Source organism: Psittacula echo (assembly GCF_963264785.1).
Source record: "Psittacula echo genome assembly, chromosome: 4".
Lineage (NCBI taxonomy): Eukaryota > Metazoa > Chordata > Aves > Psittaciformes > Psittacidae > Psittacula > Psittacula echo.
The window spans coordinates 92,450,420-92,559,535 of record NC_137738.1 but is presented as its reverse complement, the minus strand read 5'-3'; the positions used below and the strand labels follow the sequence as shown (position 1 = coordinate 92,559,535).

The 109,116-nt window shown below is 38.7% G+C and overlaps 1 protein-coding gene across 1 annotated transcript; it reads left to right on the top strand.

Annotated features, from left to right (window-relative positions):
- Positions 1-12,552: 12,552 nt before the first annotated feature.
- MBOAT2 (membrane bound glycerophospholipid O-acyltransferase 2) lies at positions 12,553-100,700 on the top strand (the record flags this gene model as incomplete). The annotated part of the gene is made up of 13 exons (XM_080615440.1): positions 12,553-12,624; positions 32,008-32,153; positions 36,325-36,402; positions 70,709-70,804; positions 75,054-75,109; positions 83,868-83,922; positions 84,718-84,901; positions 90,772-90,964; positions 93,316-93,419; positions 93,746-93,810; positions 97,815-97,947; positions 99,762-99,913; positions 100,478-100,700. The coding sequence occupies 13 exons, from the start codon at positions 12,553-12,555 to the stop codon at positions 100,698-100,700; spliced, it is 1,557 nt and encodes a 518-aa protein (XP_080471566.1).
- Positions 100,701-109,116: the final 8,416 nt, after the last annotated feature.

Below are 109,116 nucleotides of genomic sequence, written 5' to 3'. Positions count from 1 at the left end.
TAGCAGAAAGTTTTGGCTGTTCAAGAAGCCAAGTGCCCACTTGTTTCAGAGCACGTTGAAGTGGAGTCTCCATTCATGTGGGTGTTTATGAATGTTTCCCAACAGATTCCTAATCCTGCAGGACAAAGGAATACTACTTTTTGAGGTTAACTTGGATCTTTCAAATTGTGCAATCAAATGGACATTGTATTCTGTAACATCCTAAAAGCTAGCTAATATTTCGGATGTGTTCCTAATAACATGGTTTATTTATTGAGCCTTTAGTAATCTATTGAGTCAGTAGCTGACTTGCCAACACCAGCCCAGGGTAGACAGTCTCTACCATTTCTTGTCTAAGACACTAGAAATTTAAGTCAAGTTCCTCAGGTGGAGGTTGCAGGAACACTGGTATTGTTCCATCTGCTGGGAAAAGTATGAACAGTGTAGGTAACAAGAGTTATCCTGCTCTGAAAAGCCCTCTATGTAGCCATAGATTAGATCTTCTACATGTGTACTGCTTCCTTATCTCCTCCTTAGTGCTGTAATGACTCTGTACAATACATCTGTGCATTGTTCCCCAAAAAGAAAACATGACTTGCAGATGTAAAGATCCATGTTTTTCTTTTTGTTATTCTCCATGGCAGAAAGCATGGAAGTCTGAGTCTAGATCAGTAAAGTGCAGACTTTGGAGGATTAAAATAGTCTCTAGCTTTGGGATAATAGAGAAACACAAATCACTTTCCCAAAGGAAAAGGCTGTTTTATTGGGTCCTGTAGGAAACTGGCAGTGCTCCTTGAGGATAACACAGCCAGATGGCCAAGCAGAGCAGCATGCACATGGGTATTATGACCTCACATAAGTTTCAGAAAGCAGCATGGGTATAAAAAAGCTTCTCAACTTGCAGGACAAACCCAAGTATACATGAACAAGATGAAGAATGATGCAATTAAGCAGTTTAGACCTTGTGATCCCTTCAACACAAGCACATCTGTCAAAAGGCTTTTTCATGTCAGGTATAAAATCCATAGCTATATGCTTTTATTTTATAGTGCTGCAGAATTTGATACATGACATTTTGGCTTCTTTTTAGGATTTATGGGTGGAATTGTATACATGAGATAGACAATTATATACTGCAAAGATTGAGTTGATAAATACTTTCTATCTTATGTGATGGAGCTTTATCCTTGTAAAACTTACATAACTGTGTCAAGCCGTGATGATTTAACTGATTTCATGGCATTTTTCTCTTTTTACTGTAAAACTTCAGAATCATGTAACCATGCCTTTTTGTTAGTTTATGTAGAACCATCATGCTAGAGACCCTGCTAGTCCTCTTCCATAACACAGTTTAGAGAGAGGTTGTCAAGGAAGCAGATGGCAGAGAAATACAGGTCCAGTCTTTATCTTCGTTCCCAAACACGCAAGCACCCATCTGTTACTGAAGAGAAAAGGGGAAGCCTTTGCAGTTGTTCTGGACAGGCCAATTGTGAATGTGAGTCCAAAAGAGACTATTGGATCCTATCATGAAAGAAAAGGGAAGTTGTTGAATCTCTGCTAAGGCCTGCAGAACTGTAGATCCAGGAGAAATGTCTGAATTGTTGAAGAACGGCTGTAGAATCTCTCATTCAAAGGAGAAACTGAAGCTTGAGTGTGGTGTGTCTCCCAGTACGTGCTGTGCCATGCCCAAGGAGATAGGAGGGAAAATAAAGAACACAAAACCAAGAAAAAAGGGAAGAGAACTTAATACAGAATAGGTATAACTACAGCAAGGAATAAGCTGCAGGAAAATGAGTGATTTACCTGAGTACCACACCTAGCACTATCCAAAATATGGCATCAGCCCAGGCGAATCCAAAAGCCAGAGAGTCAGAAAGTGCACATGAGCTATCAAACAACGACTCAGTAAAGAATGGAGAGAAACATCTTTATGCTATTTCCCCTTTGTTCAGTGACACTGTTGCACATATACATAAAAGCTACAATTTTTTTGCAATTTCTTAGACTTGGCAATTTGAGTTCTCCAAACAGTCATTAAAAATACCAATCTGTGCATGGTTGAATCATAGGGTTTCCCAGCAGGTTCCTTGAATTAACAGATTTGAGCAGAACTTGAAAAGGATTTTAAATTACTTTTTCATTCAAAGATCTCTCTACAATTGGGAATTCCAATCTGGAGGACATCTATTAACAACTTAGCATAGAGTGCCAAAAGGAACTGTTAAAGTCTGCTTTGCAGGCATTTATCCATTTACATGTATTTCACTCCAATATGCACAAATCCTATTTTCTTGAATAGAAACTCCTGGCTAACAATGTACCTCGAGGCTTGAGCTGGCTCCTTATGCTCTTATCCTCCATTTGTAAATGATAGCATTTATCTTAATGGTTTCTAATTTGATAGAATCACAGAAAAGTAATAGTAGAGGCATGAAGGGACCTCCCCAGATTTAGTTCAGGCCCCAGCCTGCTCAAAGATAGGTCAACTACAGCAGGCTGCTCAGCTCCTTATCCACTTGAGTTTCAAGGATCAACAAGGCTGAAGACTCCACAACCCTTCTGGGAAATCTGTTTCAGTGTTTGGCCACTCTCACTGTAAAGAAATTACTTCTTTTATTTAAGTGGAATTTCCTGTCTTTCAATTTGTGCCCTTTGCCACTTGTCCTTTCTGAGCAGCAGTGAAAAGGTGCTGGTTCTGTTGTCTTTTGCTACCTCCCTTTCAGTATTTACACACATTGATACGATCTCCCAAGCCTTCTTTCCTCCAGGCTATACAATCGCAGCTTTCTCAGCCTCTACTTGTATGACACATGCTCCATTCTCTTAATCTTCATGACCCTTCACTGAACCTCCTCTACTATGTGTACGTATCTCTTGTGCTGGAGAGCCCAGAACTGGACACAGCGCTCAAGCTGTGCTCTCACCAGTGCCTCACTAGAGAGGAAGAAACTTCCTCTGACTTGCCGACAGTGCTCAGGATGCTGGCTCGTGGTCAACTCTTTGCCACAAGGCACCCTGGGCTCTTTTCTGCAAAGCTGCTTTCCAGGCTTCAACATGTACTAGTGCACAGGGTCAATCCTCACCCGCTGCATTGGCATTTGGACTTGCCATTTCCCTCTCTTGAACTTTATGAGGGTCACGAACAAGAGCTGGCCCATTTCTCATTTTCATTTTCCCACTTATATCACACTGACAACTCCTGATCATCTTGTTCATGATGTATTTGAAAGGAGCTTCCGTGAGGATTTGTTCTATTATCCTCCCAGAGGATAGTGAGGCTGAGGGGGTTGCAGTTCCCTGCGTTCTCCTTCTTGCACTTCTGGAAGACAGGTAGGATGTTTGCTTTCTTACAGACTCCAGGAACCTCCTCCAATTGCCATGACCTTCCAGATATAACTGAGAGCAGCCTACATGCATGGATGAATCCCACCAAATCCTACGGGCTTATGTATGCTCTACTTGTTTAAGTGTTTCCTAACTTGATCCTTCTCTACTGAGGTTAGGTCTTCAGAACCCCAGACTTTTCCACTGCTCTCTATGGCCTGGGATCCATGAAATCTTACCAGTAAAACTCAAGGCAGATAATTCAGATCTGCAGTATAAATCATTCAGTTTTATTTAGCTGTACTATTTATTGTATCTTTATTAGAAGTAGCAAATGAATACAGTGACTGAGGGTTGCCTCTCAAGCAACCTGCACCTGAACAAAATCTAAACCTACCGTTTTTCTTTGCAGGGAACCACATGTGGGTATTAAAAGATGAAAAACACTTAGAAGCAGCTGAGGGCATGTTCATGCAGAATCATATTGTGATATTTGCAACCTAAATCTAGCCTAAGGAAAGGAAGAAGAATGACAAATTTCTCACAAAACTGGAACAACATTTTAGCAATCAGAAAAGGTAGAATTTTAGATTTTTAGAAAAAAAAGCAGTTTTTTTTTCAAACAAAATCCATAGCTTTTATAGCTAAATACTGGAGATACTGCAAGAATGAAAGCAATCATCTTCATGCCTTCAAGAACTGAATTTTGAAGTTTCTGATCAAATTCCTGTTATTGTATTGTTAAGGAAGTGGCCTCGTTTGCTGAACTGAAGCAGTACTGGAAGAGCTTCCTGTTTAAAACAGCAGGAATGCAGCCCCGAGAACATCAATCACACTATTCATGGTATTAACTCAACTGGAGCATTGCAGGAACATGGCTCTGTTCAGCTTCAAGGGTCCCCCGCAATGCTATATACTGCAGGATCCTGAAGTTAGTATTTCTTCACTGTGACACAGTAACTCTCTAATAGGAATGAGCATAGTTAAGAAGAGGTGGAATAACTTTACAGCACTAGGGAATGAGATGAGTGGTCTGGCATCCTTTTTTTCTCTAGCATCTTTCAAAAAGGCACAGAACATCTGAGAAGTCACTTACATAATATTCTACACCTAAGTTTCTTCCACAGAACAGATAACAATTTCTTAGCTAATTAAGTCCAAGGCTTAAATGTTTATGTCCCTTGTGATTTTAAACTACGTCTACCATTGTTGGTATTTCTAAAAACACCTTTCAAATGAATTTTATTTTCTGGTAGCGATTTCCACAGAATAACTATGTACTTTAAAATTTGTTGCCTGTTCTATGTTCTTTCATGGAGTTTCACTTTAATGTGATACTTCCAGAAGAAAACCAGGAACAGTTAAGCTTCTTCGTTGTACTTTTGATTTTGTAATAATTGTACTTCACATTTAAACAAGACAAGGTGATAGAGGCACTGCTCCTACAAAATCTTTAACACTCACAATTCTTTATTAAAAGCAAATGTGATTATAATTTGTCAATAAAAATGTCAAAACTAGGGGCAGGATGAAACAAACCAAGCAGCAACATCAAACATTTGCTCTACAACAGAGACGTATGAACAAAATGTTATGAAATGAACTATTCTGACCTCCATAACAGAGTACAGCAAGGCGATGTTATGAACAGGCTTTGTTATATGCAGACATATATCCTGATCTTCATAGAAGTGCTGAAGGTGCTACTGACATAAACCAAGAGATGAAATACTGCCTATTCATTCAGGCTGTTAAATGTTTCAAATATCCCCCCCACTAAAGTATGCTTTAGAAACATGTTAAATTTACTATCATCATAAATATAAATTTAAAAAATTCTGCTCTTATATAGTTTAGGGGGTCAAAAGAATGAAGCATGGCATAAAATACAGTGGGATAAATGTATCTAATGTGATAACTGTTTAACTGAACTGACAAGGAAAAAATGAGTTTATCAATTACTATACTTAATTTATTAAAATGCTTCTTCAGTTTCCTTGATACGTTTTCTGAAAAAGAAGTTCATATCCTAGAGTGTATCAGGTTCACAGAGTGTAAATTTAGAGAGACTGCTGCTTGAACAGCTCCTGGCTTTACTTATGCAAATAACACTGCTTACATAAATGGAACACATATCTGAGCTTGTATATGACTTGAAACAACAGTCAGAAACATGAATGCTAATACGCGACTTTGGCTACTGTTCCCGGAACATTACTCATTGAAGCTTCGGGTGTGTTGTGACTATGTTATTATGAAATTATCTCACAGACCTGTGTTTGGACAATGCCCACATGCTCACAGAGGGACACTTGGCGAACAGAACATCAAGCTAAGATGCAACTAACAAATTTAAATCTCAGTGAGGTATTTTTACAGTCAGTAGCTGAGTGTTGTGAGGTTCTAGGTCCATTTCCTCTCAGGTCTCTGGATCTTCAAGCTGAGCAAAGCTTCCCCTATGCTGGTGCTCTGAAATGCAAAGGCATACCCATCAGAACAGACGGCAACAGTCTCTTGCTTGTTGTGCAAAGCAAGAGAAAGACATTGGGGAAGCAGGTGAGTCCTGGAAAAACTGCACAAACACCCAGGCTCTGCCCCAGTGACAAGTTCAATTGCACTGGGCTGTTCCAGGCTGTGGCTGACAGGTCTAACATTCCAAGTACCTGCTTCCCATTCATTACCTGACACTCACCCCGCTTCCAACACACACCACCAGTTTTGGCTGCTGAACAGTCCAACATGACTTACCGACTGGCAAAGAGGAGGTACCTCAAGCTGTGCTGACTGACACTGCCAGAGTCAGAAGTAGCAAGGAAGGAATTTCAAGAGCAAGAGCCTCAAAACTGTGTGTGGAGAAGGGGATAGTGGGAATGATGACAGGGGTGGGAATGAAGTGTTGCATAACCAACCCTATCCTTTCTAGTGTTGATATGTGCAATTTTCATAAACAATTTAAAATGAATGGCAAACAATAAATCTAGTAAGATGCATGGGCACTGAAGATATCTTAGAACAAAAACTTACAAAATGTTCCAAAAATAGCAGGACAATTTAAGCCCCAATGAATGCACAAGGGCTAAGCTCAGAAACCCCTCAAGGGAAAAATCCTACTTCTTCCTGAATGGAAACATGAACAGGACTGAACATGATAATTCATAAGAACAGGGAAAACCACATCACACTAAGTAGCAATGACCAGAAGGACTGAGAAAGCTATTTAGGGTGAGCCAGTCCTGGGGGACAGAAAAAGAAAGTTCCATTGTCCTCCCTTTCTCTCCCTGAAGTTAACTGTGAACCTGAAGCAACTGAAAACTTATTTGGTAAGCCTAATTTTAAATTGCATTTTTCTTATTTACTTTGCACCCCTCCTACACTTCAACCTTTGCTCTTAGAACAAACTCACTTCATGCTGGAAGCTTATCTTGGCATTAAAAGCGATTCTGGGATGAATAAGGCATACTATTATTTCAGAAAGAATCCAAATGAAGAAAGGTATTAGTCCTATCTTGTTGCACCCACCTAGGGCAAGTGGGAGGAACCTTGGAAGCTGAGCTTCCTAATCAGCTCAGCTGCTTATGGAGCTCAAGCTTGATCCTTGATCAAGCAAGGATCTGTTTGAGAACCTGTAACATCAGATAGAAGGGAAAGTCAAGTCCCCCCTTTCAGCCAAGGAGACACAATACAAAGACAGCCCAGAAACTTGAGAAACTTGTTAAAAGCAGTTATTTCCATGCCCTGATGTTACAGTATGATAGGAAATGAAACTGAATGATGTATTCACTGTACATTTATTCATGTGTTTAATGTGAATGTGGGTTTTTTAGTAATTAAATCAATATTTCCCAGAAATTGTATATTAATAATGACAGTTCTTTACTACTGTTTTACGGTAGTAGGTTCCTTGCAAGGTTATCACCATTGTTTCCCCTTCACTGTATTTCCCATAGTCTGGTAAATACCTAATTAAGCTCAAAACAACTGAGCAACTCATAACTGAGTTGTTACGAGTTCTTAAACTTAGCTTTGAATTTCAGTGCTTTTATTTCACTTCTGCAGAAAGGGCTTCTATTCTGCAAATTTTTCACTCATCAGAGTGACAACAATCCCCCAATTGCATGTGGCAGCAGTTATTACACTCTGAAACACTGTACGCTGTCAGTTTGTCCCTATAAAGAATTTGAGAGTAGAATTTGCTTTGAAAAGACAGCTCATTTATCAAAGTAATTTCTTGTTGAAGTCAGTTGGTTTGTCCTTGTCATGGAAGCAGGAAGTTCCTTTAGCAAGGAAATTATCATTTCTAAGATCTGTACCTGAGTGTTGATATTTACAGCTGAACAGCAAAGATGAGCTTTCACTCATCTTCCTTTAGAAACTCTGCCTGATTCTGTTACCAAGCTTCATGTTATAATTGAAAACCAAAATGCTCTGAGGTGAACGTAAGTCTATGTTTTTGGGAGACACCGATGTATTTCCCCATCACAGAATTTATACAACTTGAGCACTTAGAGGAAAGAAAATTGATCCAAATCAGTTTTAAGACAGAAACTGACTACTGCATTAAAACCAGAGAAGCTTGCTCACTTTCAGAGCAGCTCTAAGACCAAATTAAAAGAACAAGTCAAAAATCTGAAAGAGCCACAGGGAGATTTTAGGTGTCTTGTAGCTAAACTGTAGGAAGGTATTTATGTTTTTCCTAATAAGTAAGAGCCTAACAAATGTTACTTGAGCCTGCAGTCAATGGTATCATCATGGAGAATTCCTACTGGGCACTACATTACTAATATAGCGGAACTGGTTAATTAAAAGCCATATTAGTTCAGAAAACAGCTGATGCAGATGAGGTTTATTAGGCTGTACAAAATATTTGAAGGGATGGCAAAAGGCTGCTCTGGAGGAAGGGTGAAACAAAGATACAAATGCCAAAATTTCAAGAATAGATCTTTTTTATGAACAGCAATTCAGTTTGACTGGCATCAGCTTTTGCAGAAATGTTCTTTTTGTAATGAAGTCTCAAATATTTTAGGCTAAACTAAGCCAGATAGGTAAGGCTAAAATAAGACTTTACTATGGAAGGGAGATCATCTCTCTATAGCTAATAATGAAACTCATTTTCCTTTTCATCTGCTTTGTTAAAAGGAGTTTCAATAGTTGTTCCTATTTTCCAACTGTGAATGTGTTCCCAGAGCAACCTTATCAAACAGAGGAACTAGAACTGTACACAGTGGTGCATCTAGTAGCATTGTTCTGTCATCCCTTTCTGTCTGCTGCCACAGCTCTTCTCTCTTTGTTCTTTACTGTAGAATGTCATATGGGAAAAATAGTACTGTAAACACCTGAATATCTTAATTTGTTAAATAAACACAGTTTACAGGAAACCTCTAGTGAGATGACATCATTCTGGTTTAGTAACCAGAATTAAGTAATTCTTAATTGGTAATGAGATTAAGTAATCTCTGTAGGGCTGAGAGATGTCTTTGTGATTATTTTTATACCTAAGAACTATGAGCACTTATGGGACCATAAAAACTTAATAGCAGAACATCAGAAGAAGATCATCATATGCCAAGATGCTCTCCAAGGATTATTTGAATCAACATGCGCTGCTTTTGACTGACAGCCTTTGGTGGAAAGAACTTCCCTGTGGAAGTACCACTTCTTGTTCACTTACAAGCAAATATTTAAAACAGTAGGAAAGTAAGTAATGTTTATTGAAGACCGTTCCACTTAGGTGAAAGTTTCACTCTCTTCTTCACATTAGCTTCTTGTATCCCTCACCAGCCCTTCTTCTCACAGCATCATTTAACTTTCAGGACTAGTTGCATTGTTACTGTGTCAATGTGAAGCACAATGCTACCTTATTGCCAACCAGTGCTTCATCTTCCCACACACAACATAGTATTCTCACACAGGCAGGAAGTGTTCTGAAAACATAGGTAAGGAACACTTCTTGCAATGGAAAAAGAAAAGCAGAAGACCTAGTTTTACTGCAGTGCCCACAAAAGCCCTTACCATACATTTTACAGCAGACATCAAAGACAAGCTACTTTTTCTCTGCCAGAAATTGCTTATTTTCCTGTTACTTTCTTCTCAACCAGCATTTGTGTGCTTTACTTTTAATTGCAAACATAGATTTTAAGCTCTGTAGGGCAGGACTCCTGTTGTTCTTTCATGTAACCAATCTCCCCCATCAGCACTTCCTGTAGTGACTATTTTCAAGACATATTTCTTTGACATTGCCTTTGACAGTGCACACCTTCCTAAATAAGAGCACAAGAACATCTTCCCAACACAACGCATTTTTCCCCTGGAAACTTGTGAAAGATGTAATTATGTAACTTAGTGCCATAGGTGCAAACTGTTTACAGTGAAGTTGTGGCTGCCCCATCCCTGGCAATGTTCATGGCCAGCCTGGACAGGGCTTTGAGCAACCTGGTCTAGTGGAAGGTGTCCCTGCCCATGGCAGCAGGGTTGGAACTTTAAGGTCCCTTCCAACCCAAACCCTTCTGTGGGTCTATGATACTGTGATTTACAATATAGGTAAATGTATCTTTTAAGTATGAACTCCCATGATCCTAGGAGTCATGCAGGGAAGCATATTTTTGTATTTTCTGAGCATTCCAAGAACCATACATTGAAAGAAATAACAAAAGTGACCAGAAAATGAAGGGTTGTGTGATAAAACCAACTGACATTGATACTGTGATATCATGAGCTTGTTCTCAGGCATTTTGTTAATTGACAGTAAGGAGTTCATTCAGTAGGTCGATTATTTGCTGTGATTATTTTGTGAAAGTCTCAGTAACACCACCTCCATGGATTTATATAGATGCACCAGAATCATTTCTTGTGACTAGACTATGATTCAGAATTAGCTATCAGCCTTTTCTAAAGCAGCTCTTTGTGGCTTCATTCGAGAATGTTTAGGTTAAGATTTGCAAAGATTTGTGCGTAGGTATACATCCCCTTACTAAAAGAAAATCACATAAAATGAGGTTAGTCTTTTTATACATATATACATATGTATAATGTAAAGCAGACTGTACTGAACATAGTGGCACTGCACTCCTATGAAGTTACTCGTGTGTATATATAATTTGCAGGTTTAGAGTTAAGTGACTGATTGAGAATTAATTGAGAAAAGGTTGGGTTTGGGGTTTTGTTCCCCCTTCCTGAAAGCAGCTCTCTTTGCTTTACCAAAAAACATCATGCTATTGCTTCTGAAACTGCAGATGCTACCACAATTGTAATTGCCTGTTACGCTGTGAAGAAATCTAATTAAACTCACTTATTTGTGCCTATTAACCGGTCTCTTTAAATGCAGACAAAAGACCTTACCACAAGGTAAAACATAAGTACAGAGTGTGGTCTGCAGTTCAGTAACAGAAACAACGGATATTTCAGGTAATTACACTTACCTCCATTTTCCTGCTACTGCCAATTAGCATTAACGGTGAACATAAATGACTGTGTAAATCACTATACCTAGCCACTACTCCAGACACAATTCAGACTGTTTGCCTGATATTGGGCATGGCATTTCATCTTTCACATACTTAAAAACAGTGAAATCTTTGTATTGAGGGTACATTACAGATTACAGCATGGTTTGGAGGTATAATATACAAGAATGATAAAATAACGTTTGCTAAAGTGCAAGGCATAACTTGCAGGTTTCTCTTGAGACCCAGGATTCTTGAGCAGTTTTATGAATAAGAGCAGCATATTCCTACACCACATGATTTAGAACACTTAAGGCTACAGTTGTTTCCTAAGAAAAAGTTCTGTAGAAAGCTCTAAAGTAAAAGAGGCAGACAGGATGCTAATCCAGGATGATTTGGTGAGTGGTCTACTGTACAAGTTCGTCTGGTGGAATTTGCTGCACTAACTAAACTAAAGCCTTCACTCCACGCTTTGCTCTGTTTCACATTGGATAGTGTTGACTGAACTGACAGAAGAGTTATGCTGCCTTACTACTGGCATCACCACATCACTTTTTGCTTTCTTTGGGGGACCTGCACTGCTAGGCTGAACCTGCTGACAAAGTACTCATGCTTAGAATCATAGAATGGTTCGGGCTGGAAAGGGCCTTATGATCATCTATGTCCCATGGGCACCTCACACTAGACCATGTCGCCCAAGGCTCTGTCCAACCTGGCCTTGAACACTGCCAAGGATGGAGCATTTACCACTTCTTTGGGTATGGCTTATACTATTTCAGGCTTTTGTATTTAAGAATCAGGTTGTTGATAAGCTAAAAACTTGTGGCTTATAGCCATGATAGACACTTATGTAAGTCAGTGGGTGGCTGTAGGAAAAAGGGGTTTCACCCATTTTTTGTGACTTCTTCAGGATGCCATGCCACCCTCACAGCTTGTGTGTATCCATCACTCATCCACGACTGCGCATGCAGCTACTGAGTGCTGAGCTGCCTCTGTGCCCTTCCTGGTGAAGGGAAGATGGTTAGGAGCACAGTGGGGCCTGATCTCTTATTACCTCACCATAAACCTGTGCCCACATGGTTTTGTACTGCCCTCAGCGACAGGTATCTCCACAGCTGCCACCCCGGCTGCCCGACCTCCGCCTGGCACCGACCCCACTGGTGCGGCCAGCACCCCGCTTGCTTGGGGAGCTCCGCTGTCAGGCTACCCTGGAAGGTGCCATTTCACCCCAGGTGCCCCATTCCCCCGCCGCGCCCTCGAAGCTATCGCTCACAGCTCGGCGCAGCTCAGCACTCCGCACGCCGAGGAGAGGCGCGGCCCAGCCCCTGCCCCGCGCAGCCCCGCCTACCGCAGGGCGAGGCCGCTCTGGGCCCTGCGCGGTACCTGCGCGCATCGCGCAGCTCCTGCCCGCTTTCAACTCGGAGCGGCGGCCGCGGAGCCGTCCCTCTCCCCGTGATTTACCCCACCGACCCCCGCCCTCCCGGGCACCATCTTCCTGCTCCCGCCCCGCACGATGGGCCGTGTCCGCGGCCGCCTGAGGGGAGCCGCCTGGTCCCGCCCCCCCGCCGAGAGGCGGGCATTGGGCGAACCCGCCTGTCACTTCGCAGAGGCGCAGCGCGCGGGTTGGCCGCTGGCGCTGCCAGTCAGCGGCGGAACCGCGCCGGCCCCTTGTTGTCACGGCGCCGTGCGGGGCTGGGGCTCTTCGCGCTGCTGCTGCCGCCGTTGTTGCTGCCGTCGCGGGTGCCCCGGCGGGGAGCGATTCCCCGGCCTCACCGCCCGTTTTCCCGGCGCGAGAGGAGGCGCCCTCGCCATGGCCACCAGCACCACTGGCTCCACGCTGCTGCAGCCCCTCAGCAACGCCGTGCGGCTGCCCGTGGACCAGGTGAGGATGGGGAGGCGCCTGCTCCGCTGCTCCTTCCCGGGGGCTCTCCGGGGAGGGGCGGCGCTGCTCTCCTTGCCGTGCGAGCGCCCCCCTCTTTGCGCTGTCCCGTCCCGCCCCATCCCCCCCTGGCCCCTCCACCGCCTTCCCCCGCCTCCGCCGGGCGCGGGGCTGTGCGGAGGGTGGCGGTTCCTCTCACGCACCCGCGGGTGAGGGGATCGGGGAGGCCGCGGCCCGCGGGGGGGCGCCGGGGCGGGGAGCCGCCCTCCGCGTGCAGGTGCGCTCTCGCCGCACGCCCGCCTCGCGCCCGCCGTTTCGGCAGCGCGGCCGCCTCCCGCTGTCGGAGCGCGCCCCCGGGGTCAGGCCGCGGGGCTGCGCGGCGCCGCGCCGAGCCGGCTGGTTGGGATCCCACTGCGGCCAGATGTGTTTCCGCAGCTGGGCGTGGGGCCGGTGTCGGCTCGGCAGGTAGAAGGGTGGGCAGTAACGGCCAGCGCAGTGTGCTGTGCCTAGATGCGCCTGCCGGTGATGTTTACGTGCTACCTTAAACGGTACCGTGTGTTGCACACAATGCTGTGGGGAATTTTGTATGTACTTCGTAGGCAGAGTGCTTCTGTGGTGGCTTTTGTCCGAGTGACACAGAAATTCCTGAAGGTTGTTAATCCTGTCGTTTGCAGTGAACATCAGAAGATTACAAAGATGGGGAAACTCAGGTTTGCAGCGTTTAGTGACTAAAGTTGTTTAGTGACCAAAGAATGTTTGTGTATGGGGAAAGTGGTCTAAATCTCCTGAATCTACAGAATATTTACGTGTTTGTGAGTGCATAAGTAAAGTAACCTTAAAATATTCTTATAAATGTTTTAGCATCATGAAATTACATGTGAGGAATTCTTACTAAAATTCACATTTCCATTAATGTGTGAATAAATTAAACAGATCAAGGGAAACAGCCTGTGCTTATGTAGACAGAATTTGGTGGTTTGGGTTTACAAAATACGCTTAGTAAGTGAGAAAAGTAACTGGAAGCTAAATACAGAGGAAGGAGTGTTCTAGTGAATGAGTTTTGGAAGTGGCTGAATTATTCTTTCTCCCTTTCCATCTTCCTCAGCCATTTGTTTGAATGGAACCTTAAGTTATACATGTCCATGGAAAAAGATCTGGAAAACTGACAAAAGTGGGGCAAGTTGAAACTGAGCTCACTGTGATGGAACAGATAGTGTGCACAATGTGCAGAGATACCTGCATCTGGGATCAGTGGCACCATGTGGCTTGGTGCCTCAGACGTGCAGGCTGTGAGTTGGTCTTGGCACTTCTTTCTAATAGAGAGTGTGTAGTTTTTGCAGGGTCTTGTAGAAGGTAAACCAAGAGATGACCATCTTTTTATGGTGTGATGCTGGTGTCTTATAATTATGTGTGTTCATTGTAGTAGTCATAAATTTAATTGCTTCATGACGTAGTGCAGCTTCTACCAAATCTATTTTAAATGCTGTGGATGTGACGTTTTGATGATTATAAAGTTATTTTTTATCAAAGCCTGGAAAACTTCCCTGTATTGGATGTTTCACAGCAGATGCTCCTGTAAAACCAAGATGTTTTTCTGAAATACTAGTTGAGCTCTGTTAAAGCTTTTGGGGATAATCACAATGGAGGGTGGCTGAACACATGCTCTAAAAGTTTTTTTTATAAGCAGTTAAAAATCATATGTACTTTTTGTTTTTAGACATTGGTGGACTGTACTTAATGTGGGTCCAGTTGTGTATGAAGAGCACTGATTATGACTGGAGCATAAACTGGAATTACAAAATTAGTCTGCATTGAGGAGAATGCATCTATAACTGATGAAAAGAAAGAAGGCAAAGTTAGCTTTTTGTAACCTCTTAGCTCAAGAGTCTGTCTTGATAGTAAGTTTGTAATACAGAAAGAATGTGAAATGTGCTCAGTGGAATCAAATCAAAGGCAGTGAAGGAGAGAATGAGGGCAGAGAAGGAAAATGCTGATACTCTGGTGTGTGTGCTCAAAGATTATGCATGGCATTTGGTGGTACTACATGCATACTCTGTATGAAAATGTAGCGGTGCTTTGAAAACAAAACAAAAAAGTTTTCTGATTAATAGTTTGTTTTCACTTGATCCTAATCTGTACAGTGACTACAGCCAAACCAGTACAGCAGGTACCTGCAATAGGCACTCCAGAATAACACCAGCACTCAAATAGATGGAGGTGAATGGGGTTTGTTTCTCCACTTCCATGATTCGGTTTTGACCACAAGTAGATACTAATCTTTATATGCAGAATGTTGAGATTGTGATTTATGTTTAAGCCATTATGGTCTAATTATCCTCCTACACAGTTTTAGTGAAGGCAAAGACACGTAGCTCTAGGAGGACAAATCCAGATAGCATGTGTCAGTGTTACTCAGCTGTTCAAACAGGTGGATGTCAGAACCTTGCCTATTTGGCAGTGAATGGAAGTAGAAATTTCAGTTACAGGTGAAGCTGCTGTATTTACCATTGAGCTAATTAGATCCATATGTGTGGATTGAGTGTGAGAAATTTATTACTTTTTGACTTGGTAGAACTGGAGGCACAGTTTTGTTTGAGAGTGTCAGTGGTGAGCTAGTTGGAGGTTAGTGTGAAAGATGAAGGATGGCAGCTCCACCAGAGCCATTTGACAGACCTCTAAGAACAGCCTCCTCTATATGCCTGACTGCATTACAAGAGAAAAGCCTCGTTAGTTTAACAGATTGCTGTTGCTAGACTTTTCTCTTTGGTACTAGACTACTAGTTCACTAGAGGAATGGAGAAGATCTTGCTTTCTGCTGCTGCTGTCTGTGGCCCGCAACAAGTTTGTATGTGATAATTTGTCACTATGTTAACCCTTCTTTTGGCTCTTATTTTGTCTTCCCCCAAGTTAACTGAAATGGCTACTTGGAAAAGCTCCTTGGATAGGCTTCTTGTTCCAATTTTTCTGTTGTTATGTTCAGTTGTTTGGTGCAAGGCAAGTTTGGTGTGAACAAGAACCTACAACAAACTTGCACATCTTTCTTTTGTGGTGGGGGGGGGGGGGGCTGTGGAGGGAAATGAGTCCATGGGGGTGAAGAGCCTCATAAGAACTGTCTCTTCCCACTTCTTGGAGAACCTAAGTTTGCTACTGTGCTGGTTTGAGCTGGGATTGAGTTAATTTTCTGTGTAGTAGCTAGTATGGAGCTGTTTTGGATTTGTGCTGGTAACAGTGTTGATAACACTGGGATGTTTTCATTACTGCTGAGTGGTGCTTACATAGAGTCAAGGCCTTTTCTGCTCCTCACCCCACCAGTGGGAAGCCTGTGGGTGCACGGAGAGTTGGGAGGGGACACAGCCAGGATGGCTGACCCCAGCTGACCCAAGGGATATTCCATACCACATGATGTCATGCTCAGCATATACAGCTGGGGGAAGGAGAAGGAAGAGTGGTGTTCAGAGTGGTGTTTTGTCTTCCCAAGTCACTGTTACATGTGATGGAGCTCTGCTTTCCTGGAGATGGCTGAAAAACTGTCTCCAGTGTGAAGTAGTGGATGAATTTCTTATTTTGCTTTGCTTTACCTATTAAACTGCCTTTATCTCAACCGCTGGGTTTTCTCACTTTTCCGATTCTGTTCCCCATCCCACCAGGACAGAGTGAGTGAGTGGTTGCATGGGGCTGAATTGCTACTGTTGCTACAACAGCTTCTAGGCAAAGGAAGCATGCTTTCGAAAATTGTGTCACCTTAGGTCCTTAAAGTTAATGGATGAGTGAATGAATGCTAATGTTCCATAGTATTCCTTCTGTCTTTTTAGGAGATGGAGGGAATAAAAGTAGCTATGTCCTTCCCATCCCTGATAGCTAAAGGAAAGTACGGGAAGGGTTATCATAAAAATGTGTCTGCTAGAGAATAGTGATGCATTCATTGAGGTTGTAATTTGAATTATTTTATTATAGTTATATCTCTTGCCTAGCCTTCTGTTTCTTCTTATCTGTACTCACATCATATTTGTGTGTCTGCTGCTTTCCTCTTTCTCTGAGATGAAGCCTGACAAGTGACCTTGGTCTATTTCTAGTTCTGGCACTATCTTGCTGATTGTCTGTTGACAAATGATTTCTCTTGATGACATGTCATCTTACCTGTCATTAAGTTGAATCTACGTAAATTTGCTGTGAGATGAGACTGTTTGTTTCTAGGAGAACAAAGCTTTCTTTTCGGCTTTATTCTCTGAACTCACCCCACAGAGACCTAATCTTTGCGTTCACTGCTTCCACCAGAGGGAGCAAAACTTACAAAGCTGAGGATGGGCAAAAATTGTAGGAGTTGTTACTGGCCTTCATTTGCCATAGAAACAGGTAACTGTAGTAGAGGAACAGCTGAGCTGGGGGGATAGGAGACTGATTACAACAACTTGTGAGCATCAACTTTTTGCATGGATTGTCAAAGAGATTGATCTTGAGATCCTGAAATATGATCTGAGCAACTGGATCAACTAAGCTAACTTCAGTGATTATCTTCCAGATAAGAAAAGAAAGAGTATGGCTCCAACTCCTAGCATTATAGCTGTGTGAAGATGTGCAGACTGAGCAGAACATCATGCTTATGGTTATGTACTTCGATTAAAATACAGGATGTAAAGATAAGCAGTGTTTTTTCAACAAAAATAAATAAAAAATCTGTGCTGTTTCTGCACTTTTCTCTTTCCCCAGTCTAATTTTAGCTTTTATTTGAATAAGTTTGTTCATTTGTGTAGAATAAATATAATTTTCTACATGAGTGTCATCAACTTTCTTTAATCAGAATAGGCATAAAAATCCAAGCCCTCCTACACATGAACTGTATAAACCATGTGAACTTCCTTTAGTTAGTTATCACAGGTGTGTCTGCTGCAGCTACATCTCTGCATGATTTTCTGTAAATGCTTCCTTGTGCAGATGGTTCCCCGAGTTGCTTTCAACATGCCCTAACACACTCAGTTCTGTGTACAAGCATTTATCATTGATGTATCCTGAGCCTTTGTGGTTCATGTTGTACATATGATAAGCAAGATGTATCTGCAATGTTTTTACTTTATTTTGATGCTTTTGAGATGAGCCACAGCTATAGTTTGGGTAAAAGGCCAGGCTTGGAGGTGCTGTAGGGAATCGTGTTGCTGAGAAGCAGTATGTGCCTGATTTGCCTGCAGGGAGTTAGAGCTCTTATTTCAAAGTTTTGGGCATTAGTGATGCCTCTGCCTCACATGTTTCCTGCCAAGACAACCTAATGTAGCCTCCTGAGGACTGAAATGTTTTAATCTGATAAAAACCTTTTTGTCTAAACATGGAGTGGAAATGAAGAATCTTGTCCAGTATAGCTGTCCAGAATTTAGATGGCCTAATATTTATCTTAAGCATTATGAAACTATAAGAAATAATTAAGTTTTATTCTCTTTCACTATTGATTCTTATACCCTTGTGTGTAGCTGTGAAATATGGAGCCACATATTATTGATTTTTCAGATGTGAGCCGGGAAACTTAGGGGTAATGAAGTGAGTAAAAGTAGCATTCATGAGTGTGTAAAATCCAAACTTTGAAGATAAGGGAGTGGTAGGATAAAAAACTTGTACCCCTTCTTTGCCCTCTGTTTTCCTCATCTGCTGCTAGCAGCTGTCAGAAAAATGAAGGGTGGATAGCAAAGCATGATTTCCCATGACAATAGATGGAGACTCCAGTGGGTAAAAAGAAGCTGGAAAGAGAGTCCTATTTTCCATTCTGTATGTGCTGTTCCTAATGATAGAAGTTTTGAATTGTTTGGATTTACTAGTGAAGTTTTCATTGGTTTCTGAACTTCCCTTTGAACTAGTGGAAGGGTAGAAATATATCATTAGAAGGGTTCTAGTCTTTCTGCAGTGACACCTTTCCCAGATTTCGGTATTAGTGTTTAGATGTTGACTAAACTCTCCAAGTACTGTTTGTTGACATTACTTTGCAATGAAAAATGTGTAGATAAGGGTGAAACTGTTGGAATAAGAAAAAAAATTGACAAGAGAAAGTAACTATCTTGAAGGAAGGAGTGGAAACTAACGGACGGAGTTGGTAAAGAAAATAGATACTGATTGCAGAGTTGGAAAAGATGAGCTGTTTATTAAGTAGTAGAAAGATGTAATACAAGAAAGAAATACCTCTAATTCATGTTCATTAATATTGTTGTGTGGATGTAATGTATAGAACTACTTCTATTCTTTAGTTTTTAGGGAAGCAGCAGTGAATTTTCAGTCTGATATATTATCACACACTTTGATACTAGGTATGTTTTCTCCAGGCTTTTGTGAAGCAGTGGAAAAACTCAAATATAATTACAGCCCAGTGTTTCTACAGTAAACATCTAAAATAAACAGTCTTTACCCAAACAGGTTATAGTCACCTCCTTTGTTTTGTCAAATTGTTTTTCCCATCCTTAGGCAATTTATTTAGGTGGCGAATGTGTGAATGCTTACTGACCTATGTTCTCTATAGTACAAACCATTTCTGAATTCAAAATGTGGTTTAGGAATTGCTACAGAAATACTGCAGTCTTGGGATGTTGGAAAGAAATGCTGGAGTGCCCAAAGAACAGGCTAATAAAAGAAAAAACTGTAAGGCATAAGGAGTGACTTGCGGAGTACATGGTTACCACTGTGTTGCTTTCCGTTTGAAATGCTACTGTTGTAAATCTACTCTACCGCAGCTATGTAGATCTTTTACTTCTGTAGTCTTTTTCTTGGGTATGTGCTGACTTAAACCAAGAGATCTGAAAAACTGATAAAACTGAAATGAATGAATTACGCTTATCATTCATTAGCCCTGGTATTTGCTGACTTTAGCTCCTGGTTACCTGTTCCTGTGTTGACCTAATGAAGCACTTGTGATACATCCTTTGCAGCCTGTTGCCTTCACATTTGCTGTTTTGACTAACGTGTGCTTTTCCTGAGTAACAGTTGCTCAGTCCTTTTTTCCTTGTTTTCCAAGCCTTTGAACAAGGAAGCCTAGACTGTGGGAGTTTACCTTCTCCTGGAAGGTGAGAAACCCAACACATACCCAGGTGAAAGCCTGTTTGCTTAATGTGTGCATCTTTACAGTGTTTATTTTACAATGAATGTTGATGCGATTCTTCAGTATAGGTATTTAATTTTCCTTTATTCCTTTGGAAAGTACTTTAAATTCAACAGTAGTTATCATTATTAGTCTTGTAGCACTTGCTCAAGTGAACAGAGCTGTTTGGCAGTTTCAATTTGTCTGAAAATTTAGATAAATGCTAGTTATGCCTGCACATCTTAAGTGATGCTTTTGGCAGTTAAGCCACCTTTTGCAGAAGAAAACATTCGTAGCTCTACCTTTTATTCTGGAATAACATATCCAAAGATGAAGAGCTATTTTGGTTTGGCTGTAATGGTGTAATTTGCTGCAGTTGGGATTTTGGTGTTTCCTTTTATTTCTAGTTAAGGTAGCCTAAGAAGGTGGTACTCTTATTCTGAAACCTGGCTTATAAGCACACTGGTTGTTTAGCTACAGTGGTATAGTCTATACTGGTAATGCTATCTGTATAGATGATTTAATCTTTCTGATCTGCCTTCTGGCTGGATAATGCTCTTGATTCCATTGCTTCCTGACAATCATATATACACACATATATATGTGTGTGCGCATGTGTATATAAAAAAATAATAATTCAGTGAAGACTAAGCATATTAGTCAAAGTGAACTGATAGTCCAGACTATAATGAATGGAGTTTTATTCTTCATGGTGGAAAAAAAGCTAGAAAGAAGTTGAGGCCACCATGAATCTACAAAAAATTTATTAGAAGCCCAGTAATGGCTGCAGATCTGTAGAAGCTTTAGCCTTAGAACTTGTTAACAGATGATTATCTAAATGTAAGAAGTTAGATAAAATCTTTTAATATGGAAGCATAATTCTAAATGTCAATAAAATGTTATAAAATAGAATTGAATTAATATGAAAAGCTGTAGCAGCTCAAACTGGTGTCCCTTTTGCAGATTGCTGTGTATTGTAAATGTTTACAGGTGCTGCTTTTGTGGTGCTCGAAGACTTTGTAGGTGACTGATTTCATGCTGATGATACCTGAATTGGGAAGAGCAGGAGGATAATAGACACAGAGGACTAGAGTGTCTGAGTAGTTCATTCAAGGCAGAGCATGGTGAAGTCCTTTCTCTTCACTCCACCATTCCCTAGAACACTGAGAAGCTGACCATTTTAAAAGTGGTGAATATTTCTTTTACTTGCTAATTAAAGTGACTACTGCTGTTACTCAATTTCTGCAGGCTCTACAGACCTGAGAGTATGTTACTTTGTCTGTTTTGTGTTTGTTTTTTTTTTTTTTCTTATTTTAAGATGGATTTCAGTGTCTCACATATCAGCCGAATATAATAGAAGTGAGATATAACTTAATGGATACGGTGTCTGTTTCTGGTTGCATTTGAGAAAGATACCTTCTCAGACAATAGTTATTTAGCTTTATTTTTAAATGGCTGGGAAATTGTAATGTTTTTACAAAATTTCAGGTGTTGTAGGGGTTCTCTGAGCATTAAAATAAAAACTTGCCATTCAAATACACGTTTGAACATCCTGTGTACCTCTGATACTCATGTGACAAAGAGCAGAGATTTTGAGGTTAATCACTATGTGCATGTGCGATAGAAGCCATGCTTCTGAGTTGGTCTTTGTTTTGTAACTCTGATTTGCCAACATAATACCAGGCTGTTGTGTTCTGATATTGTAAACTCTTTTTTCCCTGGTAGTTTCAGATCTGCAACCCTTAACTGGCCAAACCAGTTTTTCCTCAACAGAGCAAGTGTTTCAGGTCCTTACTGTTTCTGAGGGAGAAGAAAACAAAACAAAAAAACACAAGCAAGAACCCAAGCCAATATGCTTAATCCAATTTCACCTTTGAACCAATCTTGCTTCCTAGGTTTTGGCTATTCCTGTGGGTAATTAGCTGTTATGTGTTGCAGCTCAGTATCTAGAATGCTGAATCCTTAAGAGCTCGTCAGAGAGAACATTCCTCAGTGATGCCTTCCTATCATACATTTTTTCCTTAGAATAATTCTGAGTAATGATTTAGGCACATGAAAAACAAGGAGGTGCTTGGTGACAGCCAGCATGGCTTCACTAAGGGGAAATCCTGCCTGAACAATTTGGTGGCCTTCTATGATGGGGCTACGAAACTGATGGACAGGGGCAGAGCAGTTGACGTCATCTACCTGGACTTGTGCAAAGCATTCAGCACTGTCCCGCATTACATCCTTGTCTCTAAATTGGAGAGACATCAATTTGATGGGTGGACCACTCAGTGGATAAAGAACTGGCTGGATGGCCACACGCAAAGAGTTGTGGTCAATGGCTCGATGTCCAGCTGGAGACCAGTAACAAGTGGTGTCCCTCAGGGATCGGTGTTGGGCCCTGTCTTGTTCAACATCTCTGTCGGTGACATGGACAGTGGGATTGAGTGCGCCCTCAGCAAGTTTGCCGATGACACCAAGCTGTGTGGTTCGGTTGATACGCTGGAGGGAAGGGATGCCATCCAGAGGGACCTCGACACGCTTGTGAGGTGGGCTGATGCCAACCTTATGAAGTTTAACCATGCCAAGTGCAAGGTCCTACACCTGGGTTGGAGCAATCCCAGGCACAGCTACAGGTTGGGCAGAGAAGAGATTCAGAGCAGCCCTGCAGAGAAGGACTTGGGGGTGTTGGTCGATGAGAAAATGAACATGAGCCGGCTTCAGTGTGTGCTCGCAGCCCAGAAAGCCAACCGTATCCTCGGCTGCATCAAAAGGAGCGTGACCAGCAGGTCGAAGGAGGTGATCCTGCCCCTCTACTCTGCTCTTGTGAGACCTCACTTGGAGTATTGTGTGCAGTTCTGGTGTCCTCAACGTAAAAAGGACATGGAACTGTTGGAACAAGTCCAGAGGAGGGCCACGAGGTTGATCAGGGGACTGGAGCACCTCCCGTATGGAGACAGGCTGAGAAAGTTGGGGCTGTTCAGCCTGGAGAAGAGAAGGCTGCGTGGAGACCTCATAGCAGCCTTCCAGTGTCTGAAGGGAGCCGATAAGGATGCTGGGGAGTGACTCTTCATTAGGAACTGTAGTGACAGGACAAGGGGTAATGGGTTAAAAGTTAAACAGGGGAAGTTTAGATTGGATCTAAGGAAGAAATTCTTTCCTGTGAGGGTGGTGAGCCACTGGAATGGGTTGCCCAGGGAGGTTGTGAATGCTTCATCCTTGGCGGTGTTCAAGGCCAGGTTGGACAGAGCCTTGGGTGACATGGTTTAATGTGGGGTGTCCCTGCCCATGGCAGGTGGGTTGGAACGAGATGATCTTAAGGTCCTTTCCAACCCTAACTATTCTATGATTCTATGATTTAGAAAGCCCTGTTTGAAAAAGCTTATTGGATTTGATGCTCATTTATTGCACAAACCATATTACTAGGGTGTACATCATGTTCTTCTTGATGTCCTTCACTCTCTCCAGAGTACTTAACACTTACAAGCTAGAAACTGGAAGTTAATACTGGAAATAGAAATACTATTATTAATGTCATGACTGTTTTTGATGTTTTAGACTGAAATGAAATTGGATGTGTTTCCAATAAATGTTTTCTTGGAAAGAAAACATTCAGAATCTGATGAAAAAGTCCTTACAGCTGCCAGTAAATTAATGTGAAGATGAAGTATATTTGTGCAACATTAAAGAGCTTTTGCCAGTGTTGTAAAAGTTGACTAATGCAAATGGTTAGAGTATGCACTTGAAGGAAGTGGATGTTGTTAGGGGAGCTGTACTTGGAAATCTCATCTGAAAATGAGTGTCCCTTCACATGGGGGCTGTATAAACATGCAGTAACACAGTCTTTGCTACAAAGAACACACTGCCTTAACACAAATATCTGATTCTACCCCAAAAAAACCCTGCTGCTTATCCTCCATTTCCTAGTATTTCATCCATGAAGTGAGGTTGAGACTTCAGGGCAGGAGTGCAAATTAGTTATATTTTCATCATGTATAACTGGTTATTATTTGACTGAACAATGCCTTTAAAGCATTGCCACAAGATCTACGAAGTTTGAGTAGAAAGAAGAATACCTGTTTCTTCCTGTCAGTTAGAGAGGAAACAGTCTCTGAATTATGCTGAAGTATCCTTCAACTTTATCAGATACTCTCGGGGCTCTTCACCAGGGACTGTAGCGATAGGAAAAGGGGTAATGGGTTTAAAATTCAACAGGGGAAGTTTAGATTGGATATAAGGAAGAAGTTCTTTACTGTGAGGGTGGTGAGGCACTGGAATGGGTTGCCCAGAGAAGTGGTAAATGCTCCATACCTGGCAGTGTTCAAGGCCAGGTTGGACAGAGCCTTGGGCAACATGGTCTAGGGTGAAGTGTCCCTTCCCATGGCAGGGGGCTTGGAACTAGATGATCTTAAGGTCCTTTCCAGCCCAAACCATTCTATGATTCTATACCTGTGCCAGTGTCTCTGGACTTCCCTTTCTGACATTTCCCAATAAATTGCAGAAAATTACTAAACAGTTTGATTCTTGGAATTGTTTTTTTCAGCTTTTCTGTGGAATTTTTTTTAAATATCTGTGCAGCAATTTTCAGGAAAGTTGGCAAGTTGATCATTGGTTTCAAATAATGATTATTCTCACTCTTCAATTCTTAGTGGTTTAGTAGTAGGCAATTATTGGATAATTGTGCAAGCTGTTTCATCCTTTTATACTGGATGAAGGTTGGATATTGGACAGAAGAAGATCCATCTTCTCTGCTCTCTGGTTGCTGTGGAGAAAGATCAGCTGTCCTGTGCTATAAGTAGCTTTTTGTGAACATCTGTAGTTGTTTTGAATTCCTCAACTGACTGTTTTGTTGGAAAAGAGAAATGGCCTAACTGGCAGCAAGAACCAAGAAAATCCTGACATTTGAGAAACAAGGTACAACTGAGGCTTCATTAATTGTGATAAGGTTTGGCAATTGTTACAAGTATGTGCTGACAAATATGATGCTGGGGAGGGTTTGTGTTTAAAATCTTACTGCTAGAATAGCCCTATAAGTCAGAAAAAAGTCAAAGCCTCAGCTTCTCAGCTTGAAGATCGGTGCTTCTTGTTAAAGAAAATGTACATTATTCTGTCTTGATCTCCTAGCTCTTGCAAGAGCTCTTTTCAAAGTGGGGTGGGTTTGTTTTGGGTTTTTTTAGTTCATGTTCTAAAATGGAGTTTTCAAATGTGTTTTCTCTCTAATAACTATAGTTGCTGAAAAGTAGGGCTAAAGGTGTATGAATAGGAATGCTACTCAATGCAACTTGTTTACAAACCTTGTCAGACTGATCAGGAAACTTGTGTAATAACGTTGTTTCTGTAGTAGAGTGAGACACTAAAAAAGGCTACAGAGTGGGAGACAAGTAATGCTGGCATCTTCCAGCTTAGAAAAACTGAATTCTGTGGAGGAAACATACTATGGTGTGGCAAAATGGGTAGAAAATCTCTGGCTGCAGAATCATTGTCTGCACACGTTCTTGAGTGTTACTTGAGAAGCATCTTGCATCTTAAAACTGTTGGTTTAGGCTCTGTGTATAATCAGGTAGGCTTCAGTGATTCTGCTTATGTTTGGGTCATCTTTTTCCAAAGCTTGTTTCAGCAGCAGTAAGAGCTAAACTGCTTTCTTAAAAATAAAATAAAAAAAAAAAAAAATTAAAAAAAAAGGCTTTAAGAAAGTCCCACAAAACAAACAAACCAAAAACCTTACAAACCCCAGCCAACCAACCAGCCGAAAACTCCACGTCACCTTTAATTCATTCAGTGTGTTTTATTGAGGCCACAGGCATTCACTGCAGTTTACAGGTTTGAATATTTTTTTCCTTATTATCAGAGAAGATCCATTAAAAATGAGAAAATAAAGAAATGCAAAGACAGGGTAACTTCTGAAGGGTTCATATGGGCCATTGACATAAAAGAGAGTAAAATGCCGTATTTCTGAATTGCATTTCGTGTTCCACCCGCTAGACCACTGTTCTTTCTTTGAGGTACTTCGTAGACCGTATTGTTGCTCTGAGTGCTTCTCCATGCCTTGCTAGACCTAGTAAGCAAAACTTTATGCAGTTATGTTGCTGCTTCTCAGTGGATTGTAGGCTGTGTAGGCCTGTATGGTTAATTTGTGCCATCCAGTTAGGAATTATTTATATCAATAAAATTCCCTCACTGCTTTGGCTGCTTGTCTGAATGAGGCAAATGCCTTCTGTGCTGTGAAGTAGAAGGATTCTACTGCTTGGTTGCAATGATTGGCTTTTGACATTAAAGTATAGCTGATATGAAGAGGAAGCGTAACCTAAAATCTGAATTAGTGCATAAAGATTCCACATACTAAGAATTAGTTTCATAGGAGAAATAATCTTTTCTATATTTCTTTTTAACATGGACTTTAATAAACCATTAAAGAATTTTTTTAAGATGCTGCCTGTGTTGGAAGATTTCTAGCTGTTCAAATAAAATGTTTTGCCAAAACTGCTTCTTGATGTTGAAAATCCTTGTAGCAGTCAGTGACCTTTTTCGACTTTTCTTTTGCTTCACATAATGAATTGATGCCTCAAACACTTTTTTTCCTAAGAAATAACTTAACTTTGTTTTTACAAATGCATGGCATAAATTACATTTAAATTTTTAAGAGACTAGAATAAGTGTCTTTAAAAGTTTTATTATAAACTTTCTATTGACTTTTGCAGAGGTCATGCAAATGGAAAACTTATGTAGATAGCTTAATGCAGTTAATGATATAACGGATTCGCATTTTATGTAGCTATTCCAAACACTGAAACTGTGAATTTGTGCTCATGTTTTAGTGTTACATTTGGCACAAAGTGTGCCTGTGAGCTGCACTGGCTGTATGACTGGTTTTGCACTAAAATAGTGGACTGAACTTTCAGATTGCTAGAATACATACAGCAGGTTTTGTAGTAGCTTAATGTGTCAAAGTGGTATTTAACCCACACCTACATTAATCATTGTTGAATAACTAGTGATGATCATTTGCATTATCACTGTAAAAATTTTATTCTTATGTGCACATAACTTTGCATTACACACCCTTCTCTATATGTAGCTTTGTGGTGTTACTCTCATAAGCTCTTGTTATGACCTGTACCTGAGGACAGGTAAAAAAACTCTGTTTTCTTATACATGTGCTAAATTATAACTACTCAGGGTGAAACTGGTCATTCCATGCCTTTCAGATTTTGTTTTACACTAGAAAGCTCCAAGTGGATCAGTTTTTTGGGATCTTTGTTGTTGTTGTTTTGTTTTTATTTTTAATTTTGGCTATAAAACTGGAGCTGCTTATTGGAACAGGTTTTATGACTCTGGTGAGGCACGTTACACTCTGTTTTGAGGAATGAATCATGCATCTTTGGGGAATGTGTAGTTTTTGTTCTTTGTGGGTGTTCTGCTCACATCTGACCAAGTTACGAGGTGTTTAAAAGTTGTATTTTGCCCATACTCACAATGTTTTAAGAGCTTGACATAAGTTTTCCAAGAGTATGCAAGTATACCACTCCCAGATGTTAAAGTTGTTGTATATAATGTTTGCCAACAAAATAACCACTTGCTTAAGCACTTGGGTTTTGTGGAAGCTTTCAAGATGGTCATGTCCAGTTCTGGCCTTGTTCCTGCTCACTTGCTCTTTGAATGGCTCTTTGCTTTCTAGGAAGCTGGGTAATTTTTGTCCTCTATTTCAAGGCAAAGTGTGTATCTTCAGTTCTTCATGCGTCTCAATGTGGAGCTGTGTCAGCTCTATACTGATCTGTGGGGATAAAGATGGGAGATGTAATTAGGAAAAGGCTGAATCTTAAATTCTGGGTTTGCTTACTTCAGCAAGTACTGCAGTACAGGAGGAGTGTTTCTGTGGAATGAAGTGGTGGGCACTGAGGATCCAGTGTTGATGCTATACTAATTTGGGGAAATACTGCTTTTGACTAGGTCAGTCCATAGGCTAAATGTCCTCTTACCTTTGAACTGGATCTTCTAGTTCAGTTTAGCCTGAAAGAAATCAGATTTGTGTATCTGGACACCACTGTGCAATGCAAACCAAAGGATCTGAAGTGAGGACAACTGGCAGGTTTGCTTCAGAAGCTCTCTCCTAATCTGAACTAAACCACCATCTAGATGTATGCATTGTCTGGCTGCTGGAGTTGGAAGTGCCTGGGAAGGAATTTGGGAACCCACAGAGTCTGTTCCTCTTTCTGCCACCTGTAGTATTGGCATGGGATTAATCTTGTTTCTGTGTGGAAGTGAGTATATTTTTCAAATAGCTGAAGTGGTAGAGATCTGTGCTTTGGACTGCAAGTCACAGGTAACTGCAAACTGGTAAGTTTTAGAATCATAGAATCATAGAATAGTTAGGGTTGGAAAGGACCTTAAGATCATCTAGTTCCAACCCACCTGCCATGGGCAGGGACACCCCACACTAAACCATGTCACCCAAGGCTCTGTCCAACCTGGCCTTGAACACCGCCAAGGATGGAGCATTCACAACCTCCCTGGGCAACCCATTCCAGTGCCTCACCACCCTCACAGGAAAGAATTTCTTCCTTAGATCCAATCTAAACTTCCCCTGTTTAAGTTTGAACCCGTTACCCCTTGTCCTGTCACTACAGTCCCTGAAGAATAGTCCCTCCCCAGCATCCTTGTAGGCCCCCTTCAGATACTGGAAGGCTGCTATGAGGTCTCCATGCAGCCTTCTCTTCTTCAGGCTGAACAGCCCCAACTTTCTCAGCCTGTTTCCATACGGGAGGTGCTCCAGTCCCCTGATCATCCTTGTGGCCCTCCTCTGGACTTGTTCCAACAGTTCCATGTCCTTTTTATGTTGAGGACACCAGAACTGCACACACTTAGTGTGACTTAGTGTGTGACTTAGTGGTGGAAATGCTGTGGTTTTCATTTCTTTCTAAAATGTAAGAAATCAGATAATGAAAATGTTTACCGAGTGAATATATCGCCTGGGATAGCAGATGCTCAAAAGTTGAAGTGTCAGATAGAGATTATCTCTGTGACTGTAACATGGCCCAGTAGTAGTCACAAACTCTTCCACATGAGCTCCTTCCCTTATTCAGAATACAAATCACTAATAAACCAGACCTGGAGTGACCTGGAGAAACAATATAATGAAAATATGTCCTAGTGATGATAAATTTGCTTTCATTTTGAGATACTTTGGGCTTGATTTATAGCCATGCTGAATATTTAGAATAGCAGTTGAAGTTACATTCTCAAAGCACAGTCCACGTTAAAGTTCTGTTAAAAGTACTGGCTGAAAAACTAGGCACTAAAGTGTCTGAGATTTGGCATCCAAAGTTAGTGGGCGTTTATTTTACCCTTTGGACTTTCATCATTGCATGCCAGCCACCCACCTTTAGAACAGGAATGGGAATACCGATCTTGCAGAGTTTACATTTATTGTATGTAGTCTCCCCACACTATGGACAGATCTGCATAAACATGTCTATGGGGAAATGTAAGGGTTTTGTATTTGGTGTAGGATGCAGATGGTAATTATTTAATGGGTTATAAGGTGAGAGTAAAAACTGGGCAATTGTCCGTTTGCTGAATGAATCAGAAATCCTGCTGGGGAAAATGGAATAAAGCAGCAGAAAGAATATTGTAGGAAGTAGGTATGTATAAAGGCTAAAATAAAGTTGCATGTCTTTCAAATCTGAACTGCTGCATAGCTTGGTTTTACATAGCTGTATTTAAAGCTTTGGGAGGATTTGATGTGATACAAGTCTGCAAAACCATTGGTGCTTTGTAATCCACATTTCAGTGCATGGTGAGGCAAGTATAAGGATTGCAATGGTTAAGAGTAGAGAAGGAACGCAGGGTTGTGTGTGAACATTGTGGTGATGTCTTTTATGTTTCCAATTATACATGCATTTGTGCAGTTTTTGGGAGGAGCAGTTTAAAAATACCCACTGGTGGTTTTGGAGTCACTTACAAGGAAGGCTCTCAGAACAAGATTGTACTGCTTCAGTCATTTAGTTGTGTGTTCAAAACCCTGACATAATGAATTGATGTCTCTGGAAGTTTTGCTGGTGGGGCTGGTCTAAAGGTGTTCTCTTTGCATGTTTTATGAGGGTTTTCCATGTTCCTAAGCCTGCAGGCTCATCCTGAATTTTGGACTTCAAGGTTTGTTGTTTTGCTTGTGTCTGCTCCTGTAGAGATGATGATGCAGATCAGAGATGCCAAGCACTTCTACCCTTTGCCTCGGTAGGACTGAGGTGATGAGTTTTCTTCTTCCCTGGGTCTTGCTAGTTTGCTTTGAGGGCTTATGGGAAAGGGTGTCATGAGACATCAATTGGTAAATAGTCTGTAATGCAGCCAAAGAAGTGATGTCTGGACATTGCTGGTTTTACTGAATGCTAACTTGTCTGCTTATGGACAGGTCTTCATGCCCATTTCTTTCCTCTGTCTCTTAACCTCAGCTTTACTGCATAGCTGTACCAGTTTTTAACCTTGGTTTCCCTCTCCCATCTAGTCTGTCTAGGGTGTGAGTTCCTTGGGTCAGAAACATGCTCTGTGGTATACTTAGCATAATTTCTGTAATAACTATCCAAAACAAATGTCGGTACAGAATGCACAGTTAATTATTTTGGCTTTCACTTTTTCTTTCTTGACCTCTTTTTTTTTTTTTTTTAAAAAAAACATTATTAGTTATTTTCTGATTCAGTGGTTCATTAAACTTGACTGTTTCATATGAGACTTTCCCACTAAATCCACTCAAGTTACAAACCTTGCTCTGTTTCATTTGCATCATTGCTCATAAAGGAGAGAAAACAGGTCAAGTTATGCCCTGAAAGAATATCGCCTCATTTGTTTTGGATTTTTCAAACACAGTTAAAAGCATAAGGGAAATGCGGGAGTAAGAGAATGGATAGCAAAGTGTATGGTTTAGTTTAGGGAGCTGATCCTGTTAAAAAGCACAGCCCTGCCTTCTGAGCCTCCTCTTTCCCTAGTAGCGCTTAATGCTCATGTGACTTGGCCTTATGGAAGGTTTTAGGGTGGTTCAGAACAAGGGAAACTATCCTTTGATTTGCAAAAGGGGAATCTATGCTACAGTTACAAATATGAGACTTCTGTAGGTGGTTGGTGTTATCTAGCTTCTACTTTAATATAACCATGTTTGCATACTCTCACCCTTAACCCTTACCTGTTGTTGCCTGAAGCTTGGCTGAAAAATGATGCAGGAATGGACTAGCTGAATTATAGTACTGGAGGTGTGCACCATGTTGCTGCAAACATTCATGTTGTCTGCTGTCATGAGCCTGTTAGTATTGCTATTGTACCCTGTGGTACTAAGATTAAGTATATATTTCAGCTAAGTGACATCAAACAGGCATAAACGCTGTTGTGCTAAGGGCTAGTCAAGCATGTGCAAGCTTCTTATACTGAAGTGCCTATGACCTGAAGCAGTGGTCCCCAAGCTGTTACTTGTGATGGCATGCGATGCTGCTATTAAACACAGAAATTTGTTAGACGGTTTCTTATAGAAGATAAAAATCCATGGAGGGGGGAGATTTTCTTTTCTAAATAAAGGTATTCATCTGGCTTTTTGTAGCTTAAGCCAGTTTAGATAGTGGTTGCTGTATTTGAGAAAATTATTTCTTTATCGTGCCCTTTCTGTTAAATTTGAGGCCACAGAGTGATTCTTTTTACTCACTGGTTTGGGTTGATTTTTAGTTTTAATTCTACTTTTGCTTTCAGTGCCCTAATGTCTTTACATATTTAGTATACAAGAGATTTTCTGTCTTCTAGAATAAATGGCCTGAAGGGAGGAGGAATTTCTGAAACTATCCTACTTGAATGTGCAAGCAAGCTGTTTATCTGATTATGTACCACTGAAGTGTACTTCGTTGAGCCCTGCTTCTGCACAGGCCACTGAAGTGATGTGCCAGTGATTTGTGTAGCTGATACGTATTTCCAAGTCATGCTCACTTAAAAATACAACCAAACAAAGAATGGCAAACTACTAAATAAAAACCCAACTCAGATCTTCACATAACTGGGAGAGTAGAAATGATTCCATGGTTGGTAGAGTGGTTTGGTATATAGAAAATTTGTAGGAAAATACTTCCTTTGTTTCCTTTGATTCATGCACAGATTGCCTCTACAGGTTTGATGCATCATTTTTTCTTAGCTGCTCAGGGGAACACATGTCTGTGCTTTGGGGGGGAAGGGATCCCAGGAGAAGCTCTTTTAGGCCGACATGCTGTGCTGTGGTAAGAGCCATTGCATAGGCAAAGGTTCTGCAAATTGTTAATAGTGTGCAGATATGCTTATTCAATTTTGTACACAAGTGTGTGAGAAACATTCTTCTTTTCTCTTTTATGCAGGTCAACTTTGTAGTGTGCCAACTGTTTGCCTTGCTTGCGGCTGTCTGGTTTCGAACATACCTTCATTCAAGCAAAACTAGCCCATTTATAAGACATGTTGTTGCAACCCTCTTGGGCCTTTATCTTGCACTTTTTTGTTTTGGATGGTAAGTTGCAATTCAATTCCATTTTGAGAGACTTGTAAATTTTCATTTCTCGTTTGCAGGGAAGCAAAGTTTTGTTATGAAGAACGTTATTTCCTAATTCTGTGGGGTTTAGCTGCTGCAAATGTAGAGAAATTAGCTAGAATTTTCTGATGTGGTGCACAAATATTGAAAGGTGTTCCATTTGCAAACTGGTAACTAACATACTGTCTGCCTGTGGTTTGGGAGGATGGAGTGGGTGCAGTTTGTTTAACTTGTACCAGTTTTTCTGTAAACTTGCTTGAGAAGTATTCTCTTGAGGCACAGGTGTGATGACTAAGATAATCTCTCTTAAATATTCACTGCATGAGACACACTCACTGTGTCTTTTTCTGAATACTGAATATAGTCTGGTTTGTGTAGGATGAGTTGCCAGAACTGCAGTACCTATAGAATCATAGGATCATAGAATAGTTAGGGTTGGAAAGGACCTTAAGATCATCTAGTTCCAACCCCCCTGCCGTGGGCAGGGACACCTCACACTAAACCATGTCACCCAAGGCCTCATCCAACCTGGCCTTGAACACCGCCAAGGATGGAGCATTCACAGCTTTCCTGGGCAACCCATTCCAGTGCCTCACCACCCTCTCAGTAAAGAATTTCTTCCTTAGATCCAATCTAAACTTCCCCTGTTTAAGTTTGAACCCGTTACCCCTTGTCCTGTCACTACAGTCCCTAATGAAGAGTCACTCCCCAGCATCCTTATAGGCCCCCTTCAGATACTGGAAGGCTGCTATGAGGTCTCCACGCAGCCTTCTCTTCTCCAGGCTGAACAGCCCCAACTTTCTCAGCCTGTCTTCATATGGGAGGTGCTCCACTCCCCTATGATGCTCCTAGTAGTATAAAACACCTGGAAAGGAGCTATCTTAGATTTGAGAGTTGTTTCTGTGTGCGTTTTTTCTTTTATGTTTTAGAGGGAGGTTGTAGTGGTTTTGTTGTTTTGGGGGTTTTTTTTAAACACAAGTTTTCTGTTTTCACATCTTGATCTTTTCCTGGTGTAGCAAGCCAGAATATTGGTTGGGCTAGTAAAAGGTCTGTGGTGAAGGGGATGCATTGAGTTTGGCCAATTTATTTTTTCCTTAAAAATTAGCTTACTGAATAGCTCTGATCTCCCCAAGATGGGTTAAGATTAATTGCCAGTTTTGTAAAAAATGTGCTTGCTCAGCTTCAAGTGTACAGAAGACTTATTTATACTATTGTAGAGTATTACTGAGCTAGGGGGAATTAATCAAGCTGTTGTGCTGGTGGATTTACATGTGCAATTTTACTTGTTTATATAATTCCATTAACTCCTATGCATTTCTTAAACTTTTGGCTGTGGTATTCTGCTTTGAGAGAACAATCTGATGGCAAAGACTGCCAGTTTTAGCCCCAGATGAGGAGGATGGTATGGGAGATAGGTGCTGCTGTGTGTGGGTTTTGTGACAGCTGTGTAAACTGTAGAAGCGCTTTCTGTATCCATTGCTTTGGAAACAGAAATCATTAATTGTAACTTGTGATTAGAAAATGTTAACAATATATTCATATATGAAATTTGGGGATGGGAGACTTTGGAAAGAAAAAACCTTCACTCCGAACAGATATAAATAAATAATTGTAGAAGCCTCTCATTGGCAGAATGCCCTGGAAAAGAAATCAGAGAGATATTTTATGTCATAGTAGAAATCCAGATTATTCTAGTTTACTTTGGATCATACTTAAAGCAATTATTTTTGCAATGAATTTCTATTTTACTAAAAGTTTGGGTATTTTTCTTAGAATCATGGTACTAAAAGCTTTTTAAAAATGTAGAGCAACATAATTTGAGATGTTAAAAGTACACATTCTTTAAAAAACCTGATACAAGTGATACTTGCACTTGTGCCAACTGTTTTTCATATTGCTTAGGTGTGTATTCTACAAGCATGTTTTTGAGGGTTTTCTTTTGTTTGGCTCCCTTTACCCCTCCCCAAGTAATCAAGTACACATACAGGTTACAGTCCTGTGGTACACCTTCAGTGACTCTTCAATTGTGTTATAATGTGTGAGTACAAGGGGGGAACTGTTACTGTTTTGTTTTATATAGTAAGAGTTTGTAGTAAAAGTAGATTTGTAGATCATGTCATCCAAATATAGGTAATAGTTTGAAATCTGCACCCTTTTATTAGTCATTATGTTGTGTTACTTTTCAGTCACCTTTGTAGTGCTTGTGATGGTGGAACCAAAAACAACAGGTAGTTCACTGGGATAATAGCAAGTAGTATAAAAGGCCTTGAATACCCTTTTTGTGTAGCTAAAATTTATTATTTCATGTTGTGTGTTTCTATGCATCCCTTTTTTTGAATCAGAGATCAATCATATTGCTACCATTAACAACTCTGAAAGACAAATATTTTCAGAGACTGTAAACTTGGTATGGTATTCCACGTCAGCCCACACCTTTTCAGGCTTTGCTATATTACGTTCCTCCCTCCATTTAAGAAGCAAACCGTAAACTTGAATTTTTGCCATTTCACTAATGCCTGCCTTTGCCACATAATGTTGCTAATACATGGCTGATATGAAAAGATACATATTTTTTTTAATTGGCAATTGCTTATATTAAATGTGCATTTGAATTTTAGTTAGTCATATCTTAGATGAGGCTAGCTAGTAGTGAAGCATGGGAGCATGTGCAGATTGGATCTTCCATTAAAAAGTCAAGGTTCTCAAGGTCAGTTAATGTCCAAGTGAACTGTTCTCCCTTGGTTCATTGTACAGAGACTTTGTAGGAGTTTAGCTGGATAGAGCTGGGTTTCTTGATGAAGGTCTTTGAAGACATTTTCTTCTGAATAGGTGAGGATTGAAATCAGGAAATTGTTGATAAGCTGAAAGAAAACAATATCAGTATAGCAAAATAGTAGTTGCTTTTTAGGCTGGTTATTACAGGAAAAGTACCAAAAGTAGATCAGTGTGTTACTTGAGCATATCTAAGTATGCTACTGAGACACTTAAAGTACTAAAGTGAAAGAGAGTCATACTGAAGATCAGACACTGTTCCTCAATCACTGGTAGTGGTTTGCCACCAGTGCTCTACTAGCTTACTGAATCATAGAATCATAGAATGTTTAAGGTTGGAAAGGACCTTAAGATTAAGTTCCAACCCTCCTGCCATGGGCAGGGGTGCCTCACCGTAGACCATGTCGCCCAAGGCTCTGTCCGACCTGGTCTTGAACACTGCCAGGGATGGAGCATTTACCACTTCTTTGGGCAACCTGTTCCAGTGCCTCACCACCCTCGCAGTAAAGAAATTCTTCCTTATATCTAATCTAAACTTCCTCTATTTAAGCTTGAATCCATTACGTCTTGTCCTATCACTATAGGCCCTGATGAAGAGTCCTTCTCTGATATCCTTGTAGGCCCCCTTCAGATACTGGACGGCTGCTATGTCTCCATGCAGCCTTCTCTTCTCCAGACTAAGCATCCCCAACTTTCTTAGCCTGTTGGTAGCTATGGTGTTAAGCTATGGAAAACAAATGAGGAGATGAGATTAGAGTACCTTCGTGAAATACATCTGTGGATTGTTGGTGTTGTAGGGTTTTTTGTTTGTGTTTTTGGGACCATCATCATCACCACCATCCTTTTATTGATTATTGAGACCTTGGGGCAAAGAGGCTGGGTGGACAGAGTTACCATTTCTATTGACTAGGAAATCTTCCCATATGCTTATATTGTTGATATGAAGATATTGTTTGCTTTATCCAAGATACCTGTTGTTGCAAACTGGGAAAAAGATGAGTATGGGAATTGAACCACAAAATGCATGAACTAATTCCAAGTGGAAGTTTTATCAGACACGTACTTTGAAATTTAAGGATTATCTGCATTTACTATATTCTTGTTTATGAGCTGGATAAATCTAGCTAAGGCTGTAGTTTTTGTTCATTACTGCTGTTTGTGCTCTGCTAAAGATGGAAGCCCTCAACAGAGCGAGGGCTGCAGGAAACCTAAGTAGAACAGAAGGGGTTTTTGGAAGCAGTGATGGAGTTAAAATTTGAACCTTTCTAATTTCACATTAAATAAATAAATGCATGCAATTTATTTTCATTAATGAAAATGCTGTGAGGGTTTACTGTTTGGTTTGTTGTGTTTTTTTTTTTTTTTTTTCCTCTCCTAGGTATGCCTTACATTTTGTTATACAAAGTGGAATTTCCTACTATATCATGATTATAATAGGAGTGGAGAATATGCACAAGTAAGTTTCTATTCTTAAAGTTTTTAATATGATTTTACAAGAAAGCAACTGTTAAGGTTCTTTTTGTCACTGTGCACATATGCTGTATTTCTGGTTGTATCATGGTGTTCTAGTATTTTAATTCTGCTAACCATGCTTTTATTTCCAGGACAGAAAATAACTCATTTGGGTATTTTTGTCAGCTTTTTGGAATATCCAAAGCTTGTTACAGTTGGTAATATCCCAGTGAGATTTCTTTTGTTCTCAGCATTCTGATTTTTTTTTTTTTCATTACTTTGTCACACCTAATTGTATGTCTCACAGATGAGTTGACTGTACAAATATAATCTGATAACAGCCAGTGCCGGTAGAAGGAAAATGTCTGAAGGAAACAGAATTTGAGATTTATTTTATTTAGATACTGTTTGTAAAAGTACATATGTAGGCCATTATTTTAGGTATGCTTGAATGCACGATTAAATTAGCTGTATCTGAGTCCATATAGAATTGCACTTGTTTCTCTTCTTCAGTCATTCTTAAAAGCAGGAAAGACATTTATCTTGTTACTGAATGCATATGCTTTATTATTCCACTAGTCTAGAGCTCAGAAGCAAATTAGGTTCCCACTGTGTTAATTCCTGCATACATGTTTAGTAAAATAGCAAATCCTTGCTTGAATGAGTTCCTGCAGTATGTGAGGCTGTCAGGAAAGATGTTGATAAAAGTACCAAAAAGGAAAATTGCTTTACAAAGGAAGTGCAAAGCCAGGGTGGCCTTAGTTCATGATCCTGCCTATTGGAACATTTTGCTTGTTTATCCTGTGTTACTGAATATAATTTTATTGTCTTTTGAAGTATCCCATGTTGGGCTCTTATTTTTGTGATTTTCTACAGAGCCTCAGGTATTCAAACTACTGCAGATGTGAGAACTTTGTTGGGTTGTATGGCTGATTTATATTCTAATTTCATTAAAAGTTGTTTTAAAGAACTTTTTCTCATCAATTTCTCTTCAGATACGTAGCAATGTAAGTTACAACTTATGTAGCTTAACATTTTAAAAGAAATTACCAATGTGGTTAAATGCTGAAAAGGGAGGTATGAGGCAGGAATACTTTGGTTTTTGTCATAACAAATTACATAAAAGGAAATCTAGCAGTGATTTACTTCCCTAATAGCGAGAGGCAGTAGGCATGTGTCTTTAATATTCCTGCATTGGAGCAGGGGAACTCCGTAGTTCCTGGTCCTCTCATTTCATGCTAGCTGGTTTAACTGCATGGCCTGACTGCACAAATGTTTGCTGTATTATGCACAACTGTGTATGTATGTTCTCTGTTACATTTAGTTACTATGCAGTTGGGAGGGTAAAACCTAGATTTGGCTACTTGGCTTATGTTGCTTTATCACAGTATGAATTAACATACCATGGGATAACACTAGAAAGCTCTTTCAGTGGAGGAAAATAAATTATCTAACAAATGGAGTAATTTGTTACTTCATGTTGTGGACAATACTTGGATGCTGTGTGCGATGCTCAGAAGCCATTTCTAATAGGTGATACAGGCAAGACTGTACAAGGTTTGTTCTTTCCATTGCCACAGTATCCCAAAAGGGGTGATGCCTGTACTTTTTACTGAAGGAATGTCTGGATATGGTCCTGGGCAGCTGGCTGTTAGTGGCCCTGGTTGAGCTGGGTGTTGGACCATATGATCTCCAGAGGTCCTTCCCAAGCTCAACTGTTCCTTGGTTCTGTGTTAGTTTGTTGCAGTTACAATTCTTTGTATTGTGCGTATGGTCATGTAAGTGAGCTGTTTGAACATGGTAATGTAAAGAGATTTGAATCTTAGAGAACAGACCTTGGTTGTAACTGGTCTGCCCCCTGTGGAGGTGCCTCCTGGTCATCCCTTTCCTTGGGATTTGGGAATTTTAGTCCTCACTAAGTTCTCTTCCCCTTCTAGCCCAAAGCCAGGACAGCAATGCCTTGCTCCCCTTGTCCTTTGTTTTCTTGCTGTGGCTTTGCTAAACAGTGGGACATTTGGCAAAGGAGGGGAAACTTGATGGTTTGAACTTTGAATTCTCAGATTAGGAGATAAGTTAGTCTTGTTCATCAGAGTGAACTACTAATTAATTCAGCATGTTAATTAAGGCTCTTAATTTGTCAGTCAAGTGTTTAATAATGCTGAATGTCCTGTCAGGTTTGACTGCTATTTAGCCTACAGCTTAGATTGTTGTGAAAATTAGGTTAGATATTGTTTAAAAGTTATGTTTTCAGTGAAATACAAAATGGTAAAGGCAAACTACTCTCATCCTGAGTTATTGGCAAGGTTTTGTGAGCCTCTTTGTTTCTTCAGAAATGAGAACCTTCATAAGCTGAAATGATTTTTGAAAATGGGAATTAGGCTCTTTTTTGAGCTTTTGGTTTTTCCAAAGGCCCTTGATCAAGGTAAATATAAGTTTGTTGGTTTTTTTGGTCTTTTTTTGTTCTTTTTTTTTTTTTTTTTTTTTATTGCTGTCTGCTTGTGAGTTGATAACAGATGTCTTGGTCTATGGAGAACATATTTGATGTGGATAAAGGTTTTTTTTTCTGTGCATAAGAGAATTTGAAGGAACAATCTAAAATTAGTCATCCTCAAATCACAAGACTGAAATAACAATATCTAACAATCTTCCTAGGGTTTGATTAAGAAATGCTATCAATTTCTAATAATAATTTTTAGCAAATCTAGGATTGGAAGCCTGCCACTAATTACAGTTCTTTGAAGGCGTGAGGGCATCTGGACAGCTGTAAGCTGTCTGGTATAACTTCTCATTTACCAATTTGTAATTTATTTATGTCACTTGAATAAAAATGCCTGGTACATAGGTAGCTGCCACAGGACAGTGGGCACAGCACTGAGAATACCTGGATTCAGAATTTGAGGTATTAGTAGCTGCAAGCTGTTCTGCACATGCAAATAAAATTTTTCTGCGTTTCTGCTATACCAGTTAGTGTAAATAAGAAACTTATTTGACATTAAACCAATTGAGTTGAAAAATATTAAGGATGTTCTTATTCAGCCAAGGATAAACGCAAGATGGAGGAAGATGAGATCTATTGATTCCGTAGCCTTAACACGAAGACTGGAAAAAACAAGTAGCGTCTAGTAGCAATTTTTGTTGTCTTATCAGATCTATGTTAAATGCAAAAAAACCCCAAACCTAACCTTTTGAAATTTCATTAAGTTTGTGTATAGATGAAAATTGGGTAGATTTTAAACATGATTTCTACAATATGTATTGAAATCATATCCTCCCCTTTTAAAAATAAGCACCAAGGCTAATGAGTGGCTGTATTTGGGAACATATTTCAGTAGTTATCAACTAACTGTTCCAGTAGCCAAGATAGTATTTCCAAGTCATTCCTAAATCCAATCTTGTGTGAAGAGCCATAGAAATGATTTGGGGAACTGAAACCAAGTATTGTGTAAAAACCTTACTGGGTTCTTATCAAGGAACTGCAAGACCGAACTATTTATACTGGAGATAAAAATGTGGAGAACTTCTATTTTAGCAGGCAAAGCATTACAAACAGTTAATAGTACTGAAAGCAAGAATGCTGTCTTCCTTTAGATGGAAACTCTTTTCTGCTATCAGGAATACTATTGTGACTCCATGCACAAGGGTGGTTATTAAGTTGTTGGTCTGATTTTCTGTGGGGTATTTTTTTGGGGGAGCATTTGGTTGGTTTTTTTTTAATAGCAAAGCATATGGTCCAGCTGCTGGATGGCCTTCCTAGTCAGTTAAAACCTTTGAGGTTTTGCTTGTGTAATAACAGGCTTTTCTTGTCTGTTTGCAGAGGTGAGCACTTTTTCATCAAGAATGTAGCTTATTTTGTATGCATATGTTAGAAAGGTAAACACAGAGTTAAAACAGAACTATCACACATAAATAAGCAAAGCTCGTGATGTGAAATTGGCTCCATGTTTTCATTAAAATTTTTCATGGCTCTTAATTTTGTCCTTAACTGCCAAGTTTCTTCTTTATATGGTTAAATCAGATGATCTACTTGAAAATGTCTTCACTTGAGTTAACTGAGCAGATGAGAGCTCCGCACAACTCAAATTCTTATAACCTACTGCTGCTACCTTAGTATTGTGTGGGAATTGGACTTGCATGGGGCATATCATATAGTTCTTTGAAATTTAATAGCTGCCGCCCACATGCTCTTTGCATTGCTTCTACATGGAATTGCTCCTCAAAACAACTCACAGTTTAAAACTGACCTTTCAAACTTAAAAACAAACCCACAACAACAAACCCCTCATACCCCTGTTTATTTTTGTGCAGCTTCGAAACTGTGTTTAATAGTGCTAAAGGTTCTGATTTTCTTTGGTTTTGTTTGTTTTTTTTTTTTTTTTAACTTGAGTGCACTCTATAGACTTATTTATCTTCATTATTTGTTACATGTTTGAGTCTTCTAATGCTTACCTAGAGATCACACTTTCGTGTTCTGAAGAGTGTGCATGGCAACACTGGCTGGCACCAGGCAGTGATTCACTGTATGCTGAAGATCTGACAAAAATAGCAATTCAAATAGATGGCTGTCTTCATTGGCTTGAAAAGCGAGCACTTGTTGAAGTAAACACCTGTGAAGGAATTTCCTAGTAATCCTTATGAATTTCTTTTGAAAGTATTTGCTTTAAATAGGTATTTCAAGTTCATCCACTTCCTGTAACTCTTCTGGCTGTGCTTGGATAGAATTCAATGAATTACTTGAAACAATAAAGGTATAAGTTGAAAAATAATTTGATATATTAATCTTCCTTAGAATTGGAATGTTTGAATGGAAAGGGCTTTGTCAGTCATATTTTTTGTAATTACAGAAATGAAGTGAAAAGAGAACTAGGATTTTTTTTTTTTTGCCCTATTTTTAAATAAGGATTAAATGCATTTATTTAGTCTTTCGTGTGCGTCCCCCATGTATATATAGGGAGAAAGAAGGAAGGATGGGAATCATATGGTGTCTGCAGCTTTGTGAAGGTTGATGCTTAAGTAGAAAGGCTGATAAAAGACAATGACAACAATGCAAATTAAGGCATTTCTGAAGTGTTGTAGCCACTTTGGTTACTTTGGTACAAAAGAGGCATATGCTACCTTAATGCAACTAGAAAGAATTCTGATTGTCTATGCTGTATTTCCAGGGAAAAGAGTCTAAATTGGTCTGGGTTTAAATCTCCACCACCCCCCCCCCCCCCCCTTTTTTTTTTTTTTTAAGTTTTTACTTTGTTACTGGAGTTATTCAAAGAATGGAGCTCTCAGAAGAGAGGCATCTTAGCAGTGTTGTTGGCATATAAAACCTCTATCATCACATTTCAGAGAACTCAGATAAAAATTGCTGGACTTATGTTCTAAGAAGTAGCTATGCATTATTGAGTATTGGTTTATCTGAAAGAAGGTTCTCTTATTTCCCTAAACTTTAAGTTGGTAAGTACTGGTTTTTTTCCATACCGTGTACTTGGTTTCTGTAAGTGTATAGAGGATAACCTTTTCTTGGAAGGAAGCAGTAGTGTAAAATGGCTGGGTGTGTTAGAAATCTGTCAGGGCTGAGTTTGGTTTGCTTTTTTGGCTTGCACAGATCTCATTTTTTTCTAATCTTTGTGCTCAAAGTGAAGCTGAGCACAATCAAGCAAAAGAAAATTGATAGAGTAAATGTTTTCTGAGCGGTGTTTGTTTGGTAATCTCTGAAAGCTGTAGCATCTATACAGATACTTCTTCAAGGCACATTACTCTGCCTGTCATGCTGCCAAACAACTTGACTGCTAGCAAATGAGCTCTGAGTCATGGTATCATTGCTGCATGGTTTATTACCTCAACAAACTATTGATGTCAAATAAATCAGGCTCCCTACAAAATGAAGTGGCAGAATAAACTGTACTTAGAATAGTTCGGTGAAAGCTGTGTTCTTCTTCAGCTCCTGGCAAAGACTGCCACTAATAAGAGTTGATTAAGAATTCTGCTTGCATGGTATTGACTGAATTGAACCAGTGATGTTTGTGATAGACCAGATGCAAGGGTTCTGTGTATTGTAGTCAACCTTCTTCCCTAAGAAGTTTCTGCATAGTTTTTTTTTTTTTTCTTTGGTGAAATATCTTGTCTTTGAGACAAATTTCACTTGAGTAATTATGACAAGCTCAGCAAGTAATAATTTCATTGTCCTTAATGGAGCTGTTGGCTGTGAATTATGGAAGTCAGTTTTGCCTGCAGAACTACAAGTGGTGGTGTACTAAGTGACTGGGTTGGAGCTGAAAGATGTTTGAATAAATCAATGATGATGACCCTTGTTATGAATGCAGAACAAAACACACACATGCACAAAATCTGTGTGTTTCCATTAAGGGAAGATGGATGTAAATAAGAAGTATTGATATTTAAAAAATACAAACTTCTTCACTTTGAAATCCAGTGTCTCAGTTCAACATGTTAGTAAGTTTCACATAACATTTAAAGCTGGTAAGTTTTGCAGATCACATGCGTTTACTGGAAGTCAAAGATGAGATCACAGAGTCATAGAATAGCTGAGGAGGGAAGCATTTCCTAGTCCAATCCCCCTGTTCAAAGTAGGACCAACAAAAGCAGGTTGCTCTGTGAAACCCAAGTCTTCCTTATGAACATGATCCTGGACAGTTCCAGTTGTCATAAGCATGCTAGCCATTTCCTTTTGGTGTCTTGCTTCAATGTCTATTATAGATGAAAATTTATTTGAGGTGACCTCATGCAGCTTAGTTTTCTGATATGATCTGGACTTGCTACAAAAGCTTTTTTTGTTCTTTAGTTTCCCCCCCCCCAATAATTTAACGTTCTTGTCAAATTTTAAGGTAATTGCACAGATTCATCTTTGTTAAATCTATTAGGCTCATTTCAGTTTAAAGGGAAATAAACCAACTGCAATTGAGACAGTTATTTTGGTAGAAGGAGACAATGTTAGGCAACAATTAGTACTAGCAGTAGGCTCTTTTCCTTTTGTGCAAGAGAGAGTATCAATAATGAAAAGGGGAATAAGGATGAAATGCACAAACCAAAGACTATGCCAAGGCAAAGTACGCAACTTGTGTCTTTAAGTCAGTACAAACAGGTGGAAGCCAGCCTGAGTAATAAATGTTGAAAGGAGCATTTGATACTTCAAGTTTGGTTTTACTTCCAATTCACTTTTCAGTTGCTTTTGAAAACAGATGTGTTTCCAGTACTCAAACAAAGAACACATTCTTCTGTGCTGTGAGAAGATATGCCAGGGATTTACTTAGAGTCTTTTCAGTATGGGTGAATTGCCTGAATGTTTTAGGACAGCTATGTGTAAGAAGTCCCATTTCCTTACATACCAGTTGGCATAGTTTTTAGCTGGGAAGCTTCTGTTTTATAACAGCAGATTTCAAACTTTACTGTTTAAAAGTTGTGCTTGATTATGTTGAAAGGGAAATGGGTAAATAAGATAATGTAAATGGCCTCATAATTCCTATCTTAAATCTCACTTAAGTGATAGAGGAGCTTCTGGTGTTCTATTTGCTGAGAAATATTAACAATATGGTACTGAAGCAGGTTGCTGTGTGTCTGCATCTGGTAAGAAGGTGTAAGTATTTTGGACAATGTAGCGTGTTAATCTTCAATACTGTGGATGAAATAAAAAATTCTTACTATAGCCAAGTGCTAAGCAGTTTGCACAGTCATGACTAATCACAGGCACAACAAGAACTGTGAAGTCAGTAGGCTTGCAAAAGGAAGCTCTGGGTATTTCAGTGTGTGATTTCTTAAGAGTGAATAATCTGCTTTATTAATAGATCATGTCACATGGGAATGCACAACGCATACAAGTAATGCACAATTTTAAACAACAGTCATATAGCTGGCTTTCTTTTTCTTGGTATTCTGCTCTTTCTAGGAGTGTGATGTTTTAAATCCCAGTCTTAATCCTGGCTTTTCAGTTCATCAGATGCTTCCTTTTCTGCTTCTCTCCACCACGGTATCCATTTGCAATGGCACATCATACATTAAATGTGGTATCATCCTTGTGTCTAGTCACTGACTTCTAGCTTTGATATCAAGTGTTAATTTTTTGTGGTTGGTATTACTACTTCTGTAGAAAGATTTTCATCTTTAAAGCAGCCCACAATCTATTGAAAGCTTTAAGGACACCTTGTGAGGTATGAATGAGGTGGTGTGCATATACTGAGAACTAGTAAGATTCTGACAATAGCTTATGTAAGGTGTACAGATAGCAGCTAGAACTTGGTAACTATATATTAATAAATCAAAAGAAAAACCTGTAGAGACATTTCTTTGTTGTTTTTTCGGGTTTTGTTGGGGTTGTTTTGTGGGTTTTTTTCTTCCTGCAAGATGAAGGTAGGGCCCATTGATCAGCAGTATTCACTTTTTCTCTCCAATTGTAGTAAAACAAAGCCCAGGCTCCTATGACTGTCTTTCTCTGTGTGACCATGATGCTCTGGAAGGCTGACCAGTAAATGCTATAGGCACATTCTTCTGCAGACAGAAGACAGTCATGTAAAATTGTGGTCTTGAGGGCATTGTTTGTTAGTTGTTTTGACTGTAGAAGGTTTGCTTTAGAAATTAACGTAAACAGTGTGATTTTGATTTCTTAAGAATTGTCCTCACGGTAACTTCTTACCACTTTATATGGTAACAAAATTAGCATCTGTCTGTGTGAATGTGATGCAGAATGTTATATTCCTGAGCCTGAGGGAACTTTCCAGGAGAACGAGGGGGCCTTGCTACCAAGCTGCTGTGAGAGCTGCAGTCAGAAGCCAGTAGCTTCTTCATCATTCCTAACTGCTGGAAAGCAGAATAACAGATTTCGCTGTGTCTTATATAAATGTCTGAAGTAACAACATCCGTATCCAGGTAGGGTATCACCAAAGGCTTTCTAAATACTTCAAAAGGGTGTGAAAGCAAAACTTGGTTCATTAGTGGCTTCTGAAAAGTGGGTTGAAATAAGGCTTTATTCTGATGTTGGCTTGGTATAAAGTATGTAGCTTTGGAAGCTGTTGAGTTTCTCTGGCATTTTTCCACACTTCATGTTTGAGCAATTAGTGTATGTGACACAATCTGTATAAACAGTAGAAGGGCCTAAATAAAGAAGCCTAAGGCACCTAAGAGCAGATTGAGTTTGGTTTGTTGTGCCAGCTTTGCTTTGCTATTCATATAACTACTCAGTGCATTTTTCAAAAATTCTGCAAAGGTATTCCCTTTGCAGTGTAGGAGTGCATGTACCTCAAGCCTATGAAATTATTTCTGCTCCTAAACACTATCCTCTTATGATTGAAGTCTGAAATACAAAGTACAACATAAACCATCCAAAACACACAAAAATCAGATGCTGTCCCTGTTCATTTCTTATTGTACTGGAGATTCTTTTGCTGAAAATAGTAAACACGATGTATTTTAGCAGTTAATAATAATGCATTGGGTTATGAGGAACCTGATGCTTCCTAACGCTGGTAAAATGGGAAATGGTAGAAGTAATGTCAGCGTTGGCTTAATACATCCATTCCTCGCAGGCATGTGAGAAGCAGAATCGAGAAGTAAAATAATTCTTTATCTTTTGAATCTTCTCATCTAGGTGTTAACTCATACAGAAACATCTATAATCATAAGATATTTCTTGGAAAAATCTTCAGATCAGCACTGGGACCAGTTGTCTGAATTATCTTTTATGAGAATAGTAATGACCTGCTATTTACTTGTGGTCTTCAAGAAATTAAACTGTTATCTGATAATCCGTAGTATATTTCTTCAGTGCTTCATAATCACATATTGGATTTTCTTTCCTTACTTTCTCATAGTAAGAATGAAAATATATGAACATTCAGCAGATAGTTTCTGTATCTTAATTGTTCTTTTTCTTATTCACCATCTGCAAACACAGGAACATTGTGGCAGACGTCTGGTTTGTTCTGGATAGACTGCCTCAGTTCCCACGTCACAGGACATTAACAGTGATGACATATATTTGAAATGGCATTCAGTCAGGTCACTGACCAACCCCTATAGGTCACTTTCCTTTGCTCTCTTGGCAGTGAGAATTCTTCCCATGTTCCTGTCCCTGTGTACAGCTGTGATTAAGAATTGGAGGTAGTGGTTAACAGGTAACTCCTGCAACTTCTGCTTTATTTGGCAGTTGAGTGAAGATGGGGAAAAAAAGAAACCAAACAACCCAAACAAAATAAAAAGTAGTTGAATTATGGACTTTGTGTATTTATTTTTGTCCTGACCTGTTGGTCTTTTTGTGGAATCAGGCTTTGTCATTGGGTAACTTGAGCAGACAATCCTTGAACTATCAGTGTGGTCAGTTAAGAATTCTCTGTCAAAGGGAATCTTTTGCAAATGGAAATATTGATTAGTTGTGACAGAGAAGCTGAAAGTACCTTATCTCTTAGAGAGAGCCTGAAGGATTCCAGAATGGGACTCTTGCCAGATGGATGCTGAATGCTTTAGATGCCAGGAGTTCTGAGGAGGCAGAGGGAGAAAATGGGTGGTAGCCTTAGCATAAACCAGACAGTTCTCATTAAAGGCTCAACAGTGAGCCTTCCCCTGCAGCAAGTGATTGCTTTGTCTGCTCTGCCAGCATCTTATTTTCTGATGGCAAAGTTTTAGGCTTGGGGATCCAGGATTGACTCATACAGGACCAAGTCCTAGTTTTCTAATGCTTACCTGAAATAATCTGTTTTATTAATTATATTAGGTTGAAAAGTCTTTGCAGAATCAGAGGATGGTAGAGGTTGGAAGGAACCTCTGGGCTTCACCCTCCTGCTCAAGCAGGGGCACCTAAAGCTAGTTGTTCAAAACCATGTCCAGTTGGCTTTTAACTGTATCTAAGGAGAGAGAGACTCCACAATGTCCTTGGGGAATGTGTGCCTGTGCTTGGTCACCCTCACAGTAAAAATGTGTTTCCTGCTGTTGGGACAGCACCTTCTGTGTTTTAGTTTATGCCCACTGCCTCTGGTCCTGTCACTGAGCACCACTCCAGGAGCCTAGCTCTGTTCCCTTAAGAAAACCTATTAAGATATCTAAGTCTACCAGTTTCAAAACAATCCCAACTTGCTTTTGTACAACTTTTTAGCCAATTATTTGCCTGTTTGTTGTATCTGAGCCATAGTGGTTATTTTATTGCATGTTCAGTTTTGCTTTTTCACTTTTTCATTCTTTAACTTAATACCTTAAGACACTTGCAGATTTCCAAAGATCAGGTCCTCATTTTAGTATTAAGGGGATTAATTGTTCCTTCACAGTTCAATCGCTTTCTGGTCCCCTTTCTTAAGAATGAAGTGTGAGACAGGCTTTGTGTGGGTTGTTTTGTTTTTTCGTTTTTCCTTTCCTTCAGTTTCTTGGTGAAAGGAAGCTAATGCTGAGCTTGTGCACTTGAAATTGGCCAACTTAGTCATCCTTTTGTACATGTTTCCCTTCAGTAGCTGGACCATTCTGAGAACCTGTTAGTGGTTGCATTCCTGTTTTCCTTCCACCTACTGCCTGCCTCTGCTGTCTTTCTGTAGAACACTGTGGCACCTTGACCTTTTGTTTGTGCACTGCTGTGCCTTCCATACTCTCCAGTTAGAGTGGCACATTAATTTTTCTTGAATTTGAACTGGTGATATTTATCTGACTGTTACATATTTAGTGCTCTTGTGTTTACCTATATCCATGTTATATGGGTATAATGTTATAAATGCTTTCTGCAGGTCAAACTCTGACCTAAGTTTGGGCAGAGGAAGGCCCTTTTGGCTTCAGGCAGGAAAGAAGTTGTTGCATGACTTTTACAGGCTTTTGTGATAATAAGGATTGGACAGTATTAGAGAACCAAGTACTTCCAAATTTTTGTAATGCTCCTGTTCTTTTTGAAGGGATTAGCTACTCTCCCAAATACATGATGCTGTTACAGAATCTCATTTCCTCTAGGGTTCTTTTAAAAGACCACTTGGAGATACTCCTCCTTGCTTGGGTGCCTTAGTTGTAAAAAAAAACCCAGGCAAGCAAACAAACAAATCCCAAACCCCTGAAGACCAAACTGGAAACTCCCAACCCCACTCCCACCCCCTCACTCCAAAACCTAACCCAAACCTTGCAAAACAAACAATAACAAAACCCCAAATCCCACAAATCCTTGTGTCATTGTTTGCTGTCGTTTTGTAGTCTGATGTTGTTCAGCATAGCGAAAGCTAAGAAGAGGGGAAGTACAGTGGGAAAGGTGAGTATGAAGCAGGTCTTCTGGCTTTACTGTTAATTGGTAGCTGTTATTTTAATTCTACAAATACAATTACTATTATTAAAAAAAATAAAATCTTTCTGTCATGCTTTCCATCTGAACCTTGGGGAGGGGGAGACAATTTCTAAAAGGAGAATAGCAGCTTTACCCTTTAAATGTCATAGGCTATTTTGGACATTGTTTGGCTGCAGTAATGAAAGATACTATCTTCCTTATACTTGAACTAGATACATACAATGAAATGTGATTTCCAGAGGCTGCATAAAGAGAGGTCCCAATCCATAGGACACATTCCTAAATAGTAAGTGAGCGTTTTTGGGCTTCCTCAGCAACCTAGAAGTCATTTCAGACACCTGCCTGTCCTATTCCCAGGTATTCTGCTGTGATACAAAGCTGTCTAAAATACAGGGTGCAGAAAGTCTACTGACCAGCTACTAGTGTGGAGGTCACCATTTAAATGAAGCAAGTATAAACATTCCTTTTAGATGAGCTCAGACTTTTAGAAAGAAATTGATTCTTGATGATTTGTCACTATTAAAATGTAAATTGAAAACTGAAGGCTTGTTCTGAGCTGAAGAGTATTACAAGTACTTTCAATTTAGGGTTTGTTCTCTTCTGGTTTTTCTTAAATATAAAAGCTTTCTTTGCTTTTAAGTGCATTACTTTGGTTTTGATGCTTATGGCCTTTGGCAGACCAGATAGACTATGAAGAGATAGCAGGAGTAGACCAGAAACAGTATTCCATTTCTTCCTATGCTGTCTTCTTCCAGTTGCAGAAAAGGAAAAAAAACCAGTAACACTTGTGTCAACAGATCAACACTCTTGGAAGTGCCTTTTTGAAGAAAGAAGCCTTCATCTTTCTTCATGCTTCTCTGCCTGCTTCTTTCTTATTCTGCTGATCAGGGCATGTCTTTTTGAGAATCAGTGTGTGGGTGCAGTTCTGCTGCAGAGTCTGAGATCACTGCTTGAGGAGGAGGAGCAAAGCTTGTGATGAAATATAACTTTCAGGTTTTTAATCCACAACGTCTTTACATCTGTTCCTGAGGTAAATATGCATATTTGGGGGTTTTATGGAAGTTCTGGGAATAACGTGCCTCACTGAGGACTGTTGTCAATGTTGCTTTGGCCACGAACTTTACATTCTCATTTAGGATACATTTAGAACTCAAATGTCATAGCTCTATTACTAGATTTGCAACTGGCTCAATATTTTCTTTCCTTTTTATGGAAATTAAGGAAGCCAGTATTCTAAGCATAGAATTTGAATTTCTGAATTTCTTCAGAGATTCTGTTCTCTTTCTTACAATCCCTGCTTTCCCAAAGGTATTAATAAGAGATGTTCCATCTGACTTTTCCAGGAGAAAAGCATGTGGAGTAATTGAGATACATGTAGAAGGAAAAAAAGTGTGAGAGCTTCAGCTCAGTTCAATTTTCTACACCGCTAACATTTTATTTTTGCATTTAATGATGTGTTCAGTGGCTTATTGCAAAGAAACTTGCTACACGAAGTACTTGAACAATTTGTGAATAAGAACATAGAAAAAAGTTTGTGGGTTACCTCCCTCTTACAAACAAATGTTTCGGAAATGACTGGTGCTAAAGCCTCATTCTCACTCAAAAATGTTTGCATTGATCAAGGGATAGGAGAGCTATAGACTGCCCACCCTCACAGCAGAGCTGAACTGAATTCAACAATGTTTAGTGTATGGAATATGTGTTCAAAACCAGCTATGTGATTATATAATGAAAAAAAAAAAAGAAAGCAGCAAGCATAACCTTGGTTTGACAAGGTTGGAAGCATTTAAAAGAAAGCTGAGTAGTACAAAAATGTTACGACACACAAGCAACTCCCACGGGTGTGTCTCTTTCATTCCTGTTTTTGTCTTGCCAGATAATCAGCATCTTGACTGGCTCCCACAGCTGTTTTATCTCACTATTCCATCTGAGCTCTTAACAGGCTCTGAATTATGAATACTTTAAATACATAGGTCTCTTCATCTACACACAGGACAGCTTTTAAGGCAGATTCCTTTTCTCCCATTTCTAAAAGTGTTTACTTGGGAAACAAAGCCCGGTAGCAGAATTATGAAAAAGGAGGCTGGAAGGGACTTAAGAGTTCATCTACTCAAAGGCAGCCTGAGATTTTTCAGACACGTTAATTAAATTATCAGAAATAATAATTAAAAAACCACAAAGAGCTTTCAGTCTTGTTAGGCACTCTGTATAGGCGCTTAACTATGCTTGTGACTAGATTGTCCTAGAAATTAGCTTAAGCTTAGCCTAAATCTTCTGTATTTTGGCCCCTTCATCTGTATAGGAAAATGTATTCTCTTGCCGTTTGCAGAAATCTTCTATTTATATTGTCTCCTTTCAGTCCAGTAAAGCCTGAACAAGTCTATTTGAATCTCTCCTCAGTCTGTGTTTTCAAGGTCTCTCTCCAGTTCTGTGTAGTTGCTTTTGGACTTCTTCCAGTTGTTCTATGTCATTTGGAGATGTGCTTTTCAAAACACATTGAGGTGTTTGTAATGCTAAGCAGAGTAAAAAGCTTTTTCTGTCTGCTTTGCACGGCTGTGACTTTCCACAGATTCTTTTCTGCTTTAAGGCTACCTAATAGTTGGTTTCTATTGCACATTTGTGTGGTTGATTATTTACAGTGAAAATTTTGCTTTTGCACACAATTTAATTCAACCCTATCTGATGCTTTTAAGCCTTTCTTAATTTTTTTCCGAAGTAACTTGGTTTTGTGATTCACTAAGTATTTGCAATTTTTATAATGTCCACCTGCAGATATAATTACTGTACTTACTGTTACCAAAATACTTGAATGTTTCTTATTGTTTTGATATGTTTGAGTTAGCAGAACTGTATGTGATACATCCTTATTGATGAAACACAGTCAAACGCTGTATGCTTACCTCTACCTCACACTGGCTGTGCTAATAGGGTAGCTTTGGTCATGGCAGTTACAAGGTTTTGGGTGTGCATGGTATGGCTCATACTGCATTCTGAAGAACCTTAGCCCTTTTTTCCAAGATTTGAGAAAGTGCTACCCAAGCTAAATTTTTCTCAGTGAGTAACTGTTAAATATGACTAAGCTGCAATTAGCTTAATATCTTTTAGATTTAACTTTTATTTTGATTTGTCAAGTCTTGTTTCTTCACACTGTTTGAGTCGTAGAATTTGTTTTCTGAAATTGGCAATGTGGCCTTTATGATTTACAGGCTATTCAATTTGCATGGTTTTGAACATATTGTAACTGTTAGAAGAAAAGATGAATTGAAAGCAGCTTCTTGTGACTTACTCTTAATCATTAAGTGTTTGTTAAAGGCAAAGGACTGCTGTCTATTAAGTATCATCAATAAGGGAAAGCTAGTAGAAATAGACTTCTGGGTAAAAGTTTAGCAATCCTACGACTCAAATAGCTGTATTAATGATATGAAAAAAAACCCCAACATTAAAAAATCACAGGATCAGAATTGTTGATGTTAGAAGGGACCTCTGGAGGTAATCTGGTGTAACCCCCCGTGCTGAAGCAGGACCAACCAGAGCATGTTGCCCAAATCGATGTCCAAATGGCTTTTGTGTATTTCCAAGGATGGAAACTCCACAACCTTTGTGGGCAACCTGTGCCTGTGCTCAGGCACTCTCAAAGTAACAGAGTGCTTCCTGTTACTCAGGCAGGACCTTCTATGCCCTTTGCCTCTGCAAAGAGCCTTGCTCCATCTTCTTTTCACCTTCCCTTCACATATATGTATGCATTGATGAGATCTCCCTGGGCCTTCTCTTCTCCAGGCTGAACATTCATAGAATCATAGCTTAGGGTTGAAAAGGACCTTAAAATCATCTAGTTCCAACCCCCCTCCCACGGGCAGGGACACCATACTCTAAACCTCTCCCAGCCTACTCTCATTTTCCTTGGGCGCCCTTCATGGGACTCACTGAAGTATGTCCGCAGCTCCCTTGTGCTGAGGAGCCCAGACTGGATGCACTACCCCCTTGTGACTTCACCACTAAAGGGGATGGATCACTTCTCTTGACCTGCTGGCAACACTTTGCCTAATTCGCTGAACAGTTGCTGGTAATACTATTTTCTTCAGACAAAGAAAGACTTTGGGGAACTTCAGAACTAATGGAAGACAATAAATGGACAAAAAATGACAGGCTTAGTTCACTGAAAACTTAATTCACTTAGTGCACTGAAAAAGGAAACAATACTTTTTTGAGCTGAGGCTGTTCAACTGTGCATATAACATAGCTTGAAATTAGGAATGGGATCTATATATAATGGAAGGACATCCAAGAGAACTTCATGAAGCAAGCCTGTGTGAAGTGGAGAATAATAAAGAAGGAATAAGTGTCCTTACATTAATAGGGAATGTGGTGTCATAGAGAGCCCACTGTCAAGGACTTCATTTCACATGGAGTACTGCACAATTACTGAGGATCTGGAGAACGTTAGAAAAACCCAAGAGGCTTGGAAAACTCCAAGGAGAAACTGAAGACATTTGAGTTGGTAATCTTGAAGAAGAAGTTAATTAGAAGAGATGTAAGACCAGAACCTGCCTAAAGCTGTTTGTCTGCATAGGAGAGATTGCACTTCTGTTGTAGGTCAGTGGGGAGGAGACTGAGAAGGGTTCTGAGATGGAAAGCTGGATTTGGTGTTTTATTGTTGCCGAGAAAGTACAAGAAGCAGGAATTAGGTATGACCTGTCCAATAGGGGTAGCCATTCCTAAAAATAGTATTTTTGTTCCTGGCAATCTGTTGCCCTGAACAAGTATCTACTTTTAATGATATACCTAGTTTGGGTATGCATAGAGATGTACAGGGACAGGATACAAAAGGCAGCTTGTTACTATCTCTCATGAAGAATGTAAAACCAAGTCGCTTTTAAAATTCTACTTCCAAAAGATGCAAGGGTTTGCTTCTATCTCAGTTCATAGTTGACATCTAGATTTTTGTTTTCTAGGATTTTCCTGGGGCCAAGACCATAGGAAAATGCCAAGAAGGGCTTCAATATCCTTACCAGAGAGAAAGGATTCTGAGAGCTTTATAAATGCTAGGCATCAAAATCTAAAATGGTTTCCAGCTGTAAGGAATTAAGATAAAGCTTTCATAATGTAAACTTTTAAAGGGGGATTTTTAAATTCATCTTACCTACCTTCTGATACAGCACAGGCATAGTATTCCCCACAGTTAAACCAATAACTTGTTTAATTAAATGTATTCCAAAATCAAGAATGGGTGATTTTGTTGAAGATTGAGAGTCATAAAATGTTTTCCATTAAAAGTTGACTCCTGTAATCACTTTTATTGATTCTCATCTGAATGTTTTGAGGTATATTCCTGGTATTATTTCTTGTATGCCTGCCTGTTTTTTTGCCTTCTTAATATTTCTCCTAATGGACCTCCCATACTTTCACTATGAAAGTAATGTTTGTCTTCTAACCAGCTTTTTTTCTAGTCTGAGCTATCATGCTATGTGTTTCTCATATCCACTTCTGATTTATCTGCTCCTGACAAGGATATTGAGTTAAGTGTGCCATTGGGTTGATCTTTTATGTAAAACAAAAATGCCTAAGAAATACCAAAATAAATTGCAGTGTACAAAATGCATCATGTCTTGCTTCTTCCTTTTAAGACAAGGATAGGTGGATCTCTTGTATGAAGGGGGAAATTGCCTTTTCCTGTGAGTGGATTGGGGACTAAGAGACAGAAATTGCTGGTGGCAAAAGGAGAGTTGCAGAGGGAGCTGCTGATGCTCATGGCTTATGTAGAGGCTGTAAGGCTTCGGTGAGGGGCCAGAAGTGGGTGGCTGAGTCTCGGAGGGGAGAGGATGAGCATGCGATGGACTGGGGTAATTGAGCAGAATCTGTCACTGTTCAGAAAAAAGTAGAATTGGCTGGAAGCGTGGGTCTGTCTGCCAAGGACACAATGAACAGAGGAAGGGATGTGCTTTTTGTTCTGCCTGCCCTACTTGCTCTCAGATTTTTCTGTTTAAAATGTAAGCTTCTAGTTCTTGTTCTAGTAATGCATGTGTATGTGTTTTTGTTATGTGGCCACCTGTCCTTCCCTCCCCCCCATAAAAATAAAGCCTTTATAATTCTTTGGAAAGCTTTCTGTAAGGGATGGCGGGAGGGTGCAGAATTCAGACACTTAGTTTTAAAACTGTGGCTAACTCAGTGCTTTGCATAACTCTGTCCTTTGACTAAGTGTTTTGGGGCATGCACATGTGGAGACCTCTTTAATGGTGATTTCCCACAGCAAGTCATAGTGTCTGGTGGGACATATGGTTATTAAGTTAAGCAGTCTTTTTGAGTCTTTTCTTCTCTGATGTTCCCCTGTCATTTCCCAAGTTAATTCTGTCAAAGTATCTTTACAAATATTTGTCATCTTTATTAAAACTGCATTTTTCTACAATCTGTTACCTATACTGAAGGTTGAGATTGAAACATTTGCTTTCATAGTTACAGACTTCTGCAATTTAAAAATGGGTATTTGAGAGTAAATATCTGGACCAGTAAGAGAAATCTGAGGTTTAACTGTCATGCTTACAGTGCAATAGAATCTTCTATTTAAATTCACATTTTAAGACTTTACAAGTTTCTATGGGAGGTACGTGTTTCTAGTATCACATTAAAATATTGGGATTTTAAATCTTGGTGCTTCTGGCACAATTCCATAAAATACAACTATTTTATAATTTATATGGTGACATATATATATATATAGGTGAAACTATGTGCAAAACTATTGTTGTTGCATTTATCCCATGTGGCAACATCTCAGCTGTGCTCCAGTACTGATTGCTGTGATGTAACTTCTTTCAGTAAGGTCTGCTTCACCCTGCACCCTATGGGACTCTTGCACAACTCTCATCTCTCACAAGTGCAAGAAAAGATTTTGATTATTTGAGGAAAATTAACTTGTTTTGCGCAAACAGCTGTTAGGCATTATTATTTTATGATTGGAATACAGCTATGTACTATTTGATATCAAACTTTAGTAGAAAAAAGTTGCTTGTTTCCTGTACCACATTTTATCTTAGAAAATCAACAGTTACATACACTGTTAAATTAACAGTTAAATAAACTGAACAAACTCATAGAATAAGAAGTTTTAGGTGGCAGGGACCTAAAGAAGTTTCTGATCCAGCACCATGCTCAAAGCAGTGTCAGCAATTGGGGTCAAGTGAGGTTACTCAGGACTTTTAACTGTTGGGTCTGGATAACTGTCACCATCCAATGCTGTTGGTTTTTCAAGCAGATAATCAGACAGCAGTAGATGTATAAAAGATTGAAGTGGACCTAGAGAAGAAAAACCTCCCCTATGCCTCATTGTCCACATTGAATTAAAATTGACAGTGGTTAATGTATTTTATTACCACTTCATAAAACATACCTCGAGCTAACAAAGTGCAGAGCTGTGGGCTTCTAATAGCAGTTCTGATAATCAGAGATTTCACTCTCTTCCTTGCCAGTCTGGTCTCATGTTTTTTTGCAGTGGTCCAGTATGGTTTGGGCAGTGATGAATAGCTACTCCTCTGGATTAGTATCTTTGTCCCTTTAATCTTGCTGTCATAGATTTCAGAAGAGACATATGGATATATTTTTTTCAATATTGTTAAATTCACAGGTTTTATTGCTTGCTTCACTGTTGAAATAATGTAAGCAATTTGAGAATTAAACTAAGTCATTGCAGAGGTGTAGCATGTCTGTATGTAGTGGCAATAATGAGTTTAGGCTAGAAGAGTGCTAATATGTTTATGATCTACAAATGCCTTCTCTGGCAAAGGTACAAATACCTTAAGGGAATACTGTTGATTTTTTGGCAATGTCACTGATCTTAATTTATTAGTAGCTGAAGGCTGCTTTCAGCTGTAATAGAAATATCTGATCCGTGTGATAGATCCTTCATGAAGGCATGATAAAGCCTTCATATAGACTGAAAATACTTCAGTAAACCAACCTGAGAAGTTTACTACTATTCTTTTTAGCTATTAAGTAATTAATTTACTGTGAATTGTGACAAGACTGAAGCTCCCTCTGGTAGGTGTCGTTTACAGTTGATGCTGCTCAAAGTAGATTGCTTTTTCTCATGATGACTTCTGTTGATGCTTTTTCCCTGTCCTTTTTCAGTCTACGCTTTTCTTGTTATCTTTGCATCTCTGGAGATGAAGTATGACATGGTTCTGGCATTCAGCTAAACTCACCGAAGCAAAACATGAGTATTGCAATCTGTTTGCTTGTATTTAATTATGTGCTTTTCTCACAAGACTGCCACCAGCCTTTTTCTTCCTCTTGCTTCTTGTTTGAATGTGTGTGCTGACATAAGACTCTGTGAAATGGTGTTACAGCAAACAGTAGTTGTCCCTAACACCTAGCAGAAGTTTAAAAAGCATTCCAGCTTGACATTTTTTTTTCAAACTAATATGGTTTAAATTTTCTAAGGAACAGAGAGGCCTAAACAGAATTTGTTTTCAGACTAATGCTGTCTTTGCAGAATGCTTTCTCAACCATTCCAACATTGCAAGATATGAGACTGATTACTAGTAGAGTGAGAGCATTATAAATGGGCGCAGAGCTAGGAGTGAGTACTGAATAGTAATTCAAATTTAGCCGTGGCTGGCAGAATACCTGGTGGTCTTAAGATCAAGCAATGAGATTTATTCACATTTTGAAAACATAACTGATAATCAAGTAACTAAGGCAAAAAATAGGCATATAAAGACAATATGTTCTGTTCCATATGAACAGAATACAGCTGATTCAAACCCCTCATGAGGGAGTTCTCACTACTCTGTGACTTAGAGATACCTACGGATTTCAGTGGTCAAACCAGTATGAAATTGTCTTTGCTTAAGAAGATACAGTCCACTTCCCCTCACATTCTTGAGTCACTAATAAGTGTCATAAACCCCAAACAGGTTAAACTGTTTTTCTTATGCACATTTAGCTAAAATTTTTCTTCAGATTTGGTTTTAATGGAAACACAAAAGGAAGCTTAACTGCAGTGTCACTGCCAGGCATCACAGTAATGAATAATCGGAGAGCATGCACTGTGTGCTTGTGTTACAGATGAGTTTGTCTTGACTATTATAATGTATGTTATTTTTCAAAGTCTTGACATTCTGGCAAGTGCAGCATAGGACATTCTGGATGCATGGTAAATTTCTGGCTGACTGGCAGTCACACTATTTTTAGGCTTGAAGGGTTGATGTGGACATGCTTAGAGTGGAATTAAAAGTTCTCTTCTATCTGAAAAGTAGTGATTTTATTTAGCTTGAACAGAATTTATACATATATTGGATGCTTTCTAACAAAACTTGGTTTGGAGGGTAGACAAGTTTAGTATTTGGGTATTCCTGTAGTCTTTAACGCACTTATTAAATGCTCTTGTGAATTAGGTAAGGGTTTCTATTCATGTTTCCTAGATGGGGCAGTTGGAGAAATTGAAATAGCTCTTTAAGTGTAGCTTCTAATTGTCAAGGCTCTGTGGATTCATACAATGGGAATTTGAATGCCTAAAGAACCTGTATGATAGGAATACTTGTATGTGTAAATCTTGGTTTAAGTCACCCATTTGTAATTGTATGCTGAGTCTGTGATGGGTCTTCTAGGCTGCTGGTGTTCAGATCTCTTCCTTGATGATTTTGCCTGTTTGTGCTGGCTGCTTAGCAGTGTTACGGTGAACTATCTAATGTGCAGTGGGGCCTTTGTCACTGCAATAGTAGTAATCTGCTTCTATATGTGTATAATGTATTTCTTGCTGTGAACAGATAGGTATAAACTATTTCATGTAAATTACTTTCTTAACTGTTGCTCTAAGTTTAACAGACTTGGAAGTGATATTTGGCTGTTAATAGTCTACATACAGAGTTTTTTACTGCATAATGTCTAGAATTATGATTAAAAAGAAATTTGAGTGAATTTCCCAATTCAGACTAGAACTAGTCATGAAAAATACAAATCTGAGACAAAATCTCAGTCTTTGTTTTGTAGCTCAGGTTTAAAATTCATAAATGTCTCTGCAGAATTCTCTCGTAATTTTCGTATTACCTGTGGATGAAGGAATTTAAATAATGAAAATTTTCAGAAAGGAAGCTTTGAGCTAGCAAAATGATTGTGGATATCTTCCTTGTACGTAACTTGTAGCCTCAAGGCAGTCCTGCTAAACAGCGGCAGATGTTGTTCATCGATAAGTCAGTGTTACAAAAGATTCAGGAGCAAGAAGTTAATTTGCTTGGACACCCTGTTTGTGACGAGTTAAAAAAGCTGGTCTTAGCTCACATAGAGAATGGCTCCTTGTGTTTGGTCACATCCTTTGTAAAAACCAGAATAAACCAGTAGTATGAGGAAATTTCCAGGTTGTCAGTGAGTATGAGAAGTGTTTGAATGATGGGACAAAGAAATTGTTGAAGTAAGACTGATTATTATTTATTTCGCTGAGGGAGTTTTAAATGAGTTTTCTCAGTGACTGGAAAGTTGAGGTCTGTAGTGAGTTCTAGGAAACTAGAGAAAATAACTCAGGAAGGTAATGGAACACCTTGATGGGGACTGATAGGCAAATAGCACTAATATGGGTGTACATATGGGTGAATAATTCATGATTTTGATTTTGTATCTCAAAGGATATTTGAACAACCTGACATTCCTTGTCTGTCTTAGCATTGACAAGAAAACTGCATTTATACAGAAATGTAGCCTCTTCCACTAGTATATGTTGTGATTAAATCTACACCAAAGTTTCTGAAAGTTGATTTTATCCGGTATGTTGTTAGGGACGGGTCTCATGATTCTTTTGTCTGGAACAAACTGAGCGATTCTGATTTTCTTTACATTTATTTTTTTATTTTTAGTTAATTGTGAGATAATTCGATTACTCTAGGCATTAGAGGGAAGATTTTGAAGCCGTTAAAAGATCACAGACACAAGTGGTTTTGTACACCTTAACTGGAGAATGAGGAGATTACAAACCAGAGTGTAAGCATTTCAGCAGCTAGTGTAGGCTGAAAGTGCAGTGAACTTCAAACATAGATGGAGATAGGATCAAGACAGTATCCAAGTAAATCAAAACTAAAAAAAAAAGCATAGTTTGTATAACCATAAACTTGTGTAATACATAAATATTCTGAGAATACAGTTGCTTAGAGATCATAAATGTAGCTGTGAATAATTATTGTTTGCCTGGGGTTAATGCATGACACTCCCATGAGTGATCGTGCAGTGACTTGGACTGTCAATGAGTAATTAAGTTTCTTTTTTTGGCTTCCCATTGTTAACTGGAAGAAGGAAAAATGTTCCAAAGATAAATGCAAAGCTTTTCTCATACTGGGTTCCTTGTGTGCTTGCATGCAACAATCTACAGGTACTGATTTTTCCTAGCCATCAGGCTGAGGTATTTCCTTATGCGTGTACAGTAGGACTACAAATAACCATTATGCACAGAGTTCACTGCTGCTTTGGATTGGTGTCTTGCCATGTCATTTCTATTGCATATCACTCTTCATGGAGTATCTCAAATTCATCCCTGGAATTAGTCAATAGTGTTTCTGTCATGTGGGAGAAGAGAAATCTGCATGAAAATAGAAGTTGCCTTCCTGTAACTGGTGTCAGGCTTCACCACAGAGCAAAGAAAAGGGACCTACCCACAGGTTTTCTCCTGGCTGGAAGCAGGAGACAGCTGACTTTGATCCCTACATGTGATCCTGCAGGAACATATGACAACTCCTGTGACTGTGATGAAGTTGATGCATCATGTGAATGTTACATGCATGGCCATGCATTGATTAAAGGATGTAGAAGATAGAAAACTGTTGTGTGATTGTGGTACTTAACTTAGCTGGGAGGAGGGGGGGAGAAAATTAGAAATGAACCAAGTCACCCAAAAGGATTGCTCTTTCCAGCTTTCCAGGTTAAAGGAATGTTAAGTGTTGGAGCAAAGCAGACATTTCATTTAAGTTATGTTTTAAGACAATCAGATTTTTCAGAGAGCTTTTATTCCAGCTATTGTACTGCTTGAGATATGTGTCTGAGTGCAAGATGATGTAGATAGCTTGGGAAGGAATAGGGCTGCAGCTCTGGTGCAGGTCAGACTTGGTTGTGGAGCTTGCAGTCGACTCAGTGGCCTGTTGAAATCAAAGAAATGTTTGATTCCTTCCTGAAGGCAAAGCAAGAAATAGGGTGGGAAACAGAGTACCATCACCCCCTCTGATATAGTTCCTCTGTAGAAGAGGGTGTTTTGTTTTCAGAATTGTTTTAAAGGAAATGCAGCTGTGTTAGGTTGTTAACAGAAACTCCTGGCTTTCTTTTCGTATTGGAATAATTCACATATTCTGTTCCTGTAACTAAATTTGATTCCTGTGGCCTTTCACTTTACATACTCCACCTTGCAGGGATTTGAGTTGTTTATTAATCCGCCAGCAGCCCCACACACTGATTCTGGCTGCACAACCACCTTCTCAGCAAATCATATCCTGTATGCTTCCCAGCTGCTGCCATCCTTAACACATGCAGAAAATGTCTCCTGACTGGCTGAACACAAATTCCAGCTGGCATCACCTCATGAGCGAGAAAAGCTTCCCCCTCTCTCCAGGCGCTGTTGCAGTTGCACTGTTTCTTTGTCAGGTGTTGTGTCTCTAGGCAAGGATGTGGTGTTGCAGCAGAGCTCTGGGGGGCTGAGGCAGCTGGGAATCAGCTCTGCAGCTGAGAAGTAGCAATAGCTTCAGCACATGGGGGTGTGCATGGGGTACAAGGGGGGTGTGTGGCTAGAGCAGGGTGGTGAGTGGGTGAATGGCGGTTACAGCTCCCTCTTATCTTTATCCAAGATGATACTTGCCAAGTACTGAGCTGACAGCAGTAACGGGTTTAATGATTGACTTCACTGAGGTTTTGCCAGCAGAGAGCTTGTTCTGTTTTACTGACTGTGAGTTCTTCTAAGAAGCTGTATGGTCCACTGAAATGAAATGATTTAGTATTGAAAAAATTTTGTATTAGTTCACGTTTACACTTGCTAAACTATTATGACTAGTAGGGCTGTGCTTTAGAGCTTACAATAGCCCTATTATTGTCAATGTTCTGTAATGACATCTTTATTTCCTTAGAAATATTCTACAAGTTGAGTTGCTTCCTAGCTCCTAGAGACCTAACTCTGCCTATTTCTGCCTATGTGCTTTGAGTTTCTGCTTGTTTACACAAGTAAAGATACTGTGCATGGTTCTGATGTTTAAAAGAAGATTACTTCAGTGTCACATGGAAGAAAGAGGAAGGATAAAATCGCTTACATGCTGTGATGCTGAAAAATCATGTAGTTAGGTGAATATTATATAGAAAAATGGGTGAACAGATGAAAATTCACAGCACTAGTATAGAAGTTTTTGTGGAACTTAGAAATAAAATAGCTGCCATGAGTACTCATCTTTGTCAGAAAATGTGTTAGGAGTCTCCTTTCATTTGGGGTTTGTAAGGCAAATTCCAGCATCAGGGAGTTCTGTCTTCACATATTTTGCGTTGTGAAGCTGTTAGGCTTTCTTCCTTGTTTTGTATTTTTAAGTGCTATGTGCTATTGCCAACTTTTTAAGCTATAAAAGGTCAGATCTAGTGCTCTTATCTGCATTGTTTACACTTTCAAGTGATTGCAGAAATAGGAGCTGGTATGACACACTGGTTTTTCAAGTGAGAGAGAACTTACGCGACCTCTTGTGTCTCATCTCCATTTAACATTAAGATTTTGGACAGGGTCAGCTTCAGCTCTTAGCTTTGAGTCTGATAAGGGATAAAATCAATTTTTCTATTCCCACTCTTCCTGATCTATGTTCCTTTGGAGACTTACAGTAAAAATGAAGTGCACAACATGTTTATTCCATCCCAGGGAAGACATGGAAACACCCTCTTTCCTTGCCTCTCCCCCCACCATTTAGTTATAGGTGATGTTTCTCACTTGTACAAGAGCCTGAATCTGATCTCCTTGTCCTTGAGATGTTCCATATTTGGAGGGAGTAGAGTGAGAGGCTGGAAAGTGAGGCAATGTAAACTTAGGGAGCATGTGGAAAATATAAAGTTCTAGTACTCATTTTTGGCAAGAATATTTGTGTTGTATTTGTCGTATATTAATGTGGCATTTGGGATATGGCCTGTAGCTATAAATGGAATGATTGTGTAATTTAGCTTGATTCAAGATCTACTTTACTAAGCCATTATGTAGCAGAGCATCAAAATACATTAGGGGAGTGATAACCTCTACAGCAAATCTGTAGTAAACAAAACCAGCAAAAACATTGCAAATGCTTCAGCAGTGATGGAGCTAATGAAACCTTACATCCTGTGGCTTTGTGTGTCTGATTCTATGCAGGAAACTGGTGGACCTGGTTAGCTTTTTCTCTACCGGCTGAGCAAAACCCAGTGTAGACACATGTGATCCAGAGGTGTGGGCCTGATGCATGGCCAGTACATGGTGTCCACCTAGCAAGCCACTGTGCCACAGCAATAGGCAGGCCAAGCAAGTGGCATCGGAGGCCACATGCAGCCCTTGTGCCATATGTTGTGTAGGACTGTTAGCCATAGAATGGTGTTGTATGGAAAGGACCCTAAAGATTATCCAGTTCCGACCCCCCTGTTATGGGCAGGGACACCTTCCACTAGACCAGGTTGCGCAAAGCCTCATGCAACCTGGACTTGAACACTTCCAGGGGCATCCACAGCTTCTCTGGGCAACTTGTGCCAGTGCCTCACCACCCTCATAGCGAAGAATTCTTTCTTCATGTCACATCTAAATCTACCCTCTTTGGGTGTCAACCCATTCCCTCTTGTTCTGTCACTACATGCCCTTGTTGCATCTAAATATTGGAAAACTGTCCACTTGTTAGATTTGCTTTAAGGTGGCTCTGAGACCCAAAAATCTTCAACTGAGGGTTGCAAAGGGGTGGGATAGCTGGTATTGCTTGTTACCAAAGCAGGATGGTATGAACACTTCCTTCTCTGGAAATGGGCTCACAGGCAGTGTGCTTTTATATTTTGATTTGTTTGCTTGTTCAGTGCATTTTGGATCTCTGCTTGAAGTAATCAGGAAGGACAAACTAGACTGTGTGGATCACAAGGCATCCAACTGACTCTGAAGGATTAATATTGCTCACATTTTAAAGTGGTTTCTTGAGTTACAGGGAGGACTGGGACTTGGTTAAGACCACACACTCCAAATCTGTTACTGACTACTTCATAAAACTGATCAATTTTCTGAGTAACACCAATGTATGTCAGTGGTGCATCCATACTTTGAACAGGAATTGTGTAAATAGGAGTCTCTTCTTGGTGTATCAGCAGTAGGTTGGGGCAGGTTAGCTTACCTTGTGATCCTTAGTCAAAACTTGGTTAATTCCAAACATATTTGTATTGTCTTATAAGTGATAATTACAGAATTAGATAGATGTTTAGCTTTGGCTTTTTAGACCTTTTTGCTTGATATGTGTTCTCCCCTCTGAAGTTTTGCAAACAAATACTGTATGTTCTAACTGCATAGAGTTGAGTTTCTCTGTGTGAACAGTGAAAACTAATTCTGCTCATTAGAATTAAAACCATATAGCTGCATTGTGGTAAAAATTCAGTTCTGACACTAGGGACAATTTAATTTTTAATGTTTTTTATGTTGCCACAGCAGTAGGAAAACCAAGCAAACCAATACAGGCAGAAGATTTCAGCACAGGACATGGGAAAACTTAGAGGCTATTGCATCACCTTTCCTAAAAATCAAAGCAGTGTAATGTTACCTGGTGGACAGGACTGCGTTCTGAAAATGAATAATTACGTATTTTAAAAAAGTGTTATTTACTGACATAATGGAAGAGTAGATCTTGACATGAAACCTTCATTTCAAGGCTGAATCCATGTGTGCCAACTAACTGGTGAAAAGGTGCCCTGTGTTGATTGGTTTATTTACCTTTCTTCCAGCAAAATAGCATTCTCTGGTGTTGTCCTTCCACTGCATGGGAAGTGCCTAAAATAACAGAAGCTGCTATGACATCTCCCAAAGCATGTCTTTGTCAAGGTCACAGTTCTATTTTTGATGCGTTTTGTGCAAATGGAGATAGGTATGGTAGGTGCTTGACAAACTATTTTTATAACTAGAGATGCTAAGTGCCCCAAAAGGCTAAAATTGAAGAAAAATGCAACTCCCTCACCTGCTTATGTAAATACAATCAGCTAATGGCTGTTATGGTTAGCCTGGGACTGTGTGCAACCTGGCTTGCCCATCAGCAGATACTGAGCTCTAAAGTTAACCTGCTCTTTCTCTTTCTTAGCCTGCAACCAAAGTTTCTGAGGGACATGGATAAAAGCTGGAGGTTGTGCTGTTAAACCCCAGAATATAAAGCTATGACACTTTCATATAAGCAGGTTCTGCGGGCTCATTCTGTGCTATCAAATTTGTACATAGCTATGCTGAAAATACAGAAATTAACAGATCTTTCCCAAGTGTATTTGGAGTAAGAAAGGGTGATAGAGGTTTGCTTTGGAGCAAACGTTTGATAGAAGTGTAGTATGCTGAGGGTTATTATATGCATGGTTGCCATGTTTGAATCCAGCTCTTCCAAGGCTCTGATGGTTTGAGTCTGGGAGAGCGTTGGGAAGTAGCTTCTGTGCTCGTCTGCTTTCTCGGGCATCTGTGTTTTAGCTGCTGCTTTGAGGAGGACACAGTCCTGGATCCTAGGCTAGATGGAGGCTTCCCTGACCTAGTACTGCCATTTGTTTGGAGCCTTTATGTCCTTCTCTGTTATAGACGATGTGGTGGGCAGGATGGTAGGTGTATCCTGTGGAATAAATTTATGATGCAACACTGGATAAGAAGGCTTTGCGTGTAGGGAAAAATTAATCAGCTGTTCAAACAAAATCAGACTGTTTTGCACTGAAGTAGATGAGCAGTGCTGGTGTGGATGTTCCATTGACTGCTAAACTTGTAAGAGTGACATAAAAGAAGGATAGCACAAGGATGAGGCTGAGGTTTTCTGAAGGATACTTCAGAAATCTATTTAACGTAGCTACTCCTGTTTAGCAGTATAAAGTATGATAGAAAATGTATGTTAAGCTGGAAACTGAAAGAAGGTTCATGTAATGTGAAGAAACTGAAGCCTGTGTATCTGTACGTGTTTGTGTATATATGTATGCACACAGATATAAGGAATCTTTTTGGTTTTGTATATGCAGGTAAGAAACCCTTATTTCTGTTGATTAATGTTATTTGACAAGATGACTGGACAAGAAATAATAATACAGAATAATGTATTTTCTTTGCTACTAGAAGGTTCTTTTTTTAAAAAATAGCATTCTCTTCATGTGCACCTTCTGTACTTCTGTACAGCACTACTTGGAGAGGCTGCTTACTTAGTATTTTCTATGTATTGTGTGTATGTAGTATAAGTTATAATTGATGTATAATATATTAGAATATACTTTTTAAACTAGTTTACTTGGTATGTTTCTTTTAAAGGAATAGTAGAATATGGATAGAACATACTAAGTACACTATTCACCAAGTAGCAGATGTAGAGTAACTTTAACTTTTAAGACCAATTGCTTTTCTGGGGGAAAAAACTTAGCCTTGGGTAAAACCATTGCATTCATGTACAGCTTGTAATTAATTGTATTGTAGTTGAGTAAAACTTCAGGTTGATGAGCTCTGTAAAACCTTACTCAATTTTCTGATTTAAGGGGTCGTTTTGGAGACTTGAGTCTTTGAAGAGGGTAAGAAGCAGGAAGACTACTTTAGAAAGTTTTCAAAGTACTTTTGAATCCGTTTTGAGTTTTTTCAAGTGAAGCTGGACTTGTATGAGAGTGAAGATGATGAGCAAGTTACACCACAAACCTGCACGAGAAACAACAGGAATGACGCAAGCTGTTGTAAACTTTGTCTCCTGCAGGGATAACATTGCTGAACTCTCCCTGGTCTACATCAGCAAGGGACGTAATGTGTCATGGCTAATATGCAGAGATGCACTGGGAAGGTGAAAAGCATTGTGTGGGTTGCAAGATCCTGTGTTTTCCTCATCAGTTACAAACTTGAAGTCTTCCAAGCTGTGTGTAACTTGGAGCTGGTGGCTCACATAGTTGGAAGATAGTTAAAATTCGCAGTTGTGTTTGGTGAATAAAACATAGCAACAAGTTTCACTGCTCTGTGGGAAGACAGATTTTGGTTTAGATTGTGCAATGGAATCTGAAATCCCAGTGAGGAGCTTAGGTTGCCTTTTATTTTTCCTCCACTTCTGCACTACAACTTAAGCATGGATATTAACTGAATTGTGAAAAGTTACACCATGTCAGTCGCAATGGCTAACGTCTATTTCCAGGAAATCTGGAAGTACCCATGTGGCTGACATTTTGGTCAGCATACTCCAAAACCAGAGAAATGCTCTATAATCATGAAGCCAAGAAAGGATGTGTTCATTTTCTCACTGTTCTTACTAACTGGGCTTTTCATAGTAAAGTTAGGTTTTGATTTGGAAGAGGGTATTGTGAAGGATAGCAGATGTTAGATCTGACAGATGTTTCTGGCTTCCTCGAGGCAAGGTGCCAGTTGGGCTCCTGCTCAAGTGTCATAGCAAATGATGGTTTGGTTTTTTGGTTTGTTTTTTTTTTATTTTTTTTTTTCTGAAAGATTTTGGGAAAGCTCTGTCCCTCCCTCTTGCCTTCTTTACTGCAAGGATGTGTTGCTGCCTCATGTTCAACTTGGTGACCACAAGGACCCACAGGTCCTTTTCTGCCAAGCTGCTTTCCAGCTGGGTGGCTGCCAGCATATATTGGTGCCTAGTGTCGTTCTTCCCCAGCTGGAGGACTTTGCACTTCCCCTTGTTGACTGTCATGAGGTTCCTGTCAGTTCATTTCTCCAACCTGCCAAGGTTCCTTTGGATGGTAGCAAGGTCTTCTGGTGTATTGGCTGCTCCTCACACTTTGGTGTCATTATCAAACTTGCTGAGACTGCACTCTGCCCCATCATCCAAATCATAAATGAAGATGTTAGAGGATCAGACCCAGTATTGACCCCTGGGGTACACAGGTAGTTATTGGCCTCCAGTTCAACTTTGTGCCACTGATCACCACATTCTAAGCCCAGCCATTCAGCCTGTTTTCAATCCACTTGACTGTCTGCCCATCCAGCCCCATACATCATCAGCTTGTCTATGAGAATATCAAGCATCAAAAGCCTTTCTGAAGTCAGTAGACAATATCCACTGCTCTCCCCTCATGTTCCAAGCCAGTAATTTCGTTGCAGAAAGTTAATGTGCTGTAGAAGGTGGAAAGCATTAAAGCCACAGGAATCTTCAGATGAAGAAGTAACCTTTAACTGCCCTGCACATTTCACTGCTCCGTAATTGGGTAGCATCGCTGCCTCAGTCTATTCCTAAGTGCAGGGCACTACAATGTGATTTAAACTACTTCTGTTACCTAAAAATATAATCAATCCTTCACTTTTCATGGAACGCCTAGGAATAGATTTGTGTATGTGTGACTGAAGTGCACTGGTGATGTCCTTTCTGTCAACTTTATAACAGATAAGTTTGCCCAGTAATTGACCTTGCATCTGCCCAGTTTGGTATTCAGACCTGTATAATCTCTCTGTTTCTCAATTTCCTCATATATAGAACTGGAGTAACATTGAGTATCACAAAATTCATTTTAAAGAGGAATGCAATTTTTATGCAACACTTGAATGCATGGAGAATAACTGAGGAAATGCTCATGGGGAAATCCCAAGCTTCTTGAGTGCAGCATGTGGGAGGTATGCAATAAGTAAAATGACTGGATGCATCTTAAACTTGAATGCCAGGCCTTTAAAAGATATCAGGAGTAATGATGTGTTTCTTCAGTGAGACAGGAATTTGCAGTTGCATGTTCACATAGGATTGTATCATAATAACTATATAGAAAAGAACCTAAGGTTTCCTGACTTCTCAGTGCTTTACTAATGAATAGGATATCATTAGTTTTATTTCAGTTGTACTTACCAGCATAGCCTTCGTGCTTGCAAAAGGAAGTCTTTGTAATGTCTTGTTGAAATACAGCATGAATGTTTTAAAACATAAACTATATGAGGTAGAAACTGCTGTCTGTTTTCTTCCATCTGAGGATCTGGACCTAATGACACAGGGTGTTTCTCATCCTAACAAAGTAGGTATTGCTGCTATGGATAGCACTTTATGAAAGCTGTATTTAGATACATTTGCAATTCTGTTTATATTAGACCTATTGCAGTATACTGTGAATAGACTGTTGTTAATGAATACATGATCTTGTCAGTGGGGATAAAATGAGATGCTCTTCAAGAGAACTACAGTACGTTATTTTTTTTCTTGGCTGCTTAGTACGGTATCTGTGGCTGAGCATGTAGTTATCTCTGCACATAACAAGTTACTTTTAATCTGGGATTGTTGAGCATGTAAATCAAGAGGTTGGTAAAGCTGAAAATCGTGCTGAATTTTTAGTGAACGGAAGAACTGAGACTGATTGCAGCGTGGGCAGGTAGAACCCACATACTCCTCATCTGTGTGAAACCTGGGTTTTGTTTGTTGGGCTTTGGGGGATGGTGGGGTGGGTAGTTTTTCTTAAAATGTCTGAGAAAAATTTTAATTCCCAAAATTTTAGAGTTCTGTGTTGTGCCACATTCTTGATACCTGCAGTCCTCTACGTACCATTTCATTGTGTTAAATTGTTCCTCTTGCTGAAATAATTTAGTATAATTATAAGCCAATTATTTTGTAGTTTTGTTGGATTCTTATTATACTTTTGTACCAATTAGCCACCTGATATAATACTGTTTCTGCGTTATTGATATTCATGAAAACAAAAGAATCTGTTGCTAAAACAGGCACCCTAAATATGTTTGTTTTATTCTGAGACTTTTTTCCCCCAAAAAGAAAGAAGTGTGGTTTAATGTAGCTATTGATATATAAGGTTATCTGTAATTTGGAGGTTGGATGTTTTAACATAGTACATGGTTTATATCTAGCACAACTCCTAATTAAAGGTTAAACTGCAAGTGTTCTGTACTGCAACTTTCAGGTTAAAGAATAATTTCTAAGACTTTAGAATTATTTACATTAACACTTTTTTTGCAGAAATACTTATTAGGAAAAGGAAGGAAGAGCATGTTCCAAGGTCTTCCTGTAGTGTCCCTCACTGTTTCACCCAAGTCTTAGTCATGATTTTCCATTTGGTGTATGAATTCTGAATGTGTAATATGGTCTGCTGTAGGGGTTACGCATTAGTCTTGTGAACACGGCACAAGTGCTTGATTACATTATCGTGAATGTTTCCCAAGTTATGTGGAAATCTTCAAGACTGTGAAGTTCATACATAAAATCCTAAGGGATTAGTTAAGTTGCTGCTGCATTCTCCATTCTTTTTAACTGTGAAGAATATCTGGCAGGTTTTGTGAGGTGTACTGGCAAATCGGTTCTCACTAGTGTGCAGATGTACATGTTAGAAAGGCTGGGGAATCCCAACCCTGACCTGAAAAAATTACATGTGAAATTAAATTTATAATACTTGTGTAAGGTGGTTCTTTGCTGAGGATCAGCTTCCACAGGAGGCATGAAGGCATCCTCTTTCTTTTTCACTTGGATATCTTTTAATATTTGTACTTGAAAATTGCCTTTTCCAGTTCCTTTGGAAAGAGCAGCAGTGGGATTTGTGGTGCTGAATTTTGAATGTACAGAAACACATTTAATTGAAATTGTTTGATGTGTAATTTGCCACATTTTTGTGCTCAGAGAAAAATTAACTTTGATCTAAAAAACCCCCAACTTTACAAATTAATTTTCTCTGTATAGGATTTCCAGTTTTTACAGTGGTACTAGAAATTATAAATCCTGTGTTTTGTTATGGGAATAAATATTTTGGCTAATGACAATAGAATTTGTGAGTACTGTACACAGTATTATTAAAAATAAGTTGATGTGCTTGCATAGAATAAATACTGCCAAAAAAGCCCAACCGGAATGAAGGTGTAATTACACACTCCAATTATGTAAACTGAAATGGTAGTTTGTTCAATGGAGAAATGTTTATGGTTTTTAACTGAAAAGCTTGTGTTTCCATTTTCCAGGTATTGCTTTGTTTTTGCTTTGGGATACCTCACTGTGTGCCAAATTACTAGAGTCTATATCTTTGATTATGGACAGTACTCCGCTGATTTTTCTGGGTAAGGAGAAAAATAATCTTTCCATCTTGTCCTCCTGATTGCTACTGTACCTGGGTTTTTTCCAAGTTAAGTGTGTCAACCTTTTAAACTTTGTGAGAAAGCTGGGTGTGTGCTTATGTCTTTGTACACATGCAAATATGTAAGTAGCTATGCTTTAATCATGCAAATTGAGAATTGGGGAGCAGTTGTGTCTTGTCAGAACCATTGATGCCTTGTCTGTTGCCTGCTGTTCCTGTCTGAAGGGCATAAAGGATTTGGTGCATAATTTTTTGCTTTTGCTTTTTTCCCCTAAAACTCTGTTACCACCCATGACAATATGATGAAACTTGAATTATATCTGATGTACTCTTGTGCCTGGCACAGCCTGATACCACTTTGTGAGGAAAATCTGAATGTTTTATTGAATTTAGCTGTTTACCTTCTTTCTTTTTTGGTTTTGTTACATGTTCCAGAAAGAGAAAGCTAAGGAAAGAGGCACCTGTGTGGTGGAACAGTCACACAGCCCTTGGAAACAGAAAGCTTTGACTATATGTTCTCTGGTTTTATATCACAAACTTAAACCTGTGTCATGGCTCACACCCAGCCACACAGCTCGTTCACTCACTCCCCCCCCTCCTCCCCTGACTCCCGGAGGGATGGGAAGGAGAATCAAAAGAATGGAACTCCCACAGGTTGAGATAAGAGCAGCCCAGTAACTAAGGTATAACACAAACCACTGCTGCTACCACCAATAATAATAATGATAAGGGAAATAACAAGGGAAGAGAATACAATACCACTCGCCGAAACGAGAACTAGCCCAACCCAGCAGCAAACTAGCCCTTCCGGGTAACTTCCAGTTTACACCCCGGGCATGACGTGCTGTGGTATGGAATACCTCTTTGGCTAGTTTGGGTCAGGTGTGCTGTCTCTTCTTCCTCCCGGCTTCCCCTCCTCCCTGGCAGAGCATGAAGCTCAGAAAGTCCTTGGTCAGGGTAAACATTCTGAGCAGCAACTGAAAACATCGGCTTTATCAGTATTATTCCCAGGCCAAAAGTCAAAACCACAGCGCTGCACCAGCTACTAAGAAGGAGAAAAAGTGACTGCTGCTGCTGAATCCAGGGCAACCTGTGTTTGACTTGAGCAGTAATCAGGAGCAAAACAGAATTAAGTTGGGAAAGTAAAACAGCGTTGGTGATCCTTTCTTACTTCAGACACAAGGAACAGAAGCACAACTTTTCCTATAAGTGTTTGCCACTGTGATTGTGCTTTTGGTGATTTAAAGGAGAGAGTGTATTTTCTGGGGGAAGTGTTTGCTAGTCTGCTTAAAACAGTGTAGTGAATACTTTTCAGGAATACTATGAATTGTCGGTGGTCTTTGTAGTTTAGTATTACCTGTACTGTGTAGTGGGGTTGTGCTTGGTAGCCTTGGTAGCCTTGTTGCTTTTCAGCCTTCATTGATAACAAGTATGTAGTTCAGAAACTTAACTTGTGGGCTGAATCCAAAAGCTTTATGGTTAAGTTTGTCTTTTCTGTCATGTTTAGCTGGGCCTTACCTTCTGAAACCTCTATTCTACATTTACTCCTACATTCAAGTGTCTGCCTTCAAGCCACATATCCAAATTCCAATTGTAGTCACTGGAGATCTGACTGATGTACACAGTAGAGCCTGAAGGGCATTTCAGCTGCCCTACCGCTAAGTTCTACCTTAGTGTGAACTGGGTCACTTGCCAAATGCCTCTGACTATTGCTACATCTCCGCTGGCTATAATGGGAGCTTGCAACATAGACATATGCATAAAGGTGCTTTAAAATTAGGTTCACTGATTAGGGTTGAATTAAACCTTCACCATTACAAGTGAAACTGTAATCAAAATGCTGTTCCTTTCAGTTCATTGTAGGGCTAAAATGTGCAACCTTGGCAGTGATCAAAGCTCTGAGCTGGCTCCGGAAGCTGTATAATTGCACTTGTTTGTTGCTGCTCTCAAAACTATTAGTAGAGCTTGAGCACATCATTGCTCAGATGTGACTCTTGGGTTGGTGTTGGCTCAGAGATTTCTGCTAGGTCTGAAAACATTCAAAGATTTAAGAGATCTGTGTTCTGGATGTTCTGTTCTGAAGCCTAGATCCAACTCTCTTGATTGTATGTTTCAGCTGCCTAATTTAAACCATCTTTTCGTACACTAGTTTGGGAGCTTGATATATGCATCTGGCATATACTGCATCTGTGCCCTTGAGGCCTGAGACAGAGATTACTTCCAAAACAGGGGGAGAAAGAAGATGAACTGAAGGGGCTATTTTCTGCCAGTTTTCTCTAGTTCTAGGGGAAGAGAAATTAGCTCAAGTAAATGAAAAAAGTTGCCTAACCAGGAGTTGAACCCCAGCACCAGCAAGTTCTTCTGAAGATGTTGGCATAGATTTGTCTAGTAGTTAGTCCCAGAAGAGCTTTGAATGTCTGTTTACCTAGATATTTCTGCTAGCATGCCATACCCACCTGAGGTGTCCCAGAGAATCTGCAAAAAGTTTGAAGGAAGGCATCAATGCACTGACAGTGGAAACAGTGGAGGAGACCTCATGCTGGAGATGCAATTGCTAGTGCAGGGCTGAGTGGTCCTGGCTGCAGTACTAACAGATCCCAGCTGCCAGTGAACCTTCCACTGCCTTCTTGCCTTTCTGCCAGCACCTAAAACGGATCATTAAAATTCTGGTTCCCAGCCGTCCTGTTCCAGGAAGGACTCTTCCTCCTTTAGTGTCTAGATTGTTGCTTCTCAGCCAAATCCTTGATGATACTGGAAAAGCCACTTGAGAAGTGAAAAAACACTGGGGTCTGCTATTATAACTGACAGATGCACCAGCGAGACAGCTAGAATTAATGTGAGGTCTGACAGAACTCCTCCTGGGCTGCATCCTTCCACCAGGCAGGATCCATGTTGTCACATGTCCACTTACAGAAGGAGTACCCATTATGTTCAGAATCAGTTGGTGATTTCTGCCAGCACCAGGCAAGTCTACACCTTAAATGGTAGAAAGAGATATGAGGGATTTCCAGACTGTTTTTGTTGAGTGTTTCTTTCCTTGCTGACCCTTGCTGTCACTGTAGTCTTAGCGTCAGGATTTTGGGGCACTGATAATACAGTAGGGAAAACCCTTTTTGCCTGATTGGATTTGGAGGACTGAAAGTATTGCGTGTTTTGAAATAGCCATAACATTGAAAAAACTTCATTTGTCAGACTGAGCCATCTGGCAAAACACTGGCATTTCCCTGTCAGTGAAGGAGAACTTGATGGCTGTTGGATTTGTTTTTCTGTGCCAACTTCAGTATGTTCTAAAAAGGCCAAGTGCAGTCGAAAGACTTGAACAAAACTATGTGCCCATCCTACAGTATCATTTTTTTCTTGTGGTGGGGTTTTGTTTGGTCTCCAGTTCAGAAGCTATGAGGTAAATATGGAGTCCCTGATGCATTTTTGAGATCTGATTCCAAAGTTAAATTTTTAAATTCTAATAACTTACTTCATGCTCTCCCCCATCCTCTCCTTGCACCCGGTTAAGGGGTTCTCAGTGGTGGGATTTGCATCAGTCAAGAGCTCTTATGTACTGCGAAGACTGCATAATTTCTCAATATAAAGCTGACTTGTTCAGCTAGGGAAGGATGTATCTTGGACAGTTTAAGATATGCTCAAGTGTACCAAACTCAAAACAAACTGAACTCTTTTATGTTGGCTCCAACATAAATTGTACTGAGGTTTTGTTTTGCCAGATATGTTTACTTGAAGCAAATAATAATTCTAGATGGAAAAAATAAGCGTATGACCAAGTGTTAGTAGAAACAGTGGAAGTGGTCTGAATATCTAAATAATTTATAGTATCCTTCAACTTTGGTATATTTTTGTTGTCCTTTCCTTAGTGCTGCTGTAATTTACAATAAACTTAATTGCTCTGGTTGCCCTTTTTTCTTTACTCTTCTCACTATAAAAACATAAACTATGTTAGTGGAAAATAAATCTGAAATGCTGACTATGTTTGTGGAACCTAAGGCAGCAATAAAAGGCAGAGGTTATCAAATACTGGATCTAAGGATTAAATTATTTTCATTGCATTGAAAAAATCTGAAATGGTTTGAGCTCCAGAGACTAATCACTTTATCCTTGCATTGAAAATCTTCCAGTTGAGAGTAACTAACCTGGACTATTAATACACACTTTCCCGATGTTTACCTGTGAAAGAAAAGCTGAACTTTTTTTCTAATTTATTCTTTCTTTTCTTAAAACAGTCCAATGATGATAATTACGCAGAAGATCACTAGTTTGGCATTTGAGATTCATGATGGTAAGATTTCTTTGAACTGTGTTTAATTATTCATAGCAAATACATTTTAGGAAAGTTAGTCATGAGTCAGCGAGTTACTTTAGTCCGGTGTGTATGCTAGGACAAAATATGTTTTTGTGTCTCAGTTGATTCTTTAGGTGCTTGCTAATGAAGTACCAGGAAGTGTTGCTCAGACACTACAAAAGCTCTGAAAATGCTTACATTGTGCGGAAGATACTGTTTATCAGAAGACCAATAGCACTTCTGGGGCCAGTGATGAAAGACCACTGATGTTATTTTGAGCTGGCATATTGATCTTGAGAATTGGCTGAATAAATTGGGAGATCGTTGTTGCTGACAGATTGCTAGAAAAAGTACATGTCACTTCAGTCATTGAGCACCTCTTAAAAGTCTGATATGTGCCATGTATACTGATTTTCATCATGTGCTTCATTTTGTTTATTATCATAATTACACTTGCTACTAACCTGTCAGTGTGAACAGGGAGATTATCTAACCATGTTTCTGTCTTTTCTCCTCTCAGATTTATACATCAGGTAAGTAGGCTCTAGTTATGACAAAAATGAATCCTACAGTGGCTTTCCCAGGGTGGGGTATCTAAATGTTTAGTTACCTTTCAATTCAAAGGGGTAATTTTCATTTTAAAGTTTGATAATACCATCCAATAAATCTTGCTAATTAGCTTGAATCACTTGGAGCTCCAGCTGCTGGTTGAAGATTTGAGAGTGTAGCCCCAGCCACCTGGATCAAGCCACCTGTTCTTCTGAAATGTCTTTAGTAACATTATGTGTGGAGTTTAATATGTTTTTATCTCATATACATCCTAGCTTTAGTGCTGTTGGTGTTCCATTTTTTTTCCATTCTTGTCAATGCTGTCTAGAGAAGCCTGTAGGAAACAACACTGAATATGAAAAGTAGGGAAAACACCTTTTGTAAGAATTCTTGTAGGAATCAAAATAAATAATGCTGGGCATATCTAGTTGATGTTTAACTTCCAGAGAAAATTATTCAGAAGTATTTGTCTTGCAAACTATAATCAAATAGTCTACAGAGTACACAAGCTAGATGGAACAGCTTATTATGAGGAAGTAATAATTCTAGTATCAAAGATAAATGCTTTCTCTTCCTATTATTTTGCTTGGGAAAAGAGCTATTCTCAATTTGGTGACATCATATGCAGATAGTGGAGTTGTGGTATGAGAAAAGCATGTGAGCGTTCCTGGTAATCTTGAAACCAATGTTTCATTTAATTAGATGTATTCCAAACTTCTTTCACCAACCAGTCTATTCTTTTTTTTCCCTACTTATATTAATTCAGATAATTTCTGTTTTCCTCATGAGCCCAATTTACTTTCTGTCTAAATTTCTTGTAGATGTAATTGAATTCTGAGTATGAACCTTGAAAGTTTGGTCCTTGCTGACCTCGTATCAGAGATCCTTTTGAGTCTTTATCAGCCCATAAGGAGTAGCTGATATCATATTGGAAAACTTTCTCTCTGGTTGCAGTTGTCCTTGAGTTGGATGATGACCATTGCTGGGAGCACAGTGTGAATGTGACTTTCAAAAGTTGATGTGACCGATGTGAATTCAGGAGCAACTCCTAGTTTGGTGTCAGGAGACGCAAAGAAAAGATGTACAGGGGAAATGGAGATACTGAAACAATGGTTTTTAACCGTCGACAATTTAAAAGGGGTCCATCATGAGAAATCATTGAAAACAAGCCTACTGTCAGTGGGGTTTTGTTCACTGTATGACGGTCCATGTTTCCACTGGAAAATACTTTGACATATACTGATGGGCTAGGAGAAAATGTTGAATATCAGTATAAGGGATTAATGGTACTCTGAGCCTGTAGTCATATCAGCTTGGCTATATTAATTACAGATTACTTTATTTTCCCACCGCCTTGTTTTTTTAATGCATGTCCAAGGAGAGGTAATGAAAATAAAGAACTGAAAGAAAGGTGTTTGTGTACTGCAAGATCTTGGTAAGCTTCAAAACTCTGGTTGTAGTTAGATTGGCTTTGTGATAAAGAGACATCTGAACTTGATCTTTTCCTGGCAACCTGTGTGTTTGTGTTCAGCTGGTTTCAGTGTTAGATTTGAAAGTACTGAAGAGAACTGGATGTAATCATGAAGACCGCTCGCTCATGCTGCATATTAAAGAGTTTGTCTAGCTCATTCCAAGTTGAACACCAGTAAGGAATCCCATCAATAAATAACAACTATTGCTATAACTGTTACATCCCTGTGCACTTACTGTGGGGGAGGGAGTTTAAGCAGGAAAATTCTATGCAAGTTGCATAGATCGTTTTAAGCTTGCTGTGTAATGCTGACTTCAGAAGGTTGCATGGATCACAGGTTTACACATAAGTAAGTTTGGAGTACATCTTTGGTGTACTCTGACATTTGGAACTGAAGCCCTTGATTGTTCTTGCCTTCTTAGAGTTTCTTGTTACTTTAATGAATGCTGCCAAAAATGAGCAGTCAATATATTAAAATTTGCTTTGTATTTCTTGTTGGTTATCTTCAGCATTACATGTGTATTCGAAAGGTAGAAAGGTTTTTGCATTATTTGGAGACTGCTTGTGGCAGTGTTCATACTTTCTGGCAATACTTAGATTTCTTTATGCAACACTTTCGGCTAATGACAGAGTTAAGGGAGGAGAACTTTTTTGTGCTTCAAATCCTATATTCTGAATTGTCATAAAATCTAAGACTAGCGTGTTTTGGGGAAGCAAAGTTGCATTGCAGTTACTCTAGAAGTAAGGGCCTTGTCTACAGGTGCAGGTTAGAAGGGCTATAAATTGGAGGATTATACTTGCACAAGAAACTTCTAGCTAGGAGATGGTGGCAAGTAGAGAAGCTTTTGCAATTTTAAGGTACTAGAAGTTAAGCAGGGGAGAAGAGAGATATTGTCACTGCCTAACTCTGCATCTTGCCATGAGTTTGTACAGCATTTTCTCTTCTTGCTTATAATCTACTTATCCCCACAGAGCCTCACTCATTTTACTGCAATTCCACATGAGATGATGGATCTTTACAGGAAAAGAGCCATATCCAAATCTAACCTCTCTAATCTCTATGCGCTTTGGCAGCTTGGTTTTAATTCTAGTGCTTAATGAATCTTAAACAAAGAATCTCTTCAAATGTTTATATTCATAACCCATTGAAGTTCTGGAGTTTGCAATGTATTTATTTTTGAATCTCCAAGCAATTCAGCCCACAAAGCTAGGGAATGTTAGACTTGATATTTGATATTTAAAAGGGAAAAAAATCTTCTCACAGCTTCCTCCAAACTTTTTATTTATTTAATTAAACTAAATAACACATAAAACTTTGAAGGCAAATTCAATCCTGCTCTACAAAACACAAAATCTAATTATTCCAAAGCATTTTTTCATATTACTGTGTTGCATTTTTCCATAAATGTGTGGCTAGATACAGGTAAGAAACCAGAACCATAACACTCTTCTGTTCTGTCAGCTGCTGCTTAGTTCCCTGCAGCTGCTCATATGCTTTCCAACCACAAAAGGAAATAAACTCTTTGTTCCTGTGTGACCCCTTCTCCCATCCCATATGCCCTGGGTTTTCAGCTCTGTAGTTGCTAATTTTTTGAATGTGTTTTTCCTGGAGTACTGCTTGCTGGGTTTTTTTCCCCCTAATTATTATTTCCTCCTATGTATCTGGTGCTCTCCACTTTCATAAGCATCAGAGTAGATACTGATTTAGTAAGGCATTTACTGTGAGAACTGAAAGGAGATAGAATACAGGGAATATGCAACTCAAATTACTTTTTTACCTCTGCAGTTTAGTTTGAATGATAATTGGTGAAATGCAGTTAAAGGCGAGTCTTACACCAGTATTTTAGGTCTCATTTACTTTGCTCCAACATCAAGCTATTAGGCCAATGTCTGGATTATTTTATGCTGTTTTTGCTTATATTGCTATTCTACTATTACAAAGCTTTAAGATTTCCAAATAGGCTATTAGGGCCTATTTCTCCCTGCAAAATAATGAAAGCATAGCCTCTGTCTAGTATGGCCCCTGAGAGGAGAAAGATTTCAATGGACATATAAAATACATGGAAAATGGGAAGGAGAAGAGGAAAAAGAAATGAAGGTGATGTTAGAGGAACTCATGTGCAAGCACTGTATTAGTTGAGATGCTACACCATGCACCTGGGAGGTTTTTCAGATCTTTTTTATTATTATGCAAATTAGAAAGCAAATTCTTGCTGGTTTGCAGCTAATAAGCAGTCCCAACCAATGTGCAGTACCTGCTGTTACATTAATAGTAGTGGTATTGTTGGCTGTTCCTGAGCAATGTATAGTGTCAGAAGTACTGCAGAATGTTTCTTGATTAAGTTGATATAAATATTTCTCCTTTATTTTCAGTTAACTCAATTATTTCATTTTTATCAGAGGCAGATAGTTCCCATATTCAGCAGAAAGACACTGCATCGCTCTACAGGCTTGCAGATAGCTTTAGTATTGGTCTGCTCTGGCTCAGTGGCTGGAAATGTGGATCTACTGAAGGACTGATCAGCTCATGTATTTTGGTACATGAGATGTGATATTTCAAATTTATTTTAAATAAATACCTACAAACCCAAAACAGGATTACCAGGCTCAATTGCTGACTGTCACAACATGACCCTGTGGTAAAAAGGAACATACTGTGTTTTGGCCAACTTCTGTGATTAAGTGGGGATTCTTTGTTGTAGTGAGAGGTGGTCAGTTAAGACTATTGTTATCTTTATGGAAATGTCTCATAAACTATTAATGCACTTTTCTGATTTCAAATAGCCTTTATTATTATTATTATATCTTTTAAAAAGTGTATTTGGGAAGGTATGAGCAAGAGAGAAACTGAACAACTCTCGAGACAGAGACGTGCACTTCTTTACGTAGAACTAGATACTCGCATGGATTTTTGATAGGTGGCCATGACCCAGTTCCACTTCATAAATGCTGGTATTATAGCAAGACAGTTGCATCTGTTTAAGCAAGAATGTTTTTCTCTAATTTGTCTGTTAATTATGTCACTGAAACTGCCATGATGTGTGGATTTGTATTTTTGGTAACTTGATGATTTCTTATCTCCAGGAGTTTCTTCTAATGCTCTCTCCACTTGTCTCTTGATCTATTTTCTTTTTCTTAGGTGCTCCATCTTGTGTTAGTGACAGCATAGTCATTATTGTTTCAATATCTGTTACCAAATAACTTTGATTACAGTGCCACGTACATGAGTGTTTAAAAGAATTGTATTGTATTGCTCCCCTCTGAGCTCTTCAAGTGTTGTTCTGGACCTATGTTTGCTTGCATGGCTCTCTGGATATCAAGACTTCTTATTTTTCATGCTTTTTGTAGCTTCTTTGCGTTTTTACTCAACTGGCATCTCTGTCTGTTTGCTTCTGTTGCTGCCGATGTACTAGTAACAGTTAAAACTGTTATTGTCTGCCTGTCTTCAAGTCTTAAACTATTTTAATAACGGCATGCATTTGGGCTCAGCTGGTGATCCATTTCACAACCTCAAAATTGACTGTAATTACAAAAGAGCCTCTGATATGATCTCCATGTTTAAGATTATTATTGTAGTACAGGCTTATATCTAAGCAATATTAATAAGTAACTGATTAGCCAGATTGCATGCAAATACAAAGGTGGATATATTCAAGCAGAGTTACAGCAAAGCTGGAGTGGTGCTGTAATATGATTGTAAACATTGTATTATTGTAGTGAGAGCATGATAGTAGTCATAATATGCCTTAATAAAGTCTATATAGCAGGATACTGGTGTGTACCTTTGGGATATGATCTCTTGAGGAGGAATGAAAAGATGCAATTTCCTCATGATCTAGACCGCTGGGGATAAATTTTGCTATGATGATTTACGAAGTTCTTTTACCAAGGAAAGAGCATAGGAGTTCCTACTTTACAGATGAGAAAATCAAGTTATGGTTCCTGAGTGACCAAATGACTTCACTTCTCTAACAGATGTTCGATAAAACCCATTTTCTGTAATCTCCACTGTGAGCTGATAGCAACTAAAAGCTGCAGCTCTTGTAGTAGTCCTATTTTAGGACAGAAGAAAACAATTGTCATAACCCCAGAAAAAGGTTACAAAACTTCATGAGTTCCCTAGCAGTGGTGTACTCTTAAAGTGGGGTTTTTTCATCTCCAATGTGAAGTAGGTAAGGAAGACCTATGATTAATGAGGCCTCTGTTCCTATGGGCAGATACACTGCCTGGGAAATATTGAATGGATGTATATTAATTCATCTCTCATTAGATAAGCATCAGTGTAAGAGCATGTTTTCCATATGTATTTTCTATGTGTTAAAAAATCTTAACAGTAGCTTCCTGGAAGCTTTCAAGAGTATGACAGAGGCAGAGATCAATCGTTTCCTTGTTCTTGCATGCTGTGCAGAGGTGATAAATGGGCCTTCAAGCCACTGAGAAGACATTTAAATGAAAGAAGCCTGCAACAAACTAATTCAGGGCAAGTCACTGAAGTGACCTCAAAGAAATTGCTGGCTGGAGGGAGATCTTAGTGAGATAAGGAAATGAAAAATTAATGGAGGCTTACTTGTTTGTGGTATGTTTGAGACAATAATTGTATTGCTCACCAGGTTATTTAGGCCTTAGTGACTTATTACATATGTATATAACTGGAACCCAGTTCAAATATGCCACTTCTTTCTTCCTCACCTCTCTTCTATTTGTCTAAATACCTTTTATATGGTGGTTAATCTGGCTTTATGCAAGTTCACTTTAACACGCTTGGTGACTGCATCCACTTTCTGACTAAAGAGTGTGAATACTCATGTGGAGTGTAACAGTGAAAGATGCTCCTGCTCGAGCCAATTTGCATTGTATATGCTGTGAGAGACTGAAGGCTGATGAGTACAGGCTACTTCCCTACGGTAGTCATGTCATGTGATCTACACTAATCTATAGGAGTATAGATTCACTACTGAGAACTGTAATCTTATGACCTTGAAGGTGGAAAGGGCCTTTCAAAATGCTTCTCCTACAAGGAGATGATGTGAAATGTAATGATGAGGAAGAGAAGCTGCCTGCATGAAGTCTGGCATGATGCTTTGTCCTTTAATTTCTTGCCTTGAATGCAGATGAATAGGGGTCACTTTGAACTCTGAAGGATCAGGACTGAGGAAGGTATTTTTCCAGGTCATATTACAGGAGAGGAGATTGCAAGTCGCTAACCCGTCCGTATTCTCAGCTACCTTTAAGATTAGAAGTGCAGTTTTAAAGTTGTAAGTGTGTATAGGTCATGGTTTGTGGAGTCATATGAAGACAACAGTGTTATAATCTTTTTCTAGTTAACGAGTATTTCCACAAGTCATAGAAATAAATGAGATTTGGCTTCCCCTCTACCCTCTCCCCCCCCCCCCGCCCCGCGCATCTGTTTTTATCTTAAGCTTGACTGGTTTTGATATTTAAAAAATAAAAAAAAATTGGCTCCAGTTAAAATTCTCCTAATGACCTAAAATTGTCCTATTCTCTCAAATGTAAGCGCTCCCCTCTGGATTTACTGGCATCAAGGGGTGGGGCTGAAGGCAAGTTTTCTGTGACTAGAGAAGGATCTTCTGTAGAATCACCTATTTTCATAAAGCACATTGAGATTTCGTATCTATATTACCTCTGGTCTTTCATCAAACTTGGTTAGAAATTGTTTGTTGAGTTTAGGCACTGCTAGGAAGGAAGATAATTCACATGGGATTCCATAACCTTCCTTTGGGAAACTGTGATCATAAAAAATAAATTTCTTATTGCTTGTGATGGCAAAGGAAACTTGCAAATGTGAATGGCAGGGAATGGACGTGTGTGCTAATGTCTGAACCAGTGGAGGGGCTACAGAAGGAGCTGAAGCAGTCAGTCATTTTGGCAAGCAGTGCTGGCAGCATAAGCCAGGACTTGTTTGAAGGCAAGAGCTCTGCTTCGTCTCTACCCCTGAGTTAGTGGATAAGAATAATTTTAAGTGCTGAAGTCATATTTTTTCACTTTTTTATGGGAGTACAGATGTTGAAGCCCATCTTTCGGGGTAACCACCAGCATTTCAGAAAGTGGTCCCTATGGCAAGAAGGTAAATTCAGTCTTGCTGCTGAATTTAGACTTGCCCTGCCGGCTTCTGCTTGCAGGGGTGAGGGCTTCTCCTTGGTGCTGGTGAAAGACTTGAGCACCTTTTAATGTTCGCACTGGACCTTGTTTGGAGTCTTTAGCTGCAGCATGAAGGTGGTCTTGAGGTCTGCTTAACTTTTGAATTGTTTAAGTCTGTCTTGAACTGTGTTCGTACTATACATCGAGTCAGTCATCAGTGAGATGTCCCTGGGTAACTGCAATGTTGAAAGAGGTTTGGGGCTTGTCCAATTTTCCAGGACTGGGAGTAAGGGGGTTTAAAACTTGCAGACTTTGAAATGTTAACCAATGTAGAGGAATTACTTGTCAACACTTACTACAAGCCTTCTTAATGCTTTCCTGAAATCCATGTAATTTCAGGTGTTGTTGCTGTTGGGTATAACTGAGGATACAAGAGTTTGTAATGTTGTCAACAGTAAGAATTGTTTGATCCAATTCCAGCAAAAATTTTACATGATGTAGTACCTCTGAAATTGCTTGAGGACTTAAGAAATTACATTGCAGCATGCGGCTTGCTCTAGTGAGTAAAGAAACTGCTAATTCATGTGTGGGGTTTAGCTTTTCTTTATTTTTCCTTTTCCCTGTCCTTTTCCCTAGGAATGTTTCGGAAAAATGAAGACTTGACTCCATCTCAGAGGTGCTTGGCTGTAAGGTAGGCTTTCAGGCATTTCTGTGAGTCTAGTTTTGGGGTGGAAAGAAGCTGGTGTTTTGTGTGCTGCCTTAATGCTCTGTGTAATTGCTACAGTTTACATTCAAGATAAAGAGTTTACTCATGTAAAATGGATCTATGCTTTTTACGTTTGAAGCTTAATTCATACATCTCTTCTGGAAAATATCACTAGAAGTTTTTATTCTTATTAAAGAAAAACATTCTAAATTCTATGCAGTCTGTGCAAGTTAATGCCATATCAGGGCAGGAGACAAGTTAACATTCAGTACACATTTAAAGTAGCTGGTGAAGGAGCATGCTTGTTTAATTCTGATATTTAGCATTTAACTTACTTTTTCCACTTTCTTTAATCAGGAGACTTAAAAGTAGCATATTGTCCTGGGCAAAACAGGCTTGACTTGAGGCATTTTCCTTAATTGAAATTATTGCCAGTTAACACAAACCTTTGTTTACCAATTCAGTTATTGAAGGGAAAAAAAGAAAGCCTAGAGTTGAACAAACACGCAGGGAAACACCCTTCCTACTCCTTCCCCAGGCTCAGCTTCAGATATCTCTGCTGTGCGAGGAGAGAGTCACCAGAGTTCAGGAGATCTGTCTGAAAATGCTCAGTACAGATTGTTTTAAGCTGTGATTACAAGAGACACACAAACTGCTTTTCTACATGTGGGTTTTACTGCAGTTAGAGTAAGCAATAACATGGAGTATGACTTTTCCTGCTGTGGAAATTCTGTAGAACTACACATTCCATCTCACAAGTTGCTTGTCTTTGAATTACAGACGCATGCCAAGTCTACTGGAGTATTTAAGTTACAACTGTAATTTCATGGGTATCCTGGCAGGCCCGTTATGCTCTTACAAAGACTATATTACTTTCATTGAAGGCAGATCATACCAACTGCAACAGTCTGAAGCAAATGGGAAGGAAGATACCAAATATGAACAAACGGATCCTTCCCCAAATGTAAGATGTATGACTCTTGCAGTGCTGATGCTTACGTAATCATTGCATGGAAAGCTTGGTTTGCACTGTTCATTTACAGGCATAACTTCTCAGCTGTATCTGGAGTTCATTCATCAACAGTATAGCTCCCTGCTCATAAACTCTTATTCTTTTCTAAGGCAGGTTTTCTCCATGGTTTCCAGTCTGGATCTTGTGGATCAAAGCAGATTAAACTGAAGCTTCCTAACAAGCTTATATGGTAAAAAGCTGTCTTTAAATTAAAACAGTTCATGCATGTTTCTTTCAAAGCAGATACTGTCCATAACAAAAAGTCCTGGTAAGGATGAAATGCACATTTTGTCATTGGAAAGCTGAGCCTTAAAAGTTCCAGTAAATTTCCATGAACATTCACAAATTCTATTTCTTTTTAATGTCTTCTTGCCGCAAATATCAAACACTCTATGTAACAAAGTGAAAAGCAGTCATAGAAGAGTTTCATTTTTCTTGCTTTCATTCATGTAGAGAAGTGTTAAAGATGGATTTTGATCTGAAGGTGTAGTAAAAGATGGAATAGCCAGAACACCGTGGCTAGTAATCCATACAATATTTCTTTTTTCTCTTTGTTCTGTTATTGCAAAAGAGGCCAAATACATACAAAAGTCCAGTTGATCATACCTTACAGAAGAGATGGTATGGCCTGTTAGCTTGTTACTTCTTAAATTTTAGGGTACCAAATGCTACCTTTTCACTCTTTTCCTGTTCTCTTAAATAGGAGTATATCAAACTTCTAAATTTGTGTCTGCCTAAGATAATCATTACCTCACTTAAAAAGCAGAATTATCATGGAAATCTTCAGATAGATGAATGGCTTTCATTATTCCAGCACCAATTTCCTGCTCTCTGTTTATCTTACGGATGACCAACTGGCACTCCGACCACCTAAAGGTTACCATCCCCACAGCTGAGGTGACACTGAGTTCCTCCCAGTCGATCATGTCATCTTCTTTGAATGCAGATGAGGACTCTTTGCACATTACAATCCACCAGTCTTTTGTAGTTGTAGTAACTTGGACCAAATGGATGTAAACTGGTGGCTGGAGGATGATAACCCTTTAAACTGCTCCACACGATGACGGAGCACCTAAGCTCATAGCAATGCTGTGGAGCAAGTAGGCAGGAAGGGCAAAAGGCACAGGAGAATTCCTTGCGTAGGTTGGTGCCTCATAGTCTACAGTCTGCATTAATGTGTTGTCTTGGCAAAGTTGCAGACACATCTTTTTGTTTTTAACCATTGTTTGGTTCAGTTGAGGCATCACATCTTATGTACATAAAATGCTGTTTCTGCAGAAAAATATGTAGCAAAATTACTGCAAATAAATGGAACTAATCTGGCAGTATCTGTACTCCTGGACATGCATCTACTGGTTGCCTGATAGGACGACCTAGCTTTTTACCACATAATCTTGCTAGTAGTCTGAACAAAGTCAATAGAAATTAATGTAAACCTATGATGGATTGCTCTTTCAGGTAAGTGGTTTTCCTTAAAATAAATTGCTCTTGAGATGCTTGAAACTTTTTGCAATTTATGCTGCATTAGCTTCAATGTAAAGAGAAGCTGTCTGTGCTGTTATTTCATCTCCCCACTGGTTTTAGAGAAATCTGTCTGCGTTTTATAACACCAGTGAGTATTGTGTGCTTTTGGAGAAATATGGGTATTATAATTTTACTGCATTTGCTGCATCAATTATAATACTAATTGTCTTGTTCTAGAAGAATATTTAAATACCATTAACTTCATATTAATGCTTTAAATTTGTTTCTTGATCCTCATGTTATTTTAAGAAGAATAAATTGTTAGGAACTCAAAAAAAAAAAAGGAATGTAATGGGGATCAGCAAATGTTAAAGTAGTAAATGGAAAGAAATAAGCCCTTCTGCTGACTTTCAGTAAGTTTCATTTCTTGTTAAATATAATTACATAACCAAAGTAGTTCATGGCAGCCTCCTCCTCTATACTGTGTGTTGACTGCATGATGTTAACTTGGTTTAGTATTATTGCTGTGTTCATTGCATGTTAAATGAATCAAGTCAGCGTATTAAAACTTATTTCTTACATCCCTCCTATTGTGCCTTTTTGCAAGCTATCAATTGTTGGTGCTCAAAGTGGTGTCAACTCTCAGAAATTAATATCTGTCTTTGTAAGTTTCTTTTTATTGTGGCTACCCTTAAAATACAAGATTCTTGTCAGCAGATATCTGCTTTCTTGCTTATTATGCAGGCTCTTCCTACAGGTTATAAAGCTCTTGCTTAGTTACCTATAATTTTTACCTGAAGTGCTAACCTTCCCAGAATAATATGCTTTAATGGAGTTCAATATTATATTGAGCTCCTTATTGATTCTTTATCAGTCAAGAACAAGTTCATTCAAATAAAAGGTTTAAGATCCTTTTCTACTTTTTTGTATAATTTGAATTGATTATAGATGTTTATACAGTATTATATTTACAAAATTTCTGAGCTCAATGACTCTCACATTTATTGCTTCAATTAGAAAGCTGTTCCTGAACTCCTTTCTCTGACTAGATATCCAGCCTTCAACCTAATTATATTTCCATCTAATTTGGTTTTGTCCTGTCACTGTTTCTTTCTCAGCTGTGATCATAATTTGGTATTTTTAATATAGATTATGCCCAGTTTTTGTTCATCAAAACCAAACAAGCGAGGCCTTTCTACTTTTCTTGTTGTAAAATAAGCTGTATGTTCTACTTCATTTGAGGCCTTAATGGAACGCTTATTTTCATATTTGAAAATTTAAAAGAAATTTAAAGTTTAAACTTTTAAATTAGTTATTTCATCCTTGTAAAAACTGACCAACCCTCTTGTGTGATCCAGTGATTCCAGAGAAGTTTAGATCACTTCCCTAGTTAATTAAGCAATAGGAAGTGAATTAACGTTTTACCTAATGCATTTATATTGGTGATTGAACTATAGACTATTTTGTCAGGTGGGGGCTCTTATTTGTATGTAAATGTGTTAAAAACTTGAGTGCTATAAACAAACCTAAGGCTATAGTTTAATGATCTATTTAGGCCAACCAAAGTATAAACTCTTGCTGAATATGCAAGGGGTAGGGTCCATGCAAGGTAAGGACCTTTGCTTATCCTAGCAGTACTAACATGCTTTGCAATGCGCTGTGGTCTGATTCAGATAATTTGATCCAGCCTTAAACGAAGTTGTCATTTAAAAAACAAACCAAAAGAAAACAAAAAGCAAAACCCCCACAACAACAAAACTAAACAGCACAACACCCCCCACCAAAAAAAACCCCAACAACCTGAAATGAAACAAAAGCTAAAACCCAAGCCCAAACTCTGGGTTTCCACTTGACTTGTTTCTCTAATCTGACTCAGTAGAAGGAAAAGGCAAAAAAACTTGCACTGAAAGTGAGGAGACAGGGACTGCATCTCACAGTCTTTGTAGAGGCAGATCTCCATCACTGTTTGCTAAGGACACTAATATACCTGATGCTGATCCCTGTAAGTGGTATCAGCTTGACTGAGGGGCTGAGATTTATAATTATGATTAAAGTAGTGCTTGATTAAATGTTGCTGCTAAATTGCAGAAATACAGCATTTAAATACTAAACAAATGAACTAAAAAAAAATGGTTTCTCAGTATTTTTTCTTACAAGTACAAACGAAAAACTGCCGAGATAATTTTGTTAAACGTACAGTTTATGGCAGAACCCTGCTTGAGTTTTGTTTTTCTGAATATGGGTTTTGTTGAAACTGATGCTTCCCTGTAAAAGAAGGGCTTTCACCTCCACAATTTAATTAAAATCTTCTAACAGCTACTAAGCATATTTTGGGTTGGATATGCGGATCGATGATTTGTATTTACCAACAGAAAAACTGGTGAATAGTGGCAGTGGCAAAAGCGGGCCTTTAAATAGAGAAAACTTTACTTATAATTTGAACAAAACTTATTCTGAGACTTTGTAGAGATCTTCAGATGGAAAATATCTATTTTATATGGTTATGTTTTAAGTTGTGTATTAATGTTAGCAGCCTATAAATACGGTTTCTCATGCTAAATTGAACACGACTTTTAATTATGGCTTGGACTTTGAAGTTAAATTCTTGCTACTGTCATCAGAGCTTTGGGGTGATGCCTTTTGGTATTTACAAATATCTAACTTTTGTATGTATCAGATATTGCATGCCAAAGTTAAAGATTAACAACAACTAAACCATCCATGTTATCAGCATTAGTTCTCAGACTAAATCCAAAACACAGCCCTGTACCAGCTACTAGGAAGAAAATTAACTCTGTCCCAGCCAAAACCAGGGCAGAAAGTCAATGCCCTTTACTTTGAGCTCTTGTAATAGAGTAAAATAGTGAAATCAAGTTTATTAGAAAGCAAGTAGAAAAGAAATAATTAAACACTAGTTTTAGCTGTTAGTAAGTAGTTGCCCCTTGAATTAACCAGCTGGTTTGTTTAATTAGCTGGGTTTTCTGATCCTCTCTGAAATACCTTCTGAGAATGAGCCATGTGAGATCTATGCAATATCCACAGTTGCATCCCTCACTGTTTTACAGCTTTTCCAAGTCTAATTTTTTTATCAGGTTGCACCACCGCTTACATCTCGTAACTGGGTCTTACAGAAATCTGTGTTTTCAGTTGGGCACTTAATGCTCCATTCTGTATCATGAAACAGAGTCACTCTTTATTGTGAAATTAGACATGCGAAGCTGCACTCTAATTGAAGCAGGATGTTATCTTTTAAATTTGGGCAAGTATACTGGAAGCAGGAGGGACAGAAAAAGGGTTCTTGTTATCTTTTTGTTCTGATGCTTCAAAGACAAATAGCTGGATTGATTGTTTTCTTGACAAGTTCAGTGTCTATAAAATTGAAATGTAAATGAAAACTGTAATGTTTAAATACTGATACCACTTACAGTCAAAACTTGAAAATTACATTTAAATGAACTAGCTCTCAAGCTTCTCTTTTCTAGCTGCTCGGTTAGTGTGTTACTTTAGGGGCTTGCACGGAACATGGTGTCTGCCTTTGGGATGTGGATCAGACTAGTAATTGAAAGCAGTCAATGCCGTGCCTTATTGCTCTCTGTGTTTTTATAATAGAACCTTACAAATGTTTTCCTAAAGACTATATTCTTTAGTGTGGTGGTTATAATAAAATAGTATTTTGAGAAAATCTGAGTCTGGGTCCTGCCTAAACAATGTATTTTTACATGTCTGTGAGCATATTATTTGACTCCTTATAGCTTGAACACTCTAGTTGGGAAAACAGGTCTGTATAGAACTGAGGTGTTTTAGCTGAAAATTCATAAACTCTTTCAGTGTTTCAGTTGGTTTAGAATTCATATATTGTAATAATCTAATAGAGATGATTGATACATTGGGTTGGGCAGGAACTGAACACATGCATTATGCCAAAGACTACCAAAAATGAACTGAAGCTTTGCCATTGTTTTGGGAATCTCTGCAATAATTGTACTTCTCTTGTCCTAGATTATATACTTCGTGTTGTGATGTCTTAAAAACTTACCTGCTTCAGTAATTTGACAATGAAGAAAGAAAAAAATTGGAGTTGCAAAGAGTGTTCCCAGTATTGACAGGGTTTATAGAGGCTCACTGCAGTGAGGTTGGATTTGCTGTGTTGTTTACCAGAAGTAGTGCTCCCGACTCCAGATAACTACTCCTTGAGACTCTATAAAATATTATCAACTATTTTAAAGTTGGTAGTGTACATTGCTGAAAAACTGACATGTATGTACATATGTTTAATGAAGGAGGATTATAATCTGCCTTTGTTTCTGGAACATTAACGAAAAGGAAGCTTACAAAGTCTCCCATCTTAAACATTTCAGATAGCTGTGGCACAGAAGCTCTTAATCTGTGGACTGTCCTTACTCTTCCACATGACAATTACAGAAACTTTGCCTGTGGAATACAACATTGATGACAACTTCAGAGCTACAGCTTCATGGCCTGTAAGGTTTTTCTACCTGTACGTGTCTCTTATGGCTGCCAGACCCAAGTATTATTTTGCATGGACTTTAGGTAAGTGTGTATATATTAAAAAAATAAAGCGTATGTATTGAGTTTCATTTGAGATGCTGCACAATAAGCATGTATTAAAAAAGTGACAGTGCCCTCTTGAGGCCTTAGGAGAACATGAGTACCTATAAATATTATGAAGTATTGTCAAAGTATATTGAATGGTGTCTCTGTGAGAAACAAAACTTGCCATAAGTCTAAGCACAGTGTTGTGACAGTGTTGCAAATGGGATCATGGTCTCCTGAACAAAGCTGAGTGAAACATAAGGGTTGTTTTTTGGTGTGGTTTTTTTTGTTGTTTTTTTTTTTAGAATAATAATTTTATAATGAGCAATGATTTTTTTTTGTTTGATTTTTAAAAAGATTGTGAATCCGTTCTGAGGTACAAGCCCTGGTTTGGTTCATTTTGGTTTGAGTTTTTATACCTTCATTTTGGCATATCTGAAAGGTTATTCTGAGCCTCTTTCTGTGGTTATCAGTAATTTGCTTGATGTTATTCAAGCATGAAGGAAAAATGAATATATTGGAATTCAGATGTATTATGGCGTTGTTAATAGTAGATGGCATTTCTGGTAGTGTTTTCAGAATTTGATGGTTGATATTTCGGTTTTAGTCTTTGTTCATTAGAAGTTCTAATGACCGACAGGATGACACCCATAGTCACTGATTTAAGACTCTGAATAGATGATACAGTTTAAAGAATGTTTTGATTTTCAGGTCATATTACTTGAAAAATAAAACCTCAACACACATACAACAGCAAAATGCTGTATTTTTGTAAACTGACGTCTTGAAAGTGGCTCATAAACCAGATTTCATCAGCTTCCTCCTCCTCTCCAGTTTTACATATTTGTTTCATAACTCTTTTGAGAGAGAATCTGTGGGAAACAATACAATAAAGGAAGCTTTAGTGTAGCAGTGCAGCATGACTCATTTACAGCTGCTGGTTTCATTCCTGGTCAATGAATGAAGTGCTTTCAGCTTGTCTGGATATAGTAGTGCTGGGGCTTGTTGTGGAGTGAAATAATTTTGCATATTGGGCTCTTATGCACCAGTAGCATCATCTGTAAAGAGTAGGAGTCATCTGAAAAATGAATAATCTTTGATTTTTTTTCTCTGTAACACTTCAGATGAATTTCTCCTTATGCACTTACTAGCAGTGCAGGGCTAGCATTTGTTTGGTAAAATACTAAAGAAAATAAACTATATCAACCCTGTAGTTTGCTAAATAGCGCTTTTTTTTTTTTTTTTCCTTCTTCCTTTTGCTTCACCTCATCTAAACTTCTGATGGTATGAGTAGAATGTGAGGGGCCATAACAGTTCTGCTGGATGTCATGCTTTGGAGTTGTACATTGCTGTTCTTTACACTGAAGAAAAAAATCTGTTAATGAAACTAATTACTTAAAATGAATACTTACTAAAATGCTGGTTAATGAAATGACTACTTACTCTAGTTGTAGTTTTTGCTCTAGCTAGCAAGAGATTGTGGTCATGTCTTCAGCTGTTTCTAATTGAGCATAAAACCATTTTCTACTATTTGAGTCAACATCAGTGATATCAGATGAATAGCAGCAAGTTTTGTTGCTTTCAAAGGTGGGTTTTGAAATTGTTTTTGATGAGGAAATAACAATATTATAAATTACCCTCTAATAAATCAAATGTCACAAAGCCCTCCTCCAGACTAGTAGGTAACTGGAGAAGCGGAACTTCAGGAAAGGAACTGTCTTGTTTGAGTCAATTGTTTCTTTTACTTTCCAAATACACTGGATTAATACCTTGGGAAAGTTGTTGAAAAGAAAGGAAAATGGAAAATAACCCCCCGAATTTCTTACAAGTCACTATTGTATAAAGTAAGTTCTTTTCATATGGTAATACAAACTGAGTGATTTCTCTTTCCTTGCTGGTTGTAATTTAAAAGGCGTGACAATCGAATTGCAGTGCTTTTGATCATTTCTGAGCTAACAGAATGTGGCTGTGTAGTGATGACCAAGGACACCCATCTGAGTGTTAGATCTGCTGTCTCAAATCATTATAACCAGCCAGTGTTTCATAGTCTTGATGCATGTCATTGAGCTTGTTTTTCTGTATAGTTGATCAAGTAAGTCTAAGTATGTGGTATGAGAGAGAAGAGACATCTGCACTATGAAGTGCATAGAGCTGCCTTCCATTCTTTAGTTTTTTAATTGAAAACCAATATGTTCCTTGGATTATTTTCTGATACAGTGATCTCAGTATTTTAAAGAAACAAGTAGCCTTTAAAATGTGATACGTATTTTGAAAAAATTACATGTAGGATGCATGATTTGTAACACAGGCAGTTTATAATTAATATGTTTCTTTTTGTTTCATTGCAGCAGATGCAATTAATAATGCAGCAGGGTTTGGTTTTAGAGGCTATGATAAAAATGGAGTGACACGCTGGGATCTAATATCAAATCTGAGAATCCAGCAAATAGAGGTTTGTTTCTGGCTCTTTCACATGAAATTCGTGCCCATGTAGGTAGTTGCTTGTAATTTCAGTAACTTTTCCTATGCATTTTGTTCCTCAGGATAGTGAGTATGTTCTAAGTCAGAAAAGACGTGTTCATACCCTTAGGAAAGGATCAAAAATAGAGTCTGTTTTGAATATATTCTGCTTGTCAGTCGACTTCCAAAATATTTTGTGGTTATAAGTAGTTGAGTGAGTACTTTATTCAACTCATGAGAGTTGGGAGATTTTTTTATAATTTATACATCAGAATTTTTGTAACTTTACAATCACAGAAATAGTTTTTTATTTTACAGTTTTCCACAAGTTTCAAGATGTTTCTTGATAACTGGAATATCCAAACAGCTCTTTGGCTTAAAAGGTATGTGTTAAAAGAAAGCTTTTCTTCACTGCAGTTTCTTAGATAAATATTTCTTTGAAGATAATTTAACATTTAAAGCTAAATTTTACAAAACGTTGGTTGTTTAGCAACTGCACAGGACATTCTTCTTGTAATACTTGAATTAAAGCTTCTGAATTTAGGGCTTGTCTTTTAGAGTAAGTTCCCATCAGGTTGTGATAGAAACTGTTCTTCACTGGTCATAGGGAATCTAAAACTACTAATCTGTGGAGGCATCTCTTGTTTTGCTCTCTCTTAGCATTGAAAGCAGTGCATGTCGCTGCAAGCAGCAGGCAAGATGTACATCTTTAGCCTCTGGAAGCTCTGCAAAGTTTTAGCCACACAGTGTTATAGGAACTTCCATACTTTCTGTGAGACAACTTTCTGTGCTCCTTCCACAGTGAGTGCATGGCAAATATCAAACCCTACAATGTGCTGTCAACAAAACCTGCAAATTAATATCCCTCAGAGGCACCTTTTTCTTTACCTGGGAAACAGGTATAGTGAGTACCCAGTGACCTACATCATTCTGCTTTTACTACTACTTTGTGGTAAATAAAAAGCAAAAAAGTGTTCTTGAGTAGCACACAGGTGTGGTTTCCCTTCTCCAAGTCTCCGTTCAGTTGATCTTTTATCAATAGGCACAAGTTTAACTAAAACCCATGTCTTAAGATCACTCAGAGGCCTTTGTCTCTTCTCTAGGATGACTGGCAAGACAAATCTGGTGGAAGAAACAGTCTAGTGTATCCGGTGTTCCTTTTTCTTCTGTAATTTCTTTCCTAAATATTTTTCTGACCCAATTAAAAACAGAAGCTGAATTTTATGTGATTATTCTATTTGGCTCAATAGGCAATAGAATCTGTTGCTGGGGCAGCCAGCAAGGAAGAGTTGCATGCTTTCAGGTATTGAAATGGATCATTTAATAAAGCAAATAAGCTATTTAGCTATTTTAAAATGCATTTTAATTTAGTCAGAGAACAGAAGTTTATCAGTATTAAAACAATAGGAAAAGGTTGTGTTTCAAAAAACTTTTCAATCACTTAAGTGAAATGAGTCTAAATGAAACTCCTTTTAGTGCTGAAGGAGTTCATTCTTTTTTTCTAAAGAAAATGCCTAATTCCATTTGTCTTTGGTCATGTTTGCAAAACCTTTGTGGTTCTTGTTGCTCTCTTCTGGCATCTGTCCAAACTTCCTGTCTTCTTATAGTGGATGTAATACTTCTGCTACAACTTCTGAGGTCTTTCCCTGGCTTGTTACTGGCAGAGCTGGATGACCTAAGTGGATTGTCTAACCTATATTGTCTTAGATAACACTCTAACACATCACAGTATTACATCTTTTTTGCAGCAGCAGCATACTGTTGATTCATGCTCAGCTGATACTTAGTGTTTCATACTGTTGATTCATATTTGGCTACATTCTTCAGGAATGGGTACTCATTTATATCTTCTACTTTTCTTGTTATATGGTCTATACTTTGGATTCTAGTGCTCTGTCTGCTAAGAAAACAATGTCAGTTTTGTCCAAACTACCTTCCACCCCAAAAAAGGAAAGGAAGATGAACTGGGAACATACACTACTCAGTCTACCACCCAAGATAGTAATGACAGTATAGAACCAGACCAGAGGCAGTACCTTCCTGAACAGTTGATGCTCTTTCCACTTCTGGAGCAAATTATGGATAAGTTCACCTGAACCACCTGTATTTGAATAAATTTTCTCAGCCTGTTGTGATGACGATTGTTTCCTTGGTTTGCTTTTAGGAATGTCAAGTGAAGCATTTCAATACTACTTGTTATTGACTAATTCATGGAGTTGTTTAGGCTTACTTTTTACTCTTTGAAATTGAAGCCTAGAGTATATTTTATCTGACTTTCGCTAGTTAAACTCCTGAATGCTTTGCAAGGAACAATTTGCATTAAGTAGTTAAAAAAAGGTTGAAGCCATTTATCAATGTTTTTAATGAGACAACCACCAGTCAGTGAAATATACATTCAGAATTAATATCAGTACTAGAACACATAACAATGTATGTGTTCAATGTTCTGGTTCAATAAACATTTCTTAACACTCCTCTGTAACTAATCCCAAGGAGTTTAAAAAGCGCACTTGTACACACACAGTTATATGCAAACTGCACCTCCAATTCCAAGGACGTATGAGATACAAAACCATCCCTCCTTCTGGGATTGTGGGCCCCTGCTTCTGTGCTCTGCCTGTGCGAGATGCAAGTTCTCCAGCTCTGTGTAAACCTCAGATTCATGTGCCTATTAGACAAGCATACCACGAATTCACATGTACACAGCTGATAGGGATGAGACATTGCTCCCTGTGTATTGCAGACTGCAGTAATAGGCCCCTAGCTGGATCTAGTTCACTTGATATCTACCAGGGAGGATGCTCGGCATTGATCAAGACATGATGTTGGTCATGATGTCGGTGGGGCAACTTCTATCAGTGTCAGACCGATGTTTTGATGACTAGTATTTTGCTCCAAGATGTCTCCCTGACTTGTTACAAATTTTTCTAATGCTTTTGTACTTTCTAGGCTGAGGGGTTCTTTGTGTCAAAAGTGTCTTGTTTAGTCTGACCCATGTTACGTTCCTCTCTGAGTTGGTCTGTTTTGGGCAAATGTCCGCAGATAGCTTTGTCTGTTACACATGTATACACCTGCACCCTGCTTAACCCATGTTCTCATCTTAGTTAGTGAAGCCCCTTGGCAGGGAGAGGAGGGTTGAGCTGGTACCCTGCACTGAAGGCCTTATAGAATAAAACTTACCAGATGTACTTGACTGGAATATACTACATCAGCAAAATACACTTTTGATCTTCCCCTATTCAGATCCTGGCTTTTTACCTTCTTCTCTTTAACATTAACTGTATCCTTTGGGTCGGCAATCTCTTGTGTATATGGAAGTTGTAGTAAAGTAGTTACATTAGTAGTGAATGCTTCATCCCTATGTATCATCTTCTATTAGCTTGTCATCTTGGAATAATAGCCATACATTCTTTTCCTCTGTTACTTGCTGTGTGCTTATAAAAACCTTTTTACATTCTTGTGTCTATGGCCATTTCAGTTAAAACTCATTTTTGTGCGTTAGCTTTAGATTTGTGTTCATGCATGCTTGTGCTGTTTATTTTTGCTTCATGTTAGTGTGTATCTGTTTCCATATTTCCTATTGCTTTTTGGTTTTCAGATCATTAAAGACATTAAAGAAATCTTGATGAAGCCATCCATATCAGGACCTTACCATGGTTCCTATCATTCTTCCACATCATGATGGTTTGTCATTGTGTCATTTAATGTCTTCTAGGAACTACCTGTGTTGGATTCCTTTTTCTGTTCTTCCTTCTAGAATTTCTTACTGTAAGACCTTGCCTAATAAAGCAGAGTCTCAAGTATTTAACAGCAGAGTTCAGCATTCTCCTTATTTGATATTCTCACATCCTTAGAGTCATTAATTATAATTTTGTCATGCTCACCTAATTGCCCTACACAGATACATTACCCACTGTAGTCTCTCTGTTACACAAAATTGAAGGTAGTTATTTTCCCCTTCTCCTATAAAACGCTTTCATTTTATGAAAAATACACATCTGACTCATCACAAAAATTTGTGGGGTGCTCTTTGCGTTACAGTGCAGCTTTTCCAACATGTTCTTGGATGGCCCAAAAGCCCTTATTAACACTGTCACCCGTCTTTGGATGCCTGTGTATCACTTCATTATAAATAAGTACTGCATGTGATGGTACTGAGAATAGGTTAGCACTGAGGGGTTAAATTGGGAGCTGTGAATAGCTTTAAGTATTTTCTGTAAGTCATAGTATAGTGGCAACATTGGTATATAATTGTAAATTACAGTTACATTGCAAATGTTGTGTTGGAGAAGAAACTACCAAAAGTACAAATGTATAATTGATAACTGGGAAGACTGTTGGTGGTTTGTCTCATGTTAATTATCTTGAATTGTCTTTGACTTACCAGAGTGTGCTATGAGCGTGCCGCCTTCAGCCCAACAATCCAGACCTTCATCCTTTCTGCCATTTGGCATGGGGTTTACCCAGGATATTACTTAACATTCTTAACAGGAGTACTAATGACGCTAGCAGCACGAGCTGTAAGTACCAACCAAGTATCTTCTTAAATAATAGTAAGTTTTGTAAAAGGAAATTGATCATGTTCTGTAGTCCAGTAATACGCTTTACAGTTGATATACACTCTGTTTGGTAGTGGTGTTTGCTTTTCTTAGATGTGAGAGCAGTGGCAATGATTAATTATGGGAAGGGGTTGATCAGTGGAAACAAGCAAGACTGTATACAGCCTATAAAGTTTTTGTATCATACCTTTTGTGGAAGCTCTTTCTCTGGATTAACTGACCATGTATGGTTATGCCATGCTGAAAAGAATCATGTTATCCAAGATCATTTTGAAAAAAAATTCTGATTATGGAAAAAAAAAAATCACTGATAAGTAACTTAAAATTTGGGAACCAATGCTATACATTTGCAAAGTCCATTCCCTCCCTAATTTCCATCCAGTACTTTGTAAAGATGGTAAGTAAAGAATGCTCCCCTTCAACCAGCAGATAAAAATCTCTCACGCAGTTAACTATTCAAAACTGGCCAGCCAGCAGTGCAGTCATATTAATGAGCTTTTGAAGCCCTTATTCAGAACCGTATGGAACCAGCAAATCTTCCAAGGAGTCTCTCACAGTTCTGCTTGAGAAAGCTGCTAAGAGCAGAGGCAGGTTTATCAGTTTCTCAATGGGAAAGAGGAACAAACAAATCGTGTCAGCTCAGAGCAGCATAACAGACCACTTTTCTGTTGAAAGAACTAGGAGAATAAGAAATGAAGCAGGCTGTTCTTTGTTGCTGTTGCTAGGGGAAAGTGGTACTTCACATTTTGATGTGTCATTGCACAATAGGAGAAATTGACATTGACAATAGGAGAAAACTGTGGGGAGATGGCAGGATGAAGGGAATGTGCCTAGAACTACTTCTACAAGTGAATTTGGGTAAGGACAGGAAGGATAAAAAAGGTTTTTAATGTAAAGAATGAAATCAGCAGGAGCTAGCCTTGGATATGTTCTTCTGAACAAGGAGTTTTAAAGAAACTGAAGATTGGAGAAGCTAAACTGTATACTTGGTGTGCAACTCTTCAGAATGCAGGTGACTGGAGGGTATCAGCAGCACAGAAGCTCAAATAAAAGTGTCAGAAAATAAGAGTGTGAGCAAGGATGACAGTTCAGTTGAAGGAAGGAAGGATGAGTATCTACTAGTGTCTTTAATTATAGATTTAAATAAAACTGAACCCAAACCTGTGTGGGTTTTGGATTTTTTTAATACTTTTGGTATTCCATTGCTTGCACAGAATTTTACAAACAAAAAACCCAGCATAGAAAACTGAGTAACTTTATAATAGTCTCCTTGATACTGGTTGTTATCAAGACTTCTGAAATGTCACTAGACCTGATATTTTGTATATTCTGATTTATACCCTACTCATCCTAAAATACATCTTATTCACAAGTATGTGAAAAAGGCTTACCATATACAAGCTTTCAGTAGAAGCACTCTGGCTTTCTTTTACTCCAGCACTATTTACAGAATGGCTTGATGAGATACAATGTCTGCCTCATTCAGACAAGCAGTCCAAAGTAGCATTGGGTTTAGGGGGGATTACCTTAAATTCTACTTAAATTCATAAATATTTAAATTACTGTGCTGAATGCAGCATGCTGTCCTAAAAGGCAGGGAATCTGAACTGGCTCCTGTTAAAGTTGATGGGCATTTTGGATAGTTCAGAGATGATTGACCAAGCTGTAGCATTTAAATTCATTCTGTGAATTTTGTAGAAGTGCAGCAAACTCTGTACAGTAAGATAGCTCTCCAAGTTATTCCTAAGCTAATTTACTATTATCTGCTTTTTCAGATACGAAACAATATCAGACATTATTTTGTTGACTCTCCTGCTGTTAAACTATGTTATGATATTGTAACGTGGATGGCAACTCAAGTAGCAATAAGTTACACAGTTGTGCCATTTGTACTGCTCTCTGTAAAACCCTCTATCACCTTTTACAGGTAAGCGCATTCTACCTGTTTCCTTTTTCTTTGTATTTTCTATGGCATCAGATTTCTGAAGCTTTTTCAGTGATAATTATGATTGATCTGTTAGCTCAGCAAACTGTATTTCTGTTCTAGTGGTCAAACATAGTTTGTGTTGTGAGAAACCAGAAAGTGCTCTCCTTTTCCTGTTATCATGGACTTCTGTTTCCTGGAGCTGGGGGAGAGTGGGGAGGGGAAACAATAGGCAAGAAGAAAACCAGAGAGTACCTTTGGGATTGTGTGCATTGGAATGGTTTTATAGTGAGACAAGATAATGACTTCCCAAAAGTAACTTGTAAAAAAAAAAAAAAAAAAGTTGAAAGCAGACTTGTGTTCACTTTAAATCTCTGCTACAGCACCAAGTACTATGAAGGAAGACTTAATTTCTGATTTCCCCTTTATTACTTTTCTTAAAGGAAATATTAATGTCTTCCTGTTTTACGTGCAAAAAATGCAAGTAAGTTTTGACAGTGTATTCCTTAAACATCCTGTGAGAGTGGTTCAAGTTTTACTGAATTGTTATTTTTGTTTGTGTTTTAGCTCCTGCTATTTCTGTCTTCATATTGCCAGCATCCTGGTGTTGTTGGTATTTCCACTGAAAAGAACTCAAAAAGGAAGTAAAAGGCATGAAAGCGTCCAGCCCATATGGTCCAAAAAACTAGAAGAAGAAAATCTTTTGCAAAAGAACAGTTATTCCACAACAAATAATAGTTTCAGTCAGAAGCAAGAAATAACCTGCAGATATCAAGCATTGAAACAGTGATTGAGGAAATACTATGATGAATATATTTTGTATGTTTTCAGAAACCCATTTTTAGCACCTTTTAAAGGGGTTTGTATTTGTTTGCAAAGATGTTTAGTAAGAAAAGAATGCATTACCTACCTAGGAAAATCACATACAATAGCAAGACTGGAAACAAAACAAATTAACCCCTCCCATGCCATGTCCCTGTGGGTCACGCCTTATATGAAGATATTACCATTATTTCAATGGGCACTCAGGACTTGCAACGTATGTCCATGGGGTCATATGTGTGCCCTTTGCTGAATGTACGTTGTATCCCAAGGCACTGATGGGGTGGAATAAAATTGTGTCAATCTAGGATTAACAAATGGAAATGGATTTTTCCAAATGAATGACTTGCCTTAAACCCTCTATTTACTGAAATATTGTTTCTAAGTGGGTATTTTCAAGTTTGATTTTATGTGAAAAGCATATTTCAAATATATAATACTATATGCTATAAAGAAGATAAAAATAGGGAATGCAAAGTCATTAGAAGGCCTTTGAATCTTTAAAAGGGAATTGCAGTAAGCATCTCAGTATTTGGAGGGTTTTCTTAAAGTATCTCAAACTATTACAGTACATTACAGAACTGTAAACATTACTGATGCCAATTTATAGTTAGGTTTCTTTGATAAAGAGTATAATTACACATAGCCCTTCTGAATTGATTAACAAAATATAAAACACCTGAAGGCTCACCTTTTCTAGGGCTTGATGGCCCTAATTTAGGCTTCTTTTAGTTTGAAGCACCTAAACCCAATAAAACACTGCCAGGTGGGCTTTGCTGCTACAGAAGGCAAATGTAGGACACAGAACCCAACATGCAAGCACCAGGATTTCAATGAAAGTGTGTTTTTACTCTTAAATACCAGAAATACTTGTTCTAGAATAGAACTGTTTTACAAAGCATGATCTTTAATACTTATTTTCAATTTTCAGGCATACAACAGTTATTTGATGCTTTCTGTATGACGCAGTGAAATTAACTTGAGCCCTAGTGCAAACATGGTCAAACATGAAATTGCTATAATAACCAGTTTCTGTATGCTTGATAATTGATGGCCCTTTATCCAAAGAAGTATATGAATTTGAGGAAAAGCTTTTTCTTCAAATTAGAATTTTAGATGCAAAGTTCACATCTCATTTGTCAGTGATATAATGAAAGAAATCCTTCAGAATAGCTGATTTACTGAATTATGACAGTGTGTCAAGGGAATAATTCAGTGATTATATCTATTCCAGACCATTTATTGTGATGATGGTCCCTGCTAGAGTACTACTGTTAAAGGGCTACATTTTAATTTGTTATATTCTGTATTTTCATATAATTTTTTTAAGTAAACACAAACTGTTTATCTACATGGGTTTTTTCTTTTAGCTTTAAAACTGACACAAAATACTACCAGATAATTCAGCTTGTTGATTAATAACCTACAAATGAAGGAGGAGAAAAATTTTGTCATAATATTTTGAACCTTAAAGTTTTCATCAAGTATCTGTCACTAGTGGGGTCAATATTCTTAGTACCAGAAATGCAATGATGGTCCTCAAATTTGGGGATATTACCATGCAAAAAGAGTTGTAGTGCTTCTGTCTTACTCTCTCAAGAACCAGATCTGAAGTCAGGTCAGAGTTATTTCCTTGTTGTGCTAGTTCTTTGTCTGGCCTTCAGCCTAAAACTCCAGGAGGATAACATACTTTTTCCATAAGTGTAGGTTAGCTGTAATTAACCTACACAATTAGAAGGGGGGAGCTAAATATGAGAGTGGATAAGCCTGTTCAGATGAGTAGGGATGTTTGTTGTTTCAGTGACAGCTGTGTTATCTCTAAGATAAAATAATCTGACTCCTAAATCCTTACTTTCCCTACCCAAGTAGATCTCCCCTTACATGGGGTCGTGGTTTTCATATGCCTCTTTGACATGGGGTGATGGGTTGGGTTTTTTTTTTGTTGGTTATCAGTAAGGGCACACTAATTTATGTTTGATTATCCTTAATTAGATACAGAATCAGGAAAGAGATTTTCCCCCTTTCTGTTCCTGAAGGGACATTTACATAAAATGAGAAATTAGAATTGCACATTTCTGAGGGGGTGAGTAAAATCAAGTTGATCCTTTCAGTATTTGTTGCTGCTGATCTTGGAATTCATTTTCTGGTGCAGCCTACGTATCTACCCAAACAAGCACTTTCGAATGCCAGTACATCATCTAACGTGCCATTAATTTCCAATTAATGTTCTGGTACTCTTGTTTTGGCATGTGTGCCCATGTGTGTGGTGGAGGCTTACTAATTCTTCATTATGAAATATGAACGTAGTTGTAAGCGCTCCCAGAAAATAGTCAGGTTTAGGATAGTGAAGGCTTGTACTTCAGTGTGAGTGGATTCACAGAAACAGTTTTATTCAGAACTTTCGTATGTGGGGAATTTAAAGCAACTAAGAAAATAAGTACATTATTTAGTTGGGGACAAGTGGTAAGATATATGGGTTTCAAAATTGGATGTGACTTTTTTCTTCATTATTTGAACCCCTTAAATAACTGCAACACAAAAAAACTATGGCAGTTAAATAAATTCTGTGCAGAACTAGTTTCAAGTGTAGTGTCCTAGACTTTACCCTTTAAGTGGTATTGCTGAATATAAAAGTACTTTGGACCAAAACCTACTCTTCATGCAAATCTTCATGCAAGCCTCTTGGGGACTATGGGAAGAGGTTTTTTTGTTCTAATGGCAGGACTCTGATTTCAGTCCAGAGGGGTTGTGGAGTCTCCTACGTTGGAGATATTCAAGGACCAGCTGGACAAGTTCCTGTGTGATGTACTCTAGGTTACCCTGCTCTTGCAGGGGGGTTGGACTAGATGATCTTTTGAGGTCCCTTCCAACCCTCGGGATTCTGTGATTCAGTCAAACTGGGATTTTGTTGTTGCTCTTCCTCTGCTTTACTAGTTTTCTGCCTTGCTATCGCACTGGATCTTTTTATCCATTCAGTTAAAGTCAAAAGCAGCCAGCTCCAATGCTTTAGATAATTTTTAGGTTTTACACACATCATTTTATAATACTGAATTTGAAAGGATGGTGGTGATTTATTATTACTCTTGCTGAGAAAAACAGGAGAAAGTAAATTTCCTAGAAAAGTTTTGGGCATGAAGGAAACCTGATTTTAAGTGTTTTTTCGCTTATTAACTAATGTATATCCAAAAAGTAAAAGGTTTTTCTGTATTTCAGGTCAGCACACTATGAGAAGTAAATACAACATATCATTCATAATTATGGTGCTTTGCAGATATTTGCCTATTGTGAACAATTCATTCAGGCACTTAATGAGTTAATGTTAGTAAATGTAATCACCCTGATAGTAACTATTTGCTTGTTTAACCTTTCTCAACCTTTATGATTCTGTATTAATGAAAGAGTGATATATTTAGATAATACTGTCAGTGGTGCCTACTACTGTTGTTATTGGGAAGGCTTTGTTAGCTTTACAGTTACAGGTATGCCCTTATTCGGGAAACTTATTCTTCCATGGCCATTCCTTAAGTTGACATGTAGACAAGGTTTCAGTAATAGGTGACATTTTAAAATATATTACCATGTAAAAATATTGGCATGCATTTCAATATGCTCTTGATAAGAATTCATATTAGTGAGAAGACTTTACAAAGAGATATTTGTACATTCCCTGCCCTACACTGACTTGTGGTATGAGTTTTACCAGTATAGTATATTATTTATTAGAAAAATTTTACACTGAAATAACTTGTTGTTTCCCCTGTGGGAACAAGTTGTATGAATATAACTGCTACGCTTGTATGACAGGATGCACGGTAGATAGTTGTGCCTCTTTTGATGGCATTGATTTGGTTAGTGTTAAAATGTCCTCTGACGCAGAGGAGACCCTTATGAGATCTTCACATCCTGTCAAATTCATATCAAAAGTGATTTTAACAGAGTCTGAATTTTTCTCTTGGCACCTTTGCAAGCAAATTGTTGACAATTTGTTTAAATACATGGTCAAATGTGTTCTCACATTCACGTGCAAATGTGTCACAGTTGCTTACATGTAAACTTTCACATGTTCAACTTTATAAGTTGGCCTTAAATGAGAAATTGAAAAGCACAAGTTATTGATTTTGGCTTTCATTTCCCCTGTCCTTAAGCCTTTTGCTTTGTAAATCTCATTGAATTCTAAAATCAGGGTTGAGTTTTTTCATTTTCAGTGACAATTTAGAAATACTGCCATTTGTGTGGGAAAGTGATCAGTGTTAGAAAAACAGATGGAAATAAATTTAAGGATTTTAATATGAAGCAGACTCTGAAGTATAAAACATATATAATGGTTCTGTGCTGATTCATCACAGTATTCCACTACATGACTAGCCTTTATGTGTGTGTTTAGCTCCAGTAATACTTTGAACAGCACTTGGAAGTATTTTTAAATTTCCTGGTAAAAAAATCAATTGGCTATGTGTATTTAAAGTTGAACAAGTACTTAAATGCTATGCTGAATAAGTATCTAAGCAGATGCTCATGTGAATTGAGCCTGTTCTCATTAGATTGCCAAGTGAATTGAGCTGGCTTTCATTAGATTACCAGATCTAATATATATATATATATATCTAATGTCTAAGCTAGTTTGCACTGTTGGTCTTGATCATATTCATAGTCATGGTGGAAAAGCTGGCTGTGAAGAAGCCTCTGCTAGGAAACATCTATCAGTGGCTGGGAGGATTTGCCACAGCATTTCTGGGGGGAGCTAACCGCATCTGTAGAGCTTGACAGAGGATCTGCTTGCTTGTCACCCAGGCTGCAGCAACTCTATGCTACACCTCCCTAGATTTTTTGATGTGTTTGCTGTTTCAATCAAGACATTTGGCAAACACCATGAAATCCAGGCATCCACAGTCACCCTGCCATGTTACAACTGCAAATACTGCAACAGTTGATTGTTATGGTCAAAACAAAATAAAAAATCTTAACTTGTTTTGAGATCAGCTTTGTCTATATTTTTTACAAAATCAAATTATCAGCTCTACCAATTTTCATCCCATTAAGTATTTAAAAGATATTTTTGCTCATTTTGGGTATCCAAATGTGCAAAAGCAAATTTTGGCACTTCATCATCATCTGTGCATTAGCTGTGTGTCCAGTGACTTAGGCCTGGTTTTGGTTTTAGACACTTTTAGAATTTTTTTAATCCATGTATATGTCCATATAAACATTGTGTAAATTTTATGAATTAACAGACTGAAGTTGCATATAGTGTGCATAAATACACTTATCGGTATCTACATGAGGCTAGTGTTGAGCCCTCTGGTTCTATAGTGCATCTGCTGAAGGCTATTGGGCTCTGCTCTGAGAGTACTAACCTTCCTGCTTCCTAAAGTGGTTAGAAATCTGCAGGTTACACTCTAAGTGGAAAGTAAAGGGCTTCTTTTACTCTGTTGCAAAACCAACCCTTACAGGATATTCTGCTGCAGGCTGTGAATGCGAAACTCAACTTCAGATACATGACTGACATATGAGTTAGAGCCACTTCTGGAGAAAAACTTATATTAAAAGTGACTCGGTTCAGCACCTTATTCCAGGTGAACGTCTTGGCAGAAGAGACATCTGCACAATCTTCCTTCCTTTTGTTCTCTAAGGGAGAAATGCCCCAAGCTGGATTTTAATTTAGGTTTCACTACACTGTCATATGAACAGAAAGCTGTGATCCATGGTCTAGTCGGATTAGGCTTCCAAACTGTGATGATGTAATCTGAAACAAAGAGAAACAGGGTGCCCAAAGACCAGTAATCAGCATAGTGCAACACTACATATTAAAGGTGCAACAATCTTTTGTCACAATAAGTTAAGGAGTATTTGCCTATGCATATTTTGCCTTTCTATGTGTTTGAGTTCTCTTTACATCTTTTCTTTGTACCTTCTTTTGTCCAGTGGTGTTGACTATTCCTATGAAGAATCTTCTGACATGTTTTACTGTGACAAAGGCGTCAAAATGATACAATAGTAATTAGGTAGTGATTCTTAAGTCCCAGACCTCAGATGTGTTCTAGATCAGTTAGAGAACATTCAAATGTGTTGAAAGAAAAATAGTGTAAGATGGGTAAATATAGCATTATTCAAAGATGTTGTAATGAGTTATTCAATTTAAGAATTTAAAATATGGAAATTGTTTCTCTCCTGCCTTGGTTACAGATTGAAGGGAATAGTTTTACCTCAATGCAGAAGTAGTTATGCCTCCAACCACCCATATGTTAAGGTGAGATAACACCCCTCAAAGTGGATAGCTACAGTACTCCCAAATTTGCCTTTCCTGGTTCAGATTATAATGCATTGTCAGTGAATTTCATTTTTATTATTCCAAAATATATATTTTTTAAAAAGTGTTATTTTTCAACAGATCCATAAACTAAGTGTTGGTGTATAGTAAAATTAAAATGCCACTGTTAGTTACACTGTGATTGTGATATTTTAATAATTACTTATTTCTAATTTGTCTCAGCAGTGCTGCAGAAGCAGCATGCTGTTATGTTTTAAAGGTGTTTTTAACTTGCCTATAAATGTTTTTTTCTAATTTGTGTCTTTAAATCTGATTAAACTGTAGTTTAAAAAAAAAAAAAAAGCAAACTTGTTTTTCTGATTTTTTTTTTTTTGGTGTCTGTCTTTAATGAGTGGTAAAGAACAGAAGTATTTTAGTGTGGTTTCTCCTTTTAGGTTATTAAACATTATGATGCATGCATTTGCATGCATGTACACTGTTATTTGGAGTGTTCTATTTTAAAATTGCTTTTTTCATTTTTTTTCGTAGAGCTTATATATAAATATATGTATATAATTATTTTCCAGTAGAGCTGGTAAATAGAATTTCACAGCTAGTCTCTTGTTACCTGGGAAAGTTACTTATTCAACTTTAAACCCTCCATCTCAAAGCATATTATCTCGTGCACTACTTCTGAATATGACAACTTGGGTGTTTTTAGCTTGAGAGATGGAAACTGCGTAACTAACAAGTCAAAATCAGTATTTTGAACAAGCTAGTGCCTTAATTGGTGCTTCCAAAGAAACAGGACTAAATGCATACCATACATGTGCATTTTCTTGCTTTTGGAAACTTTACTAGGACTCTTCTGTGATGGTTTCTGTTGGCTGGTGACAGTATGTTAAGGCAGGCGGAGACTCCTTCACCTACAGGTTCTTTACAATGTGTGTTTAAATTGTTACAGAAAAGAAGGGATATTATATGTCACTACTAAAAAAGGGCTGTTTCCATCACTTCCTGTCTCATACTGAGTAATTTTCTCTCTTCTCTTGATCTGGTATTAATGCAGCTTCAGTACACACCTTGTAAGGCCAATGTAAGTTTGTGAAGGCATCCTTGCGAAGACCTGTTTCTGCAAGCACAGAGGAATGGATGAAAAGTATCTTTAAGAACTAAACATTTATTACTGCATTTAATGAAAAAATAATTTGAACAGATTAAGGTAAAAAACAGCTTTCTGCTACTCCTTCAGGATTATAAAATGTTGGTGAATGTGATTATTTTTATGATGGAAATTTTTATCTCTGTTCTTTAGGTATTGAACAGAAAGAGTCCTGATTAAGAATATCCCAGAGCCAGCAGATATTTTCTTGTGCCTATAATTAACTAAATTCCATCTGAGTAACTTCCTGATAACATGCAGGATGTTTCTGTTATGGAATACAGAAGTAGTTTTAGGGGAATATGTCTTCAGCCTTCTTACTAAATTAGAGTTGGAGATCTGTGCCCTCAGAAAGGTCTGCCAGTACATCTTAGAGATATTCCTGGGATGGTCATATAGAGTAGCAAAAGAGTGGTTTCTCTGTGTGTGTTACTCATGGTCTTTCCAAAGTAAATAAGCTATGACAGTAAAAGGACTCTCCACATTTTCATTCTGGTTATTCTGCTGTCATAAAAATAACATTTAAATACAAATCAAGCACGAGATAAAAACCCAAAACAACACACTTCCATATTACACATGCTTAAAGCAGTATTTTCCTAGGGATTTCCTGATGGGATACCTAAATGACTTGACTGGTGATTAATAACTGTTTTCATGAGGGAGAATTCCATGCTAGCTTCCCTTTTGTTTGAAATTGGTGGTCTTCATGTCAAATTTTTCTGGTTTGCCCTCCATTGCCTACTTTACCATTTGGGTTTTTACACAGTAACATGGCTGCCCATGTTACCCCATAACAGCCTCTTCCCATATTAATGCTTTTGTCTGATGGCAAAAATAGGAATGTTACATGGCCATGATTTTGATCAATTTAAGCTGAGAAAATTGGAGGAAGGAAAGAAAATACTTTAATTATTACAGTAATTATAATCAGAATAATAAGATTATTAATAATTCAAGCACAGCAATATTTTT